This window comes from Pocillopora verrucosa, chromosome 7 (assembly GCF_036669915.1).
Source record: "Pocillopora verrucosa isolate sample1 chromosome 7, ASM3666991v2, whole genome shotgun sequence".
NCBI classification, from domain to species: domain Eukaryota; kingdom Metazoa; phylum Cnidaria; class Anthozoa; order Scleractinia; family Pocilloporidae; genus Pocillopora; species Pocillopora verrucosa.
Genome location: NC_089318.1, coordinates 3,130,579 through 3,272,748, shown reverse-complemented (window position 1 = coordinate 3,272,748; position 142,170 = coordinate 3,130,579). Strand labels below are relative to the sequence as shown.

Genomic DNA, 142,170 nt, shown 5'->3' with positions numbered 1-142,170 from the left:
ATCTTCTGCGAAATTTGGAATTTTCAACCATATCGATAGGTTGATTCCTTAATCTTGAGGTATTTAAGATTGAGAAAATATGTAAGAGTTTTTTTAAGTAGTTGGAGTGAGGAGATGGTGTTTAAGAGCTTCACATTTAAGATGAAAACATATTACTTTGTGGCTTATTTGTCAGCTGAAAATGTTCGGTTGCTAATGTTTTTTCCCGAGGAGAAGCTAAAACACTTGTAAAAATATTTCCCTTTAAGGTATTTATTAACTAACAGGTTGACTAAGACAAAAACTTTTCAAGGTCACCAGCAATAAAGTCGAAATCAACTGGTTATTCAATCAGACTGAATGTAATAAGATACTTTAAAAGCTCTACTCTATTTCCTGTAGGTATTCACATCTTTTGTTTCAAGCAGCCCTTTCAGCTTTAAAGAAAGACATCTTCTATACGATGACAACATCGGATGTCACAAAAAATTGAGACCAAGTGAACCATGAGATCCATTAAGATGCCATGAATTCCTCTGTGGTAACTGTGACGAAATAGATTATGTAAAGTATTCAATCACAAAAATCTTAAAAGCCAAGAAGAACATAACATAGTGAAGAGATCACAACAGCAGTTGAGATAAGGCTGGACAGTTGCACCCCTCTGTGACGATACGGTGAAGATGAACTTTCTTGGTTTCGCTTTCCCCTTGGCATTGCTTGTAGCAGTTCAGCTAACCACTTTAACATGGGCTGTAACGAATGTGACAAAAACCTCAGGAAAAGGTAAAAAAGGTGTTCCCTTTATTTCCAATCCCTTTCCCACACGTAAACTGTATTCGTTGGATTAAGCGTTGCTCCCGAATAAGCCCTCTGGGACTGTAATTCAAACGCTAGCGGGCGCTAGTCTGTCTGAGGCACCCTTGGAACTTATTTTACGCGGAAATATTTTTCTCAGTCTCAAACGCTACAGTTCTTCAGTAGACACACATTAAAGGGCGGTAGTTACTTTTAAATTTTTGCAAACATAGAGCAAGCCTATTCAAGTGGTGGATTCTGTGTGGGTTGTTAATTCGATTCCGATAAAAGAAATAAACGTAAACCTCCACATATTGATGTTTGATCGACAAATTTTGAACTATGTATAGACAAAATTAAACTTTGAGTAACAGTATCTGTTACCTGCTGAAAATAATTTACAGTAGAACAAAAGAACTTATGATGGACTTTAATTTTAATTTGACGGAAGTTTTTTCTTAGAGGATTTTTTAGTAATTACCAGAAAATCGTTGCATCTTTAGGAGAAAAGAAAAACTGAGATATTTGGTGTACGCTTTGGTGGCCGAGCAAAGCGTAATTGAAAACTGAATTTTGTCTCGAGTTTTCATCGTTTGTTATTAATTTTGCGAGGATGGCAGATAACATAGCGAAAGTTAGATAAACGTTGACTAAACTGCAGAAGGTTACGCTAGTCTTCAAAGAAGTAAGTCAGTCCTCCAAAGAACTGAAAGAAAGAGAGAGCCTCCTTCCTCAAACTTTACGGTCACTTTTCAATTTTGGTCTTCATGGCCGATTAAACGTGTTTCAAAGATTTTTCAAATTTCTCCTTACCGGAACAATACATCATTAATTCTGCACTAGGAAGCAACCAACATTTATCGCATGGAGGGAGGGGGGGAGGGAATGAGGGATGGAAGAAGGATTTTGGAGCCAAAGTAATATTTTTTGGGGGAAGGTGGGCTCATATGGTTTTCAGGAGAATGAAAGGGGGATCAGTCGTTACTTACAGAGTACAAAAGGAGAACAATAGGAAATTGACTGTAAATGAGTGGGGATCATTAGAATACTACAACTACCCCCCCCCTCCCCTCCCCCTACCCTCCTTATTGCCAGGCGATAAATGACAGATTACCGGTTCATTGATTCGTATACGAAAACTCAATTGCTGTAGAGCTCATAGAGCTAACATAAAAATTACAAATGATCCTCTACTGCATTTCTTTCAAGAATGTTTCATGGAAAGACAGATATTCTTACTCAAGGTCTAATTTTGTTCAGCAAAACAATTAAAAAAAACTGATTTATCAAATATTTAAATAGTAACTTTAATCATTGCCCTTGAATGAGAATCGAATGGAGGAATAACACACGGACCCCTGAGGAGGTAGTCGTCATCTTCATCTGAATGAAGAAGCTTTATGAAGGATAAGCATATAGCATAATTTTGAGAAACATGTGATAATATGAATAAAAAGACAACGTTTTCTTGTGTCAAAGATTATGTTGAGCAAGGAAAGCACCTGGGTGAACAACCAGTACGTCGCATGGTACCGGAATGCGATCTTAACACATTCTCATTGCGTGGTGGTAAACCGACCTTTCCAGAGCAGCAAGATGTCACCCTTCCCCTCTGCCCAGACAATCAATATGCCATTTTCTATAATAATATTTGGGGAATTGCACGGTACACACTTTACAAGATTGCCGCCGAAGATGCCGAGAAAGCCATGTCAAACCCAGTAGCAAGACCTAAAGGTGACCCATGGAAACAAACTGAAGGTAATTAGTTTTGTTATTATAATTTATTTTTGTGATAAAGTAATTTAGGCATAAAATAAATTCGTTTCTCATTCCACTACTACAACGTCCGTTTGTTCGTGTTGTTTTCGTCTTTCACGCACTCGTTATGCGATCGATAAGATACTGAGATGAGACCGAATGTTTCGTAAACTTATATATATATATATATATATATATATATATATATATATATATAAATGTGGGGGTAGAGTCTACCTTGGCATAAAGTGCTCAATGCTGTGGTAGCAGAGCTGGGTATATATAAGTGAAAGAATTAAAGAGGATTCTTTCACTTATATATATATATATATATATATATATATATATATATATACATATATAAATTGTTACTAGAACTCTCAGGCCAACAAAGGTGCACCGCGCCGCTGACAATCTCGTCCAAATCTCACAGCAAACACGAACGTAGAGAGTTTAAAAAAATGCGAGGATGGACAACTTCTGACGTAAAAAATATATAAAATTGAATAAAAACATTTTGTTCAGAGATCTTAGTAAATAACTGGAGAAGGTCTCTGACCGAAACGTTTTTATTAAATTTTTTACCTTTTTTTACGTCAGAAGTTGTCCATCCTCGCATTTTTTTTTATCTCTCTCTCTTTATATATATATATAGATGGATAGATGGATAGATTGGTGGGTAGATAGATAGCTAGATAGATAGATAGATAGATTTTAAGCAGACATACATTTACATTATGCATCATTATTCTCTCACGCAATTTAAACACACAAGGGCAACGGTAGACGCGAAACATGTGACGATATTACACTGCAGGTACAAAGGAGCAAAAATACAGATGGAAAGAGGAGAAACTTGTGGGAAAAGTCATGTGTGATGATTTAATCATGTTAAGCAAATCATTTCTTTGACTCAACAGAGATCTTTCACTTAAAACATTTCGTAACTGTGATCGGGAGGGTAAGAACTTTATTTACCTAGCGGATAAATCGAGAACAAAACTTCTTGGCTTGTGAGTGACATCAGTGTACTTTACAACTCTCTCATCTTCAGGGACTCTTCATCAAGGAAGTGATGAATTGTATAAGAACCAACCTATCTCGTGTTTATACGACAGAGGCCACCTCGTTCCTGTTAATATCTTACGTTACAGCCTTGAAAGTGCTTATGCCACTTTCACCTACACCAACTGCGTGCCGCAAATTGCAGGTTTCAACAGAGGTCAGTGGAAAAAGTACGAAACGAAAATAGTGCAATATGCTCAGCACTATTGTGCTCCAAGTGGCGGAACTCTTTACCTGATCACTGGTACATCAAAGGTTAAATTTAAGGAGACACTTAGTCCTCTAAACGAAATAACCGGGGTGGATAAGTCGGTGCAACCAATGGAGGCGTTCCATGACGACGTGGATACATACCCTCAACACGGACCAAAAATCTTAATTCCAAACTCGATGTGGACGGTGGGCTGTTGCTTGGGCTTGAATAATAAAGTCGTGGGAGCGTTTGGTGTAATGGGTGGTAATTCTCTTAACCAACAGCTCTTAAATGAATTTATGATGCCCAGACAAACCGTCGCATCTGTTCAAGAAGCCCTTCAATTAGAGGATAACTCAATTACGTTGTTTCCTAACGGCGAGGATTGCTATGATGAAAAAAAAAACATTCAATTGAATAACATACGATTTTTTTATGTTCCTTGAAAGGCGTATGGGTAAAATTTTTGACAGGCGTATCAAGAAAAGCGGATCAGCTGAAAGTTGAGCAGGCTTTGTTTAACGATTAACAATGACCGTATATGGCTACTTTGGAACAATGGCGGAAACAGCTTTAAAATACACGCGGGATTTTTTAAAATTTCCGATTATCATACGAGCGGCAGATTTAAACCATCGGCAAAACTGATGATACGACAAATCCTCCCCGTGGGGGTGATTCTGGTAGATTTTTTTAGGATGCAAATGGTCACGGTGGGGTGGATGGTGGGGCGACTGTAGCTTTCGTATCTGAAGTAAAGAAATTTCACCGTTTTTTCCTTTACATTACATTGTGATCTATGCAAGATGCCCCTTAGATTCCGGGAATCTAAGGGGCATCTTGCATGAAATAACCAGATTCAGATCAATGCACAATTTTATTTTAAAATAAATTCAAAAGCTTTTTTAAATTGAAATCTACCTCCACTATTTGAACCCGGAGATATAATGAACATCTCAATAACTCGTTTTTCTCGGGCTGTACTGCTAGTTACAAACTCGGTTAGAAAGAGGTGTTTAGAGCTTTTATTTCCATCCTTTGTGTTCAAAATACGCATGCTACTTTATCTACTTAACAATGTATATTGTAACGAAGAAGTGGAACCAACGAATCAATAAACTGTGATCTAAGAAATTAAATGAAATTTAAGGTTGTCCCAAACATTTTGTCGAAGATTTGATATAACTGTATATCCTGATCTTTACTTGTTCACTGGATTTTTTTAGAGGCTTCGTTCACATTCGCATGAAAGCAATCCATATAACTTTAATTCATTTCTCCATTCGAGTGAGACATATCCCTAGGATATTTTTACTCGAAAATCATATAATCTAACCCACAGTAATCTTCAAATGAGTGCCTGAGCTTAATTACCGTGATGGATTGCTGTTGCCGCATTGCACTCTGCGATTGGTCTATAAACTCATGCGATCGTAACCTAGAGGCAGGCGAGCTGGCCCCCATTGTTTGCCCTGCAGCACGTGCACCCCTTGCCTTGCTGGTTTTTTCCTTTTTCTCACGATCTCATACTTACTTTGTCGTGGGCAAAGAAACTTCTATGCAGAAGCGCTGCTATTGACGGCATACTCGCAAGCTGTTGCCAATCAATCAACTAATCAGTTTCTAATCGTGGCGTTTACTTTCAGCTCTCGTAAACTTTGCAATTTTTACTTTGTTCTGTTTGGGGAATTACTTAAGTCTTGGTCTTACGTCACTTGATCAAAAACCGTTCAAATATCGATTGTGGGATTCCAATTGCGAATAAAACCTCATAATGAAATACAGTACGAAAACTTAACTAATCACGATTAAAATCAAATCTTAAGTTTGTGAACATCTGGGAATTATTTCGGAGAGTATCCTCACCAAAGGAGAGCTAAGTCCATTGCCAATTGATTTATTTAAAAGTTGAGAAAAAGATCAAACAAGAATGGTGGCGTTGATCAATTGTATGCCTACAGGAATTTGAAATAGGAACGATGACATTAATGATAAAAATATAGATTTAATCTTATTCTTCCAAAGGGACCTAGTCCGCTTGATTGCAAAGCCGTAGCTGCTGAGGAATAAGGAAGGGTCTTTCCGAGTTGGTCGTAACTTCTGATAATAACTCCTTAGTAAAGTTTTCGAGAATGTCCGTCAAAGAGCCTCGACTTTCACATCTTTTTGCTCATAGTTATCCAAATTAAGGAATATTTACAGGCTTTTGATCTTGTTTTCTCCACAAAATTTTCTCAACGAAACTCAAGTCACCACTGACACTGGGGATGAAATATGTGATAACTTTACATTCCAATTTACTCACCACAATAACGATAACAATGGCCGCGGTGCGAAGACAGAGGAAAAACTTTATAATGTAGTTAGACTGGAAGCTTAAGAGAGAATGTCCACTAAGACCGAGCGAAAATGGAAATTCGTGGCACTTCTCATAAAATCAAAATTTTTCATATATTCTCTGAAGATACCCTATAGTGGCTTAAGAAACGTGATAGGATGTTTTTCTAGTAATATCTTGTTAAACTTCCGTAAAATAAAAAAAGCTGTAACGAGCCAAAATGTCCTGAAAGGCATCTGAAAAATACGTGATTGGTACCATCCCATAAAATTCCCCCTTTTGGATTCGCATCATAGAAAGAACCGTTTCGTGCTTTCAACATTGCTATTGAAGTCTTTGCAACTTGACTTAAATCTTACTCCAATGAATAAAATTTAAAGGTAAGCCGATGAAATTAATTACAATTCACTTTCGAATAATTTGTAACTTAGCATGTTTTTTTAAGGGAAATTTTTTGTACCCGATAAAACATCGAATAATTTGAAATTGGTATTCTTATGAGAATAAATGCTGGTCTAAAATGGGGTGGAAAAATTAGTTTCGGGCTTTTTACCAGCGCCGAGTAGGAAGCCTCTTAAAATAGCGGTTATCACAACAAAAGCGTGTCAACCGGAAGTCAACAAATAGCACATTCTCCACACCTGTAAGCAAACGATTATACAATTTTTACATTCTAATTAATGTATGTGGTCGTCAGTAATTTCCGTGAGTATTTTATCGCTAGTAGATTAGCCATCTCGGGTAGACATTTTAAAATTAGTGTCACCCTGAGCCGGATCAACTTACATGAGGTTGTTCAATTTTCCCAGCTTTTTTTTTCTACAACTAACCTATAAGAGCCTTTACAGATCAAAATAATTTGTTTTGCTTCGAGTTTCAAAGCAGTTTCTCCCAAAATGCTCTTTACAGCATTCAAACACCATTTTTCCCGAAATCTCTTATGCAATCGTGATCATATCTGTTAAGTCACGCAATGGTTACGAAGTAGATTTTACCACTGGACGTCATGATCTTTTAGAAGCAAAACAAAATACCAAGAAGCCACACAAATAGACGAAATCTAACGTCCCATTATGTAGATATACTTCCAAATTATCAGTACACGCAATGGGAATGTACAGCAGTCAGCAAGGGAACAGGGAACAGGGAACTTTTTCATGCTTTTGAGAAGCATGGAAATCTGAGACAGCGACACACGTTTTCCCAAATGTGAACATTGCAACCTCTTATACTCGTGTATTTTTCTCTCTTCTTTTTCATGGAAGCGGCGTTTCACAATCGAACTACAAAAGCGTATAGAAAAAAGTGTGATTACGCGATTGTTAGACCCCGAGTTTTTAACTGCATGAGGAACGAGAAGCAGCTAAAAAAGGAAACAGAACATTAAATTACTAATTATGTGTTGTGGGCCATTAGCTGAACTATTTAAGAGGGCTTTCAAGGAAACGAACAAATTGACGACATTTAGGAAAAACGATAGCGACCATTTCATTACATGGACAACCTAGTTCTCAGATTGGGGTGGGAAGAAGAGAAACCCTGGGAACGAGGTTGCGACATCAGTACATAAATGGTTCCAGTATAAGCGAAACGTATCTCACCTTAAAAGGCTTAAGAGACAGCTACTGGAACAAAATCGGAATCGAGTGAGAACAAGAGTAACCTTTTTTTCCATCTCAGAAGCACATTTCATTAACACACTTCATTATAATCAGTCGTCGTCGTTAACAATCCTAGAGGGTATACAGGACGGCGACAAAGATTTTTCCCCCATACTCCCGACGAACTTTACAGCATGACTAAATGAAAGTTCTGTTAGAACAGTTAATTAACATTGGCTTAGCCACTCATCCCTCAACGCTGACATGCGCATTCCTCGCAAAGCGACTGCAGCTTTTCGATGTAGGGCTTGTTGCGCCCAACTGTTACATCTGAAAGGTCAACATCAAAAGAATTCCAAATGTCCTTTAATACAGCAATGGAAAAGTCACTCATCCTCTTCTGGGACGCCAGCTTTCACGAATTGTAGGCATCGTAAACAATTGGGTGTTTAGGTGTTAGCTCACGGACAGCCTCACCGACAATCTCGTCCAAACCGGCCTCAAGTGTAATAACTTCGATATCGCCTCGCTGCTCGTCATCCACAAGGGTTTTCTTCGAGGCAAGACGTGAAAAAAAACCCTACTATTTGGTTAGTGGTCAGGAATTCGTTACTCTCAAACAACACGTTGCCAGTCGAATCCTTGGCACACATCATTGATCGTGCAACCGCTGCTGGATCTGCCTTACTTCTCCTCTCCAATTCTAAACTTTGCAGTCAGATAGGACTTCTGGTTTTGGGTGACTCACCTGACTTAAGTGCTTAGCCCATTACCTGTCTGTTTGTGTCACTTACGGGCGAGCTGACTGCTCCGACAACCGGTACCAGCGTTGGCTGTCCCTCCAGGTGCTCTGCATACTCTAATGCAGCTTTGTCAAAAAGCGTCTCATGCTCTAGCGCACGTTGGTGTTTGCGACAGTCTAAGTGTTACATCATGTAGGAGTGCTTCAGGAATGACTCACTACATCCTTCTTCTGGGCATGTAAACAGTGCCTCGTTTGCTGTTGCAGGCTCTTCGTCGGTTTCCGTCTGGTCTCTGGTGGCATGGGTTTCACTTGGATGTGTTGTGGTAGTCCGCCCTTTCTCGACGGAGGAGAAAGAGCTTGGGTGCGCCAGGAGTATACTTCCATTGACGGCAGAATATCTGGTGGTGGGATCTCAGCCTTTGGAGCAGATATCAGTTTCCCAGGTACCACGCCGTATGCTCTCCATACACGGATTCCCTCTATGGTGAGCTCTATATTTGAGAGTTTACTCACACCATCAATTTTGCAAGTGACCATTGGAGGGTTTGTGATAGACTCGCAGCGGGTGACACTTACGGAAGCCACTCCACCGGAAGAAAGAATAGCCTCAACCATCTGCGCGAGCTTCTCGATATCGATGCCAGAGTGTAAGTGAATGTGCATGTGTGACTTTGTTAAGGCTGCCTTACGATCACTAGCTCCTTTTCCACACTAGGGATCTGAAAAATCCAATCGTTGGTAGACCTGCTATGGTAGCAGCCAGCGTTGTCTTGGCTTTAGATCTGGCATGATGGTCTTGAGTTGTTTGATAACGCCCGCCATGACTGCGAGGACCGCACATTTGTCTTGAGTGCACCTCTGGAAGATGTGAGCGAAGGTTAGCATTTGAAGACGTTCGCTAACCTCTCTGAGGGCTACGCTGATGTGCCAAGTAATACCACGTTTGCAAAACCAACCGGTTTGGCTTTCTCGGCAAATATTTCATAGCCCAGTATAACTAGCACTGATGACTCTTCTAATGACTCGAGGATATCGATCCTTCCAGCATCTTGATTTGAGGAGCGTACTATGTGAGCCTTCCAGGCATAGATGTTTGGTATGCTGAGCTTGAAAGGTAAACTCCTTTGGGTCGCTCAACGCAAACAATCTGCAGTGATCGGCCACAGTAGAACCCTGACACGTGTGAACCTATAATACACACAAAACAAATTACACACGACAGTTGACCAGACCACAATGCAGTGCTCATACGTTTTGACGCGCCTGGGTGCCATGTAATTAATATACACGAAAAAAGTAGTCATTGCGAAACTCTGAAAAGTAATGGAAAGAAAAAGAAACAAATTTTCCAGCAATATTTGCGATCTAAAAGAAAATTACAGGACAACTTTTTATCTGACAAAAAAATTCAGCTAGGCTCAGATTGAAGCCTGCCTCTCTCGTAAAAGGGTATTTTCGTTCACACGGGTGCATGAGCTTATTCGGCAGAGAAGCACCTTCTACAAACGTGTATTCCGCCTTTAGAACTGTTAACGTGTTTGATAACGTTATAGAATGAATATGAAGAACATTTGCCTTGTAATCTCTTTTGAGGTAACGCTTTCCAAGTCGAAGGCGACTCTGTATATCTTTCTTCCAGCCCATCATGCCTTTTCCCGTGTCTCTAAGTCTTTCTACGACGTCCGATAAGTCTTCAAATGCCTGCCATCCTGCAGAACTAACGTAACCTAAGCTTGAAGTGACTTTCAAACAGAGGCGGGACAAACAGCAAGGATACGCAGAAGCGTACTTCGCCTTAAGGGCTTGAAACTCATCCTGTCACAGTCGGCCAAATATTGTTTGACCACTCTTTCAGGAATCATCACGTTTGATATCTTTATAGTTTCTTTGTTGCTAAGCGTTATGGATCTTTCTCCGAATTTTTATCAAGGCCTCACTCGTAAGGACTTTACTGGTCCACCTCTTCCATAATGAGGTAAGGCAATGGCGTTTGGCGTCCGTAAATCGATAGTTGGTCAGACAAGGAATATAACGAAGGAGTTTGGTAAAGCGCACCTTATCTGCCATGATGGAAAGTATTTGGCGATGCTTCTCCCAAGTGTCGGAAGCCTAGTAACATTGGGCAAGTGCCTCCATCAGCGTCACGTCCACCCTGTCTTCATCAGAGTCTTCACCACTGGAGATCTGGCGGCGCACCACATCTGAGGAACAAAGTTGATGGAACGAGGGTTTGCCCCTTGTGGTGTTGTCTAATACAGCAATCACACCTTTTCCAGCTTTCCGTGTGTAATAACGCTTGATTCTATCATATTCTTTTGTTACTCATACCATTTGGTTCAAAGAATGGCTTAACATCAGTTTAAAATGATAGCATTCTCTTTTTTAGCTACATGCATGTGAAGTACATTGCATACACCTTCAAAACAGGGCCATTGAAATTGAAAACTAACGGTTTTATATTCCTCTTTTTAACTCGTGAATTGCGCGCATGCGCAAGAGCGAGTTCTAGATATGATGTGGAGAATGGCACTCGCCCACTCGCTCGATTGGTCGATCCCTGTAAACTTTTTTTCGATTTTAGGCTTTTGAGTGCATTTGATAGTTTTTGGCGAGTAATAAACAAACAAAATGGCAACCTTTGTTGCTACGAATGGTGGTGCGGTGAAAAAGAAGCCAGTGATAATCTTAAAAGAGTTTTTTTTTTTTCGTTTTAGTTTCAACAAGCGGCACCGGCGACTGGCAGGCGTGCGAGGATTCACACTGAATTAAGAGAACAACCTTCGTTTTTCATAAAGTTGCATTCATTAAAAATATCACTTACTCCGAAGCGCTCGGAGTTTATAGGTGTTCAAAGGCTTTTTCTGTTATGGTGTGAGATTGGGGCAAAATCGATCATTACATTTCGTATCGTGTGTTTTTCTGTGTGAAGCAACAAAAGGTGCCGGCGTCTGACGAAATTACAGGTTAACACGAAAGTCAAATAACACATAAACAAATAATTTTGGCTACCGATTTTCAGTGAATTTTTAAAGAACAATTTTCTTTTAAGTTTCAAGACAATTTGAAGATTCAAAATAAATATTACGTACTAAAATGCGAAAATTATACACCACAAAACTGATAAACAGGCCTGAAATGAAATTCTATCTTGTTCTAGATTATGCGTTGCCTAGCACTTGACCAAAATCTACCCAGGCGGAAATCCAAAATGAGGGTGGCAGTCTGTGCTTAGGTATCTCACTCAAAACTCGTTCCCGTTTGTCCCATATAATAAAGAGGGAATTATTAATGTTTTCATTAGGACAATATTGCCTTGATATTCCAACATTTACAATGATAGACAGTAAATTTCACTTTTGACCCACATTTACTTCCAACATTTTCTTTTGAAACAGAAACAAAAATGATGTAAGTTTAAAACACATGACATCATCCACCCTTGTCAAATGTAATAGCATGATCATTTCAGTTGTAATGCCTTCTTATCCCAACGCTACTTTGTTTCTTTGCTACATTAGCGAACACTGAACTACTGCTCGTACTCTAAATATGACAATCAACCACAAAATTCCCTAAACCAGATAACATTAAACATAATCCAAAAAATCATGTAAGTCATCTGTCAATTCACGAGTTTGCTCACAGAGCACTTTGATTTTTATTTCTTGTAATTTTGTAGTTGCACGTAATATACTGTTATTACAGTTGAATTTCAATGTTAAACGTCAATAAATGCCTTCCTATAAAAACACCTGTTAGGCAATAGTTCCACACCCCTCCTTCTCTTATCGTATTATATTTAAAAGACGCCCGGGGCGTTAATTAGGTCGTTTACGCCCCATCTCTCTGACAATCAATATGTTATCTAAGTGCTGTTTAATATCGACCTGTGCAATGGCTTCCTTTTTAAAGGGTTCAGTTTATTACAGTTTTTGAAATTGCGGTCTGAGTAAAATCCCAACATTTCAATTGCTCCTTGACAGTTTTATTGACAAACGCTTTAGAAAATATCTATAAACATCAGTTTAACCGGCGAAGCTAACATGAAAGAGTTGAAAATATATCTTTGTACGAAAACGAACAAATGAATACATAATTAGGCCTCTTGCCTTAAAAGAAAGCGCCATCGATAAAATTTCATGAGATCAAAAACTTTAATTATCTCTTTTATTAGCTAAGAATTGTTTTCTGTTAAACAACGTTTTGAAGGATTTTAAATAGTGGATTTATCTATCTGTGAAGTCGATCTTCACCACAGATGCACGTACTTGCAGGATTTCGAAAAGAACATTTAAGCGCAAACGAACGCTCTAGCAAATGACTGTGAACGGTCACATCAGTTTAGCAAGCGAAGCTAACACCCGAGAGTCCAAAATATATCTTTGTGCGTGTGAAGTGTAAATAGAACTCAGTTTACGAGGAAACGATTGTAACTCAAATATTAAACTGGTTTCTCTCCATTGCCCAGCTTGCAGTACGGGTGGGAAATTCAAGACTAGCTTTTGCCTTTATTTTGAAACCGATAAATAGAAAAACGCTACACTCAAGAAATCAGCAATCATCTTAACCAGAGAGTGCGTTTCATCGTAGCATGTTTCATGTAATACATAAAATCAATTTTAAGGAGTGTTTCCACAGACGTAAATCTATCACGCCTTTTGGATATGTCCTTGATATTCTCACTCAGTGAAACGATGTGGCTTGATGAAAAAAATCACGTTTTGAAATTAAAGAGAGATCTCAAAATCTTTTTTATCGCAGAATTACAGTAAGGGAAACCCTACCCACCATTAATTGTTCAATTTCAGCCGTGTCTCTGATGTGTTTCTATCCTCGACGAAATCTTCTTTAAAACTGATTTGTAATATATTTTCTTAGGCTTTAATATTTAATCTTCATTTGAGGGGGTCGGATTTTTTTGTTTACCATATGAAGGAAATAAAATATTGATGACAGCTATCAAAGTTACTGTCCACGTTTGACTGAAAATGTGTCAAGTTCACATTTAAGCTAGAGAATTTTAGATGTGTCATGACGAAATATGCCTCATCCTCCGTAAGGCTCTATAATACTATTATGACCACCCTTCCCCTCCTCATCGGAGGTTAATTGGCAGTCAACTTACCCCTGGAAAACCGTGTGATCCCCTCAAAAAATTCCCCTCCCTCGGGGGATAATTAAAGGTTCCCTAGTTATTTTTTCCACCCTAAAAGTATTTACATTTGAGATAACTGAGTTACATATCATGTGTTTTTTCGAAAGGGGCAAGGGGATTCCACACGTAGCACCAAGGCAAATGACACAATATTTGTGCTAAAACTTTATTAAAATCACGAACGAAGCGAGGTACTATATTTTTCATGTCTTGCTGCTGTCCTCCTGAGCAAGCATGTCTACAAACTAAAGAATACCCGTTTAATAATGAATTAAACCAAAACTGTATCAGTATCACTGTTATTAGCTTATAGCAATATTTATGAATATTGCCATTTCATGTACTACCTCTGCTAATATGATACTGCTAATAATGATAACGTACGTTTGTTCAAAACCGGTGCAGCCCGTTTTCAAACGGGAATATCGCGTGCATATCTGATTATTCTATAGAGTATGGATTTGTGTAAATCGGAACGATGCCTTCATTAAAGAAACATCTAATGCTATAATTAAAGCGAGTATTATATGTCAATAGGAGCAAATAATACCCCAAAAACGTTAATAGAGTGACTTTTTAAAAACCATGTATCGCCTAAACATATCTGCTCTCGCTATTCTATTAAATATTTTAAAGGAAAGAGGATGCGTTGCCTTGTATGCTAAATGCATTCATATTTCTGGATGTGTTCTTTATTCTCCATTATTCCTGTCTGTCTTTTCTTCTTTTGAAGTTGCTTCCTCTGCTTCAGCAAGCGGTATGTGATGGTCAGAGTGCCGACTCCTGAAAACAGGAGCAATTTTTCAAAGGGTAAATTAGTGTTATCAACTGAGTTGAAAACGTAAATTGGCCACTGTAAAGAGTTTAAAGGCTGGCGTTTCGAGCGTTAGCCATTTGTCAGAGCGATTGGATCCTTGTGTTTTATTTACATAAACATATAAAGTAATTAAAGTGCATTTAGGTTGTAGCATATGTGACAAAAACAACTAAGAAAAATGCGCGGTAACTGGCCAGCGTACGTAGGGGCTCATTCTTAATGCCTCCCAAAAGAAAGACAAGCCTTGAAAAAGTCTAGCAGTAGAATCTATGTCACAAATAAGAGAGTCCATTATACTTTCTCGTATAAATCAAATGAAGGATCACCAACATATCGTATGTCTACGACCAACCAAGAATACAGGTTGGCAGATCCTAGAGATGTACAAGTGTAAAAAAATTTTACTTTTGTACATCTCTTTCACGAACGAAATAAAGAGGTCAGTCGGCCTATAGTCTGTAAGAAGTTGCATACGTTACATATTTACTTCAACCCGTCATTATTATAACATGTAGGTCAATGCTAAGAGTAGGGGAGACGACTTTGCATCACCCATACCAGCTCAGGTAGGATGAACTTTTTTTGTAGAGCCATGTCGCGTGGAATCTTATTCAAATGTCTATCTTTAGCAGGGATGCTTCTCAAGAGATTTACTAGAACAGTTTAGTGGACGTTGTCTCTGGAACAACATCGCCATCACCCAAAACACAAAAAAAACAAACAAACGAAAACAGGAATTATTAGCCATGTACTCACATGGTTATCTGCTGGCGCGCTTTCCATGATACTTGTGCATGTTCAAGGGTAGCGGCAGATGCCAGTGCGATTATTTCTGTTTGAGTCCCACGGTCACATTTAGTGTTGCTGCATCTAGTCACTCTGGATTTTACTGAACTTCTTTCTTGTCTTTCATTGTCTTCATGGCTTGGAGAAAAACTCAGTGCTCCAGTATCTTTTGCACAGGCCGTAATGGAGGGCTTCCCAATGATCCCTGACTGAAGTTGTGTTTTAAGCATGTTTTTGCCGACCATCCCGCGTATCTCGCCTTGTAGGTCATTAAGTGGAAGAAGCAAGGCTAGGCAACAAGAAAAGGACCATTTTGGATTTTTGCGCCACTCCTTGAAGACCTGATGTAAGTATGCCAAGTACTGAACTAGGAAGAAAATGATTGATCAGAGAATTAAACTTTCTCTGTTTAACTGTAAAAATCTCATAAGGTGTGGAATTACAAACCATAGAAGCCTGTAACGTAGTTTCAATTTTTAACCAAATAAATTGAGCTCTATAGAAAGACTAAACTCTTATTGTGCGGTTTATTTCAATGGTTAGTTGCTGTTCAAATAAACTCGAGATACGATAAGGCTACCTTTAATGTGGATGATATGACACTACTGTGGTTAATATTTCGGACAACACAAAGTAACATATAAAACTTGCAGTTGAGTTTCTTTCCATGAAATTGATATTTATCTTACCAACAAGGAGGCAAATCACCAACGTATTCGCCCCAATAATCAGTATTTTCATTGCCAAAGCGTCCTTGTGATGGTCCGCCATGTTTAATATGTTCTCAGTCGGAATTCTGCTCACAGCACCAATACCCAGATTTACAAGTGTAACGGCCAGAGAAGTGGACATCAGTCTGTTCTCAAAAGTGTCTTGCATGGGTTTGATCCAGCAGAAAAGCACTGCATACATACCGGCAACAACCCAGGCCAATCCAATGAAGGATCTGCTTTCTTGACCCACGAGAATGAGGCCGCACGTAAGAATGAATTTGCGGGACATTTCAATCAGTTCCCAGTACCAAGAACAAGGTTTGTAATTTTCGAAGAGAAATCGCAATCCGTCAGCAACTTCTGGATGAGAGCCATTATCACTGTCTTTCTTGGTTATGATTGTTCGCCGATGCCTCCAAAGTGCGACGAGAGAAAGAGCAGGTAAAGCAATGATGTATGCAGCTGAAACATAAGCTACGATCACAAGATGATTGTAATTTGCTCCTTGGCATTTTATGCTGTAATCTACTTTAAGGTACTCGTCACATAAATCTTCTCTTTTATCTTTGCAGAGTTTCTGGCAGGCGAACGGCATAACACTGGCTGTCCTCGAACAGGTGCTTAGGTATGTCACGTACAGGAAGAAAAAAGCGTTTCTGTAAAGAAGAACTTTCCCTTGTGAAATTTTGCTAGCCCTTTCGTCCTCCTCCAGTCCCTGTTTTCTTGAGATCATCATATACCAAAAACCATTGATCACACACGAACCAATAATAACCATGGCATTCATTGACAAGAGCACAAACAAATCTCCAAAGGCATCCACTTGTAATTTGTGATTAAGGCAGTGAACCGGTGCTACCTGAAGCAAATTCATCTGTAAAATTCCTGAATACTTGGACACAACCTGCAATGAATCTGGCCATTCAATGAACGAGAACACATCTAGCAAGCCATGAGTGACTTGATAAAAACCAATCAAGATCTTAAGCTTTGACAACAAATTGTCAAAACAAGAGAGTCCCCGGTCCTTTGAAAGATTATCTTTCTTTCTCCAAACTATAAGGGTAAAAAATATCGCTATAATAGCAGCAATGAGAGAGAGCTGTCCTGCAATCCAAGCCCGTGAAGGACATTTTTCGCAAGAGTGAAATTGCTTGTGGTACCCTGGATTGCATACAGCGCAAAGCGGACCTTGATAGCCTTCTCCGCATGGTGAGTCCAAACCACCTTTGCAAGACTCCTCTACTTGACATCTGTATGGTGTTGGTATTGCATAAGGATACTGCACTGAGAAATCATCCAATGCAGGTAGCTTCCGGGCGAGATTTTTCATGAAATATTCATAGCGATGTTTATAGGACTCGTTCCGCCATTGCCACCAAAAGCCAGGTTTTAGTGAGGCGCACTCATCTTGGCATAGCAGCCCGCTTCGGCCACACGTAAGACACTTGTCGAAGAGATGAGTTCTGTAATGTCCTTCCAAGCAGGGACAAGCACGATGTCCAGCGAAAAAGTCGGTTTCCGTTCCTGTAAAAATCCAAGATTGCATTATTAATCAATCAAATCTTACTCACTCCTACCTTCAGTTAGATGACGCTGGAGCTCTATACACCAGCTAGACTAATGATGTCATATTTAATTATCATTGAAAAAAAAGGTAGGATCAAAGTCTTGAACCTCGTTTTCGTATTATTTATCAGCGCAGGGTGGAAAGGATTCTCTGCTGGACTTTGAGACCCGATGTTCTTGCAAATATTGATTGAGGGGAAGATCAACTGATAGGGTCACCTATAAACCTTGGGGCGTCAAATAGCACCCTTAAGTGAAAAAAAAAGATCTCCAAACCATCCATACACAATGAAGCAAACACAGGGAAGGGTTTCGCGACATTCGATTCTTGCCTACGTGCTGGGCTTGTTTCCAAAGATAAATACGGCTGTTCTAATTCGAATCATTTTTCCTCCTTTTTTTTCAGGCTTCTAGACAGCATTTGATTACTGTGTACACACTGATAGCCTAAAGCCCTTTGGTGACGTCAAAAAGCACATGTTCGGTTATTACCATCAGGGCATGTCTTGCAGTCCAGTACAGATTTTCCAGGTTTTTTGTCATATGCCACGTAAGAACCATTTGGACATTTCTTACAGCCGTCTGCAACATAACCAAGAGTGTCGGAGTAAAAACCACCTGAAAGAGGAACATGTCAAAGTTCCAGTTGAGGTAATGAGTGGTTCCAAGTAAATTTTGATTTTGTGTTAAAATAAAAATATAAACCATCAACGTACCTGTAACTTGGTGGAATAAGAAGTTTCCACCAGCTTCAAGGTTGAGACTTCGAAAACAAATAGTTAACCTTCTAATATAGCTACCCTGCAAAGCTGCCTCTGCGGGAATTTTCTCCCAGCACCAACACATCGTTTACTTTGGTTCGAAGTCAAATTTTTGATCAATTTTAGTTTCACTGATAGAGGAAAAAAAGGTTCCTTTGCATGTCATTTCTCCTAAATTGAAATAGTTGATGCTTTGGACAGAGACTGTTTTTCATTTATATACTGAAACCTGAGATCCTCTCTCGCACCCGCGTCATAAATTGAGACAGCTTTTACTTCCCTACACTTTTGTAGCCCTTAAGGTTTTATTCAAAATATATAGGTGTGGTTACTGACATTTAAGATAAAACGACCACAGCGGACTTTGAGTATTAAAGCTTCCCCCGAAAGACTTCTTTGGCAATATTGTTTATATACAAGCAAGATAACTTTCATAAGATGGTCATTCCTAAACACATGTACCAAGAAATTAATCGCTTTCACCGTTTCTTATTAGGGAGTTTAAGATACGGTCACTACGGACTACGGACTACGGTAATACACGGCGAGGACCTGGTTCGAGATTTACTGCGCATGCTCGATAGCACGTGGGTTTCGCAGTCCGTCGTGTGGTTGCAGGCTACGGGGAGTAGTCGAGGAGATTCGCGTAGTGAGGACTACGTAAGTATTTTTTTGCCGATTTTTGACCAGTTTTGTTTTCTAAACGCTACTTTTATGTTGAACAGTCTTTAGGCAATTAAACTTGAGCGAAAAAGAAGTAAAAATCGCATTTTTTTCTGTTTCTGGTTCTGATTACTGACGCCCTTTGAATTCTGTTGTGTTTACAAGCAGATTAGGATGTCAACAGGAGATGACACCGGACGTCCAAAAGTTGAAATTAAATCGAAATAGCGGCATGGGTATGCTAGTCGTTTTAGCAGTAAACAAAGTCCTTCTAAGCCACTGCAAACTGTTCCCTGTGGGCACTTGAAACTCGCCGGAATCCGCAATGCGTTCAATAACATCGGAATATCATCCTTGGCCACCCTGAAGTGAGCTTCGCACTCGCAAGAGTCGAACACATCCAAACAGAATGGATCAAAATTCCAGTACGGAAATGAAGGATTAACGGGTTGGTAATAATCGTAAAGAACAATAAACTCTTCATCATCCAGAAAACCATCCGCATAAGCGATTAAAAGGGCGTTTCTAGCATCTTCGAAGGACATTTTTTTTCCAAGTGCAGCCGTAGTCCGTAGTCGTTGTCACGATCTTAACGTCAAACAACACTCCAATTTTCGCGCCCTTTAGCGTAGTCGGCCCAGTCCACGCGTGGCTTGGATTCTCACGCCCAGACGTAGTCCGTAGTCCGTAGTGACCGTATCTTAAACTCCCTATTGTGAATTAAGCTACATCGGGTTCTTACAAACGTCCAAACTATAACATACCAGGAGAGCAATTAACGCACTTCCAGCTTCTTGTCCCCAAAGACTTCGAAAATGATCCCAAAGGACATGGGAGAAATACAACGTGTGATTTGTTTTCAGTTTTGGTGAAACCCATACTGAGTAGTGCTGGCTGAAGGGAGTTGTGTTCACTGCTGTAACGTTCAACGACAATAGCTTCATCGTAGGAATAAAGAGAGTTCCTAAGAGTGAAAATGATAACAGAAGAATTTTTGGAAATATTGTAGTATATATACATATAAATATATCATTGCTTAAGCTCGCGTGACTATATCATTCTTGACTTTATCAGACTATACCAGACACTGATGCCGATGATGCTGGTAATTTATTCATATATAATTTCTACTACTTCTAATTTAAACGCTCTGCTTTTTCTCTCAGATCGGTATAGCAAGGGTCTAAAAATCCTACATTTGAATATTAAGTCTTTTTAAATATTCCTACTCTCCCTTGCTCAGCTGCTTGTCCTAAATTAAAGTTACATATAAAAACTACTTTGTATGTGATATGATGTGTTATGCGTGTACGCTATCAAAACATTCATCTTATACTGACAAGTAAATTGTGACCTCCCCTCTTGGAATGGAATAATACATGGTTCTAGCTGTTCTATTCCTTGCAACACTGCAACAGAAATTAAACAATGTCTATCGGCTGAAAATCTAAATTCAACTGAAATAAATCAACATTAGCTATCCTAAGTTCGAAAAGTTACTGGTTTTATGTTGTTTTTTGTTTGATGTGTTTTGTTTTTTCCTGAAAGCATCAACTTATATTGCATAGTGAGAATACTCATGGGCTCGGCATCATATGTCAGGGAGCAGGGGAGAATTAGGGAACGGACTCTTAAACTTTTCAACCCTATCTCGTACTCAATAAATGGAAATCATGTGAGTTTGAAGACAGTATTTATCAGTGCTTAATGTTGCTCCATAAGGTGAGTATTGTTGCAGCCCATAAAATTGTAATTTCAAGTTTGAGAAAATGTAATTATAATTTAAAACTCCTCAACAAAGATTGAACAAATTATCACCGGCCATTATTGCAATGATGTTTGTTGGTTATCGTTTTAACTACTTAGTGCAAATGCTGAACGTTTGATTATGTCGGATACGTCACAGTTTGAAATTCATAGAGTGGAGGCCTGCAAATGAGGCAGATGTTAATGTCTTTAACGTCGTCCGGAGGAGAAAGCTGTAAAGTGGAAGAAGAGTAACAAGAGCTGAGATCATCTTACTACAGATTTGGCACAGGTTCAATGCACTTCAGTCCTTAACTTGGCGATATATGTGATCAGATTTTGTTTTTCTCGTTCTCATCGGTTTTCAGTCCTTCTTCATGATCTGATCAGCAAATATTAAACTTGAAGAAGTCCTTGAATGAGTAACACCTAGATAGAATATCATTCTAAAAAAATTTAAAACCTACAGTGTAAATTTCACGCTGAGGGACTCAAGGCGAAAGGCCTCCCGCTCGATAATCTCAAGAGGATTATCAGATAATGTTCTACAGGAATAAAATGAGGACGATCAATATGTAGCAGTGAAAATCAGAGTGGAATATTTCTGCGAAAAAAAAATTGTAAAGAATCCGATTTTCATCGGACACCCTTTATAAAATGACGGTTGCTAAAGTCTTGATTTTGTCTTGCCATATTTACTATAAAATTAATCGGTATTCTGTGGAGACCAAAATTAGCACTTTTCGACCCAATTTAGGGTATTTTGTAATCTTGTAGAAAAATTTCACAATTACAATCAGTTACTTGGTTCTCTGATGAGGTTTTAAAGAACATTTTACATAAATTAAAAAAAAATCTGCTTGGTTGCCGACCATGCCCGAAAACGAGTTAATGCGGCAAATCAGAACTGTGAGCTAAGCCACCATACGTTGTTCGTAGATTGAATTATGGAATGGATTTTATTGCGCAAAAAAAAATCTAATCCTATGCTGAATCGAACGCACTTTATTTATCTAAAATTTTATTTTATTAAGAAAGTCTTAAACGCACGTTGTTGCGTCAATGAACTGTAAAACGCACCAATACTCTGAAACATGTTAAGCTTACTGGCCACTAAGCTGTACGGTAACAAAAACAGGCATTGAACGAGCTCCTTGATTCCATAAAAGTGAAGACATTGTGAAAGCTTCTTTAAATTTGGGAATGATACTCATCAGTTTTGTGAAAGAAAACTGGGTTTCAGCCGTAAAATTTTATGTGCAATCTTTTTTTAGTTGCTGCCTTTGTGATGGTCTATCTGATTCTACGTGTATCCAAACCCTTCTTTTCTTCAGTAGTTGAGCTTATGGAATGACTGTTAAAAATACTCACAGTAGGTCTAAATGGGTCACATTGTAAAAGGCTCTGTAAGGAATTCTCCTCAAATGGTTCCTGTTGAGAAAGCTAACCGAAACGGCAAGACACTCACTGAAGGAATGAACACTATTTTTGTCAGAGACGAGAAAGTGTCTGATTAAAGATTGTAATAAAAAACGAGGTTGTTTGTTTTTCATTTCATTCATTTTTCAAAGTTTGCATTCCTTTCAAGCGCATTAAAAGGTAGTTAAAACGACCGATAGGAAAATTGACCACCATCAAGGACAACAGTACATAGCTTTATTAAATCTGCGTTTTAAACTGTATTTTCTGAAATACAGTGTATTATTATTTGAGTATTTTTGACGAAGGTAAAGTAAGTATGATTAAACTGATGGCCTGAGCGTTTGTCTTTTAATAATAGGCGTTTATTGTCATTTAAATGTGGATTTTGAAGCCTTCAAAGTGAAACCCTTCAAAGACATGCTCCATCTCAATCTGCAACTTAACTTACTTTGAAGCGGGAGTTTTGTTGATATTAAATCGCACAAACCAATGAAAAGAAGTAAAGAAATTAATCAAGAGAAAAAAATAATAAATTGAGTCACCAACATTTTGTGCAAAGAATTGAAAGGCACACCAAACGCATTGCCGGGGAAGAAGGTAAGTTTATTCCAAGAAAAATCCCTGTAGAAACGAATACATAGGACAATCGAGGTTATTAAAGTCAAAATATATGACCAATATACACACAAAGGCTTACTATGGGATCTCAAGTCGCCGTAACTAAAAAAACAAAAGTTAGAAAATGTTTTTCTTCAAAAATAAGGCGATGCAGGCGACCCAGTGTGACTCAACAAGGAGACTTAATTTACACAAGCAGCGATACAATTTTGCAAATTCACGAGCCACATATGCATGTACCTGAGAGATTTCTAAAACCGTCACACCTTATGACTCGCGTATTTTGAACATAACACAGTGCAGCTGTGATCAAAAATTCGATAAGTTTCCCAACACACGACAAGACTAAGGATCAAGAAAAGATGTGGGTCAAAATTATAGTTTTCACAAATTTCCTGACCAGAGCTGGATCTATTTTTCCTCATACTTTTCTTGAGAAATAGTTTCTTTGACCGAGGTACCGCAAGGTTCAAGTTAGCAAGTGTTCAAGTTATCAGAAGTCGACTGTAGATGTTTAAAAATCATGAACCAATGGGTAGGTTAATAAATAAAATGGTAAATTCGAACAAAGTAAATGAATCCAAGTGAATATTCCACTCGGGACCTGATGGTCGACATCCTACCACGGAAGGAAAATTGCACATGATTGGTATTAGTTACTGTTAGTGCTTACAGGAATTCCAGCTTCCCAGAACTCGGTAAGCCAGGTAGAGAGGTAATAAAGTTGAAAGATAGATCCCTGTTAAAATTTTCAGAATTTAATGCAAATAAAATAACTTATTAACCTTAGGAAAATTTGCACTCTTCAATTGGTTCATGATTAGTTCAAATTCAAGTTTCTTAAAGAAGCCGGCTACAGTATTCATAAGCTTTCACCGGCTACATGTATATTCAAAGCGCTCAAAACCAACTTTCTTCCTTCGCATTCAAACGAATCTCACTCAGGCTTTGATCAAAAGATTGAAATTTAAAATAGTGAGTGTGGCATAACAATCGCTATGAACATTCCAATGAAATTGAGAAAGCCAGTTTGAAATCTTTCGCGGGGGGGAGCGGAATTTCTGAAAATAGCCGGTTAGCGTTTGGGGAAATTATTGCCAGCCACCTTAAGTGTGAACTATTTTCTACAAAAAAACAAACAAAAACTTCATTCACAAAACGAAAAAAAAAGACGAAAAACGGAAGAAAAGAAGAAAGACTCAGAGCTACTGTCATATCATATTTGAATCGCCGTTCCTGTTCTCAACGAAAAAATTAAAGCCTGCCATTCATTACTGAGAAAACCTCCCAAGTTAACTTCCTAAGCTAGATAACCTTTTGACTCACAGGGTTCTCAAGTTGGTCAAGCTGACAAACAGTCCCTCAGCTAGATTTTTTATATGGTTTGATGATAGATATCTGTGCAAAAATCAAAATACAGCAGTATTTTGTGGATACCCTATATACTCTCTTTGATTGCTGTTAGGAAAATGATATTAACGATTTCTTGCTGAATCCATCTAGAGTTTTAGCTGCACCCTGGCTAAATTTCAGCCAAGAGCTGAAGGTTTTCCATACGCGTTCCTTAACCAGCAAATTCCCCTGCACTAAATAAAAAACCGCCAACTTGGTTAAAAACTATTTTCCTACCCTCCTCAAAAAAAAAGACCCACCAGTCAGAACTGAGAAAACCTCCCAAATTAATTAGTTAATTAGATAAGATTGGTAACCATCCTTTTTATTTTTAACGCACAGGGTTTCCAGGTTGGTCAAGTTGGCAAACAATCTCTTAGGTAGATTTGTTATCTGGTTTGACGATAATTTCAGTGGAAACATCAACATATTTATTAGCGTTTTTTGTCACTTGCTTTGAGACATTATTTCCTCTTAGAGGCTACACTGGCTCTTGTATAAATGCTCTTTGTTTGTTTGTTGCTTTTTTAGCTAAATTTCAGCAATGAATTAAAAACCGCCATCTTAGTTAAAAACTATTTTCCTCACCTCCTAAAAAAAAGGCCTACCCGTCATTACTGAGAAAATCTTGCAATTCATTAGTTAATTAGATAAGCGAGATAAACATCTTTTTTTCTACGCACATGGTTCGCAAGTTGGTCGAGCTGGCAAACAATCTCTCAGGTAGATTTGTTATGTGGTTTAAAGACATTCTTCTGTGGAAACATCAACATATCAATTAGCGTTTTTGTTGTTTGCTTTGGTAAATAATCGTATAAGTTATTTTGAAGTAGCACAAAAATTGCACCAGAAAAAAAAACAGATTGTATTGATTATCGTCATAATCAAGTTTGAGGAAAATTGTTTCATTTCAATAAAAAGCAAAACCTGGCGTCAGTTAATGGATTGATTATCTTTAATGTAAAGTTTGAATCCAAATGACTAAAACAAAATGCAAAAAATCAACACGAGAGCAACAGAATATCAATATCCCTTACACAGGAATTGTTAAACTTTCAAATGATTAAAGTTTTAGCGGAAAAAAAAGCTGGCACTGACAAACCAACAGAAATTGAGGGATTCGGCTACTTAAGTTTATCAGAACTCGTCTGCGTCAATTATATCCATCGTTAGGTTGGAATCAAATTAAGCGAGAATTGACTTGAGTAAACTAACTAATCATCACTATAGTTAAGTTTGCGTCCCTGATTTATCACAATGATTCCAGGTTCATTTGCTGGTTCTTAAGGAGAAAGCCTTGAGCTCGTTTTTGAAATAGCACTAACAAACAGAGACAAACTTGTATTAAATCACAGTCATTGCAGGTTGATCAAGTTGTCAAACAGTCCCTCAGGTAGAAAAGCTATGTCATTATTCGGCAGTATCCCGCAAAATTTGACGTCAGTACATGAACTTATTCTCAATATCGTTAAGTTTGAGCCATAGAGTTGTCACAATTATCTCAACTAGGCTGATCTTTGGCTCTTACAGACAAAGCCTCACAATCTATTGGAATAGCTAGACAAACTCGTGTTAACTCACAGCCATTCCAGGTTGATCAAGTTGTCAAAGAATCCCTCAGGTAAAACGGAGACATTATTAGCCTCCAGTTTCCTGTAGAAACATCAAGTAGTTTTATATAACAATTAATCTATTCAAATTTCCTACGGGTTGATTTTTTTAAGGTTGTTTATTCCTTTGAAAAACAAACTGCACTGATCATTTTTTGTTTTTCAAACTCAACCTCAACAAACAGAGACAAACTTGTATTTAATCACAGCCATTACAGGTTGATAAAGTTGTCAAACAGTCCCTCAGGTAGAAAAGCTATGTCATTATTCGGCAGTATCCCGTGAAACCATCGACTTATCAGAATAAACTTTTCTATTAGTTGATTTATTCAATTTTTTCCGGTTGCCGGTTATTCCTCTGAAAAAGTATCTGTCCCGATATTTTTCTTAGACCCTTCCTATTGTTTTTTTCGCTGTTGTTGTTGTAGTTGCTTTTATTTTCTCGTACGACAACGTTAAGTTGCAATGTAATTACACCACAAAAACAATAATAATTCAAATAAAAAGCCACCAAGACGACAGCTGGATGCTATTGATCATCATTATTCTTAGGTTCGATCAAAATGGCTGCTTTAAATAAAACATAGAGCAAAAATTGACGTCAGTACATGAACTTATTCTCAATATCGTTAAGTTTGAGCCATAGAGTTGTCACAATTATCTCAACTAGGTTGATCCTTGGCTTTTACAGACAAAGCCTCACAATTTATTGGAATAGTTAGACAAACTCGTGTTAACTCACAGCCATTCCAGGTTGATCAAGTTGTCAAAGAATCCCTCAGGTAAAACGGAGACATTATTAGCCTCCAGTTCCCTGTAGAAACATCAAGTAGTTTTATATAACAATTAATCTATTCAAATTTCCTACCAGTTGATTTTTTTAATGTTGTTTATTCCTTTGAAAAACAACCTGCACTGATCATTTTTTGGTTTTTCAAACTCAACCTATTGGTTTTTATCACATGACAAGATACAGTTTTAATACATAAAACTGGAGTTTTAGAGCTTCTTAGGGGATAGCCGTCCCGTTTATAGATAATCATATAATCATTATAATCTTCGGATTATAATATTTGGACCACATGCTTAAAACGCTTCTCCGAAATATTGTTCATTTTCCTACATTGAGAATGGATTTCTACTTTTTAGTCGAAAAAGGGATATTTCTTCAATTCCTAGGAAAAAATAAAACATATTCAGTCACCGAGCTTGTTTGCAAGTGAAAAGGACGAGTTTACTTTTCTGGAAAAATCTAACTATACAGGAAAGTCCGAAATTTTGTTAATGTGCAGGCTAGTCGAACAATGAATATGTGCACTGTAAAATTGCGAAATGACCTTATAAGGGCACAAATCACACCACAAAAAGAAAAAGCCACCAAAAAGACGGCCGGATGCGATTGATCATCATTATCCTTGGGTTCGATAAAAAAAAATTAGCGCTTTAAATAAAACAGAAAGCGAAATTTGACGTCAGTATATGAACTAATCCTCACTATTGTTAAGTTTGAGCCCAAGAGTTTTCACTATATTCTCAGCCAGGCTGATCCTTGGTTTTGGAGAAAAGGCCTCTTAATTTTAAGATTAGCCAAACAAACTCGTGTTGACTCACAAGTATTGCAGACTGATGAAGTTGTCAAACAATCGCTCAGGTGAAAATGTTATATTTGTTATATTGCTGAGGTTTTTTTTTGTTTGTTTAAGCTCATGGATGATCATATCTCCTTCTTGAGAAAAGTCCATCGACTTTATGATAAAGGACTGTCGAGTAAGACGTTCTGACCAAAGCTTATTCAAAAATGAGCTTTCGGTCCAATTTAAATAATATTGACTAGGAATCTGAGTAAGCTCATCCAAAATGACTCTACTAGGCATGCAAATGGATACTTCATCGTGTCTGAGAAAACTCAGATCAAAAAAAATATTTCGACATCAAACGATCTTTTTTGTGGACATCTCACCATAAAGCATGACTGCCCTTGTGTGAAAAAAGCTAGCGGACACTCTTCAAATCAAGCAAGAAACAACCGACGGCTAAAGCTGGTCATAGAATTTCATCAATTTATTGGGAACATCTTACTGTGAACAAGACTGTCCTTGTATGCAAAATGTCAGAGGGCGCCCTTCACATAAATCAAACAAACATACGGCGGCTAAATAAGCTAGATAAACTGGAGTTAGCTCACAGGTCATGCAAGTCAATCAAGTTGTCAAACAATCCCTCAGGTAAAAAGGCTACACTATTAGCCTCCAGTCCCCTGTAAAAACATTGACTCTTTAAAGTTATTTTATTTAAACAAACATACAACTCTTTAAAGTTATTTTATTTAAACAAACATACGGCGGCTAAATAAGCTAGATAAACTGGAGTTAGCTCACAGGTCTTGCAGGTTAATCAAGTTGTCAAACAATCCCTCAGGTACAAAGGCTGCACTATTAGCCTCCAGTCCCCTGTAAAAACATCGACTCTTTAAAGTTGTTTTATTTAACAACTATTTTATTTTAATTTCTTATGATTTATTTTTTTTACGGTTGCTTATTGCTCTGAAAAACAACCTGCGCTGATCATTTTTTGTTTTTCAAACTCAACCAATTGGTTTTTTCTATCATATGACAAGAAACAGTTTCGACATACAAAAAGAGAATTTTGTCCAGGAGCAGCAGTTCTTTATAGATAGCCATATAATTCTTATAATTTTAGGATTATAATATTTTGAGTACTTCCTTAAAACGCCTCTTCAAAGTATTGCTAATTTTTCCTACATTGGGAATGGGTTTGTACTTTTTAATCGAAAAAGGGGCTAAGGCTGATCTAAGTTTTTCCCTGAATTTCTTGCAGAACTACTTCAGTCTAATACGCGACATTTTCTTTAACATTCGTGTGGAAATTGCTGATGAGATTGAACTAAACATGCTATATGAACGGTCGCTTCCTTTCACGAGTTGTCTTTTAGATACCTCACCAGAAACGCATAGAGTTTCATCACTTTATTGGAAACATCTTATTGTGAACAAGGCTGTCCTTGTATGCAAAATGTTAGAGGGCGCCCTTCCCATAAATCAAACAAACATACGGCGGCTTAATAAGCTAGATAAACTTGAGTTAGCTCACAGGTATCGCAGGTCCATCAAGGTGTCAAACAATCCCTCAGGTAAAAAGGCTACACTATTAGCCTCCAGTCCCCTGTAAAAACATCGACTCTTTAAAGTTATTTTATTTAACAACTGATTTATTTTAATTTCTTATGATTTATTTTTTTTACGGTTGCTTATTGCTCTGAAAAACAGCCTGCGCTGATCATTTTTTGTTTTTCAAACTCAACCAATTGGTTTTTTCTACCATATGACAAGAAACAGTTTCGACGCATAAAAAGAGAGTTCGTTAATGAGCAGCAGTTCTTTATAGATAGCCATATAATTCTTATAATTTTAGGACTATAATATTTTGAGCACTTCCTTAAAACGCCTCTTCAAAGTATTGCTCATTTTTCCTACATTGGGAATGGGTTTGTAATTTTTAACCGAAAAAGGGGGTAAGGCTGATCAAAGTTTTTCCCTGAAATTCTCGCAGAACCACTTCAATCTAATACGCGACATTTTCTTCAGCATTAGTGTGGAAATTGCCGATGAGAGTGAACTAAATATGCTATATCAACGGTCACTTCCTTTCACGAGGTGTCTTTTAGACACCTCACCAGAAACGCATAGAGTTTCATCACTTTATTGGGAACATCTTATTGTGAACTAGACTGTCCGTGTATAGTCAGGAGGCAGCTCGCCAAAAAACGATTTTCGCTAAACATTTTGAGTAGAAGCAGGCAACATAGCTTAAAGTCTTCGTCTTGCCACCCTGATTAAGAATCGTGCTATTGCCCACTCCAAATGTTATGATATCTGTCATTAAGCGGGTTTTTTGTCTAGGCCCTTGCTCCTGCAGCATGAAAACGAGGCTGAACTGTAACATTTATATAAACCCAATAAAAAGTGCACGATACGATGGGGAAATAGCTGAATCTTTGCTACTTGACATTTAGAGCTCGATAGACAGTAGTGTGGGAGATAAAATGCGTCACGTGACTAGTTATGAAGAGTCACGTGACTTTTCAATTAAATCGGTTTTAAAGCATAAAAGACGCTCTATTCACACCTTCCTTTAATATAGTTTTCAACTTACTGACGTTTCTCACTTCGATTTACACATCCAACAATAAAAACACAAAAATGCAACGGGTGATCAGCTATGATGGGTCACGTGATGTAATGAAATCATTCTATTTTCAGTCATTCTATAGCGTTTCCAACCTATGTAACATTTCCTATGAGTTAGCATTTTTCATGTAAAAAGACTGAACTTTCTTCTACTTGGCCGCACGGTTTAAGCCAGAAATACAAGCTTATAAACCATAAGCAAAGTATCTTATATTACACAAGACCACCATGTGACTTTCACCTTATCAAAGTTATAGGTCATGCTTCATTCGCCTCTCCGGCAGTGTTCCTGTCGTTTCTGCACCTGTCGCCACATTTACATGCCTTGGAACAGCAAAGAGATAGTTGAACGCAAGTGCAGCATCGGTTTACACAGCATCCGCCTTCTCGGGAGCACCCACAGTATGCTAACTGTAAACACGCCGCTGACACTTCTTCTCGCGTCATTAACTTTGGCTTCAGAAGGCCTTCACTGTAGTACCATCCGCTGTCTTCAGGTTTTGGGAGAGAAGGACATGGTTCCAGTGCTTTATTCCATACCATGGTCTGATAGTTTGCCCGCTTTATGTGGAGAATCAGTGCATCTTGAGTCGGAGGTAGGGCGTCAAGATCTTTCTTGGATTTGCGAAACGCTGCTGCTCTTTCTTTATTGATTTCCACCTCTTGTGTTCCCGGATGGTAGAGTTTGCATACAAAGGCTCCAGCTTTGGCAAGAACGTCAGCACTGATTTGGCTTTCTTCTCCAAGGTGTTCCAAGAGATCAGGTGCATCTTCGAAGACTTTCCATGCCGATGCCTTGCCCACACCATAGAACTGGCTTGTCGTATCACAGCCAGTAATTGCATGAAATGCCAGAAGCGACTTCCTCTTCTCCTCGGAGAGCGGGATTCTGTGAACAGGTATGTAACGCCTTTGTCTTGATGTACCCGCAAATATCCATATCTCTTGACAAAGGTGCTCTCGGTGTGCCAAAAGGAGGACAAGAACGTCCGTATCACGACACAAAATGTTGACTTGCTTGTACCCTCTTGCTGCTGCGTCTCGGGCATGCAGTACTATTCTAGTATCTGCCTCCTCATGATCTGATGCGAGCTCTCTTACATCTTGTCGTGATGTGTCAGATGACCACACCTTCAGTGTCTCCTTGAAGCCTCCATTGATCACCAGCTCTCGCCCAGGAGGCGCGCTGTAACTCTCCGAGATTTCAGTAGAGAGGAAATGAGCTAGGCTAGCCTTGTTATCTTCTAGAATGATGAACCTTTCCCAGTTTCCAATTCTCTGATCTCTGTTATCCACATTGCGCCTAGTCCCTCCTCACAGAATGTAAACTTGAAACGCTAAAATGGCTTTCCTTTTCTCTGAATCTTTATTTGCCTTTCAGTAACATACTTTTTCCTTGAAATCTTAGACTGGTCTATCAATTAATACAAAAACTCAGAAGGACAAAATTAAATTCTTCTCTTTTCGAGCTGCAAGTATTTCTAAAACAAAATGGCCGCCAAAATCTGCCTCGATATCGTTCAGCCTCGTTTTTGTGCAAATCTCGTTCCCAGGCACTAGTTATGCATTTGTAGGTAGGATTTTGCCATATTGTAAAATAGAAACTGTAAAAGGCGAATGTATGAATTCAACGTTTTCTAAATCGAGAAAAAATAATTAAAAGAATCTTTTTTATATTAATTTTCAAAATACATTGCTCAAAATAAAACTTTTTGAAGCACATATTTACCACATGAAACATAGTTTTTTTTTATTTCTTAAAGAAAATAATTCCTGAAGAGCTTACTGAAACAATTAATCAATCACGCTATTCACACAGCTAAGGCTAATTCAGTATCTATCCAATGGTTGTTATTTAGTCACGTGACCCATCATATCTGATCACCCGTTGCATTTTTGTGTTTTTATTGTTGGATGTGTAAATCGAAATGAGAAACGTCAGTAAGTTGAAAACTATATTAAAGGAAAGTGTGAATAGAGCGTCTTTTATGCTTTAAAATCGATTTTATTGGTAAGTCACGTGACTCTTCATAACTGATCACGTGACGCATTTTATCACCCACACTACTGTCTATCAAGCTCTAAACGTCAAGTAGCAAAGATTCAGCTATTTCCCCATCCTATTGTGCACTTTTTATTGGGTTTATATGAATGTTATAGTTCAGCCTCGCGAGGACCTAGACAAAAAACCCGCTTAATGACATATCATAACATTTGGAGTGGGCAACAGCACGATTCTTAATCAGGGTGGCAAGACAAAGATTTTAAGCTATGTTGCCTGCTTCTACTCAAAATGTTTAACGAAAATGAAAAATGAGCGCCCTTCGTGACAGTGCTTCCTGACTAGTATGCAAAATATTTGAGGGCGCCCTTCACATAAAGCAAACAAGCAAAAGGCGGCTAAATAAGCTAGATAAATTGGAGTTAGCTCACAGGTCATGCAGGTCAATCAAGTTGTCAAACAATCCCTCAGGTAAAAAGGCTACACTATTAGCCTCCAGTCCCCTGTAAAAACATTGACTCTTTGAAGTTATTTTATTTAAACAAACATACAACTCTTTAAAGTTATTTTATTTAAACAAACATACGGCGGCTAAATAAGCTAGATAAACTGGAGTTAGCTCACAGGTATTGATTTATTTTTTTTACGGTTGCTTATTGCTCTGAAAAACAACCTGTACTGACCATTTTTTGTTTTTCAAACTCAACCTATTGGTTTTTTCTATCAAATGACAAGAAAAATTTCTGACACATAAAAAGGGAGTTTTAGAGCTTTTTAAGGAGCAGAAATTCTATATAGATAGCCATATAATTCATATAATTTTTGGACGATGATATTTTGAGTACTTGCTAAAATCACCTCTCCAAAGTATTGCTCATTTTTCCTACATTGAGAATGGGTTTATACTTTTTAATCTAAAAAGGGGCTAAGGCTGATCAAAGTTTTTCCCTGAAATTCTCGTAGAACTACTTCAATCTAATACGCGACATTTTCTTTAACATTCATGTGGAAATTACTAATGAGATTGGACTAAGTATGTTATTTCAACGGCCGCTTCCTTTCACGAGGTGTCTTTTAGACACCTCACCAGAAACGGATAGAATTTCATCATTTTTTGGGAAACATCTTAGCTTAATCAGCTCACAGGTATTGCAGGTCAATCAAGTTGTCAAAAAATCCCTCAGGTAAAAAGGCTACACTATTAGCCTCCAGTCCCCTGTAAAAACATCGACTCTTTAAAGTTATTTTATTGAACAATTGATCCATTTTAATTTCTTATGAATTGATATTTGTACAATTGCTTATTCCTCTGAAAAACAACCTGCACTTATCATTTTCCGTTTTTCAATCGAAAAAGGGGTATTTCCTTGAATCCAAAAAGAAACACATATTCGGTCACCGCGCCTGTTTGCAAGTAAAAGGGAGGACTTACTTTTCTGAAAAAAGTGACTATACAGGAAAAGCTGCCAATTTTTTTGATGTGCACGCTATTTGCACAGTAAGTATGTGCCATGTAAAATTGCCAAAGGGCACAAATTACACCATGAAAAAAAAAATAACTATTAAAATAAGAAGCCATCAAGATGACGACCGGATGCTATTGCTCGTCATTATTCTTGGGTTCGATTAAAAATGACTGCTTCATTTAAAACATTAAGAAGAATTTGACGGCAGTAAACGAACTTATCCTCGCTATTGTTAATTTTGAGCCATTGTGGTCTCCCACTAACTTCAGGCTGATCTCTTGGTTCCCTCGAAGGAAACCCCTTAAGTTTATTAGATAAGCTTGACAAACTCATGTTTACTTATAGCAAGCTCAGGTTGATCAAGTTGTCAAACAGTCCCTCAGGTAAAAAAGTTATATTATAAGCCTTCAGTCCCCTGTAAAAACATCGACTCGTTAAAGTAAATTTCTTCAACGAGTTTGAGCCCTAGAGTTGTCATTATAATATCAGCTTGGCTGATCCTAGGCTCTTACAGAGAAAGCCTCTTAACTTATTAGAAAACCTAGACAAACTTGTGTTAACTCACAGCCCTTCCAGGTTAGTCAAGTTGTCAAACAATCCCTCAGGTAAAAACGGTAAATTATTAGCCTTCAATCTCCTGTAAAAATATTAACTCGTTAAAGTAATTTTATTCAACAAGTTTGAGCGCCATTGTTGTCACTATAATCTCAACTAGGCTGATCCTTGGCTCTTACAGAGAAAAGCCTCTTAATTTATTTGCAAACCTACACAAACTCCTGTCAACTCACAGCCCTTCCAGGTTAGTCGAGTTGCCAAACAATCCCTCACGTAAAGACGGTAAATTATTAGCCTTCAGTCCCCTGTAAAAACATCGACTCATTAAAATTAATTTTGTTCAACAAATATGAGCCCCAGTGTTGTCACTCAGCTAGAGTTAACCTAGAGACTTAACTTCCCCAAGCAGTGATACAATTTTTGCAAATTCACGAGCCACATGTACCTGATAGATTTTTAAAACTTTAAACTTTATGACTCGCGTATTTTGAACATAACGCAGTGCAGCTGTGATCAAAAATTCGATAAGCTTCCCAAAACACAACAAGACTAAGGTTCAAGAAAAGATGTTGGTCAAAATTACAGTTTTCACAAATCTTCTGATTAGAGCTGGATCTATTGTTTCTCATACTTTTCTTGAGAAATAGTTTCTTTGACCGAGGTACCGCAAGGTTCAAGTTATCAAATGTTCAAGTTATCAGAAGTCGACTGTAGATGTTTAAATATCATGAACCAATGATTCGGTTAATAAATAAAATAGTAAATTCGAACAAATTAAATTAATCCAAGTGAATATTCCACTCGAGACCTGATGGTCGACATTCTACCACGGAAGGAAAATTGTACATGATTGGTATTAGTGCTTACAGGAATTCCAGTTTCCCAGAGCTCGGTAAGCCAGGTAGAGAGGTTATAGAGTTGAAAGATAGATCCCTGTTAAAATTTTAAGAATTTGATGCAAATAAAATAACTTACTAACCTTAGGACAATTTGCACTCTTCGTAGGTTCATGATTAGTTCAAATTCAAGTTTCTTAAAGAAGCTGGCTACAGTATTCTTAGGCTCTCACCGGCTACATGTATATTCAAAGCAAATAAAAAGCCATCAAGATGACAGCCGGACGCTATTACTTATCATTATTCTTGGGTTCGATTAAAAATGATTGCTTTAATTAAAACGTTAAGAAAAATTTGACGGCAATAAACGAACTTATCCTCCCTTTTGTTAATTTTGAGCCATTGCGTTCTCCCACTAACTTCAGGCTGATCTCTTGGCTCCCTCAAAGGAAACCTTATTAGATAAGCTTGACAAACTCATGTTAACTCATAGCAAGCTCAGGTTGATCAAGTTGTCAAACAGGTAAAAAGGTTATATTATTGGCCTTCAGTCCCCTGTAAAAACATCGACTCGTCAAAGTAAATTTCTTCAACGAGTTCGAGCCCTAGAGTTGTCATTATAATAGCAGCTAGGCTATCCTCGGCTCGTACAGAGAAAGCCTCTTAATTTATTAGAAAACCTAGACAAACTTGTGTTAACTCACAGCCCTTCCAGGTTAGTCAAGGGTTATTTTATTGCACAAGTTTGGGTACTAGAGTTGTGACTATAATCTCAGCTAGACTGATCCTTGGTTCTTGTTAACTCACAGCCGTTCCAGGTTGATCAAGTTGTCAAACAATCCCTCAGGTAAAAACGGTAAATTATTAACTTCCAGTCTCCTGTAAAAAAATTGACTCGTTAAATTAATTTTGTTCAATAAGTTTAAGCCCTAGAGTTTTCACTATAATCTCAGCTAGGCTAATCCTTGGCTCTTACAGAGAAAGCCTCTCAATTTATTAGAAAACCTAGACAAACTTGTGTTAACTCACAGCCATTCCAGGTTGATCAAGTTGTCAAACAATCTCTCAGGTAAAAAGGTTAAATTATTAGCCATCAGTACCCTGTAAAAACATCGACTTATTAAATTAATTTTATTTAATTATTGATTTATTCAAATTTCCTATGAGTTAATGTTTTCAAGTTTGGTTATTGCTCTGAAACAAACCGGGGTTTTTCATATCCTATGACAAGATACAGTTTAAAGACATAGAAAGCCAGTTTTAGAGCTTGTTAAGGAGCAGCAGTTCCTTATAGATAGACATATAATTCTTATAATTTTAGAACTATATAATAACCGTTTTCCAAAATATTGTTAAGATGACGGCCGGATACTATTGATCATCATTATTCTTGGGTTCGATTAAAAATGACTGGTTTAATTAAAACAGATAGCAAAATTTGACGTCAGTAAATGAACTGATCTTCACCATTGTTAATAATTAGCTCTTAAAAGTTATTTTATTTAACATTTGGTCAATTTGAGTTTCTATGAGTTGACTTTTTTAAGGTTGTTTATTCCTCCGAAAACGAACCTGCACTGATTTTTTGTTTTTCAAACTTAACCTACTGATTTTTTTCTATCGTATGACAAGAAACAGTTTTGACACATAAAGAAGGAGTTTTAGAGCTTGTTAAGGAGCAGCAACTCTTTAAAGATGGCCATAATTGTTAATTTTTTCCACATTATCGGTAACTTCACCTGTTCGCAAGTAAAAAGGATGATTTACTTTTCTGGAAAAGTCCGACTATGCTGGAAAAGCAGGCATTTTGTTAATTTGCACGCTAGTCGCACAGTAGGTATGTGCAATGTAAAAATGCGAAATGACCTCATAAGGGCACAAATTACACCACAAAAAAAATGACCATTAAAATAAAGAGCCACCAAGATGACGGCCGGATGCTGTTGATCATCATCATTCTTAGGTTCGATAAGAAATGACTGCTTTAAATAAGAAAAAAAGCGAAATCTGACGTCAGTAAGTAGACTTATCCTCACCATTATTACGTTTGAGCCCTATAGTTGTCACTATAATCTGAGCTAGGCTGATCCAGAGAAAGCCTCTCGATTTTTTTGGAGAAGCTAGACAAACTCGTGTTCACTCACAGAAATTTTAGGTTGATCAAGTTGTCAAACAATCCTTCAGGTAAAAGGTTGAAATTATTATCCCACAGTACACAGTAAAAACATTAACAAATTAACATTTTTGATCAACTAATCTATTCAAATTTTCTATGAATTGATTTTGTCACGGTTGGTTATTCCTCTGAAAAAGAATCCATAATGTTTTTTTTTTTTTTTAACTTAACCTATTGTTTTTTTGTTTCCAATTTTCTTAACGTATGAAAAGATACAGTTTTTACATATGAGAAGGGAGTTTTAAAGCTTGTTAAGGAGCAGCAGTTCTTTATAGATAGCCATAAAATTCTTATTTTTTAGGACAGTAATATTTTGAGTACTTGCTAAAATCTTCTTAATTTTTCCCACATTGAAAATGGGTTTGTATTTTTTATCTAAAAAGGGTATTTCCTTAATTCCAAGAAAGAAAAGACATTTTTGTTCACCACACTTGTTTGTTAGTAAAAAGGATGATTTACTTTTCCGGAAAATCCGACCATAGAGAAAAAACCCCCTTTCTTTAATGTGTACGGTAGTTGCACAGTAAGTATGTGCGATGTAAAATTGTGAAATGACCTTATAAATGGCACAAATTAAACCAAGAATTTCCACCACGCTGATCTCTCGGCTTTTCAGAGGTAGCCTCTCAAATTTAGTATATTCACTGAATAATCTCGTGTTGACTCACGGGACATACAGGTTGATCAAGTTGTCAAACAATCCCTCACATAAAAATGTTACATTGTTATACAGCATTCCCCTGTGAAAACACCGACTCATTAAAATAAGCCCCTTTATTAGTTGATATTTTCAAATACCCTCTAAGTTAATTTTATACAGTCATTCCTCTGTGAAATTGCCAGCAGTGATATTTTGTTTCAAACTTTACCTAATGGTTGTTTATCTTGTGACAACTTAAAGTTTTGAAATATAAAAAGCGGCGTCCTCGAGCTCGTCCATGAGTAGCAGTACTTTGTAATACTATTTATAATGAAATTTGGATGTAACGCGCGCTGTCATTGTCAAATTCGTAATAGTTACTAAAATAAACGTGTGGAATTTGCCATTTATATCAACAAAAGACACGGTTGTCGCCAAATTTTTTTTACCCAGCCATCATGCTAGATAAAAAACCTGGATGGAGAAATTAAGCAATTTTTGTAAAATGATAACATAACAATAAACCAAAACAATTATTTCACAAATTAGGTAGTAACCCAATGTTAGCTTGTATTTGCCTTCTCTTTGTTCGCTACTGCTGACGACCCCTCGCTAAACAGAGCAAACCAAGCAAAGCGCTTGTTATCTTTCTACGTGACGTCATACTGGCATTGATGTCTCGATGCCAACTAGGATCAGAAAAAAATGAAGACACCCCTCCCTCCGGGCGCACGCACGCTAGTTAGATGCGAAATTATGGGGAGGTAAGTATGTGCAATGCAAAATTACGGAATGATTTTAGAAATGCCTAAATAAGTATTAATAATGATAAAAGAAAAACCACCGAGACGACAGCCGCATGGTATTGATTATCACTATATTTATTTTTGAGCAAATGCGTATGCTTTAAATAAACTAAAAAGCGAGAATTTACGTCAATAAATGACGTACGTCCTCCCAATAATTTCAGGCTGATCTCTTGGCTCTTACCGAGAACCTCAAGTTCATTAGATCCTAGAACCTAGAACTTAGAAGAACTCGTGTTAACTCACAGGTATTCCAGGCTGACCATGTCGTCAAACAATCCATCGGATAAAAAGTCTATATAACTATAACTCAGAATCCTGTGAAAATTCAACTTCCCCATGAGTTATTTTTTTACGGTTATTCCTCTAAAAAAGAACCCACATAGATAAAAATTTTTCCAAACTTTACCTATCGGTTGTTTATCTTAAGCAACCTAAAGTTTTGAAATGAAAAAGGACGGCTCTCGAGCTCAAGCATGTTATCAATACAAAGCACTGCTAATTATTAGTCTAGTCCACAATGAGTCTAGTTTTAAAACATGCAGTCTACCGTAGGTTTATACGTCAGTAAGCAAGTACCCTGAACATTAGCGCTTTGTCAATCAGAACTCAACCTAGCGCTTAAAAGCTTGTTTGTGCCTTATTTTTACAGTCTCTTACAATTTCTCCGTCAACGGCGAAAGACACATCTTAAGTTGTGTTGCCGTCACCTTCTCGCAGAAGAGAAAATTTCCAAGGCCTTCGAAGAAACCCGGAGAACAGGCATGTCCACAATCTGAAAGATAGGAAAGTAAGGGAAAGGAAAACCTGCAAAACTGATTAAATGAAGTCCCCAGAAAAATAAACACCAGTTAGTAACGCCATTAACATTAAGTTGAGAACAAAGCGTCATGAAGTTGAATCTAAGTGTAGAGGAAAATAAGTAGCAGTAGTAGTAATGGCGGTAGCAATAATAGTTAAGACTGTGAATATATAAAAATCATGTGAACTGCGGATGAAGAAATGAATATGAAAGCGTCATCTTTCTGGCCTTATTTTCACTCAGTTGATGGAGCGCTGCATTGATATCGTAGAGGTCATGGGATCAAACCCCGTACGGGTCTTAATCTTTTTTCAGGCCTTATTTTTACTACTGCTTAAGTAGCCATTCCCCGTGGGTTTAATTGTTTGCGGTTTGATTGTTTGTACAACTTGTGGAAGTATTCACACAAGCATTATGATTAAGGGCGTACTGAGTACGTCCTTATAGCATACGATTAATATGATACAGGACGTACTCAGTGCGTCCTTGTAGCAGTGAAGGGTTAATACAGGTTCGATGTGAGGAGTAGAATTTTCAGAACCTTATTTAACTCAGATGCGTCATATTCTTAGATTTATGAAATTTCCTTACCTTTAAAAATCACAGAGAACTCTCTTACATCATATCCATACTTGTTAAAGGCAACAGAGGTGCAATTTGACTCATTATAGAACTGAAAGGCTGCAGTATAGGTTGTGTTTACCAACATAGTAGAGTTTCTTATTATTGCTGTGTATATCGGCAGAGTTCCAGTCACTGGAATCGACACTCTGTAACTTGGGAGAGCTTCTACAACGGCAGGCAAGGTTATTTTGGGCGGTTCTAAAGAAAAGTTACATAAAACAATGAAATGCAAAATAGTTAGTGGTCAGACTAAGTTGGTAGTACAAGACATTTCTCCGGATTCGTTTTATAATAACATATATGAAAAAAAAAATCAGTTTGCTTATTGGTTAAAGACACGTCAATTTATCCCATAAAGTGTAGAAAGTTGAAATAAAATTGATTGGTAGGAAAGTTGCAAAAGCACATAAAAACAAAATGGCGTGCAGGTTACGGGGGAAGTCTTTATTAAAATCAAAAACTTCCAGCGAAGTGCAAACAACTGGCTAAATGTCGGCAAGTCTTCGGCTCCCAAAAAAAAGGCAAAAATTTTTAAAAGGTAAGAACTGGAGGCCATGAACAAAGTTATATCGGAGTTTACGCTACAGTTAGTACGAAAGACAGGGATTAAAATACGAGTGATAGCCTTCTTGTAAAGCGAATTCTAACTGAGAAAGATCACAAATACTCAATTATTCCTAACAGAAAGTTTAAAAGCTTGAAGCTGACTCTTGCGGGAGGACCCCCACGACTCTGGAAACAGTACAAAGGTAAATGGCCGCACCAATGAAAACTGAGTCAAATTTTTGCATATATATTTTTATTAACAAGTAATCACACGACTTTATCCCGTGCAAATTAGGATAAATCAGCACTCGTAAAGTTTTCATAGACCACCAACTGAACTCCCCCCAAGGGCTCGTACAATTTGGTTGGCTTTTAAAAAAAACTTACTCGTGCTGATTTTTCTCTAAATTACTCTCGAAATCATGTGATTACCCATAGAATATAGTTGCCATCATCCATGATAGGTTCATTAATGCCGCTGACAAAAAAACCATTTTAGTTGCATAGTTATTTTGTTTCTCTCTCTTTAGATTACATCACACTGTCACCACTTCATTAAACATTTTGAGAGATTTCCATCCTAATAACTATACAAACCAGCGGAAACCGTTTTGAAGTGGAAGAAGAATCCTCTTTTTTCGACATAGGGGTTTGAATGGAATGTTATCAAGGCGAATTTTCCATAAACTGCAACTGTCTGCCCAGTCCTCCGACCACAATATTCACCAAAGGTATGGTTCTGATCATTAACAATCTTCACAAAGTCATAACTACAATAAAGAAAATATTAATCGAAGATTTTCTTCACAGAAACACATATTATCCTTGATTGAGTTTACTCGACTATAATTACTCTTCAACAAAAATAGACTGAAAGAATAAAGTGCAATTTTAAAGATTCACTGATAGCTGAAACGACGTTAAAAGTCCTTAAGCTAATTTGAAACCACGAGGCACAGCTAAGGATGAAGCTTCTTGTTTCTTATATAGAGAAAAGCAACAGGGACTACGGACGATTTTCTCGTCTAATGATACGAAGGTTTGAAGTAAGTTTTCCTTGTATTTTTTGGACGAGTGCTGTAAAGTTTGCTTCAGCTACATCATTTGCCTTTGTTTGAATTTTTTATAAAGCTCATGCAAAACATAATAGTAGACACAGAACTCTTGGACCGGCTGCCTACAATGAAAAAAGTTTAATTCGTGGCAGAGAGGACTGTCTTGCCTGCATGATGAGTGAAACTGCACATCAAAGTCAACGAAATATATCCCCATTGGCCCTCCGGGTGGAATAGGAACAGAGTATTCACAATCCATATCAGCTGGATAGCTAAATGGATATCTCGGACTTTTCAAAGTGCTGTTTACCAAAACGCCACATTCTGAAGAAATAATAGTATCAGTACATCATTAGAATTGTCTGTATTTTTTTTTTAATAATGCAAAGAAATATTCTTATTTCAAGTGCTAAAATCTATTTACAATGGAATCTATAATTCTATATTTTTTACATGTGTCCATAACAATAAAATTTTAAATATAAATACTTTACTAATATGTTTGCTTAGGAAAAAAAAAAAAGTAAAATACATTTAAAAGTCTGTGGACTTTGATTGAAATAGGTAAGATTTATCTAGGCTAAATATAGCTATAAAGAATTAAAGGCTAATATTTAGAAATGTAAAAATTGTAATAATACTACCATTATTAGTAGTAGTATTATAATTGTTTTTATTATTTGATGTGAAGGTTTGTCACCCTAATGCCGACTGGTACCGGAAAATGGAACCCCAACTGGTCTATCGGATACATGAGAACGAGAAAAAGCGCCAGTATTCTAGAAGAATAATTGATGTGGAACGGGGAACATTCACCCCACTGGTTTTTACGACAACGGGTGGGGTGGGGAAATATTGCCTTAGGTTTCATTGTAAATTGGCAGAGCTCATTGCCTCAAAGAGACAAGAGCAATATTCCACAGCCATCTCCTTGATAAGAGCTCAAGTTTCTTTTGCGCTTTTGCGATCTGCTCTTGTCTGTTGAAGAGGCTCCAGGAACATCAAAGTTCAGCGTGACACGAAAAACAATTTCATTGGTATTGACGTTGTTGAAGGAGCCATCTCTTAGGTCTTTTTGTCGCCAATTTTTACGTTTCTCAATATCTGACGTCTTGATTAAAATCGAAAACTTCCAGGAAAGTGCAAACAACTGGCTAAATGTTGGCAAGTCTTCGGCTCCCAAAAAAGGCAAAAATTTTTAAAAGGTAAGAACTGGAGGCCATGAACAAAGTTATATTGGAATTTACGTTACAGTTAGTACGAAAGCCAGAGGGATTAAAATTACGAGAGTGATAGCCTTCTTGTAAAGCGAATTCTAACCGTGAAAGAACGCAAATACTCAATTATTCCTGACAGAAAGTTTAAAAGCTTGAAGCTGACTCTTGCGGAAGGACCCCCACGACTCTGGAAACAGTACAAAGGTAAATGACCGCACCAATGAAAACTAAGTCAACTTTTTGCTTATATATTATTATGAACAAGTAATCACACGATTTTATCTCGTGCAAATTGGGATAGATCAGCACTCGTAAAGTTTTCATAGACCACGAATTGAACTCTCCCCAAGGGCTTGTGCAATTTGGTTAGCTTTTAAAAAACTTATTCATGCTCATGCTCATGCTTTCTAAATTGCTCTCGAAATCATGTGAATACCCATAGGATATAGTTGCCATCATCCGTGAGAGGTTCATTAATGCCCCTGACAAAAATCCATGTCAGTTACATTGTTTCTCTCTTTTCAGATAACATCACACTGTCGCCACTTCATTAAACATGTTGAGAGATTTCCATCCTAATAACTATACAAACCAGGGGAAACCGTTTTGAAGTGGAGGAAGAATCCTCTTTTTTCGACAGAGGGGTCTGAATGGAATGTTATAAAGGCGAAGTTTCCATAAACTGCAAGTCTCTGTCCAGTCCACCGACCACAATATTCACCAAAGGTATTGTTCTGATCATTAGCAATCTTCACAAAGTCATAACTACAATGAAGAAAATTTTAATCGAAGATTTTCTTCACAGAAACACATATTATCCTTGATTGAGTTTATTTGACTATAATTACTATTCAACAAAGATGGACTGAAAGAATAAAGAACAATTTTAAAGATCCACTGATAGCTGAAACGACGTTAAAAGTCCTTAACCTAATTTGAAACCACGAGGCACAGCTAAGCATGAAGCTTCTTGTTTCTTATATAGAGAAAAGCAACAGGGACAAGTTTTCCTTGCATTTTTTGGACGAGTGCTGTAAAGTTTGCTTCAGCTACATCATCTGCCTTTGCTTGAATTTTTTATTAAGCTCATTTTGCAAGACTAGCATGCAAAACATAATAGCAGACAGAGAACTCTTGGACCGGCTGCCTACAATGAAAAATGTTTAATTCGTGGCAGAGAGGACTTCCTTGCCTGCATGATGAGTGATACTCCACATCAAAGTCAACAAAATGTATTCTCATCGGCCCTCCGGGTGGAATAGGAACAGAGTATTCACAATCCATATCTGGTGGATAGCTAAATGGATATCCCGGACTTTTCAATGTGCTGTTTACCAAAACGCCACATTCTGAAGGAATAATAGTAATATATAGATTAATCCAAGCCAAAAAGCTCGCATTTTTTTCCCGCACGTCTTAAGGGTACAACGCCTTGCCCTGGCCAGGACTAGTGCCCTGACCAGTGCACTGACCACTGGACTACTGAACAAAGCTGTGGCGTTGGCGTTCCCGCGGTACAGTTGACCACCCATGTTAAAAGTAGCACCTGGTACGGTCGTGCGATCGTACATCTAAATTTTTTCGGTTTGATGGGTTACTACTATTTTGTATAATTATGGGGCTACGCTCTGCGAGCTTTGCTATCAGTACATCATTATGATTGTCTTTTTTTTTTAATAATACAAAGAAATATTTTTATTTCAAGTGCTAAAATCTATTTACAGTGGAATCTATAATTCTATGTTTTTTACATGTGTCGATAACAAGAAAATTTTAAATATAAATACGTTACTAATATTTTTGCTTAGGAAAAAAACGTTAAATGTATTTGAAAGTCAGTTGAATTTGATTGAAAAAGGTAAGATTTATCTAGTTTAAAATATAGCAATAAAGAATTAAAGGCTGATATTGAGAAATGTAAAAATTGTAATAATACTATTATTATTAGTAGTAGTATTATAATTGTTATTATTATTTGAGGGTTTGTCACCCCTAATGCCGACTCGTACCGGAACATGGAACCCCAAATGGTCTATCGGATACATGAGAACGAAAAAAGCGTCAGTATTCTAGAAGAATACTTGATGTGGAACGGGGAACATTCACCCCACTGGTTTTTACGACAACGGGTGGGATGGGGAAATAATGCCTTAGGTTCATTGTCGATTGGCAGAGCGCATTGCCTCAAAGAACGAAGAGCAATATTCCTCAGCCACCTCCTGGGTAAGAGTCCAAGTTTCGTTTGCGCTTTTTGCGATCTGCTCTTGTCTGTTGAAGAGGCTCCAGGAACATTATCAAAGTTCAGCGTGACACGAAGAACAATCACTTTGGTATTGACGTTATTGAAGGAGCCATCTCTTAGCTCTTTTTATCGCCAATTTTTACATTTCTCAATATCTGCCTGTTATTCGTTATTGATATCAAAGTCAACAGCTTTTTTATCAAATCTTATGTTTTTTTCCTCAGCAAATATATTAGCAATGTATTTATATATTAAAATTTTATTGTTATCGACATATATAAAAAATATAGAATTATAGATTCCATTATAAATAGATTTTAGCCCTTGAAATAAAGATTTTTCTTTCCGTTATAATTATTGTTATTATTATTATTTATTATTATTATTATTTATCATTGTTGCCATTAATATTATAATCATTATTACAGCATGTACTTTTTTGGTAAAAATGATAAAAGGAAAATGATAATGATCATGATCATGATGGTAATGATGAAGACGATGGTAAAATCATATCGTGCTAGTTACATAAACAATATTGAAATGTTCATGAAAAATCACATTGAATAAAAAGCTATGATAGATTTGATCGATTACTATGTTAATTAATACTTTTTATATACCAGTTTGGTGTTACGAGTTGCAAAGCAACATGTTACATCAAGGAAAATTTAAGTTAGTTTTCCGTTCCCCACAAATGAAATAACTGATCACATTAAAGCAATGAACCCGTCTGATTTGGCCCAAAGAAACCCTTCGTTAAAGTAGCAACAACAAAGTCATTTCCCACCTTGTGTAGCTAAGGCACCGGAATTTCCATTCAATGCTTTTAAATAAATTGCCAAAAACAGTGCCATGAGGAGCGCAGGTTCCGCCGCAACCATAGTTTCTGAGAACGGATAAAACAAAGTAAAAGAGAAATTCATTTAAAGATAAATCGATTTTATCACCTATCGTATAGAATATCAATATTTATATTAATTTTAAAATAATCATCTTTAACTCGTGCGCCGATTTTTTACCTCTATTGTTTGTATGGTTTTTTCTAATACGAGTGTGAGCTCTCAAACCATAATATGATAAAAACCTTTCCAATGTTTCAAAAGTTGACTAAAGCACTCCAACGCTATTTAGAAGGGCGTCATATTGCTCTCTAATTAATAACTCGTGAAGGCCAGTTTTAATTTAGCAACGAAAAATGATAATTTACATCCAATTATTACCTAGCTACCTAACTATTCATCTTTTTTTTCTTAGCGAAAGAAAAAAAAAGCACGGGACTCCAGAGTTTTAGATCCACTATGGTGTCCGAATATTCCTCGGTTTACAAGCATAGCTGGTGTGTTTCCATAGAGCTGCACACTAACGCAGCCCAGCTAAAAATTTGGAGATAAGAAATATAATTCCATTTGTAATTTCTTTCTTTGCTCTGTATTACATCTGTCTTATCAAAAAGTCATATTTCCTAAATGCATTTGATTTGCGACTTCACGACGTTTTATTTTGCGATCATTCAGATCGTGAAAATGTATTGAAGTGAATTTTTTATTTTTCTCAATTTGGATGGAGTTCCTTTCCGCCACATTTTAAGGCAAAATACGTCACACCCTGTTTAAAAGGATTCTGTTCGTCACAAGTCTTCCGCTAGCGTGTTTGGCGATTCGTCCAAATTCAGCACACGATGCACGTTCAGGCAAGGGCCGTGAGTATTACAACTGGCTGCCCCTCTTGTTCTCCCCTTATACCATGCTGTAATACTGGTATTACGTTGTTACCAACATGGTTATCACTTCTCAGGTGCGGAATTCCTCTTACCAAAGCACACGTGACCCTTTGCGAGGGCAGGTTTAATTGTGGACCGTCCAAGCCTCTCCAACGGATGTCTGAGTTGACGAATGATTGCAATGTCATATAAAGCCGTTGCGCAGACGCCACATGGTAAATAATGTACACTCCAAGGTAGATTCCTGTCGAAAACGCTGCTTCCTCCAAGAATTCGTACCTATCTGAGGATATGTTCCACTTCAAAAATGATTCCCTTTCGAAAAATCTAATCCTCTCGTCGAGTATTTCTAGCAACTTTCGATCAATTATTAATGGTGCATGGAGAAACTCGAGGTGTTTTACAGCAAGTTTTACAATGCGAATACATTTTACCGTTTGGGCCGACTGTGTTAGAGAAAGCGAAATCGCAGGTTTCACTATTTTGATTACGCTTATATCATTATTTGTTTCGTTGGATCAACGAAACCAATCTTCGTCTCGAACTATTTTATGAACAGAAAGTTTTATAACTGCCATTTTTTGGTTGTTAAATATCTATCTGACAGGAAGGACACAAGGAAAACATATTCTTACCTATAGAATGACGTCTTGTACCAATTTACTGTTACTCTCTGTCCTTTTACGCCCAAACCACCTGTTTGGAAAATAGGGACCGAAAAAAATGTTTAGGCCAAATTTTCTGAAACGAAAAAAAGGGAGCTTATGAGAAGTATCCATATCCGATTAGAAAGAGAAAAATTCTGGGAGGAATGCTTTCGACGAGCGCGCAAAACTAAATCTATTTCACGCCTCCACTTCTGAAAACTTTTAGGAAAGTCTTATATCTTCGTGATTTGTTTCGTTTAGTTTATTTGTCAGTAAACTGACAGTTGTTCCTTTGTTACTAAATAAGAATGATATTCGAGTTTTACAAGAGCTTTAACGATTGAGTTCTTTTAGATTTTCTTACCTCCGTTGCCTGTTGGGCGCCTCTTCGCTCTGCAGTTTAAATTAACTTGCCAAGACTTTCAATCACTCTTCTTAATGGAAAAACTAATTAGATTTTTCCAGAGTTGTTCTCTTACTGCATAGAGAGCCCCCAACCGTGCGTAAAAATTGATGTATTATCTGGGAGTAATGATTCCAAATGCTCGACCTTTTTTGAAATGACCCAAAAAAAAATCCTAAATATGACACTTCGTTAACTTATTGCGAAAATGAATTATGGAAGGATCTCAACAAACTCAACGGCCGAGAAAAGTAAATTTTTGATATTGAGGTTAAAATGAAGAAAATTATCAAACAGCTGAGTAAACCTTTTTCTATTATCTAAACTTTAAGGTGACAGTTTCAAATTTTATTTGTTTTGTTTGTTGAAAATTATCTTGAAACACTAAGACCTTGGCCTTTGTATCAACGCCTTCAAGTTACCCAAGATTGGGGTTTTTTTTTTTGTTTTTTTTTTCCATAATTTACGCAGATGTAAATGACAGTATAGAGCAGTATACCACGAAAGGGGTAGGGGGCGTCAACTAACTCTTGCAAAGGAAAAGTCGCTGGATTTATTTGCGGATGCTTGGGTAAATATTTCTGGAAGCAATCAATCCGGGTTAAAAATAACCTTTTCAGCGGAATTTGAAGTTTTTAATGGCTTTAATAATCTGGAGCAAAACAGGTGTCTCACAATAAGTTCCTGTATGGAGGACGGGTTTAATCTACGATGAAAATTAAAGTTTAGGATTCAAGCGAAATTGTTTGATGAGAAAGTCACCGGTTTTATTTAGAAATTCCTGAAGAAATATGTCATTTGAAGAGCTCCGTCACTGAGATATAAAAGTTCTAGAAGACGTAAATGATACCGACCATAATTATGTTCCCAATTGACAGAACATTTTCGGCTTAAGATGAGGCTTTTAATAGCTATTATTATACTTTAGACTTATAATGAAAAATAGATTGGTCGTGGGCATTCGTTCAACTATTTACAATAGCGCGTGAAGTTAACATGATAACCCATACTGCATTAATCATGTTCGATCGAGTTCTCGAATATTTGCGAACTCAAACAGAAGTGTCTTCTTTTTCAGATTGTTTCAAAAGTTTATAATAAAACAATTGGTGAATTCGGTTTTCGCATTTTGTTATGAATTATCAAACCTCATGCCTGTGTTATTTGCCTCAGCCTTCTGCTTCGGTTTAGATAATTCATGTTCAAACTCATCCAATATATTCATGTTCAAACTCATCCAATATTAATAGTGGTCGAAGTAAAAAGAATCTGGGGAGATAATGAAAGATCCCAAAATGAAAGGAGACTGTTTGTGGCCGCCTAGTAATCTTGAGGTTGGAGTTTCGCTTCTCGAATCGGGCGTTCGGTAATGGAGTGTGCAGCCTTGTGCTTCTTTTATGAGTAAACCTAGATAATAAATAACTCGCTAAAATGGGTTCTTTTCAACATAGTAAGCGGTCAGATAGCAAGCAATGCACTTTGGAAGTAAGGTGAGGTATTTGTATTGAGAATTTGACTCAATTTTTTTATTCCTAAGAGCGGCCGTAAGTATTCCCATACAAACTCTTATAATTTCGCTATGACTCTTATTTCGCAAGATGATCATCTCACAGCTGGAGCTTGGGCCGCCTGTGACGTAACCTAAGAGAAGAATGTTCGACGAAAGGTCTTTCATGAGTCCTTTAGAAGGACTACGATTTTTTTTTATGTTTCCGCGCACTTCACTAAAAAGTAGAGACTAAAATCTTATCTGCACTGGTTACCACTTCTCGCAAATAGTAGGGACTGTAACTCCCGGGTCTGGCCTTGTTTCCAAAATTTCTAAAAATTGTGGGCTCTTGCAATTTCCCCTAAAGATTGTATACTGCTCAGTGACAGTGACATAACCATGACAGTGACAGCAGTAAGAACATGGAGAAAAAAAATAAGTATCAACGAGCGTTTTAACAGCGCTAACTCACTGAGGGCGCTATTCGTGACTTCGCGACGAAAAAAAAATGGTTTTTTTTATTGCCCATGAAAAGATTTATGGACTGGTGTTTCAAAGTCATGAAATTGCATGTTGTCCTGTTTTCTCTTTCCTTTTCGTGAGTTTTATTTCTTTTTTGACTCGTCACAAGCCAAAGATAATTTTAGTCAAATCACCTGCAGCAAACTGACAGCGATTCTAAGTAAACATTGATAGATTTAGTGGAAGCCGCTGCGACTGAAATACAGTTCAAGCATCCAATAGCGCAAACGAAATTGGAAAGTTTCCTTCCTTAATCGTGATTTTATCAATACCGTGGATGTTTCATGATCTGACAAAATTTACTACATAGACGCCTTTTAATGACGTTTAGATTGTAGATGGAGATCTTCCTCGGCGATCACGATCACGATTATTTATGCGACGTTTCAAGTCACAATATAGGTTATAGTTATTGAAGGAAGTTAACAACCTTTAAGTTTGTTGTCTGAACCGTTCGAAATATATTTTCCCTAGTTTTAGAAAGAGTCATATGAGTTTAACTCGAGCTGTTCAGTTGCATTCACAAATTGTATACGTTCATTTTCAACTGTAGGTGAGAAGAAGGTATAACTGTGGGTTCGAATTTATTTCAGTACAAGCTTTCTTCTGATATTCGTCCTCACCCTGGCCTTAATCTGACTTTGAGATTGAATTCCTGTAGCCCGGTCAATTTTCAATGAGCAAATCCAGGCTGATCGAGCCGAGGGATGCTGGTGTGCATAGAATTTCACTTAAATTGTCTATATTTTTACCGTTAACTTTATAATAAATGAACCTCGTTACTTTAAAAGAAGTAGAATTCGATTGGCTCAGGTATCTCAGTCGCAAGGCACTTGACAAAATCTGTAAGATTTTCATTTTGGATCGCTCTCCGTTTAAATAGAGAGAGAGAGAGAGAGATAGAGATAGATTGATAGATATTAGGTAGATATATATTTAAATTATGCATCATTATTCTATCAGGCCATTTTACTACATTAGGGCAACGGTAAACGTAAAACATGCGACGGTATTACACTGCAGGTAAATGGAGCAAAATTACGGATGGAAAGAGGAGAAACTTGTGGGAAAATTCACGCATGAGCGATGGTTTAATCATGTTGAGCAAATCTTTTCTTTGACTTAACTGAGATCTTTCACCTCCTCCTCAGTGATCCACCAAGAAAAACCGAACTTCCCAGAATCACTCGCGATGAGAGTCCCCCAGAGGTGAATCGCGTTTTTATAGCATCAATTGAACCAAATGTAACTGCAGGGGGTGGGAGTTAGAAAATTAAAATTCCACACATCCATAGAGTTTTACACACATGAAATTTCTCTGTTTAAAGACAGCTTTCGAAATGACTATTTGTATTTCTCATGACTGCATTATGTCTGTTTCTTGTCTAAAAATGTGAACCTTTGTGAGTATTCAACTGATGTGCAGACCAAGTGAAACAAATTAAAAGCTAGAAATTGACAAAACGAATCTTATGCTTCTCAAAGGCTAACATTTTAGGGGCAATTTATGTGGTGTTGGGTGTTGAAAAATCACCTTTCTTTACTTCCTAATTATCTTAAATGTAACTTCGATTTAAAAATTATTTAGTAGATCGATTTATTTTAAAAAATTTTAATTGAAATATATAATTGTATATGTCCGTGTGTTTAGATAGGAAAGTTTATTTTTTGGAAGAGCTCGTTGCATCGCATATCATAATTAGGGTTTTTTATCATTATCATTAGAGAAATTTTCATTTGAGAGTAGAAAGTATTCGGGGATTGCATTGGCTTAACTCTACTTCGTTCTGTGATTGGTTCAAAAAGCTCGAGTCACTTTCTCAACCAATCAGATGCAAAACTGAAACCATTTACGACTTAGTGGCCCGCGTTTTCCCGTGTTTTAGTCAGTTTGGTTGTTTTTATCTCGAGTTCGCATCGGCTCTTAAAGATCTTTCTTAAAGATATTTCCACAATATTCCTTGACTTTAAACATTACAAACCGAAAAAGGATATTGTGAGCACAAGGTGCTTTGCTTTCACGGAACAGGACGAGTTTAAACCTGGTCCTGCCTGTATCGAACTGTAAGTAAATACGACTATTTTGTTAACTGCATAAGAGACTCTTTCATGATATAGGCAATCTAAGCAATCAAAACTGATTAAAGTGTTTGTACAGATGTAGGCGGTGGCCTCGAGGTCGTTTTAAAAGGGTCTGGGTCAGAGCGTTATTCCGGAATACTGTCTTGTGTTCTTAGGCTGGACACTCACATGGGTTTCAATAACCTTTGCCATAAGCGGCTGCCGACGGTGCCTGAATAGGCGGCTGAGCCCGGAAAAGGGGGCGTAGAGCGAAACTCAAACACAAGAGCGGTGAGAGGTCTGAATAAGGGGGCGGTAGGCCGAGGACAACCGGCTTTCATCGAAAACCCTGTGTTTACCTTTTATTTACTGTGTAACTGTTTCTCTGTCTGCCTTAACGGCAGACTGCTTAGCTCTCTATCTGACCGACTTTCTGACCACCTGACAGTCATTTATTTTCTCTTTATCTGAATGTCTATCTTTCTGACCAACTGATTTTCTCCATGTTTATTTGACTGACTATCTGAATGTCTGTCTATCTGTCTGAATGTTTGTGTGCCCGTCTGCTGTTATTGTTATGCTGATACTGCTTTCTCAAGGTCTTAGACTACAAGGTTTTTTTTCAGCTATCAGAAACAAACGGATTTTAATCGCAAGAAGTTAAATCTATATACCGAAAAACCGTTATATCTTCACCTAACACTCAATGTCCTTGATGACTGATATCAGACAAAAGATAGCATGCGAGTAAGCCTTAATTATTATCCAACAGCACAAAGTAGAGTACAAATAACGCGCGAATAGAGTACAGATATCCTGCGACATAGTATGGTTATTTGGACAGTTGGTTGTTGTGTACTGTGTAAAAACCTATTTAGCGGGTTGGCTGCGCGCGTAACACTTCTCTATCCGCTTTGGTTCCCCCCCCCCCCCCCCCTTAGGAGAAATGAGCAGAAAGGATTTGGAAGAAAAAAAGCAGTTAGATGATAAATAACTTATTAGGCGTTTTGGTGTGTAGTATCACTGAGTATTGTTACCCATTGTTTGTGATTTGACTCGCCCTACGGGCTTATCAAAAATACTCAGCAATACTACGCGCAAAATTACTCTGTGATAATACACACCAAAACGTCTGTGAAATATATTTATTAGCGCTTAAGTACAAGCGTTTCTTTGCTTGCGTGAAGAATTGAAGCGTTGAGAAAAGCGAGCCAGGGAGGGATCTGCAAGGGGTCTGGCACTCATAATACCTAGTACCAGACCTCTCGCCGACTTCTCGCCAATGACGACCTGCTCGTGGGCCACACAAAGATGATTTATTTCATTGCTAAAACACGAGCAAGGAGTCAAAGGATTCAATACCTTTCTAATGAATCATACACATATACTATTGATATTTTTAAGCGCAATCTGATGCTAACCAAAACTATCCAAGATTTTTTACAAGGGGAAGGAATCGAGCTATTTCTTATTACAAAGTGTGAGTGGGGTTTGTTTTTTCTTTCATTGATAACGCATTTTCACAGAGATTTATATTCAAAGTCGCTGTGAGCTACTGAAGCAAAAAGTGAATATTTGTTTTAAGTATCTATCGATGTGAGATTTAAAATACTCCTTGTATTGGAAATTGCTTACCATTTATATTACGGTGTATCAATATTATAATTACTTACAACACTAAAATATAACTAGTTACCACGATACAAAAACTCATTACTTGGCCAGCGCTGTTTAAAGAAATATGTTTTACAGTGTTCGCCAGAAGAATTAAATTTGCCCTTTTATCAAACTCTTTGCGAGATAAAAGGCAAACTTAGTTTGAAAACAGCGAATTCCACAGGGATTATGAATTAGTAGAGAACAGGGTTAAATACTCATTTCTCCATGGACCTAGAATGTCAAAATTATTATAATAAGTTTCATAAGAGACTGATGTGCAGAGTAAGTGGAACATATTATAAGCTAGAAATTGACAAAACGAATCCTATGCTTCTCACAGGCTGGTACTTCGACGTGAACTAGTCATCTGAAAAAAACACCAAAGTGCAAGCTCTTCATTTAACCGTAACTAGTATCTAATAACATTCAAAAGTCGAAAGAACATTTTGTTTAATTTTAAGACCATAAGTCTATAGCGCTGCTCTGTCTTTTAACGAGAGAAGAATTTTTGTCCACTTTCCAAATCACTGGAAAAAAATTAAACAGGCAATATACGCCTCTCTAGTTTAGAAAGAAACGACTAAAGGAAAAGAAAACGTTTTCATGTAGTTCTTCTCCATTTTAGGGGTAATTTATTTGGTAGTGAATGTCAAGGATAAAAAATTTTCCTTATTATCTTAAATGTAACTAAGATTTAGAAACTATTAATTAGATCAATAGTGATTTGGTAAAACTTTTTACAGTAGAAATCAACAGTAAAACAGAACGTTTCGACCAAACTTCGGTCATTTTCAAGCGAATGGTAAGAATGTAACGATGAATATATATATGCGTATAAGAAATGTAAAATTTTTGGATGTGCAAACGGACAATAAGAACCCCACAAAAAGAAGAAATAATTAGAAGCTAATTAAAAACAAATAAAAGTTAAAAGCATAATTAAAAAACCTAATTAAAAATCTAATTAAAACTAGAATCTAATTAAAAACTTAATTAGGTCTTTTTAATTAGGGTGTAAAAATTTCCACGAAAGATATTTATCAACCTACAGGTTAACAAAGGCAAAAAATTGCAAAGGTCACTAGCATCAGAATCGAAGTCAATTGGTTATTCCATTAGACTGGGTGTTATGGGATGCCTTACAATCTCTTCCCTGTTACCTGTAGGCATATCTTTTGTTTCAAGCAGTCCATTTTCGCCTTACCATGACAGCATGGGATATCAAGAAAAAATTGAGAGAAAGTGAATCATGAGATCCATTAAGATGCCATAAATTCCTAAGTGGTTTTTGTGAGGATGGCAGCTGACTTAGTCAAGATTAGGACGAAAAGATTTTGGGGTCAAAGGATTCTGGGGTCAGAGGATTTTGGGGGATCATCTGATTTTCAGGTGGAACGGAAAGGGGGGTCAGTCATTGCCAACAGAGTGTTGGACTGTTTAGGTTAACTAGCTTCAGCAACTCGCGTAAAGGGAGGCACCAGAAGTCTGTTCAGGAGCTTCATTTATCTCTCTGAGACTTAAATACCCTATCGGTTGGCATCTTATGGGACAGATAACCATGGCAGAGTAAACATATTTTTAGAACGCTCACGAAAACAATCTCACAAGACATTCGAAATAAACAACAAAGTACCTAAAAACAAACTCCTTGATTTGGATACGTTGATTCCTTAATCTTGAGGTATTTAAGATTCAGAAAATATGTAAGACATGGTTTGATGCTACTCTGGTTTGCAGATTTAATGAATGTAACCGAAGAAGTTTCAATTCATAGACCCAACCTTTCGACACTCCTGTCTAGTGCCTTCATCAGGGGTGATCTAAACGCTGCAACAAGAGGTCCTTTTATATGATCACTTATAAGCGGTCTTTTTTTCTGACGAGGTGTTAATAGGCGTCAGGAAGCAAACCACCATCGTCACGATTTAAAGGAGCGTGGGCGGAGTTAATATGCCAAGCCTCCAAACAAAGGCGCTTGTGGTAACACCGGTTAGTGGTGATAATTTTCGAATTATCCCACCCACTAAAGGCAAATGGCTATACAAAAACCTTTTTCCGTGACTGCCAAAAACCAGTTACAACTAGTAACGCTCTAACATACAATTGGGTGGGATAATTCTAAAATTATCACCACTAACCGGTGTTACCACCGGCGCCTTTGTTTGGAGGCTTGGCATTAACTCCGCCCACGCTCCTTTAAATCGTGACGATGGTGGTTTGCTTCCTGACGCCTATTTACACCTCGTCAGAAAAAAGACCGCTTATTAGTGATCATATAAAAGGACCTCTTGTTGCAGCGTTTAGATCACCCCTGATGAAAGCACTAGACAGGAGTGTCGAAACGTTGGGTCTATGAATTGAAACTTCTTCGGTTACATTCATTAAATCTGCAAACCAGAGTAGCATCAAACCATGTCTAATTGTCCACCTGGTTGCCGTGTGAACTTTAATATATTTCATTTGCGATAAAAGTACGGTCAAACTGTTGTTACAAAGGTCAACCGGCTCGCGAACATCAGAGTTCGCATTACTAAGTATCGCTGTCATTTGTATTTCAAGCACCGTTGTAAAGAAAACTATGTGCTTCCATCGAGTTTGAGATTTCGGCCTCCTTTACGGAGTGCCAGAGGATACAAGCTCATGGTCCGTGCTGGTTTTTCTTTTCTTAAGCTATGAATAGATGAATGTCAAAGTTTCACACTGCGTTTGCGTGCGTTATTCTCTCGTTCACTCAGTGAACTCTCTGCTTTGATTGACAACTCCGAAACTTCTTAGGTCGAGGAGTTCTGCAGTTCGAAAGAACTACAGACGTTTACCAAACAGAGAGAGAATCACGACAGAAAATTCCATCATTTGCTCAGTAAGAGGTCTCCTGTTAATTCAGGCTCATCTCTGAAAGATAAATGGGTCATGAACCATTCCTCCAAGGAGTTATCCGCGCTGGAACGGAGTGGTTTAGAGAAGGGTCTGAAGTTTGCTATTGCTCCTCGCAAAATACCGACTGCCGAAATTGTCGCCGCTGTTGAGGAGAGTATCTCTCAACTCAACGACGACCATAGGCATTTGCTAAGAGCAGAAGTAAGCAGCATACTCAGGCGAGCCAAACCTCCTCCCAAAAAACATACAAAAGGATGTTTTCAATGCGCTTATAGCTCTTAAAAAAGGATCCGGACAGGCTCGTATTATCTGCTGACAAGGGTAATTGTGTTGTGGTTGTGGACAAACAGCAATATCACGACAAAGCTTTGTCTCTGCTTAATGACAAGAGTACGTATGCTGTCTTAACCTCTGATCCTACCAGTAAAACTCAAAGAAAGTTAAACAAAATGTTGCTTGATTTGAAAAAAGCTGGTAAAATTAGTGACTCTACGTACAAAATGTTATACAGTAGTGACGGCTTATGTCCACGTTTTTATGGCTTACCTAAAATTCATAAACCGGGAATTCCTTTGAGACCCATTGTCTCTTTTGTGGTTATCTTGCGAGAATTTTGTCGCCTGTTCTTGGGAATACTGATTACACTGTCAAAAATTCCTGCGAATTTGCGGATTTTATAAGAGATAAAACTCTTAACGCTTGTGAAGAACTAGTATCTTTCGACGTTGTTTCGCTCTTCACTAAGATCCCAGTTGAACCTGCCGTTAAGGTTGCGGAGGAGAGACTCAGAGAAGATGCCTACCTAGGACTAAGAACTTCTTTGCTTGTGGAGGATATTATTCCTCTGCTGACTTTTTGCCTCAAAACCACGCAATTTACATATAACGGCACCTACTATCAACAAGTTTTTGGTACAGCAATGGGTTCGCCTGTCTCTACTGTCATTGCTAACATGGTAATGGAAGACGTGGAACAAAGGGCCTAAGCCACTTCACCGGTTAAACCCTTTTTCTGGAAACGATATGTCGATGATGTTATATCTGCGGTATCCGGAAATGAAGCGGAGTACCTCCTGTCGCATTTGATTCAGTAGAGCCTTCGATCCAATTCACCCTTGAGAGTGAAAAGGATAGACATTTGCCTTTTCTTGATTTAAATGTGTCCAGAGGGGTTCAGGGTAATTTAGAGACAAGGGTCTACCGTAAACCTACTCACACCGACAAATACCTCGCTTTCGATTCACCTAAGGATCCTGTCACGAAAGAACAACGAACCGACGCCATTTATTCTATTCCATGCAATGACTGTGACCACGAATACATCGGACAGACCAAACGTCAGTTTGGTACACGTTAAAAAGAGCATCAAAAAGCGGTTTTCTTTTGCAAAATGGAAAATTCTGCTTTATCATAGTACACATGTCTAACCAACCATACAATTGGGTGGGATAATTCTAAAATTATCACCACTAACCGGTGTTACCACTAACCGGTGTTACCACCAGCGCCTTTGTTTGGAGGCTTGGCATTAACTCCGCCCACGCTCCTTTAAATCGTGAAGATGGCGGTTTGTTTCTTGGCGCCTATTTACACCTCGTCAGAAAAAAGACCGCTTATTAGTGATCTTATGAAAGGACCTCCTGTTGCAGCGTTTAGATCACCCCTGATGAAGGCACTAGACAGGAGTGTCGAAACGTTGGGTCTATGAATTGAAACTTCTTCGGTTACATTCATTAAATCTGCAAACCAGAGTAGCATCAAACCATGTCTGATTGTCCACCTGGTTGCCGTGTGAACTTTGATATATTTTAAATATGTAAGAGTTTTTGTAAGCAGTTGGAGTGAGGATATGGGGTCCAAGAGCTTCATATTTCGGATAAAGACATATTAATTAGTGGCCTATTTGTCAGCTGAAAATGTTCGGTTGCTAATTTTTTTCCGAGAAGAAGCTAAAACATTTGTAAAAATATTTCTCTTAAAGGTATTTATTGACTTACAGGTTGACTTGGGCAAAACATTTCTAAGGTCACCAGCAGTAGATTCGAAATCAACTGCTTATTCAATCAGACTGGGTGTCATAAGATACTTTAAAAGTTCTTCTCTATTTCCTGTAGGTATTCACATCTTTTGTTTCAAGCAGCCCTTTTAGCTTTGAAGAAAGGTTTTTTCTACACGATGACAACATTGGATGTCAAAAAAAAAAATTGAAACAAAGTGAACCATGAGATCCATTAAGATGCCATGAATTCTTATGTGGTAATTGTGACGAGATAAATTATGTAATGTATTCTGTCACAAAAATCTTAAAGCTTATAAGAACATAACATAGTGAAGAGATCACACAGCTAAGCAGTCAAGATAACCCTGGACAGTTGTACCCTTTTGTGACGATACGGTGAAGATGAACTTTCTTCGTTTCGCTTTCCCCTTGGCGTTGCTTGTAGCAGTTCAGCTAACCACTTTAACATGGGCTGCGACGAATGTGACAAAAACCTCAGGAAAAGGTAAAAAAGTGTTTCCTTCATGTCGTATCTCTTTAGCACACGCATACTGTATTCATTGGATTAAGCGTTGCTCCTGCATAAGCCATCTGAAACTGTAACTCAAACGCGAGCGGGCGTGCAAAGTTTGTCTAAGGCACCCTTGAAACTTATTTTACGGCGGAAATTTTTTTCTCAGTCTCAAACGCTACAGTTCTTCAGTAGACACACCTTTAAGAGCGGTAGTTACTTTTACATTTTTGCAAACATAGAGCAAGCATGTTCAAGCCTGTTCAACCCTGTGTGGGTTGTTAATTCGATTCCGATAGTAGATCTAAACGTAAACCTTCACATATGGATGTTTGATCGACAAATTTTGAACTATGTACTTCTAGAAAAAATTTAAACTTTGAGATACACTATCTGTTACCTGCTGAAAACAATTTACAGTAGAACAAAAGAAATTGTGATGGACTTTAATTTTTATCTCACGGAAGTTTTTTCCAAGAGAAGTTATGCCAGCAAATCGTTGCATCTTTAGTACAAGAAGAAAACTAAGATATTTGGCGTACGCTCGATGGGCCGATCAAGCGACTAATTGAAAATTGACTTTTGTTTCCAGTTTTCGTCTCTTTTCTTTTTTTAACTTTGTGAGGATGGCAGATGACCCAACGAAAGTTAGATAAACGTTGGCTAAACTGTGGTAGGTTACGCTAGTCTTCAAAGAAGTTCACACGGCAAGCCAGTCCTCCAAAATTCAAAGAAAAAGAGAGCCTCCTTCCTCAAACTCTACGGTCAGTTTTCGATTTTGGTCATCATGGCTGATGAAATGTGTTTCAAAGATTTTTTTCAAATTTCTCCTAACCGGAACAATACACCATTAATTCTGCATTAGGGAGCAACCGACATTTATCACATGGGGGGAGAGGGGGGAATGGAAGGAGGATTTTAGGGGGCCAAAGTATTTTTTAGGGGGGTTCATATGGTTTTCAAGAGAACGAAATGGGGATCGGTCGTTGTTTTACAGAGTATAAAAGGAAAACTATAGGAAATTGATTGTACATGAGTGGGAATCATTAGAATACAACAACAACCCCACTCCCATCCCCTCACCCCCCCCCCCTTTTTTTTCCCAGGCGATAAAAGACAAATGACCGGTTCATTGATTTGTATACGAAAATTTAATTGTTGTAGAGCTCATAGAGCTAACATGAAAATTACAAATAATCCTAAACTGCATTTCTTTGAAGAATGTTTTACGGAAAGACAGACATTCCTACTTGAGGTCTAATTTTGTTCAGCAAAACAATTTTAAAAAACTTTTTTTCGGAAAAATTTAAAATGAAAATTACATATGGTCCTAAACTGCATTTCTTTAAAGAACGTTTTACAGAAAGACAGATATTCTCACTCGAGCTCTAATTTTGTTCAGCAAAACAATTAAAAAAAGCTGATTTATCAAAGATTGAAATATTAACTTTTATCATTACCCTAGAGTGAGACTCGAATGGAAGAATAACACACGGACCCCTGTGGAGGTAGTCGTCATCTTCTTTCGAATGAATAATCTCTATAAAGGATAAGATTTATAAAATATAGCATAATTTTGAGGAACATTTGATAATATGAATAAAAAGGCAACTTTTTCTTGCGTCAAAGATTACGATGAGCAAGGAGAACACCTGGGTGAACAACCAGTACGTCGCGTAGTACCAGCGTGCGATCTTGACTCCTTCTCATTGGGTGATAAAAAACCAACCTTTCCAGAGCAGCCAGGTGTCACCCTTCCCCTCTGCCCAGACAATCAATATGCCATTTTCTATAATAATAATTGGGGAATTGCACGGTACACACTCTACAAGATTACCGCCGCACAAGCCTTGAAAGCCAAGACAAACCCAGTACCAAGACCTAATGACCCATGGCAACTGGATAAGACGCCAGGTAAGTTAATCACTGTTACTGTTTAAATTTACTTTTTTAGTGAAGAAATTCAGGAAAAAAATGAATTCGTTTGTCATTCCACTACTACAACGTCTGTTCGTCGTGTTGTTTTGGTCTTTCACGCACTCCTAATGCGATCGATAAGATGCTGAGATGAGGTTATGCGAGTATTTCGTGAACTTAAAGTTAAAACACTCGAAAACGGGTGTATATACATATGTATACGTGTACGTGTCCTTATATATAGATGGATGGATAGATATTAGGTAGATATGATATACATTTACATTATGCATCATAACGCCATTTTACCACATTAAGGCAACGCGTACGGTGCACGCAAAACATGCGACGGTATTACACTGCAGGTACAATGGAGCAAAAATACGAATGGAAAGAGAAGAGACTTGTGAGAAGAGTCGTAAATGATGGGTAAATCATTTTAAGCAAAAAATTTCCTTGGCTTTAACATTTTGCAACCGTGATTGGGAGGGTGAAAACTTTATTTACCTAGTGGATCGATAGAGAACAAAATTTCTTGGCTTGTGACTGACATCAGCGTACTTTAAAACTCTCTCATGATCAGGGATTCGTCAAGGAAGCAGTGCATTGTATCAAAACCAACCTTTTCCGGGTAGATACCACAAAGGTCACCTCGTTCCTGTTAACATCTTACGTTACAGCGATGAAAGTGTTCGTGCCACTTTCACCTACACCAACTGCGTGCCGCAAATTGGGAATTTCAACACAGGTCAGTGGAAAAAGTACGAACTAAAAATAGGGAAATATGCTCAGGACTATTGTGCTCCAATAGGCGGAACTCTTTACCTGATCACTGGAACATCACAAGTTAAATTTGATGAGAAACTTAATCTTCAAGGCGAAATAACCGGGGTGGATAAGTCGGTGGATAAAATGGAGTTGTTCCATGGCAACGTGGATGCACACCAAAAGATCGAAATTCCAAACTCAATGTGGACGGTGGGCTGTTGCTTGAACTTGAATACCAATCAAGTCGTGGGAGCGTTTGGCGTAATGGGTGATAATTCTTTAAACAAAAAGCCCTTAAATAAATTTATGATGTCCCAACAAAACGTTGCATATGTTGAAAGCGCCCTTAAATCAGAGAATCCAACAGTTAAGTTGTTTCCTTACGGCGAGGGTTGTTATAAGTTAGAAAATAACGTTGAATTGAATAAGATATAATTTTATTATGTTCCTTAAAAGGAGTCTGAGGGGCACCTTGGGTAAAATAACCAGATTCTGATCAATGCACAGTTTTAACATATCTCAGCTGAATTTTATTGTACGCCTCGCTAAATTCAAAAGGTTTGTTTAAATTGAAATCTCCCTCCTCTGTTTGAACCCGGAAAAATAATAAATATCTTAGTTACTTGTTTTTCTCAGGCTGTACAGTTAGTTACGAACTCGGTTAGAAAGAGGTGTTTAGAGCTTGTATTTTCATCCTTTATGTTCAAAATATGCGTGCTACTTTATGTGCTAAGCAATATAAATTGTAACGAATAAGTGGAATCAACGAATCAATAAACTGTGATCTAAGAAATTAAACGAAATTTAAGGTTGTTAATATAAACATTTTGTCGAAGATATGATATGTAACGGTATATCCTGGTCTTTACTTCTCAACTGGATTTTTTTTAAGTAATTTCCCACCCCAGTTAATAGGCTTCGTTGAAATTCGCAGGGAACCAATCCATATAACTTTCTAGATTAGTCCTGTGAGTCATTTCTCCATTCGAATGAGACAAATCCCTCACATCATTTTGCTCGAGAGTGTGGGCCGTGACAAATTCACATGATCTAACTCACAGAAATCTTCAAATGAGTGCCTGAGCTTAATCACCCATGATGCATTTCTTTTGCCTAATTACACCCCGCGATTGGTTTATAAACTTGTGCGATCGTATCCTACGAGCAGGCGAGCAGGCCCTCGATCATTTATGGCCCTGCGGCAAGTGCGTTTCTCTGCTCACAAGAAAATTTGTCACGAGCCTGGGGAAGTGTTTGTTGTTTGAAGTGGGAGGGTGCGGCACTAAAAATGAGCCTAGATCCCTTGCCTCGCCCGTTTCTTTCTTTTTTTTTTTTTTTTTTTTTTCTCACGGTCTAAAACTTACTTTGTCGCGGGTAAAGAAACGCCCGCGCAGAAGTGCTGATATTGACGGCCCACTCTCAAGCTTTTGGCAATCAATCAACCAATCAGAAGAAGGACTAAACTCAAATCTCGACTTCATTATTCGTGTTTTCAAGTCTCTAATCGTGGCGTTTACTTTCAGCTCTCATAAGCCTTGTTATGTTTACATCCTGTAATGTTTACTTTGTTCCGTTTAGGGAATTACTTTAGTCCTGGTCTTACGTCACTTGATCAAAAAACGCTCAAATTCGATTGTGTGATTCCAATTGCGAATTCAACATCGTAAAGAAATAGAGTACGAAAACTTAACGAATCACGGTAAAAATTGAATCTTAAGTAGGTGGATATATGAGAATCATTTCGCATGGTATCCACGCTGAAGGAGAGCTAAGTCCATTGCAAGTTGATTTATTTAAGGGTTGAGAAAAAGATCAAACAAGGATGGTGGCATGGAGTGTTAGTTTACAGGAACTTGGAATGCTAATAATAACAATAATGATTATAATATAGATTTAATCCTATTATTCCATAGGGACCTAGTCCGCTTGATTGCAAGGCTGTAGCTCCTGAAGAATATGGGAGAGTCCTTCCGAGTTACTCGTAACCTCTGGTTATAACTCTTTAGTAAAGTTTTCGAGAATGTCTGTCAAAGAGCTTCGACTTTCACATATTTCTGCCACCACTGACACTTGGGATGAAATGTGTAAAAACTTTACATTTCAATGTACTCAGCACAGTAACGGTAGCGATGGCCGCGGTGTGCAGACAGAAGAAAAACGTCATAATGTAGATGGACTGTGAGCTTAACAAAATGAGGATTCACTGAAAGTCTTCCCTTCCCCCTTCTACCTTTTTATTTTTCCTTCATTTTTCCCTCTCCTCATCCTTGCTTTATTCTTTTTTTTGATGCTTTCGATGACATGTTAGCTTTCGCCTTGTATAAGAGGTTCTTATTCAAATTGGCGTCAACGTGAACGGAATTTCCCCAGTGATCCCACCGAGAAAAACCCAAATCCTCACGATCACTCGCGATGACATTCGCCCAGAGGCGAGCAGCGTTTCTATGGCATCAAGTGAAGCAAATGAAACTGCAGGGTGTGGGTGTGAGGAAATCTAAATTTTATACATCCATAGAGTTTTAGATATATCATATTTCTCTGTCCAAAGACATCTTTCAAAATGACTATTCGTATTTCTTATGACTGCATTATGTCTGTTTCTTGTCTAAACAATGTAAACCTTTGTGAGTATTCAATTGATGTGCAGAGCAAGTGGAACATAATGTTTATTTTAAGCTAGAAATTGACAAAACGAATCTTATGCTTCTCACAGGCTGGTACCTCAATGTGAATTAGTCATAAGAAATTAAAAAGAAAAAATAAAGCGCAAGCTCTTCATTTGACTGTAACTAGTAACCAATAATATTTAAAAGTCGAGAGAACAATTTGTTTAATTTTTAGACCAGCCTATGGCGCTAGCCTGTCTTTAAGAAGCATTTTTTTTTCCACTTTTCACATCATTGGAAAAAAATAAAACAGGTAATATACGCCTATTTAGTTTCAGGAAGAAACGACTTGTCCGATTCAGGGAAATGAAAATGTAGTTCCTCCTTATCTCTTTAACATTTAATAAGGGGAAGTTTATTTGGTAGTGAATGTTTGAGAAAAACGGAAAAAAATCACCTTTCTTTATTTCCTAATTGTCTTAAATATAACTTAGATTTAGAAACTATTTAGAGGATCGATTTATTTTGAAAATTGTAGTTGAAATTTATAATTGTAAATGTCTATGTAGTTAGTTAGGAAAGTTTATTTGTATGAAGAGTTCGTTTCATCTTAGATCATAATTAGGCTTTTTATCATTATCATTAATCATTTTTTAAGCATTCATTATTATCATTAGAGAAATTTTCAATTGAGAGTCGAAAGTAATCCAAGATTGCATTGATTTAACTTTACTTCGTTCTGTGATTGGTTCTGAAAGCTCGAGTCACTCTCTCAACCAATCAGATGCAAAATTGAAACCAATCACAACTTAGTGACCCACGTTTAGGCAGTTTGGTTGTTTTTACCTTGAGAATCACTCCTAGACTGGCCATTCTCTTCGTCAAACTTTTCATTTAGCTTACGCCTGCAACTAATTCAGTTTTCGTCCTTTGATAACATTGTATGCTTCTCAATCACTGGAGGACAAGACCAAAATGACAGAGTCTGAGTTCTTGGGGTGTTAGTCAGGACCGGACTTAAGGCAAAAATCGTTTTTCATCCAAGAGTCTTATCGATTGGCTTCTATCTGAAAGAGATTTCATCATGAAAACTTTCTTCAATCGTTTAAAATTGATCAGAAAGGTCTTCCGAGGAACATTCCAATTTCCCTTTTCAACCATTAAGAACCAAAAAACCTCCAAATGAGGCTTTAAAATTTTATAACCACCGTTAACAGAATCTTGTTATCCCTAGATTTCCATCATGACAAAATCGAGTAGCGTTTTTTCGTCAGTTGTTAATAAATTAAATATCTCAGTGACACGTTTAAAGGAATTACTTTTTGAGGGTTTGAGGAGTTAAGTAGATTGCTGTTTCAATTTAAGATAGAAGAAAATGAGGCATCTTTGTATAAAACTTTTCACAAAAGATTGGTTTTCTGGTGAAACGGAAGGGGGTTAAGTCATTGCTAACAGAGTGTTGGACTGTTTAGGTTAACTAGCTTCAACAACTCGCGTAAACGGAGGCACCAGAAGTCTGTTCAGGAGCTTCACTTCACTCTCTGAGACTCTGTCCATAAGCCCAAACATGTCGGTTGACATGTTTGGGCTTATGGGACAGCTAACCGTTGCAGAGTAAACATATTTTTAGAACGCTCACCATAACAATCTCACAAGGCATTCGAAATGAACAACAAAGTACCTAACAACAAACTCCTTGATTCGGATGCGTTGATTCCTTAATCTTGAGGTATTTAAGATTCAGAATATATGCAAGAGTTTTTATAAGTAGTTGGAGTGAGGAGATGGTGTTCAAGAGCTTCATATTTCGGATGAAAACATATTACTTACTGGCTTATTTGTCAGCTGAAAATGTTCTGTTGCTAGTGTTTTCCTGAGGAGAAGCTTAAACAGTTGTAAAAAACTTTCCCTTAGGTATTTATTAACTAACAGGTTGACTGAGGCAAAACATTGCTAAGGTCACCAGCATTAGAGTAGAGAGCATTAGTCTTGAGTCAAGAGTTTGGTTATTCAGTCAGACTGAGTGTCATAAGATACTTTAAAAGCTTTTCTCTATTACCTGTTTTCACATCTTTTGTTTCAAGCAGTCCTTTAAGCTTTGAATAAAGCCTTTTTCTACACGATGACAACATTGGATGTCAAAAAAAAATTGAGACAAAGTCAACCATGAGATCCATTAAGATGTCATGAATTCCTCTGTGGTAACTGTGACGACATAGATTATGTACTGTCTTCTATCACAAAATCTTAAAAGCCGAGAAGAACATAACATAGTGAAGAGATCACAACAGCTAAGCAGTCGAGATAAGCCTGGACAGTTGTACGCCTTTGTGACAATACGGTGAAGATGAACTTTCCTTGTTTCGCTTTCCCCCTGGCGTTGCTTGTAGCAGTTCAGCTCAACACTTTTACATGGGCTGCAATGAATGTGACAAAAACCTCAGGTAAGGTAAAAAGGGTTCCCTTTATGTCGAATCTCTTTAGCACACGCATACTGTATTCATTAGATTAAGCGTTGCTCCCGAATAAGCCATATGAGACTGTAACTCAAACGCGAGCGTGCGTGCAAAGTTTGTCTGAGGCACCCTAAAAACTTATTTTACGGCGAAGATTTTTTTCTCAGTTTCAAACGCTACAGTTCTTCAGTAGACACAACTTTAAGGGCGGTAGTTACTTTGAAATTTTTGCAAACATAGAGCAAGCCTGTTCAAGCGGTGGATTCTGTGTGGGTTGTTAATTGGATTCCGATAATAGATCTAAAGGTAAACCTCCACATATTGATGTTTGATCGACAAATTTTGAACCATTTACTTCTAGACAAAATTAAACTTTGAGTAACACTATCTGTTACCTGCTGAAAACAATTTACAGTGGAATAAAGAACATATGATTTACTTTAATTTTAATTTGACGGAAGTTTTTTCTCAGAGAATTCTAGTAATTACAAGCAAATCATTGCATCTTTAGGATAAGAAGAAAACTTAGATATTTGGTGTATGCTCGATGGCCGAGCAAAGCGTAATTGAAAATTGACTTTTATTTCGAGTTTTCGTCCTTTTTTTTAATTTTGTGAGGATGGTAGATAACTCAGCGAAAGTTAGATAAACGTTGACTAAACTTTAGAAGGTTACGCTAGTCTTCAAAGAAGTTTACACGGTAAGCCAGTCCTCCAAAGAATTGAAAGAAAAAGAGAGCCTCCTTCCTCAGACTTTAAGGTCAGCTTTCAATTTTGGTCTTCATGGCCGATTAAACGTGTCTCAAAGATGTTTTCAAATTTTTCCTAACCGTAACAATACATCATTAAATTCTGCATTAGGGAGCAACCAACATTTATCACATGGGGGAGGGGGCAATGAAGGGTGAAAGAAGGATTTTTGGGGGCCAAAAGCTTCACATTTCAGATGGAAACATAGTACTTAGTGGCCTATTTGTCAGCTGAAAATGTTCGGTTGCTATGTTTTCCCGGGAAGAAGCTAAAAACATTTGTAAAAATATTTCCCTTAAAGGCATTTATTAACTAACAGGTTGACTCGGGAAAAAATTTCCAAAGGTCATCAGCAATAGAGTCGAAATCAACCGGTTATTCAAGCAGACTGAGTGTAATAAGATACTTTAAAAGTTCTTCTCTATTTCCTGTAGGTATTCACATCTTTTGTTTCAAGCAGCCCTTTTAGCTTTGAAAAGAGATTTTTGCTGGTCATTAGATGTCAAAAAAAATTGAGACAAAGTGAACCATGAGATCCATTAAGATGACATGAATTCCTCTGTGGTAATTGTGACGAGATAAATTATGTAATGTATTCTGTCACAGAAATCTTAAAAGCTTATAAGAACACAACATAGTGAAGAGATCACACAGCTCAGCAGTCAAGATAACCCTGGACAGTTGTACCCCTTTGTGACGATACGGTGAAGATGAACTTTCTTGGTTTCGCTTTCCCCTTGGCGTTGATTGAAGCAGTTCAGCTTATCACTTTTACATGGGCTGCAACGAATGTGACAAAAACCTCAGGAAAAGGTAAAAAGGTGTTCCCTATATGTCGAATCCCTTTCTCACACGCAAATTGTATTCATTGGATTAAGCGTTGCTCCCGAATAAGCGCTCTGGGACTGTAACTCAAACGCGAGCGGGCGTGCAAAGTTTGTCTGAGGCACCCTTGGAACTTATTTTTACGCGGATATTTTTTTCTTAGTTTCAAACGCTACAGTTCTTCAGTAGACACACATTAAAGGGCGGTAGTTACTTTTACATTTTTTCAAGCATAGAGCAAGCCTGTTCAAGCGTCGGATTCTGTGTGGGTTGTTAATTCGATTCCGATAATAGATCTAAACGTAAACCTTCACATATTGATGTTTGATCGACAAATTTTGAACTATGTATAGACAAAATTAAACTTTGAGTAACTATCTGTTACTTGCTGAAAACAATTTACAGTAAAACAAAAGAACTTATGATGGACTTAAATTTTAATTTGACGGAAGTGAATTTTAGTAATTACAAGCAAATCGTTGCATCTTTAGGGAAAGAGAAAAGCTGAGTTATTTGGTGTACGCTCGATGGGAAGAGCAAACGGTCAATTGAAAATTGTCTTTTGTCCCGAGTTTTCTTCTTTTTTTATTTATTTTGTAAGGATGGTAGATAACTTAGTGAAAGTTAGATAAACGTTGACTAAACTGCGGAAGGTTACGCTAGTCTTCAAAGAAGTTTACACGGTGAGTCAGTCCTCCAAAGAATTGAAAGAAAAAGAAAGCCTCCTTCCTCAAACTCTACGGTCAGCTTTCAATTTTGGTCTTCATGGCCGATTAAACGTGTTTCAAAGATGTTTTCAAATTTCTCCTGACCGGAACAATGCATCATTAACCCTGCATTAGGGAGCAATCAACATTTATCGCATGGGGGAAGGGGAGGAGGGAATGAGGGATGGAGGAAGGATTTCTGAGAGCCAAGATATTATTTTTTGGGGGAGAGGGGTCATATGATTTTCAGGAGAATGAAAGGGGGATCAGTCGTTGCTTTCAGAGTATACAAGGAGAACAATAGGAAATTGACTGTAAATGAGTGGGGATTATTAGAATACTACACCCCCTTCTCCCCCCTCCCTTTCCCTGGCCCTCCTTTCTTCCCAGTCGTCATCTTCTTTCAAATGAAGATGCTCTATTAAGGATAAGCATATAGCATAATTTTGAGAAAAGTGTGATAATATGAATAAAAAGACAACGTTTTCTTGTGTCAAAGATTATGATGAGCAAGGAAAACACCTGGGTGAACAACCAGTACGTCGCATGTTACCAGCATGCAATCTTAACACATTCTCATTGCGTGGTGGTAAACCAACCTTTCCAGAGCAGCTAGGTGTCACCCGTCCCCTCTGCCAAGACAAATATTACGCCACTCTCCACGATAATAATTTGGGAATTGCACGTTACGCACTCTACAAGATTACCGCCGAAGACGCCATGAAACCAAAAGTACCAAGACCTCTAAATGATCCATGGGAACTGAATCAGACGCCAGGTAAGGTAACTAGTGTTACTATTATAATTTACTTTTATGACAGAGAAATTTAGGGAAAAATAAAGACATTTCTTATTCCAGTGCCACAATGTTTTGCCATTTTAGGGCAAAAGAACGCGCTGGATACGCCACGGTATTACACTGTAGAACTAAGCAAAAATACGGACAGCAGGCGAACGAAGTGGCTGCGCTAACGAACCAAACTTTTTTTCGCCTTTTAGGACTAACTTTTCAAGAAACAAGCTCCTAAGTGTACCAGGTTTTGCTTCGATCACGAAGTCTACTTTAATTGTTTCGTTCGTGCTGTTTTCGCCTTTCACACACTCCTTAAGCGATCGATAAGTTGTTGAGATGAGGCCGAGTGTTTCGTAAACTTAAATTTGAAACGCTAGAAAATATATGTAGATATGTTGCGATAGGGGGGGGGGGGGAAACAGAGAGACCATACTTTCATCCCTGCAAGCCTGCTTCGTGATTGATGACTGAGCAATCACGAAATAGGCTTGTAGGGATGAAATTGTAGTCTCTCTGTTTTTCCCCCTATCGCAACATACATCTACTCCTATGTATCGAGCACTGTAAAACGGATAAATCAATACACAGACTTCCTTTATATTTATATATAGATAGATAGATAGATAGATAGATAGGTACATACATACATACATACATACATACATAGAAAGAAAGATACTAGGTAGATATAGATTTACATAATGCGTCATTACACTATCACTCATTTTACCACATTAGGACAACGGTACACGCAAAAAATGCGACGGTGTTGCACTGCAGATACAATGAGGCAAAAATACGAATGGAAAGAGCAGAAACTTGTGGGAAAAGTCATGCATGATCGATGTTTTAATCATGTTGAGCAAATCATTTCTTTCACTTATCTGAGATCTTTCACTTTAACATCTCGTGACTGTGATCGGAAGGGTAAGAACTTTATTTACCTAGCGGATCAATCGGGAACAAAATTTCTTGACTAGTGAGTGACATCAGTGTACTTTAAACCTGTCTCATGTTCAGGGATTCATCAAGGAAGTAAAGCATTGTATCAGAACCACCCTGGTTCTGGTCTTTGGGTCTTTCACGCATTCCCTATGCGATCGATAAGATGCTGAGATGAGGTTATGCCAGTATTTCGTTTTCTCATCAAAAGGAGACATTATTTGATGAGAGAATTAAACAAAAGATTTATTGCATTTAATTTTTTTTCAAATTGCAACGTTTTTGAATACGGGTGTATATACATATATATACATGAATGTGTTTTTATATATAGATAGATAGATGAATAGATGGGTGAGTAGTTAGATAGATAAATATTAGGTACATATGAGATACATTTACATTATGCGTCATTATTCTGTCGTTCCATTTTACCACGTACATTAGGGCAACGGTAAACGCAAAACATACGACGGTATTACACTGCAGGTACAATGGGGCAAAAATAAGGATGGAAAGAGGAGAAACTTGTGGGAAAAGTCATGCATGATGGTTAAATAATTTTAAGCAAATGATTTCCTTGACTAATCTGAGATAATTCTCTTTAACATTTCGCAACCGTGATTGGGAGGGTGACAACTTTACTTGCCTAGCGGATCAATCGAGAACAAAATTTCTTGGCTTGTGAGTGACATCACTGTACTTTAAAACTCTCTCATGATCAGGGATTCTTCAAGGAAGCAAAAAATTGTTTGAGAACCAACCTTTCCAGGGTAGATACCAGAAAGGCCACCTAGTTCCTGTTAAAATCTCGCGTTACAGCCTTGAAAGTGTCCTTGCCACATTCACCTTCACCAACTGCGTGCCGCAAATTGCAAATTTCAACGGAGGTCAGTGGAAAAGGTACGAACTGAGAATAGAGAAATACGCCCGGAAAAATTGTTCTCAGGAAGGCGGAACCCTTTTCCTAATCACTGGCACATCGAAGGTTAAGTTTCTCCAGAAACATGATCGTCATGGTAAAATAATAGCAGCCAAAGGGATGGAACATCTGCAGTGGTTCCATAACAACGTGGATGTAAACAAGAATCTCGGACCAAAGATCGCAATTCCAAACTCAATGTGGACGGTGGGCTGTTGCTTGAACTTGAATACCAATCAAGTCGTGGGAGCGTTTGGTGTAATGGGTGATAATTCTTTAGACAAAATGCCCTTAAATGAATTTATGATGTCCCAACAAAACGTCGCATATGTTGAAAGCGCCCTTAAGTTAGAGGATCCAAATATTAAGTTGTTTCCTAACGGCAACGATTGCTATGAGCCAGAAAAAAACGTTCGATTGATTAAGGTATGATTTTATTATGTCCTAGTAACTATCCTAGTTACTTGTTTTTTTCGGGCTGTACTGTTAGTTGCGAACTCGGTTAGAAAGAGGTGTTTAGAGCTTGTATTTTCATCCTTTATGTTCAAAATATGCATGCTACTTTATCTGCTAAACAATGTATACTGTAACGAATAAGTGGAATCAACGAATCAATAAACTGTGATCTAAGAAATTAAACCAAATTTAAGGTTGTTAATATAAACATTTTGTCGAAGATTTGATATGTAACGGTATATCCTGGTCTTTACTTCTCAGCTGGATTTTTTTAAAGTAATTTCCCACCCCAGTTAAGAGGCTTCGTTGAAATTCGCAGGGAACTAATCCATCTAACTTTCTAGATTAGTCCTGTGAGTCATTTCTCCATTCGAATGAGACAAATCCCTCACATCCTTTTACTCGAGAGTGTGGGCCGTGACAAATTCACATGATCTAACTCACAGCAATCTTCAAATGAGTGCCTGAGCTTAATCACCCATGATGCATTTCTTTTTCCTAATTACACCCCGCGATTGGTTTATAAACTTGTGCGATCGTATCCTACGAGCAGGCGAGCAGGCCCTCGATCATTAATGGCCCTGCGGCATGTGCGTTTCTCTGCTCACAAGAAAATTTGTGACGAGCCTGGGGAAGTGTTTGTTGTTTGAAGTGGGAGGGTGCGGCACTAAAAATGAGCCTAGATCCCTTGCCTCGCCCGTTTCTTTTTTTTTTTATTTTTTTTTTTTCTCACGGTCTAAAACTTACTTTGTCGCGGGTAAAGAAACGCCCGCGCAGAAGTGCTGATATTGACGGCCCACTCGCAAGCTTTTGCCAATCAATCAACCAATCAGAAGAAGGACTAAACTCAAATCTCGACTTCATTATTCGTGTTTTCAAGTCTCTAATCGTGGCGTTTACTTTCAGCTCTCATAAACCTTGTAATGTTTACATCCTGTAATGTTTACTTTGTTCCGTTTGGGGAATTACATTAGTCTTAGTCTTACGTCACTTGATCAAAAAACGCTCAAATTCGATTGTGTGATTCCAATTGCGAATTCAACATCGTAAAGAAATAGAGTACGAAAACTTAACGAATCACGGTAAAAATTGAATCTTTAGTAGGTGGATATATGAGAATCATTTCGCAGGGTATCCACGCTGAAGGAGAGCTAAGTCCATTGCAAGTTGATTTATTTAAGGGTTGAGAAAAAGATCAAACAAGGATGGTGGCATGGAGTGTTAGTTTACAGGAACTTGGAATGCTAATAATAACAACAATAATGATTATAATATAGATTTAATCCTATTATTCCACAGGGACCTAGTCCGCTTGATTGCAAGGCTGTAGCTCCTGAAGAATATGGGAGAGTCCTTCCGAGTTACTCGTAACCTCTGGTTATAACTCTTTAGTAAAGTTTTCGAGAATGTCTGTCAAAGAGATTCGACTTTCACATATTTCTACCACCACTGACACTTGGGGTGAAATGTGTAAAAACTTTACATTTCAATTTACTCAGCACAGTAACGGTAGCGATGGCCGCGGTGCGCAGACAGAAGAAAAACGTCATAATGTAGATGGACTGTGAGCTTAACAAAATGGGGATTCACTGAAAGTCTTCCCTTCCCCCTTCTACCTTTTTATTTTTCCTTCATTTTTCCCTCTCCTCATCCTTGCTTTATTCTATTTTTTGATGCTTTCGATGACATTTTAGCTTTCGCCTTGTATAAGTGGTTCTTGTTCAAATTGGCGTCAACGTGAACGGAATTTCCCCAGTGATCCCACCGAGAAAAACCCAAATCCTCACGATCACTCGCGATGACATTCGCCCGGAGGCGAGCAGCGTTTCTATGGCATCAAGTGAAGCAAATGAAACTGCAGGGTGTGGGTGTGAGGAAATCTAAATTTTATACATCCATAGAGTTTTAGATATATCATATTTCTCTGTCCAAAGACATCTTTCAAAATGACTATTCGTATTTCTTATGACTGCATTATGTCTGTTTCTTGTCTAAACAATGTAAACCTTTGTGAGTATTCAATTGATGTGCAGAGCAAGTGGAACATAATGTTTATTTTAAGCTAGAAATTGACAAAACGAATCTTATGCTTCTCACAGGCTGGTACCTCAATGTGAATTAGTCATAAGAAATTAAAAAGAAAAAATAAAGCGCAAGCTCTTCATTTGACTGTAACTAGTAACCAATAATATTTAAAAGTCGAGAGAACAATTTGTTTAATTTTTAGACCAGCCTATGGCGCTAGCCTGTCTTTAAGAAGCATTTTTTTTTCCACTTTTCACATCATTGGAAAAAAATAAAACAGGTAATATACGCCTATTTAGTTTCAGGAAGAAACGACTTGTCCGATTCAGGGAAATGAAAATGTAGTTCCTCCTTATCTCTTTAACATTTAATAAGGGGAAGTTTATTTGGTAGTGAATGTTAGAGAAAAACGGAAAAAAATCACCTTTCTTTATTTCCTAATTGTCTTAAATATAACTTAGATTTAGAAACTATTTAGAGGATCGATTTATTTTGAAAATTGTAGTTGAAATTTATAATTGTAAATGTCTATGTAGTTAGTTAGGAAAGTTTATTTGTATGAAGAGTTCGTTTCATCTTAGATCATAATTAGGCTTTTTATCATTATCATTAATCATTTTTTAAGCATTCATTATTATCATTAGAGAAATTTTCAATTGAGAGTCGAAAGTAATCCAAGATTGCATTGATTTAACTTTACTTCGTTCTGTGATTGGTTCTGAAAGCTCGAGTCACTCTCTCAACCAATCAGATGCAAAATTGAAACCAATCACAACTTAGTGACCCACGTTTAGGCAGTTTGGTTGTTTTTACCTTGAGAATCACTCCTAGACTGGCCATTCTGTTCGTCAAACTTTTCATTTAGCTTACGCCTGCAACTAATTCAGTTTTCGTCCTTTGATAACATTGTATGCTTCTCAATCACTGGAGGACAAGACCAAAATGACAGAGTCTGAGTTCTTGGGGTGTTAGTCAGGACCGGACTTAAGGCAAAAATCGTTTTTCATCCAAGAGTCTTATCGATTGGCTTCTATCTGAAAGAGATTTCATCATGAAAACTTTCTTCAATCGTTTAAAATTGATCAGAAAGGTCTTCCGAGGAACATTCCAATTTCCCTTTTCAACCATTAAGAACCAAAAAACCTCCAAATGAGGCTTTAAAATTTTATAACCACCGTTAACAGAATCTTGATATCCCTAGATTTCCATCATGACAAAATCGAGTAGCGTTTTTTCGTCAGTTGTTAATAAATTAAATATCTCAGTGACACGTTTAAAGGAATTACTTTTTGAGGGTTTGAGGAGTTAAGTAGATTGCTGTTTCAATTTAAGATAGAAGAAAATGAGGCATCTTTGTATAAAACTTTTCACAAAAGATTGGTTTTCTGGTGAAACGGAAGGGGGTTAAGTCATTGCTAACAGAGTGTTGGACTGTTTAGGTTAACTAGCTTCAACAACTCGCGTAAACGGAGGCACCAGAAGTCTGTTCAGGAGCTTCACTTCACTCTCTGAGACTCTGTCCATAAGCCCAAACATGTCGGTTGACATGTTTGGGCTTATGAGACAGCTAACCGTTGCAGAGTAAACATATTTTTAGAACGCTCACCATAACAATCTCACAAGGCATTCGAAATGAACAACAAAGTACCTAACAACAAACTCCTTGATTCGGATGCGTTGATTCCTTAATCTTGAGGTATTTAAGATTCAGAATATATGCAAGAGTTTTTATAAGTAGTTGGAGTGAGGAGATGGTGTTCAAGAGCTTCATATTTCGGATGAAAACATATTACTTACTGGCTTATTTGTCAGCTGAAAATGTTCTGTTGCTAGTGTTTTCCTGAGGAGAAGCTTAAACAGTTGTAAAAAACTTTCCCTTAGGTATTTATTAACTAACAGGTTGACTGAGGCAAAACATTGCTAAGGTCACCAGCATTAGAGTAGAGAGCATTAGTCTTGAGTCAAGAGTTTGGTTATTCAATTAGACTGAGTGTCATAAGATACTTTAAAAGCTTTTCTCTATTACCTGCTTTCACATCTTTTGTTTCAAGCAGTCCTTTAAGCTTTGAATAAAGCCTTTTTCTACACGATGACAACATTGGATGTCAAAAAAAAATTGAGACAAAGTCAACCATGAGATCCATTAAGATGTCGTGAATTCCTCTGTGGTAACTGTGACGACATAGATTATGTACTGTCTTCTATCACAAAATCTTAAAAGCCGAGAAGAACATAACATAGTGAAGAGATCACAACAGCTAAGCAGTCGAGATAAGCCTGGACAGTTGTACCCCTTTGTGACAATACGGTGAAGATGAACTTTCCTTGTTTCGCTTTCCCCCTGGCGTTGCTTGTAGCAGTTCAGCTCAACACTTTTACATGGGCTGCAATGAATGTGACAAAAACCTCAGGTAAGGTAAAAAGGGTTCCCTTTATGTCGAATCTCTTTAGCACACGCATACTGTATTCATTAGATTAAGCGTTGCTCCCGAATAAGCCATATGAGACTGTAACTCAAACGCGAGCGGGCGTGCAAAGTTTGTCTGAGGCACCCTAAAAACTTATTTTACGGCGAAGATTTTTTTCTCAGTTTCAAACGCTACAGTTCTTCAGTAGACACAACTTTAAGGGCGGTAGTTACTTTGAAATTTTTGCAAACATAGAGCAAGCCTGTTCAAGCGGTGGATTCTGTGTGGGTTGTTAATTCGATTCCGATAATAGATCTAAAGGTAAACCTCCACATATTGATGTTTGATCGACAAATTTTGAACCATTTACTTCTAGACAAAATTAAACTTTGAGTAACAGTATCTGTTACCTGCTGAAAACAATTTACAGTGGAATAAAGAACTTACGATTTACTTTAATTTTAATTTGACGGAAGTTTTTCTCAGAGAATTCTAGTAATTACAAGCAAATCATTGCATCTTTAGGATAAGAAGAAAACTTAGATATTTGGTGTACGCTCGATGGCCGAGCAAAGCGTAATTGAAAATTGACTTTTATTTCGAGTTTTCGTCCTTTTTTTTAATTTTGTGAGGATGGTAGATAACTCAGCGAAAGTTAGATAAACGTTGACTAAACTTTAGAAGGTTACGCTAGTCTTCAAAGAAGTTTACACGGTAAGCCAGTCCTCCAAAGAATTGAAAGAAAAAGAGAGCCTCCTTCCTCAGACTTTAAGGTCAGCTTTCAATTTTGGTCTTCATGGCCGATTAAACGTGTCTCAAAGATGTTTTCAAATTTTTCCTAACCGTAACAATACATCATTAAATTCTGCATTAGGGAGCAACCAACATTTATCACATGGGGGAGGGGGCAATGAAGGGTGAAAGAAGGATTTTTGGGGGCCAAAAGCTTCACATTTCAGATGGAAACATAGTACTTAGTGGCCTATTTGTCAGCTGAAAATGTTCGGTTGCTATGTTTTCCCGGGAAGAAGCTAAAAACATTTGTAAAAATATTTCCCTTAAAGGCATTTATTAACTAACAGGTTGACTCGGGAAAAAAATTTCCAAAGGTCATCAGCAATAGAGTCGAAATCAACCGGTTATTCAAGCAGACTGAGTGTAATAAGATACTTTAAAAGTTCTTCTCTATTTCCTGTAGGTATTCACATCTTTTGTTTCAAGCAGCCCTTTTAGCTTTGAAAAGAGATTTTTGCTGGTCATTAGATGTCAAAAAAAATTGAGACAAAGTGAACCATGAGATCCATTAAGATGACATGAATTCCTCTGTGGTAATTGTGACGAGATAAATTATGTAATGTATTCTGTCACAAAAATCTTAAAAGCTTATAAGAACACAACATAGTGAAGAGATCACACAGCTCAGCAGTCAAGATAACCCTGGACAGTTGTACCCCTTTGTGACGATACGGTGAAGATGAACTTTCTTGGTTTCGCTTTCCCCTTGGCGTTGATTGAAGCAGTTCAGCTTATCACTTTTACATGGGCTGCAACGAATGTGACAAAAACCTCAGGAAAAGGTAAAAAGGTGTTCCCTATATGTCGAATCCCTTTCTCACACGCAAATTGTATTCATTGGATTAAGCGTTGCTCCCGAATAAGCGCTCTGGGACTGTAACTCAAACGCGAGCGGGCGTGCAAAGTTTGTCTGAGGCACCCTTGGAACTTATTTTTACGCGGATATTTTTTTCTTAGTTTCAAACGCTACAGTTCTTCAGTAGACACACATTAAAGGGCGGTAGTTACTTTTACATTTTTTCAAGCATAGAGCAAGCCTGTTCAAGCGTCGGATTCTGTGTGGGTTGTTAATTCGATTCCGATAATAGATCTAAACGTAAACCTTCACATATTGATGTTTGATCGACAAATTTTGAACTATGTATAGACAAAATTAAACTTTGAGTAACTATCTGTTACTTGCTGAAAACAATTTACAGTAAAACAAAAGAACTTATGATGGACTTAAATTTTAATTTGACGGAAGTGAATTTTAGTAATTACAAGCAAATCGTTGCATCTTTAGGGAAAGAGAAAAGCTGAGTTATTTGGTGTACGCTCGATGGGAAGAGCAAACGGTCAATTGAAAATTGTCTTTTGTCCCGAGTTTTCTTCTTTTTTTATTTTATTTTGTAAGGATGGTAGATAACTTAGTGAAAGTTAGATAAACGTTGACTAAACTGCGGAAGGTTACGCTAGTCTTCAAAGAAGTTTACACGGTGAGTCAGTCCTCCAAAGAATTGAAAGAAAAAGAAAGCCTCCTTCCTCAAACTCTACGGTCAGCTTTCAATTTTGGTCTTCATGGCCGATTAAACGTGTTTCAAAGATGTTTTCAAATTTCTCCTGACCGGAACAATGCATCATTAACCCTGCATTAGGGAGCAATCAACATTTATCGCATGGGGGAAGGGGAGGAGGGAATGAGGGATGGAGGAAGGATTTCTGAGAGCCAAGATATTATTTTTTGGGGGAGAGGGGTCATATGATTTTCAGGAGAATGAAAGGGGGATCAGTCGTTGCTTTCAGAGTATACAAGGAGAACAATAGGAAATTGACTGTAAATGAGTGGGGATTATTAGAATACTACACCCCCTTCTCCCCCCTCCCTTTCCCTGGCCCTCCTTTCTTCCCAGTCGTCATCTTCTTTCAAATGAAGATGCTCTATTAAGGATAAGCATATAGCATAATTTTGAGAAAAGTGTGATAATATGAATAAAAAGACAACGTTTTCTTGTGTCAAAGATTATGATGAGCAAGGAAAACACCTGGGTGAACAACCAGTACGTCGCATGTTACCAGCATGCAATCTTAACACATTCTCATTGCGTGGTGGTAAACCAACCTTTCCAGAGAAGCTAGGTGTCACCCGTCCCCTCTGCCAAGACAAATATTACGCCACTCTCCACGATAATAATTTGGGAATTGCACGTTACGCACTCTACAAGATTACCGCCGAAGACGCCATGAAACCAAAAGTACCAAGACCTCTAAATGAACCATGGGAACCGAATCAGACGCCAGGTAAGGTAACTAGTGTTACTATTATAATTTACTTTTGTGACAGAGAAATTTAGGGAAAAATAAAGACATTTCTTATTCCAGTGCCACAATGTTTTGCCATTTTAGGGCAAAAGAACGCGCTGGATACGCCACGGTATTACACTGTAGAACTAAGCAAAAATACGGACAGCAGGCGAACGAAGTGGCTGCGCTAACGAACCAAACTTTTTTTCGCCTTTTAGGACTAACTTTTCAAGAAACAAGCTCCTAAGTGTACCAGGTTTTGCTTCGATCACGAAGTCTACTTTAATTGTTTCGTTCGTGCTGTTTTCGCCTTTCACACACTCCTTAAGCGATCGATAAGTTGTTGAGATGAGGCCGAGTGTTTCGTAAACTTAAATTTGAAACGCTAGAAAATATATGTAGATATGTTGCGATAGGGGGGGGGGGGGGAAACAGAGAGACCATACTTTCATCCCTGCAAGCCTGCTTCGTGATTGATGACTGAGCAATCACGAAATAGGCTTGTAGGGATGAAATTGTAGTCTCTCTGTTTTTCCCCCTATCGCAACATACATCTACTCCTATGTATCGAGCACTGTAAAACGGATAAATCAATACACAGACTTCCTTTATATTTATATATAGATAGATAGATAGATAGATAGATAGGTACATACATACATACATACATACATACATAGAAAGAAAGATACTAGGTAGATATAGATTTACATAATGCGTCATTACACTATCACTCATTTTACCACATTAGGACAACGGTACACGCAAAAAATGCGACGGTGTTGCACTGCAGATACAATGAGGCAAAAATACGAATGGAAAGAGCAGAAACTTGTGGGAAAAGTCATGCATGATCGATGTTTTAATCATGTTGAGCAAATCATTTCTTTCACTTATCTGAGATCTTTCACTTTAACATCTCGTGACTGTGATCGGAAGGGTAAGAACTTTATTTACCTAGCGGATCAATCGGGAACAAAATTTCTTGACTAGTGAGTGACATCAGTGTACTTTAAACCTGTCTCATGTTCAGGGATTCATCAAGGAAGTAAAGCATAGTATCAGAACCACCCTGGTTCTGGTCTTTGGGTCTTTCACGCATTCCCTATGCGATCGATAAGATGCTGAGATGAGGTTATGCCAGTATTTCGTTTTCTCATCAAAAGGAGACATTATTTGATGAGAGAATTAAACAAAAGATTTATTGCATTTAATTTTTTTTTCAAATTGCAACGTTTTTTAATACGGGTGTATATACATATATATACATGAATGTGTTTTTATATATAGATAGATAGATGAATAGATGGGTGAGTAGTTAGATAGATAAATATTAGGTACATATGAGATACATTTACATTATGCGTCATTATTCTGTCGTTCCATTTTACCACGTACATTAGGGCAACGGTAAACGCAAAACATACGACGGTATTACACTGCAGGTACAATGGGGCAAAAATAAGGATGGAAAGAGGAGAAACTTGTGGGAAAAGTCATGCATGATGGTTAAATAATTTTAAGCAAATGATTTCCTTGACTAATCTGAGATAATTCTCTTTAACATTTCGCAACCGTGATTGGGAGGGTGACAACTTTACTTGCCTAGCGGATCAATCGAGAACAAAATTTCTTGGCTTGTGAGTGACATCACTGTACTTTAAAACTCTCTCATGATCAGGGATTCTTCAAGGAAGCAAAAAATTGTTCGAGAACCAACCTTTCCAGGGTAGATACCAGAAAGGCCACCTAGTTCCTGTTAAAATCTCGCGTTACAGCCTTGAAAGTGTCCTTGCCACATTCACCTACACCAACTGCGTGCCGCAAATTGCAGATTTCAACGGAGGTCAGTGGAAAAGGTACGAACTGAGAATAGAGAAATACGCCCGGAAAAATTGTTCTCAGGAAGGCGGAACCCTTTTCCTAATCACTGGCACATCGAAGGTTAAGTTTCTCCAGAAACATGATCGTCATGGTAAAATAATAGCAGCCAAAGGGATGGAAGATCTGCAGTGGTTCCATAACAACGTGGATGTAAACAAGAATCTCGGACCAAAGATCGCAATTCCAAACTCAATGTGGACGGTGGGCTGTTGCTTGAACTTGAATACCAATCAAGTCGTGGGAGCGTTTGGTGTAATGGGTGATAATTCTTTAGACAAAAAGCCCTTAAATGAATTTATGATGTCCCAACAAAACGTCGCATATGTTGAAAGCGCCCTTAAGTTAGAGGATCCAAATATTAAGTTGTTTCCTAACGGCAACGATTGCTATGAGCCAGAAAAAAACGTTCGATTGATTAAGGTATGATTTTATTATGTCCTAGTAACTATCCTAGTTACTTGTTTTTTTCGGGCTGTACTGTTAGTTGCGAACTCGGTTAGAAAGAGGTGTTTAGAGCTTGTATTTTCATCCTTTATGTTCAAAATATGCATGCTACTTTATCTGCAAAACAATGTATACTGTAACGAATAAGTGGAATCAACGAATCAATAAACTGTGATCTAAGAAATTAAACCAAATTTAAGGTTGTTAATATAAACATTTTGTCGAAGATTTGATATGTAACGGTATATCCTGGTCTTTACTTCTCAACTGGATTTTTTTAAAGTAATTTCCCACCCCAGTTAAGAGGCTTCGTTGAAATTCGCAGGGAACTAATCCATCTAACTTTCTAGATTAGTCCTGTGAGTCATTTCTCCATTCGAATGAGACAAATCCCTCACATCCTTTTACTCGAGAGTGTGGGCCGTGACAAATTCACATGATCTAACTCACAGCAATCTTCAAATGAGTGCCTGAGCTTAATCACCCATGATGCATTTCTTTTTCCTAATTACACCCCACGATTGGTTTATAAACTTGTGCGATCGTATCCTACGAGCAGGCGAGCAGCCCCTCGATCATTAATGGCCCTGCGGCAAGTGCGTTTCTCTGCTCACAAGAAGATTTATGACGAGCCTGGTGAAGTGTTTGTTGTTTGAAGTGGGAGGGTGCGGCACTAAAATTGAGCCTAGATCCCTTGCCTCACCCGTTTCTTTTTTTTTTCTTTTTCTCACGGTCTAAAACTTACTTTGTCGCGGGTAAAGAAACGCCTGCGCAGAAGTGCTGATATTGACGGCCCACTCGCAAGCTTTTGGCAATCAATCAACCAATCAGAAGAAGGACTAAACTCAAATCTCGACTTAATTATTCGTGTTTTCAAGTCTCTAATCGTGGCGTTTACTTTCAGCTCTCATAAACCTTGTAATGTTTACATCCTGTAATGTTTACTTTTTTCCGTTTAGGGAATTACATTAGTCTTAGTCTTACGTCACTTGATCAAAAAACGCTCAAATTCGATTGTGTGATTCCAATTGCGAATTCAACATCGTAAAGAAATAGAGTACGAAAACTTAACGAATCACGGTAAAAATTGAATCTTTAGTAGGTGGATATATGAGAATCATTTCGCAGGGTATCCACGCTGAAGGAGAAGTCCATTGCAAGTTGATTTATTTAAGGGTTGAGAAAAAGATCAAACAAGGATGGTGGCATGGAGTGTTAGTTTACAGGAACTTGGAATGCTAATAATAACAACAATAATGATTATAATATAGATTTAATCCTATTATTCCACAGGGACCTAGTCCGCTTGATTGCAAGGCTGTAGCTCCTGAAGAATATGGGAGAGTCCTTCCGAGTTACTCGTAACCTCTGGTTATAACTCTTTAGTAAAGTTTTCGAGAATTTCTGTCAAAGAGATTCGACTTTCACATATTTCTACCACCACTGACACTTGGGGTGAAATGTGTAAAAACTTTACATTTCAATTTACTCAGCACAGTAACGGTAGCGATGGCCGCGGTGCGCAGACAGAAGAAAAACGTCATAATGTAGATGGACTGTGAGCTTAACAAAATGGGGATTCACTGAAAGTCTTCCCTTCCCCCTTCTACCTTTTTATTTTTCCTTCATTTTTCCCTCTCCTCATCCTTGCTTTATTCTATTTTTTGATGCTTTCGATGACATTTTAGCTTTCGCCTTGTATAAGTGGTTCTTGTTCAAATTGGCGTCAACGTGAACGGAATTTCCCCAGTGATCCCACCGAGAAAAACCCAAATCCTCACGATAACTCGCGATGAAATTCGCCCAGAGGCGAGCAGCGTTTCTATGGCATCAAGTGAAGCAAATGAAACTGCAGGGTGTGGGTGTGAGGAAATCTAAATTTTATACATCCATAGAGTTTTAGATATATCATATTTCTCTGTCCAAAGACATCTTTCAAAATGACTATTCGTATTTCTTATGACTGCATTATGTCTGTTTCTTGTCTAAACAATGTAAACCTTTGTGAGTATTCAATTGATGTGCAGAGCAAGTGGAACATAATGTTTATTTTAAGCTAGAAATTGACAAAACGAATCTTATGCTTCTCACAGGCTGGTACCTCAATGTGAATTAGTCATAAGAAATTAAAAAGAAAAAATAAAGCGCAAGCTCTTCATTTGACTGTAACTAGTAACCAATAATATTTAAAAGTCGAGAGAACAATTTGTTTAATTTTTAGACCAGCCTATGGCGCTAGCCTGTCTTTAAGAAGCATTTTTTTTTCCACTTTTCACATCATTGGAAAAAAATAAAACAGGTAATATACGCCTATTTAGTTTCAGGAAGAAACGACTTGTCCGATTCAGGGAAATGAAAATGTAGTTCCTCCTTATCTCTTTAACATTTAATAAGGGGAAGTTTATTTGGTAGTGAATGTTAGAGAAAAACGGAAAAAAATCACCTTTCTTTATTTCCTAATTGTCTTAAATATAACTTAGATTTAGAAACTATTTAGAGGATCGATTTATTTTGAAAATTGTAGTTGAAATTTATAATTGTAAATGTCTATGTAGTTAGTTAGGAAAGTTTATTTGTATGAAGAGTTCGTTTCATCTTAGATCATAATTAGGCTTTTTATCATTATCATTAATCATTTTTTAAGCATTCATTATTATCATTAGAGAAATTTTCAATTGAGAGTCGAAAGTAATCCAAGATTGCATTGATTTAACTTTACTTCGTTCTGTGATTGGTTATGAAAGTTCGAGTCACTCTCTCAACCAATCAGATGCAAAATTGAAACCAATCACAACTTAGTGACCCACGTTTAGGCAGTTTGGTTGTTTTTACCTTGAGAATCACTCCTAGACTGGCCATTCTGTTCGTCAAACTTTTCATTTAGCTTACGCCTGCAACTAATTCAGTTTTCGTCCTTTGATAACATTGTATGCTTCTCAATCACTGGAGGACAAGACCAAAATGACAGAGTCTGAGTTCTTGGGGTGTTAGTCAGGACCGGACTTAAGGCAAAAATCGTTTTTCATCCAAGAGTCTTATCGATTGGCTTCTATCTGAAAGAGATTTCATCATGAAAACTTTCTTCAATCGTTTAAAATTGATCAGAAAGGTCTTCCGAGGAACATTCCAATTTCCCTTTTCAACCATTAAGAACCAAAAAACCTCCAAATGAGGCTTTAAAATTTTATAACCACCGTTAACAGAATCTTGTTATCCCTAGATTTCCATCATGACAAAATCGAGTAGCGTTTTTTCGTCAGTTGTTAATAAATTAAATATCTCAGTGACACGTTTAAAGGAATTACTTTTTGAGGGTTTGAGGAGTTAAGTAGATTGCTGTTTCAATTTAAGATAGAAGAAAATGAGGCATCTTTGTATAAAACTTTTCACAAAAGATTGGTTTTCTGGTGAAACGGAAGGGGGTTAAGTCATTGCTAACAGAGTGTTGGACTGTTTAGGTTAACTAGCTTCAACAACTCGCGTAAACGGAGGCACCAGAAGTCTGTTCAGGAGCTTCACTTCACTCTCTGAGACTCTGTCCATAAGCCCAAACATGTCGGTTGACATGTTTGGGCTTATGGGACAGCTAACCGTTGCAGAGTAAACATATTTTTAGAACGCTCACCATAACAATCTCACAAGGCATTCGAAATGAACAACAAAGTACCTAACAACAAACTCCTTGATTCGGATGCGTTGATTCCTTAATCTTGAGGTATTTAAGATTCAGAATATATGCAAGAGTTTTTATAAGTAGTTGGAGTGAGGAGATGGTGTTCAAGAGCTTCATATTTCGGATGAAAACATATTACTTACTGGCTTATTTGTCAGCTGAAAATGTTCTGTTGCTAGTGTTTTCCTGAGGAGAAGCTTAAACAGTTGTAAAAAACTTTCCCTTAGGTATTTATTAACTAACAGGTTGACTGAGGCAAAACATTGCTAAGGTCACCAGCATTAGAGTAGAGAGCATTAGTCTTGAGTCAAGAGTTTGGTTATTCAATTAGACTGAGTGTCATAAGATACTTTAAAAGCTTTTCTCTATTACCTGTTTTCACATCTTTTGTTTCAAGCAGTCCTTTAAGCTTTGAATAAAGCCTTTTTCTACACGATGACAACATTGGATGTCAAAAAAAAATTGAGACAAAGTCGACCATGAGATCCATTAAGATGTCGTGAATTCCTCTGTGGTAACTGTGACGACATAGATTATGTACTGTCTTCTATCACAAAATCTTAAAAGCCGAGAAGAACATAACATAGTGAAGAGATCACAACAGCTAAGCAGTCGAGATAAGCCTGGACAGTTGTACGCCTTTGTGACAATACGGTGAAGATGAACTTTCCTTGTTTCGCTTTCCCCCTGGCGTTGCTTGTAGCAGTTCAGCTCAACACTTTTACATGGGCTGCAATGAATGTGACAAAAACCTCAGGTAAGGTAAAAAGGGTTCCCTTTATGTCGAATCTCTTTAGCACACGCATACTGTATTCATTACATTAAGCGTTGCTCCCGAATAAGCCATATGAGACTGTAACTCAAACGCGAGCGGGCGTGCAAAGTTTGTCTGAGGCACCCTAAAAACTTATTTTACGGCGAAGATTTTTTTTCTCAGTTTCAAACGCTACAGTTCTTCAGTAGACACAACTTTAAGGGCGGTAGTTACTTTGAAATTTTTGCAAACATAGAGCAAGCCTGTTCAAGCGGTGGATTCTGTGTGGGTTATTAATTCGATTCCGATAATAGATCTAAAGGTAAACCTCCACATATTGATGTTTGATCGACAAATTTTGAACCATTTACTTCAACACAAAATTAAACTTTGAGTAACAGTATCTGTTACCTGCTGAAAACAATTTACAGTGGAATAAAGAACTTACGATTTACTTTAATTTTAATTTGACGGAAGTTTTTCTCAGAGAATTCTAGTAATTACAAGCAAATCATTGCATCTTTAGGATAAGAAGAAAACTTAGATATTTGGTGTACGCTCGATGGCCGAGCAAAGCGTAATTGAAAATTGACTTTTATTTCGAGTTTTCGTCCTTTTTTTTAATTTTGTGAGGATGGTAGATAACTCAGCGAAAGTTAGATAAACGTTGACTAAACTTTAGAAGGTTACGCTAGTCTTCAAAGAAGTTTACACGGTAAGCCAGTCCTCCAAAGAATTGAAAGAAAAAGAGAGCCTCCTTCCTCAGACTTTAAGGTCAGCTTTCAATTTTGGTCTTCATGGCCGATTAAACGTGTCTCAAAGATGTTTTCAAATTTTTCCTAACCGTAACAATACATCATTAAATTCTGCATTAGGGAGCAACCAACATTTATCACATGGGGGAGGGGGCAATGAAGGGTGAAAGAAGGATTTTTGGGGGCCAAAAGCTTCACATTTCAGATGGAAACATAGTACTTAGTGGCCTATTTGTCAGCTGAAAATGTTCGGTTGCTATGTTTTCCCGGGAAGAAGCTAAAAACATTTGTAAAAATATTTCCCTTAAAGGCATTTATTAACTAACAGGTTGACTCGGGAAAAAAATTTCCAAAGGTCATCAGCAATAGAGTCGAAATCAACCGGTTATTCAAGCAGACTGAGTGTAATAAGATACTTTAAAAGTTCTTCTCTATTTCCTGTAGGTATTCACATCTTTTGTTTCAAGCAGCCCTTTTAGCTTTGAAAAGAGATTTTTGCTGGTCATTAGATGTCAAAAAAAATTGAGACAAAGTGAACCATGAGATCCATTAAGATGACATGAATTCCTCTGTGGTAATTGTGACGAGATAAATTATGTAATGTATTCTGTCACAAAAATCTTAAAAGCTTATAAGAACACAACATAGTGAAGAGATCACACAGCTCAGCAGTCAAGATAACCCTGGACAGTTGTACCCCTTTGTGACGATACGGTGAAGATGAACTTTCTTGGTTTCGCTTTCCCCTTGGCGTTGCTTGTAGCAGTTCAGCTTATCACTTTTACATGGGCTGCAACGAATGTGACAAAAACCTCAGGAAAAGGTAAAAAGGTGTTCCCTATATGTCGAATCCCTTTCTCACACGCAAATTGTATTCATTGGATTAAGCGTTGCTCCCGAATAAGCGCTCTGGGACTGTAACTCAAACGCGAGCGGGCGTGCAAAGTTTGTCTGAGGCACCCTTGGAACTTATTTTTACGCGGATATTTTTTTCTCAGTTTCAAACGCTACAGTTCTTCAGTAGACACACATTAAAGGGCGGTAGTTACTTTTACATTTTTTCAAACATAGAGCAAGCCTGTTCAAGCGTCGGATTCTGTGTGGGTTGTTAATTCGATTCCGATAATAGATCTAAACGTAAACCTTCACATATTGATGTTTGATCGACAAATTTTGAACTATGTATAGACAAAATTAAACTTTGAGTAACTATCTGTTACTTGCTGAAAACAATTTACAGTAAAACAAAAGAACTTATGATGGACTTAAATTTTAATTTGACGGAAGTGAATTTTAGTAATTACAAGTAAATCGTTGCATCTTTAGGGAAAGAGAAAAACTGAGTTATTTGGTGTACGCTCGATGGGAAGAGCAAACGGTCAATTGAAAATTGTCTTTTGTATCGAGTTTTCTTCTTTTTTTAATTTTGTAAAGATGGTAGACGACTTAGCGAAAGTTAGATAAACGTTGACTAAACTGAGCAAAGGTTACGCTAGTCTTCAAAGAAGTTTACACAGTAAGTCAGTCCTCCAAAGAATTGAAAGAAAAAGAGAGCCTCCTTCCTCAAACTCTTAGTTCAGCTTTCAATTTTGGTCTTCATGGCCAATTAAACATGTTACAAAGATGTTTTCAAATTTTTCCTAACCGTAACAATACATCATTAATTCTGCATTAGGGAGCAACCAACAACATTTATCGCATGGGGGGAGGGGAGGGGGAATGAGGGATGGAGGAAGGATATTTGGAGCCGAAGTATTATTTTTTGGGGGGAGGAGGGCTCACATGGTTTTCAGGAGAATGAAAAGGGGGATTAGTCGTTGATTACAGAGTAGATAAGCAGAACAATAGGAAATTGACTGTAAATGAGTGGGGATCATTAGAATACTACACCCCCTCCCCCCCTCTCTCCCCTCCCCTCCCCCTACCCTCCTTTTTTCCCAGGCGATAAATGACAAATGACTGGTTCCTTGCATGCATTCGTCTACGAAAACTCAATTCTTGTAGAGCTCATAGAGCTTACGTGAAAATTGCAAATAATCCTAAACTGCATTTCTTTGAAGAATTTTTTACGGAACGACAGATATTCTTACTCGAGGTTTAAGAAGAAAAATTTAAAAAAACTGTTTCTCCAAAAAGATTTAACATGAAAATTACAAATGATCCTAAACTGCATTTCTCTGAAGAACGTTTTATAGAAAGACAGATATTCTTAATCGAGGTCTAATTTTGTTCAGCAAAATGATTAAAAAAAACCTGATTTATCAAAGATTGAGACTTTTATCATTGCCCTTGAGTGAGAATCGAATGGAAGAATAACACACGGACCCCTAAGGAGGTAGTCGTCATCTTCATCCGAACGAAGATGTTCTATGAAGGATAAGCATATAGCATAATTTTGAGAAACGTGTGGTAATATGAATAAAAAGACAACCTTTTCTTTTGTCAAAGACTACAATGAGCAAGGAAAACACCTGAGTGAACAACCAGTACGTCGCATGTTACAAGCATGCAATCTTAACACATTCTCATTGGGTAATAGTAAACCAACCTTTCCAGAGCAGCCAGGTGTCACCATTCCCCTCTGCCAAGGCGAGTATTACGCCACTCTCTACAATAACACTTTGGGAATTGCACGTTACTCACTCTACAAGATTACCTCCGAACAAGCCACGGCAGCCAAAGTAGGGAGACCTAGAGGTGACCCATGGAAATCGAATCAGACGCCAGGTAAGTTAATTAGTGTTACTGTTAAAATTTAATTTTGTAGGAAAAAAATAAATTCGTTCCCATTCCACTACTACAACGTCCGTTCGTTCGTGTTGTTTTGGTCTTTCACGCACTCCTAATGCGATCGATAAGATGCTGATATGAGGTTATGCGAGTATTTCGTAAACTTAAAGTTAAAACACTAGGAAATATATACATGTATATATATAGGAAGCCTGTGTTTTGATTTTTCCGTTGTACAGTGCTCGAAACGCGGAAGTAGAGCGCGATACATGTTGTATAAATCCCCTAATGCGTGAGCAATCACGAAATAGGCTTGTAGGGATGAAAATATAGTCTCTTTGTTTCTTCCTATCTCCACATAAATATATATACAGACATACATTAAAAAGAGACACTTTTTGATGAGAAAAAAAAAGTTTTATATATTTAATAATTTTTTTTTTCAAATTGAAACGTTTTTGAAAACGGGTGTATACGCATATATATATATATATATAGGAATGTGTTTTTATATATAGATAGATAGATAGACATAGGTAGATAGATGGATATATAGGTGGGTAGATATATAGATAGATACTAGGTAGACATACATTTATATTATGCATCATCATTCTATCACGCTATTTACCACATTAGGGCAACGGTACATACAAAACATGCGAAGGTTTTACACTGCTGATAAGAGGAGCAAAATTACGAAAGGAAAGAAGAGAAACTTGTGATAAAAGTCATGCATGATCGATGGTTTAATCATGTTGAGCAAATCATTTCTTTGACCTAAATGAGCTCTTTCACTTAAACATTTCGTAACTGTGATCGGGAGGGTAAGAACTTTATTTACATGTCGGATCAATCGACGACAAAATTTCTTGGCTTGTGGGTGACATCAGTGTACTTTAAAATTCTCTCCTGTTCAGGGATTCGTCAAGGAAGCAAAGCGTTGTATCAGAACCAACCTATCCAGGGTAGATACGATAGAGGCCATCTGGTTCCTGTTAACATCTTAAGTTACAGCCATAAAAGTGCTCGTGATACTTTCATCTACACCAACTGCGTGCCACAAATTGCAGGTTTCAACAGAGGTCAGTGGAACAAGTACGAATGGAAAATAAAGATATACGCCCGGAAAACTTGTTCTCAGAACGGCGGAACTCTTTACCTAATCACTGGCACATCGAAGGTTAAGTTTGTTTGGACACTAGATGGTCAAGATAAAATAACAAGGTCGAAGGAACCTCTGCAATGGCTCCATAACAACGCGGATGTAAACGGCAGGATCGCAATTCCGAACTCGATGTGGACGGTGGGCTGTTGTTTGAACTTTAACAATGAAGTCGTGGGAGCGTTTGGTGTAATGGGTGATAATTCTATTAACAAAAAGGACTTAAATAAATTTATGATGTCTAGACAAACCGTCGCAGATGTTGAAAGCGCCCTTAAATCAGAGGATCCAACAATTAAGTTGTTTCCTAAAGGCAAAGATTGCTATTTGCCACAAAAAAACGTTAAATTGAATGAAACACATAGATGATTTTATCGTGTTTCTTGGAAGGAGTCTGAGGGGCACCTTGGGTGAGATAAGCAGATTCTGATCAATGCACAGTTTTAACATATCGTAGCCGAATTTTACTTGCTAAATTCAAAAGGTTTGTTTAAACTGAAATCTCCCTCCTCTGTTTGAACCTGAAAAATAATAAATATCCTAGTTACTTGTTTTTCTCAGGCTGTACAGTTAGTTACGAACTCGGTTAGAAAGAGGTGTTTAGAGCTTGTATTTTCATCCTTTATGTTCAAAATATGCATGCTACTTTATCTGCTAAACAATACATATTGTAACGAATAAGTAGAATCAAAGAATCAATTAAGTGTGATATAAGAAATTAAACGAAATTTAAGGTTGTCTCAAACATTTTGTCGAAGATCTGATATCTAACGGTATATCCTGGTCTTTACTTGTTAACTCTATTTGAGTAATTTCCCACCCCAGTTAAGAGGCTTCGTTCACATTCGCAGGGAACCAATCCATATAACTTTCTAGATTAGACCTCTCAATCATTTCTCCATTCGAGTAAGACAAATCCCTAAGATTATTTTACTCGAGAGAGTGGGCCGTGACAAAATCACATGATCTAACTCACAGCAATTTTCAAATGAGTATCTAAGCTTAATTACCCGTGATGGATTTCTTTTGCCTCATTGCACTCCGCGATTGGTTTGTAAACTTGAACGATCGTATTTTACGAGAAGCCGCTGGCGAGCAGGCCATCGATCATTATTGGCCCTGCAATACGCGCGTTTCTCCGGCCACAAGAAGATTTGTGACGAGCCTGGGGAAATGTTTGCAGGGAGAGTGTGGCACTTATAATGAGCCTAGACCCCTTGCCTCGCTGGTTTTTTTTTTTCTCCCCACGGCCGCATACTTACTTTGTCGTGAGCGAAGAAACGCCTGTGCAGAAGCGCTGATATTGACGGCATACTCGCAAGTGTTGCCAATCAATCAACTAGTCAAAAGAACTGAGGACTAAACTCAAAATGCGACTTGATCATTCGTGTTTTCAAGTTGTAATGTTTACACCCTATAATGTTGACTTCGTTCCGTTTGGGGAATTACATTCAAAGAGCCTTGACTTTCACATCTTTGTGCTCATAGGTATCCAAATCAAGGAATATCTTCAGAATTTTGATCTTCTTTTCTCTACAAAAGTTTTTCAAAAAGACTCGAGTCACCAACGACGCTGGAATGAAATATGTGATAACTTTACATTCTAAGTTACCCAGCACAGTGACGGTAGCAATGGCCACGGTACGCAGACAGAATAAAAACAGTTTCGCTTTCCCCTTCGCGTTGCTTATAGCAGTTCAGCTAACCACTTTTACATGGGCCGCAACAAATCTGGAAAAAACCTCACGAAAAGGTAAAAACGTGTTCCCTTTATGTCGAATCCCTTTCGCACACGCATACTGCATTCATTGAATTAACTGACTCCCGAATAAGCGATCTGAAACTGTAACTCAAACGCGAGCGGGCGTGCAAAGTTCGTCAAAGGCACCCTTGGAACTAATTTTACGGCGAAGATTTTTTTTCTCAGTTTCAAACGCTACAGTTCTTCAGTAGACACAACTTTAAGGGCGGTAGTTACTTTTACATTTTTGCAAACATAGAGCAAGCCTGTTCAAGCGGTGGATTCTGTGTGGGTTGTTAATTCGATTCCGATAATAGATCTAAACATAAACCTTCGCATATTGATGTTTGATCGACAAATTTTGAACCATTTACTTTTAGTAAAAATCAAACTTTGAGTAACACTATCTGTTACCTGCTGAAAACAATTTACAGTAGAATAAATGAACATGATTCATTGTAATTTTTATCTCACGGAAGTTTTTTCTTTGATAATTTTAGTAATTACAAGCAAATCGTTGCATCATATGTTAAGGATAAGAAGAAAACTGAGATTTTGGTGTACGCTCGACGGGGCGAGCAAACGGCTTATTGAAAATTGTTCCGAGTTTTCGTCTTTTTTCATTTTTTAAACTTTGTGAGGATGGTAGATGACTTGCGAAAGTTAGATAAACGTTGACTAAACTGCGGAAGGTAAGGTTAGTCTTCAAAGAGGTTTACACGGCAAGTCAGTCCTCTTAAGAATTGAAACAAAACGGAGAGCCTACAGTTAGTTTTCAATTTTGGTCTTCATGGCCAATGAAACGTGTTTCAAAGATTTTTTCAAATTATCCCTAACCGGAACAATACATCATTAATTCTTCATTAGGGAGCAACTAACATTTATGGCATGGGGGGAGGGGGGAATGAGGGTGGAAAAAGGATTTTTGGGAGCCAAAGTATTTTTTTCGGGGAGGGGGGTCATATGGTTTTCAGGAAAATGAAAGGGGGACGGGCTCGGACGGGCTCTTGAAGGGGGATCAGTCGTTGCTTATGGAGTATAAAAGAAGAACTATACGAAATTGATTAACTATACGAAATTGATTGTAAACGAGTGGGGATCATTAGAATACTACAAGCCCCCCTCTCCTTACTGCCCTCCTTTCTCCCAAGCGATAAATAACAAATGACCGGTTTCGTGTAGGCATTCGTAAACAAAAACTCAATTCTTGTAGAGCTCGTAGAGCTAACGTGAAAATTACAAATGATCCTAAACAGCATTTCTTTGAAGAATGTTTTACCGAAAGATAAATATTCTTACTTGAGGTCTGATTTTGTTCTGCAAAACAATTCACAAAAACTGATTTATTAAAGATTGAAATATTGACTTTTATCATTGCCCTCGAGTGAGAATCGAATGGAAGAATAACACACGGACCCCTGAGGAGGTAGTCATCATCTTCTTCCGAATGAAGAAGCTCTATAAAGGATAAGATTAATAAAATATAGCATAATTTTGAGAAACATGTGATAATATGAATAAAAAGACAACTTTCTCTTGCGTCAAAGATTATGATGAGCAACGAAAACACCTGGGCGAACAACAAGCACGTCGCATGGTAACAGAGTGCAATATTGACTCGTTCTCACTGGGTGATGAAAAACCAATCTTTCCAGAGCAGCCAGGTGTCATCCTTCCCCTCTGCAAAGGCGAGTATTACGCCACTCTCTACGATAATGATTTGGGAATTGCACGTTACTCACTCTAAAAGATTACCGCCAAACAAGCCATTGATGTCAAGGCAGGCCTAGTAAAAAGATCTAGAGGTGACCCATGGCATCTGAATCAGACATCAGGTAAGGTAATTGGTATTACTGTTATAATTTACGTTTGTGGTGAAGAAATTTAGGAAAAAAATTTTTATTCCACTACTACAACGTTCGTCCGTGTTGTTTTGCTCTTTCACGCACTCCTTATGCGATCGATAAGATGCTGAGATGAGGTCATGCGAATATTTCGTAAACTTAAAGTTAAAACATTAGGAAATATATACATATATGTATACATATGTTGTGATAGGGGTAAAAGAGACTATACTTTCATCCCTACAAGCCTGTTTCGTGATCGCTCACTCATCAGGGGATTTTATTGTTAAGAATATTTGTACCATCATTACAAAATTTCTTGGCTTGTAAGTGACATCAGTGTACTTTAAATCTCTCTCATGATCAGGGATTCGTCAAGGAAGTGAACAATTGTATGAAAACCAACCTTTCCAAGGTAACTTAAAATACGAGAAAGGCCACGTCGTTCCTGTTAATATCTTAAGTTACAGCGATGAAAGTGTTTATGCCACTTTCACCTACACCAACCGCGTACCGCAAAATGGAAATTTCAAGAAAGGTCAGTGGAAAAAGTACGAAGGGAAAATAGTAAAATATGCTCATTACTATATATTGTGCTCCAAACGGCGGAACTCTTTACCTAATCACTGGTACATCACAGTTTAAATTTGATGAGATACTTAATCTTCAAGACAAAATGACCGGGGTGGATAAGTCGGTGCAACCAATGGAGTGGGTCCATGACAACGTAGATATATGCCCTGCACTCGGACCAGAGATTGCAATTCCAAACTCAATGTGGACAGTGGGCTGTTGTTGGAAGGATAATTATGGAGTCGTGGGAGCGTTTGGTGTGATGGGTGATAATTCTTTCAAACCATTTCTGAATGAGTTCATGATGCCCACACAAACCGTCGCGTATGTTCGAGAGGTCCTTCGCTTGGAGCATCCAAAACTTAAGTTGGAATTGTTTCCGGGGGTAGAGGGCAAGGATTACTAGGCTAGGCTAGCAAGGAAAAAACGTTCGGTTGGCAGACTTGAAATTGTAGTGGCAAGAATCTTTGGGGAACCATGCATGAACCAGATTCATATGAAATCAAAATTTCCAGAACTTGTATTCTCATCCGTTAGGTTGATAAATTTGCAGGCTAATTTATCTACTCAAAAATAGATATTGTTATGAATAAGGAGAATCAATGGAAGTGTTCTAAGCAATTAAAGAAATCTGAGGTTTTCCCAAACATTTTCTCCAATATTTGGTATCTACCTTTCCTGTTTTGTTTTTTTTTTTCTAACTGGATTCTTTTTGTAATTTCCCACCCCAGTTAGCTTGTGCAAACATCTAAATGTATCACTTTCGACCTTAATTTAATAATGACAATTTTTGAGGTAACAGCAAAGCCAACAGGATTGTGTTCCCCCCGGACTTAAACAAAGCCACCTTCAGGTGACCAATTTTTTCGAAAAACACAACTCCTTCTTCCTGGTCACGGCATTTCCAAGGAGTTTGGAGATAAAAAGGGGACCAAAGAAACTTGCACACTTGCCAAATACAGGGAAATTGGAAAGCTCTCTCGTTCTTAAACCACCCTTTAATGCCACTCATCTTCGGATCAGTGAGGTTCATTTGTGATGGAACATCGTTGAAGTTTGCAGCTGAAAAGAGACAAAACCATCCATTAAATCGATCAGAAAAAAACAATTACGTTAACTGTGTAGACCTCTTATCGTTACAGTTGACGCTGGAGTTGGGCATGCTTTGCACCTTAGATACGCCTTGTAGTACTGGGCGTCTGAATTTACATCACTTTTTCCACCACCAGTTGACCAAATCTTTACGGGTTTATTTCGTTTACATGGAGCGTTCATTTTTGCCAATACCGAAACGAAAAAATTGTTCCGGGTTTAAATGTTCGAGGTTTAAGAAATAACCTAATACGGCGGTGTTTCTTCAATAGATCCATATGCCCGTAAATGCCTTTTGTCTGCTAAATGTTTCGTTCTCCGTTGGTGTGAAGTCTTACAATTCGTGTTGTGCTTTTTATTGCTTGCTTGTTTTCGAACTTTTGTCTTTATTTTTGAATATCTGCATTGCTGTGTAACCCATCTCTCCGGCAGAACGGTCTTCGACTGACAATTGGGAAATATTTCCATCATTCTCGGTGCTGAGAAATATTCGAGGATAGATGGATAAGAGCAGCTCAGTTCCTTATTACGCGGATAAGGGATTAAATTTAAGTTTCCTTGTGAGATTACCCTCGTTACAGGTGATGTGCAAAATATTGAAGACTTCCACTACCGTTGAAGAATTTGTTTACCCCGGCTATACATATGCAAAAAGTACAATCGAATGCTTTACGTAACTTAGCGACAAATCTTTACGGTCCGAAGGGAAACATCTATGTATCTTTCCAACGGAATAGGGAAAAGAAAGACAAACACGGATGGCATCTTTACCTGTCTGATAAAGCTCCCGCTTCAAATCCAAAGACTCGACACTTGAATTGGTGCCTTCGAGAAGGTTGACATCGACATGAATCTTATGCTTGATACCATCTTTTGTTATGAGAAGTTCTAAAGAGGGGGAGTCAGACGCTGTCAAAGCGATGGCACTAATTTGTTCTTCCGCAAATCCAACAGCGCGGAATGCGTCTTTAGCTAGCTTTGCGTAGTGCTCAAATGCTCTGGCAGAGTGGCCTAACCAAAATCTTAGCAGCGGTTCTTTTCCATCTTCTGGTTGAAATGAAACGCTGGACTTCAAGTCGTCACCTTGGGCTTCATGACTATCTATGTTCTTTTTAGTTTCGATGATCTCGCCACAGGCGCCTTTGAAAAACAAACAATGAGTTAAAAAAAACAAAGTATACCGTAAAATAAATAATTAAACTTATTTTGTCGAATTGAGCTAATTACTATAGCAGGAGTCGTAATTCTACGAAATTAATGGCAAAAAAATTAGAACAAAGCAAACACAATTACATGTAAAATGTGAGTTCCAAGTTGAATAAACTGAAAAAACCAATTATTGAAAATAAACATCTTGACTGGGTTTGGAATTAGAGCCAGTAAAAAATGATACAGCTCATGTTGTGCCAGCATGTAGACAAATTGAGGTTTTGGTTTTTTGTTTCTGTAGTAGCACGAGTCAGTTTTATCATAGTTCGACGTCTTTCTGGAATACCATCCTAGAAAGGTTGGACCCATGGTACATTTTGGGAACGACTTGAAAGAAGGGTTTAGCTTTTGTTACAAATGTTAATTTTTGTCACGCACTGGAAAAACACATCTATTTAGAGTCAAAGGACATTTTGCGAATCATCTTTATTTTTGGTACGAGTTTCCTCCAATTTAAATAGTGAGCACATCAGTTATCGAGGTGCGCTTGACTCTAGAAATTACTTTTTCATCCGACGTTCTTCCCCTTAAGAATCGTTTTCTAGACAATTCCGGACAAAAAGGGCCGAATAACTTGAATTTTGGCAAAAGTGCACGGTCCCCTTGCACCCCACCATTTCACTTGCTTGTAGTTGAGGAATGCTTTTGTGCGTCATCATTTCTGTGGAAAACCACGTGCCACAATTGGCGTTCAGAACGGATTTCAGGTATTCTTTAAAGATAGCGGTGAGCCTTTTGTTGCAAATTTTCATATCTATTGCTACATACTTATTTCCATTTAATGTAAAGATATTAACTTACTCGGATTTTCTTGTGTTGCCTCAATGGCTGTAACGATTTCTTGCCAATTGATGGTGTTGAACTTCTTTTCATCTACTCTCTCACTTTCAGAGTATCTGCCATTTGACAATTAAAACACCGTGATTTTTAAGAATTTAGTTGCTACATGAGCTCTTGGCACTGAAGCATAACAATATCCTTAGTGGAAAATGCATGATAATATGCATGAAAAAATTTTCAGTTCGGACTTTGTGGTAAAAAGTCCTTGCAGTTCTCAACAAATTTATAACACGAGTGCAAATTACAAATGGTGCATGCCCAAAGCGAATGTGGGTTAGCACCAGCCCAATTTGAGGAAGAGGGTGATTTAGCAAGAGGACGGGAACGTCAGTTGACAACGACGCGCGCAGCAAAAAAAAAATTGGAAACTAGGTCGGGAACGTCCCCCCGTTGTGTTTCATACGTGAAGTAACAGTCGTTGTAACGAGACGTTTTATTTGTCATAGCTTTATGACAACAAGCGAGAACAGAGGATAATTATAGATACGGTAAGCGAGATGTTAACATGAATCCTTTTACGCGATTAACTTTTTAAAATGTATTCCATTCCAGTTAAGTCTCGTTTCTGTTGATTCATCTGTCAGATTTTAGAGCCCATTGGATAATTTTTTCTGCGATTTGTGTCGCTGTTAGTTCATTTCGAGCCACTAGATTTCAGTACTACTCGTTTTTCTTCATAATTTTACATAGTATAATTTGGAAATCGTTGTCGTTTTTTCCCTTGTTGGCCGAAAATTTCTTATCATTCATGACAGTACACACCTTTTGAGCACCACCTTCTTAATTAAAGCTGCAAAGCATTTTGAACGGATTTTGGCGAAATCATGATGAAACTAAGAAGTCGAAATAGAGTCGTGTTCAGACTATCCGCGCGCTCTCCCGTTCTGAAGTGACGTTCCCGTCCTCTTGCTACATCACTCTGGTATTAGGACAAAGTACGCGTCATGCGTGTGTAATCGAATAGTACCCGTTATGTGCGCGCACTGCTGCCTCGCTATTCGCCGAGTTAAGTGTCGTTTTTCATGAAAAGGTATAATCGATGGCTAGTTCATTTCCAAATTCTGTCATAGCTTTGCTTAATTGGTAACAGAACTTTATGCCGTCCATTCTGTCTGCAATCATACTCGTAATAAGTACTGAAATCGGACTCCCGCATCGCGGTCGCCTGATTTTGTTAATTACTTGTATAATTACAGACCGAATTGGACTCCACTCAGTCCTATTACATTATTAATAGCGAAGCACTTTTTCTGAGTCAGAATATACAAACTAAATTCTGTTCAGTTGATGGCTTGAATCTACATGGGCAAACACTTTTAACTTGTCTTACCTTTTGGTCACATCTTTCAAGTATTCGGCGATTTGATTGTGGCCACGTGCTCTCGCGACATATTCTGGTAAAAGCGGTCTTCCTTTGTACGAATCAAATGCTATTCGTCCGGCGGGTAGGTCAAAGATAAGTCGAATAAACCAAACAGCGTTTACTTTGGCTGCTGCATAGATGAACCTTTGTAGGAGTTGAACTGACAATGAAGATTTTTCCCAACCAGAAGGACCTACAATTGTTATGAAAATAAAAAAAAATTAAAAAAATTATGGGAGAGATCTTATTGTGTCCGTGTTTAGGTATTTTTTTTGTTGCATTATTCTGGCTCTATTATCATCAATCACTCCTTTTTTCCTCTAGATTAAAATAGAGATAAAAAATGTCCCCAAAATACTGTTCAACCACAATCCTTTTAACTCAAATAAGGTTTGAAATCTGTTTTTCAAGCTTTCAATCTTTTGGATTGAGGACATTAGAGTTAAGGGAATTAAGAGGAAATAATAAAGAAAGAAACAATTAAATACAAACTGAAAAGGTAAGATAAATACCTACCTCCATTCGTAGGATTTTCAGCAGCGCAAGTACCTCCTTCAGAATTTACATTCAGGCATGGAATGGCAACCTGAATGAATTTCACCATCGTTTTTGGGCAACCGATTGCTAGTTTCAACGCCTCGTCTATCAAATCTATGTACGTAACTTTTGTCTTCCCCAAACACTTTCCTCGATTTTGTGAGAAGACTGTTACTTTAAAAGCACCTTCTCTTGATGAGTCTGCAATGTTTATGGATTAAAATGCTCAAATCTTAGCTATCTATCCCAATAACATACGAGGTGAGTAATCTATGAGATAAATGTGGAAAACTTATCTCACCCTCTAGGCCACAAATTTATAGTTTAGGGGGTATAATGATTGGAGGTGAGCTACCCATTTATTTGTTTTAGAAGGAAGATTTAAACCGGTTAAAAATATGTGAATTTACCAGCATGCAGTGGTAAGAGCAATTTCCCAGTAACAATTTTGGTAGGAGGCTCTAATTATCAAAGAAAAGCATATTTTCGATCACTTCACGACTTAAAAGTATACCGCTTTATAAAAAGGAACAACTCTTGCGTTTCCCATGTAAGGTAAAGGAATGTACATAGTGTCCCTGAGCGAGGTATTTTAATTTTTGACCTATCTACCTTCCTTACTGCATCAAACTACAAATTAAATATCATGATAAAGAAGATATACTTACATGGAAGAGCTTCTCCTAACAAAGTCTTGTCACCCATCTTCACTAATCTTACTCCCTTTCCTAAATTTTCAAAATCCGCAACTCCGGATTCCAACCCTTCAGGAAGCTTTCCCGTAAATTCGATTTTAAATGGCGCACCGTTCTGACGCTAATAAAAAAAAAATGCCGGTGAACCCTTTTGAAGGCAAAAAATAAGTCGTAATCATGCAATTGAAAAGTGGCATCGTTCTACACAAAATATGTAGTAATTCACTAATTTATTCATCGGTTCTCGCAAGACGGTACACAAGATGAACAGTATCAGCAATCTGTTTCCTCCTTCCTCTCCTCTCTCCTCTTCACTTTAACTTAACTGCTTCTCAGTTGGTCCAATACCTTAGCTAAAACTTGGGTTTGAATTGTAAGTACAACGGTTTAAAAAGCCATCTCTTATGGCTCGCATTCGATCTGCTAGATGACAACAGGAAACTTAATATAATACCTTCAAAAGAACGATGTCTGGATTGATGCATTCCAAATGGAGTTGGTTTTCAGGCAAATCCTCTGTTAATTGTGATATCCACAAGAAGAAAGGATAGCAAGTCAACAGACAAGTAAATTGATCAAATGAAGGTAAGTCAATCAAAAAGACTAATTAAGTCTTCCAAAAATAAATTCTTCCGTCGAGAAACATGAAAACCATAAAATCCTGCTCTTTTTCGGATAATGTTGTGACCAAATACTTTGGAGATCCATAAACTAATGGAACTTAGCATTATAAAAGCAACAGAACCACAATTAAACAATTTCCGTTGCCGCTCACTCATTCAGCTTTTCTCACTGTCCCCTTCAATCCTGAAATATGCCTGATTTTTACGGCCACATTAGGTTCACTGTCACCAAATTAAGGCAGACTCGGTGGGATTCAATGGCATTTGGTTCAATTCTAGGACATTTTAACGAAGCCGTTCACCCAATACTAATTATTTCAAGCTACTAAATTAGTAAGGTTAGTTGGTTTTGACTTCAGACTATAAAAACCTGGAAGCACATTCAATTCCTCCTCGCTTGACCCCAAGCTTTAGTAAGTTTTCTTATTCGTTTTTGACGTTATTTTCTTTCCTTTTTCAATTTTTTAAACTTAAATCTACCAAAACATACGTTTCTCTCGTTTCACCCGAAACGTCGCCATTTTTTGTATAGTAATGAGGATTTTTGAGGATATTTATCAGAGTGCCCCGTATGCACAATATGTGTGTAAACCTTATGCCCGCAGTCTTAATTTCGGCCCACTTTTTTTATCCATCAGGAAAATCTTCTTATCCCAGATCTCAGCTGCAGACTGTAAAAATTTTCACTAATTCTCAGCTATCAGTTGAGCTGCACACAGGAACTTAACATGCGAAAAGCCGTATAGCGGACTTACCAAAAAGTTAACAGGAGTGGTTGGAAGGAGTGATTTTTGGCCACAACAACAACTCGGAAATGCTCTCCGCCATTTTCCGAGTTGTAAACGATGTGTAATATTCTGATTTCTTAGATTCGGAAATTTTATCCTAACGCAGACCTTTCAAATATGCAAAACACTTCCGTTTACCTGCGTTTTTATGGACCTTGATTCGTTCTCAATTTGCCCATTTTTGTGAATACATAAATCAAAACTTCGCAGTTCGTCAACCGGAAAAAGTTTGTCCATCTACCAGATCTTGGACGTTAATGATTGAGAGCATGCAGATATAAAACAATCACATCATCTTTAGAACTCACCTCCTAAAGAGTCGATGGAGTTTTCTGATACTCCACTAGAGGTGGAGCCTTCACATGTCTCATCACCACTTTCCTAAATCAAACATAGGTAGTGGTTAACCTCCCTAGTCTTTGGTTTCGTTGCTAAGTCCAATACAACGGATAAATATAATAAAACAAAACAAACCAGCAAGTAGTCATGGAAAAGACTGAGGAGCTTGGCCAGTAAATAACGAGTTTTACATTTTTAAACAAATAAAAACGATGGTCTATACAGGGGTGAATTTGCAGTCACTTTCAGGCTCTTTCTATTCTTTCTGTAAGCCATTTGTAGGAGGTAATAATATTAACCTCCTAAATTTCTGACCAATTGTATCCGCTCGCAAACATCACTGGTATTTAAAATAAAGTAAGTTGAAACTTCTTGACTGACACAAATCAATAAGCTGCTATACATTAAAGAAATCACTACCTCATTCATTCGGGATGCTTCTTCAGAGAGGTCATCTGGTGACTCAACACTGGTCCTCGAGAAAGGACTCGAGGTTCTGACCGCTGGAACTCCGCGTTGATTGTGTGCACCACTGATCGGGTTAACTAATAAAAAAGGGACACGTAATTAATGAATCTACATTTCCTCTCTGCATCCTATCCTAAAAGATTTCTCCCCAATTACCTGATAAAGCAGTCAGAAACACCAAAAACAGTCATATGTACATACTGAAGGTTCTCCATCGGAACGGATTTTTAAATGGTGTGACAAATCTTTCCTGGCGTATGATTTACTCAAATTTCTTCCATCCCTGGTTTCTTTTTCCAAGGAAAAAGGTCAAAGAACAGCGTTCTGCGTCCACTAAGGAAAAATGAACTTAACGGAGAGTGGTTCTGGCCACGTTGACAATTACAAACTCACTTTCCTTCTAGAATTTTGCTTCACTAGTGGTTTCCGTTCCTTCCTAAATGTTTACGTCGGTCCATTTTCTAGGTACTTTAATGTACAGCAAAGATTGTCTTTTATTATTTACTAGACTTACCTTGATTTTTCTTCAAATTTTCAACAACTACTTCAACAAGTCTTTGCAGCTCATCATGTCGTTCCACCAATGACTCCAAACGCTCATCCGTCGAATTAACCCGCTCCTCGATAGAATCATATCGATTCAAAAGGCTCTCAACGATGGATAAAAGCGAGTCTAAATTTGTGTCTTGATTTTGCCAGAAGGTGTTCACGAGGTCAGTCAAATCGTCAGCAATGATCAGCTTCCAGCCTTAAATCGACAGAATTAAAATGTTAGACAAAATAACATGAGGTAAAAATGTTTATGAAAAGTATGCATGGAAGGTTAACAAGTTTAGTCTGAGGCTGGAAGGGGCTTGTCTTACTCATCCTGGTGTCACCATTTTTTGCAGGATTGGTAGTCGGGCTTGTGCCCCGTCTTCCCCAGCCATTGAGCAAAGTTTTCATAGCTGGAATGTGGTTGAGTGATAAAAGCATTGGTTTACGGAGGGGGCTCAATTTACGTTGCAAACACCGGCTAGGTTTTTCGCTGGCTAATGAAATGCAGGGGTTTAACATCGAGGTTACCACCTCGCCGCTTGAAGGAGGGGTTGTAAATGGCTCGGTGGCTTAAGATCGAGGATGAAGAGGGTATATTTTTTAACCCTTCGGTGAACCGAAGTATTCTGAGGCAGGTTCGTGCTCGACCACTGCCCAGCTGATGGGTGAACACCTTGTGGTAATTGAGAGGGGGGGGGAATGAGAGTCCAAAGCAGCGAGATTTCGAGGGGTTGCAAACGTCTGCCTGTTAGGTTATCACTCGAAGGCGGGTATCGCCCCCCTTTAGGCCAGCCTAGCCGCATAAAATCCGACAACTCGTTCACTGAAATCGGATCAGACTGAGGTACTAGAAGCTCTTGTCGCCGGAAAAGACGTTCTCGCAATTTTGCCAACCGGCTTTAGAAAGAGCTTTATCAAACAGGTGTTTTGTGTCGCAAATATTTCTAAAGCGTGTGCCGTTGTAATTTCACCGCTTAACAGCATCGTGGTGGAACGAGTCAGTGATCTCAACGAACTTGGCCTTCAGGTCGTTCAGTTATCAGAAAGGACGAAGACTCCATGAATGTTATTCCTCCTCTCGTTTCCCTCCCAAATCACACAAACTCCTCAAGATTTCAAAGAGAATGACCTCGTAGTGAGCCACAGCTGCACTACGAGCATGGCCAACATTATCAATGAGAACAAAAGCGTAAATGAATGCAATTGCAAATATCACCACGAAAACAAATTTTTAGCGACTAGAAAGCGCAATCCCAGCTATTACTGGAATTTGACACTTTAACGTTAAATTCTGTTCGCGCAGAAAAAACTACACTCTGACGATTGCTTATATCCATCATCTCACAAGTTGAGACCTTTTCTTCTGGCCGCTGAGGATTTCTTTTGATATTAAAGTAATCTTAACTGAATTAAAACAGATAAAACTGTACCTTTTGTTTTCCATTGGTGAAGTTGATCCAAAGCATCCTTCTTTTGGTCAGCAGGTAATACGAGGGCCTTGACCAAAGCCTCGAGCTTTTCAAAGCACTGGTTCTTGAAATGTTCCGTCCAGATATTCTCATTGTAATGAGCTCCAGGATTTCTCACCGCATTTCTGACGTCATCGGCTAGTGACTTAATATCTAGGAAAGGATTTGAAGGGACGAATATTTGGGTAGGGTAATTTTTTTGTCCCAAAAGGCGCAAGATAGCGCTCATATCCATGGAATTGTCAAATGCCGCAAAATTTGTAAGGTGACCAGGAAGATATAACTTGGCAAGATCCACCAAGCTATTGACTGAGTAGTTGTAGTCCCGTCTGCTTAGTCCCACATTGCTGTTTATGTTTTGAAATTTCAGTTGTCCAAGGTGAGGATCTGGCCTTGCAGGGGCAGATGGGTGACATATTGAATATGTCAATGTCTGTAGACTGCATGGTGTTGAAATATTTTGTAAATGATCATTTAAAAAACCATTCAGTTTGCCAATCCCTTTGGCCACGAGATCCCTCAACACTGGAGCTACAATCTTGTCGGTGGCTACCAGAACCACGAGCCATCTCTTATCATTTTCAGATACGCTCATCTTTAAAGAAAATCACCGCTGATGTAATAAATACCCCATTAGATCTGAAACAAGAGCAAAGGCATACATAGTCAGTGAATAAATCAGTGGGAAAACGTAAGATATCTCCTGTCTTTGATTAACGTTTAGAGAAAATAGTGTGACAGAGAAGAAGAGTCCCTTTATTTCCTATTATTGGGGTAGATTAACTTTCTCGTTATTACCATAATCTACAACTCTTCTTGATTTTGTATCTTGATTAAAAGCGGTATTATCATTATCATTGTCTATCATTGTGATTAGCTGTATTATGCATGTGTTTTGGTTGGTTCTTCTTTAAAGAACACTTGTGACACACTCACACCACCTTGTGTGCCACTTTTTTGTTATTACCATTGTGACATCTGTGATCCATTGCTGATTAGTCATACATCAACATAGAATCTATTTGTTAAGTGACTGACAGTCAAACAGCTACCTCTCCTGTCTCCAACAAGTCCCCTCTACCCCAAGGTAGTCATAGTGGAGATGGTTCAAAAGGGGTATGGAGAGAATTTGGAAGGGGGGAGAGCGACTAGCAAAATAAATGTTGACCTTGCTATCACGATGAAACGTTAAATTGCAGCAGCTATTACGTTTCATTGTTTTCCCGGCTGTTTTCCTTTAGTTTTTTTTAAAATCGGTCTGGGTTTACGCTCAAATGAGGTCGAAAACGATTGGTAACATCATGCTAAGAACTAGATTAGCAAGCAAAATAGACTTCGCAAGTTACTATGACCTCGTAAAGGTAAGTGATTGTTTGTCTAATCTATGACTTAACAGCAACATTTGAATGCTATGTGACAAGATTTAGCATTTTCCTTGCACCAATGCACCGTCTTTCCTTGTGATAACGTAACATAATTAATTTCGCCTCAGTAGCGCGTTTAGGTTTCATATGGCTAACCCACTTATCCCTACCTTGTTGGCCAAATATCAACCCGATTGGATCACGTGATTTTTTTTGCGCTATGAAGATCGACAGGTTGATGACTTTGACTCGGTTTGTGTGAAAAAAAAACATTCTGCTTTCTTCCTTTAACCCGTCGAAATTTTCCTCAAAATGTTTTTTATTTCATGGTTTGTTGTCGCGTGTCGATCTAGGGCGTGCTTGGGGCTTCTGAACAGAGTACGAAAGAATGTGAATAAATCAAAAGTGGTTAACACTGCAATATCAAAATGATCTCCACACTAAATTTGAAACGTTATCTCTTTATTTGTCTAGATGATTTGAATGTCATATTTTTAACCTGTGTAATCTTTTCTTTACGGAAGCCGAAAAGGGACAATCCAAAATATTTTGAAAATCCGAAAAAATATTCAAAATCGATAATTTTGAGACCAATCGCTTTTGAAAAGTTTGTCAAATCGAGAAAACAATTTCAAATCCTGGTTTAGTACATAGATCCACAAATAACTTTCACGAAAATCGAAAATACTTTGCAATCCAAGAATCCTCTCTAAATCCAGAAAATTTTCGCAAATCGAGAAAAAATAGTTTGTCACGTGACACTTGCGCCAAGCCGCGGAAGGCTTCGGCCAGGAAAAGTTGCCGCCAATTTACTCTCACCCCAACATGGAACAGCAATACTGTAGCTTGTTCTTAACTTGTTCCACATTGCATAATATCCAAGAGGTGATGAAGGGCCTTCGTTTTCACGTTTAATTATCTCCCGAACTTCGTGCTCTGAATGGACTTCATTTCTCCTTCTCAACCCATACTCACGCGACCTTCTCATTAGAGCCCTAAAGTTCATAGAAACCATGATGGTATTTTTCTAAAAGCTGAACGATAGCATCATAACGAAATCCTCGTTCGAAGTAATGTTCGATAGCAGATCTCTCATCTGACCAGCCATGCAACACATTTTTATGTTCGGTTCTCTTTGATGTTCCACATCGACGGCAGAATAGCTCTTAGCTCACCAATTCATTTTTGTAGCAGAACATCGCAATACACTTGGCACAGTTTAGTCCGTTCGTGTGGTGACTCCAAGTCGACTTAGCGCAACCCAGTGCAATACGATGTGCTGTACCGTGACAAAGTGCTGACTACTGTTGGGAACTGTACGATACGTTAATTATTCTTAATTTGATTGACACTTATAAGTGATTTCGTTTATCTGTAAATAACCAAACCTGTATGCGGCACGTGTTTTTATCGCCCCGTATATAGCACTGTTCCACGTGCTTAGAACGGTTGGTTAGTGTGCTTTCTTTCGAATAAGCAGAGAGCTGTTGGTGGGAGTTAACCAATGCGTTGTAGTAAAATCGTTAAATCAAGTGAATAAATCGTGACTTAAGGTTACTTCCCACCTTCAGAGACCGAAAAAATTCAATTTTTCTTTTATTTGACCAAACTGAATTCAAACATTCAACCTAATGTTTCTATAAAAAATAAAATAATAGCAAGTAATTTAGTGTTAACAACTGAGTTGAAAACGTAAATTAGCCACCATGAAGGGTAAAAAAGCTGACGTTTTGAGCGTTAGCCCTTCGTCAATCGCTTTGAAGAAGGGCTAACGCTCGAAATGTCAGCTTTTCTACCCTTTACGGTGGCTAATTTACGTTTTAAACTCAGTTGTTAACACAAAATTACCTGCTATACTATCCCACCGACGCAGCATCTCAGTTTCTTTAGAAACTTACCCTTTTTTTCAAATAATAGTTTAATCATGAAATCAGAAAGGTGTCATAATCGCGGACCTGAGCGAATCCCCTGGGGGAATTTTCGCGGCAAGCGCTCATGTTGGGGCTCGTCAGTTCGTGTTCTTTCCATTTTTTGTTTGCCGAGTACTTTACAAAATTCACAAGCTCTTTGTTTGTGGAAAAATTAAAAGCGGATGAAAGTCCTTAGTAAAAAAAAAAAAAAGAACAAAAGAAAAAAAAAACAGGCCCAGGGAAGAAAGAAAGGGTACCATTCTTTCAAGAAAATAAATAAATTTCTTTGTGAAAGCGACTGGTACTGGCGGAAAGAAATCGCCGTCAAACTAAAATTGCCATACAAAATGTTAAAAACGAGGTTTCCTTTTCTTTATGCATGTACCAGCCTTGATACAAAAACATGAACAATCGCCTCGAATCGGGTTTTTGCTTAGCCTTTGGCAACTTTGCTCATTATTTTGTCGTCTCCTCGACGCTCCACTGAGCGATCGAGATAAAAAAAAAATAAAAAACTTGTCTGCTATGGGTTACTTTTCCCTGGAAATCTTGATCTATCGTCACTGACGTCAGGAGGTCCCGTTGTCCTATTGTTTTGAGGTTTCAGGAGGCGAGATAATCTCCTCGCGTGAGTTGTTTGCAAATCTTTATGAGCTAAAATCTCGCATACGATTTTAGGAGGAATACAGCCACTTTGAGCGAATTTATAAGGTATGTAGATTGGACCGATCTTCGTCAAATTTTGCCAAAACATTCTAGGAGGTGGGTGGAAATTTTGATATTTGAAATATTTGTCCCGTGGCGTCTATTTACGCAACACGCCTCCCATCCTCCCATATTTCTAGCTACTCCGACTTTAGATGCCAATATCTAGACAACTATTCAGAATATCGATATGCCCGATACAGTTATGTTGACACTCCGATTGCGTTGCATTGTGGTAATTTCATTTTCAATATGGCGGTGAAAGCGACCGAATTCGGCACATTTTGACTGAAGATTCCGTAAAAGTTAGGCTGTTCCTTTTCCCTTTCACCATAGGTACACGAAATTTGATTTATTCTGAATATGTAAAAGTATTTTTTGTACGTATTTGTCACGTATTCTATGGTTCTCAAGGACAAACGCTATCACTGTTTTTTTTAGTATGTAATTTGAGACCGGATTTCGAGAAGGTCAAATTTGATGTACATCGCAGTTTGGAGCCCTTCAAAGATTTGGATGGCCACTTTGATCCTTCTTTAACAGCGCTGACCAAACGCTCTCAAATACTCTCCAACGGTGCATGTTTTTCTCGCATTTTAAGTGCTGGTGTTTGAGACCGATTATGGCCAAGAAAAGGCCTATTGTTACGTTACACAGCGTTACTATTGTATACTCAATTGTGTTGTAAATATACTTTCATAAGTAAAAGTAAATTAACTCATCGCGAGTGTTGTATGGTAAATCTGCTATCTTGGTCAGCGAATCTTGTATTTACGCCTTTACATGTACGACATGAAAAATAGTTCGTGTATTAGAAGGTTGCTGTCTCTTTGTAATGCGTTTGCATGTCAAGGGTCGAATCCTGCTAAATAACTCGCGAATTTAATATTATTCACATAGCCATCGGCTGTGATTGTAAATGCTGCCAAATGAACAGATTCTAGAACATGGCTGCAGTTTCGATTCTTTCTGAATCTCTTCAGTCGCCTCGTAGCAACGAATTTGTCACGGAGGAATAACAAGAGTCGCATAGGCCCGCAAACACTTTTAAGCTTCCGAAAGAACGGCAAAAGACAGTGAATCCCCATTACATTTCACGTTTATTCACGCTATCTTGCTGCCACCAGAGATGTTCACTCGACCAGAAATGTTAACTCGACCGCGACAGGATGCAAATGACTCACTTTTCGTTTTACGACCATGATGCAACGCAATCAGAGTGCGCACACCGCCTGCCTTGTGTAAAGACTATGAAGCCCTTTTGCTCGTGCTGCGGCATCCGATACCCGATAAATTCAATAGAAGAACCTTCGGTCTTTTCACGCCTTACCGGCTCCTGACAGTTCCTTAAAAGAAAAGTCGCTTAAATTATATTTTTTTCGTAAACTGCAATTGTTAAGCTTTCTTCTGATATTTAGTTTGCTGAGATTTTAGTGAAACTAGCCCGCGTGCGAATTTTTTCCCGTAGGACACCCGGCCCATTGTATCGTCCAAAAATCCTTACATCCTTACATGTTCTAAAATCCTCAAATTTTCTAAAAACCCCGTTTGACACTAAAAATCCTGAAAAAAAAATCCCGGATGTTTGTATCTAGCCGTAAGTGGTTCCGACATGCCTGGACTCAGACGAATTTATCACACAGGAACTTTCGAAATTTCCGTGAAAGGAAGGAAATTGTTAAAGTTGAATTCAATTTTATCAGCGAAAAATACGATAACGTTTTGCTTGAATCGAAACGACTACAGAAATCTACAAATCTTTTCAAACCACAATAGGATCGATACTGAAACCCAAACTCCTCGAACCTTTACACCCTCTTAAATCCTCCCTCAATGCAATTTACATAAAATTAAGTAGGAATATTTATCCCGGCTATTTTATGTAAAAAATCTACAGCTTCTGAGTGCATTACTCAAACAACAAGCCCTCAAATTGGATCACTTATTTGTTTTTTGTTTTCCTTTTTTCGATAAAACAGGCGCCAGAACGTGACCTATAGGGCAAGGGAAATTTCCCCTCCCTACCATTATTTATACAGAGACGTAGGAGTGAAATTTCCTTAATTGAGTTCATTTTACCTTGTGAAAAGAAAGACAAAAAACATACCACTTTGCTCCGATGTAGTTGTTCAGTTGAGAGTAGATGTTTCAACGTAACTGTTGTTTTGGCTTGACCAGCTTGGTATTCTTAGAACGCTTAGGGTCAGGGAAGCTCTGGAGCGACCAGAATGGATATAAACCAACCTTGATGCGAAAATTTAAACAAAGAAAGCAGTTTTTTCATGTGTCTGCTATATCTCCTCATCATTCTTCTCTCTATAATGTTGTATAAAGTTGTTCTTGTTACTAGCATAATGTGCAGTCACTCGAGCAGATTGCTACAAACTACTCAATCCATGTAATTTCTATATAATGCGTTGGAAAGCTGCTCCTTTTGCTTCCAAAAAATTTCCTCTACACAGATTCAAGTCAAAACTTCGCTAGATTTTTAAGATATCTCCTTTTTCGAGTGTGAAGAATGACTGGAAGTAGAGAGATCGAGGAACGTTGACCTATTTACATCCAAAGTCATCATTAATTAAACTTGAATTTCATGACCTTCTATCGGTTGAATGAAACGTTTATTCATTTATGTAATTAGCCGGGTAATTTCGTTTGCACCTAGGTTTATAGTGGTTTTAAATTGAAATAACAACAGACGAACACTATGCGCGTACGGCATCGAGCGAAAAAGTTTCTTAATCTGTATCTACAAAGAAATTCAACATCAGATACGATCGCAAGTCGTCCTTTTGATTTGAGGATAATATGGGTCCAATTCGACACGATTTATCGCTATACAGTAAGTGCAAATAGTCGACACAACGGCCAGAACGAAACCGTAAACGAGAAACAGAAACAGATCACTTCAATTTAAAGACCAGCTTTGCATTCTTTACAAGAACAATTCGCTGCAAACTGTGTACAGAACTACTTCTGAGCTTTTCCATCTCCCAGTTTATACTGATGTTTTTCCCTTTCGAAAACATGAGCAGAATTACCTCGAATTCATAAATTAAACCAACGACTCAGCTCTTTCACTTTCCGAAATGTTCTTAAACTTACCACATAATTAATGATCATATTATCCCTTACAAGATGAAACATTTGGCTTCATGAAAGTACATAAAAGAAGCATAAAATGGAACGAGCGAAGTGCGGGGTGATTATATGTCGTAGGCAGACGTTGTATTGAAACCTACCTTGAAAATCTAGCCAAACTGCGGGTGTAATCTTCTAGGTAAACGCTTAATTGAAGCAAACAAAAGAATCAGCGATCAGTTAGTGAATAAAGATGGTTCCAATTTGATACATGTTGATTTCGACGGCCAACATTCCAGACCAAGTGCTTACCGAAGCTCTAGCCACTGTCGTGGACTTCCTGATATTATCGACCAGTTGCTTCTGATTCAAATAGTTTCTTTTTCTTCTAATACCAAATATGGCGATGTATTTGTCGTTGTTACGGTATAATCTAACCGGCAGAAAAACACTAATTTCTCACAAACTAAACTACTTTATTAAACAGCGAGTAATGTTCTAAACAAAGAGCGACTTCTAAAAGCAGCACAACACGTAACGTCAATAAACTTAATTATAAGCACGCCACAGTCTATATCTTAGCTCACCACTGACACAATCTCACTGCTGTCTCCAAAGTTCCCTGAGATGAGCAATCTTCCACAGTAACTCTCTCGCGGAATAACTTTCAAAACTTTCAACAACAACTACTCCTACTACTACGTAAGTGAGTATTTAGATTTATATGCTCACAGAGTGTTCCGGAACATTCCAGAAGCTTACATAAGAACTATTTTACATAATTATCGCGTGACTTGATGAAATGTTCTGGAAAGTTCTGTGATATGCGAGCCAGCATGACACAGCAGTCTGGAGATCTCTAAAAGCAACAAAAATTACCCATGTGAATAAGTTATGTTCTGACCACGTGCTCTGTGAAGAAATTTCCTAGTCATTTGTTGAATTCATTATTTTTTATTTCTGTTGTAAAGGAAGCGCCTTTAAATCCTATTGCCCCATCGTCGAAGCCTATCTGAATTGCAGAAATAAAATAACCGTACAATCTTAGTCTAAGAGCACTCAGCCTCTTATTTTCAGCGCTGCAGGACGAGCCTTTTTCCACCCGCGGGAACATTTGAGACGAGTGAATCGAGAAGAGGTTTGCCGGGAACTTGGCACTAATAATGAGGCAGTGCCATACCATAGACCCAGTTTTGTCTCGCTGGCTCGTTTTGCTCAAGGTACCGTTGTACTTATGTCCCCTTACTGAAGATATGTCCTCTGACGTTATGTGATACAGTGTTCAATCATATCTTGTGATCTATCGAGCAACACGCGGCTTGGGACTAGTTAAGAGACTCCGTTGTAGTTCTGTCTTCAAGCAAAAGTTTTCATTCAAGGGGGTCGGCATTAGTGGAAAATTTGACCAGTATTTTCCGGTAACAACGGATGAAAAATCTCCTGCTGATTTCACGGAGGAAAACTTGCTATTCACTTTGTCATTGCAAACCAGATCATCGGCCTCTCTCATAAATATTGCTTACCTTAGTTGAAATTCTATCGTTTCTTCGTTAACGCCGTGTGATCACATCGTTTTTATAACCTAAACGTGGAAGAACAACTTGCCGCGTAAATGAAGAAGCGATTTTCGACTAGGGTGCGTTATTTTTCACGCTTTATTTGCAGTCTTGTTTAATTTACAGTCCTCATTGCTCGACTTGCGACTCCAATGACAACATTTTATCCACAAGCTAAGACAAAAGCACAATGTGGCGTCATATCACAATTGTTTTATTTTCATTTTATTTTTATTAGTTTGTGGTTGCCATCAATGTGCTTGTTGGACACCATGGAGACATTTGTTCCACTACACTATCACATATAAGTTAGGTTAAAATAAGGTATGTAAAAAAAGTTAAATCTGCCTATCTGAGTGATAGTGGAAATAATAATAATAATAATAATGACAACAACAACAATAGTAATCATAACAACAACAAGAGGCATTTGTTGACCACTCATGAGTAACAGACGCGATAGTCAGGAATTTTGAGCATAATATCAGGGAAGGTGGGGGCTGGGAAACTGGGTTTTGGTGATTAGTGAGGGGGCTAAATAGAATTGGGGGAGGTGTCTCAAATCATGAATTGAATTGGCATTAATGCTCATGCATCAAAATTACAGCCTGACCTCCCTTGTATCACAGATTTAAAACCAGTGTTGCCCCTGTGTGGGGGGAACTCCCATATAAAAAGGATAGGAGTGCTCGTCGGAAATTTTGAAAAGAACCCTTGAAAGGTACCAAGATCCTGTTTTATGGGCATAGCTTGAAATGTTTTTCACCCCTAAGAAGAAACAATTCCGAAACAACTCAGTTAACCATGGCTGTCTTTTTTTTCCGCTCAAGACCCTACCGAAGAGGTAACGCAAAAGTTCCTCCTGTACCAAACCTACATTTTTAAACCCTAAAAAGTATGACAAGCATCCCTGTCCTTTTTATACAAGAGTCCCCCCAGGGGGGGTGTTGCCCTTAGAGAAATAACAAACTGCCTGACTATTTTGGTGGGGTCTAATGGTGTAGGGGGGGGCCTGTTAAAAAAGGTGACCCGTTTAAACAGAGACTCGTTAGAAAGAAGGTAGTGTTAACTAAATAGCGCTTAAACGAATTCTTTCACTTTACCATAACGCATAGGGGCATGGCACACTGCGAAGAACCGGATCCACTCTTCGAATAGATTCCTGAATACGATGGCGCTGGATTCGTAAGCCCCTTTGCCTCAAGCCCCCTTCAACCAGGCGTTGACCAGCGCTTGGTGTCACTTCAAGAATTTCCCTCACATATTCATCAAGGTCATCGTTGGATCGAGATATCACTGAAATTCTCTCCCACACCAACTGGCAACCCAAATTCATGTCTTCGACGGCGCAAAGTTCTTTCGGAGATTCCAAGAATTCTTCCGATATCAGCCCAACGAAAACCGGCGTCTGTGTGCCAACCAAACCATTCCTAGCCACAGTTGAAAGACGATCGTTTAGGGACGATGGTGCAGTAAACGTAGAACGTTCCGAGTCCTCGACAATTCTCTCAAAGTCCCTTTAAAGTTGGTTCATAAGAAAAACAAGTTCGTTTAGATCAGAGATCACCTCAAGTTCATTTGAGAAGACTTCTTCTATTCTTAGAGTCAAAGTGACAAGAGTTCTTTCGTTTTCTCGTAAACGGCGACTAAAAAATTCAGCCGAGTCGTAGGACGCAGTGTTTCTTTGCCCTTCTGCACTTTCCAGTAGCTTACCCAAAGATGTAAAAAATCCTTCGATGTTGGGCAGCCAAATCCGTGCACCTTGCATAGTGCTTCTCGAACTTCATTGATCATTTGCCTCTATTTCCGCCAATTTGAAAGTGTTAGTTCCTGGGGCCTCTTGTTTTATCTGAATTCCGGTCACTTCTATTTTCGCTTCCTCATCTTTTCGTTTTATTGAACATCTTTTAGTTACAGAAGGTCACTCGTGAATGAGTCAGGAAAGCGATGTATGCTGCGCAACATCGATGTATGACATCCAAAATCGATGTATCCCGGACGAAATTGATTTATTTTATTTTAAGACTTGTGTTATAACGCATATTATTGTTTTTTTAGAGGGCACGGTAACGAATCTTGCAATCTGATTGGTTCTTTACCCGGTCAGTATTTTCCTATCTCTGCCCACGGGCCACGGCAACGCTTTCGTGAGTCGCCGAGTACATCCCAACTTTCGTTGTCATTTTTCATAAATATACCTCGTTTTCCGGCTGGGCAGTATTTTTAGGCAAACACGTCGGTCACTACCTCAAGCCAAAAAATAACTTATGAATCCTCTCTTTTCTCTCTATCAAATCACTTTGGTTGACAGAAAAATATTGGTTTCAGAATGAATTTGTATAAACAATAGTGTCATTACGTTGGTTGACAAGCGGCCTAAAAACCTTCTGCAATTAATTTTAATCGTTCACAAAAAGTACCCAGAAAGTTGGAACGTGAGGTATTTGGTTACAGTTAAACTGAACGATGGAACTTTCATTCATTTAATATCTGAATTTTCTCGAGCAATTTGTTCATAGTGAAAGAGCGAGCGAAGTTTTAATTTAAGTTCTACAACAAATATACGCTCCTGGTGAGTCTTTCCAATTCCGTTCAATTTGAACATTTGTACCTTAAATTGCACAACAGAAATTGAAGGAATTTTTTGAGAAAAGGCCGCATTACATTCCCTTGTGTCTCGTTGGAGGGTGCCGTTCGAATTTAGTTTTTGTGAAGGAAAGATCAGAATTAAACACGCCATTACAGAAAACAAACGAGCAAACTCTCACAACTTCAAAATAAAAAAATTAAATTTACTCACAATTACTTTCCTCGCCGTTTACTTAATGAACAGAGGTAAATCTTCGTACATGAATGAATGGTCGATGAGAGTGAATAATACTTTCCGTTAGATCATTAACTGATTTTGAAGAAAACATTGTCGTGACAGTCCTTGCCAAACTAGTTCTGTTGGTTTTCAAATGTTCCTTCGCTTTTTTTTTCTTGCGCGCTCTCTAATTGACAGGTGTCAGATTGTGACAGATACTTGTAAAAATAATGTTTCAAAGTTTGTTTGGAAGCCTTTTAAATCACCTTTATCGTTACGGAAATGAAAATGTTTCGATGAGGCATCTCTCTTAAATTTGCATCACCTCTATTTTAACTACCATTTACCCACTCCAAAATTGTTCAGTTTATGGAAGATCTTGCCGTATTTACGTCCATAAATCATTCGGGTTCTTTCGGAAAGAATTTCGTCAAGTTTAAAAACAATAAATATGTTATTTACCGGCTAAGGGTCGGTCCGTATGGTGAAAAACTGTGACCTCGGTCTTGAAAATGCTGCCCTCGGCCTACGGCCTCGGACCACAGACCAAGACCTCGGTCACAGTTTTTCACCATACGGACCTCCCAGCCGGCAAATAACATATATACAATAACGTAATTGAACAAAACATAAATGTATCCACATTCGTTATTTTGTCCGTAAAAGAACCTCATAGGCAAGTCAGTGGGATATAATCCACTTAGAGGATGAATATCACAGAATTTACTCCGTGTTTCTAGAATTCATTCTAGAAAATCGGGGTAAAGATGGTTACGGCAAGTCAGTATGATGTATTCCACAGAAAGGATGAATTTTACAGAATTTACCTCTTTTCAAATTCTCAAACTTCAAGTGAGAAAATCTTTACGATCTCCTTACACTTTTGCATTTCTTCTCTCCCCTAATTGGGAAGTGACACGCAAAAGACACGATCAGAACGAATTTTGATTGGAAGAAATAAAACTGCATTCTAATCGTTATTATGTGCGAAGACACGACTACAACGCTACATGCCATACCATAAATTCAGTTGTGTCTCGCTGGCTCGTCAGTTGTTCAAGGCCTCTCATTTTCTCGCGTGCGAAGAGACCTGGGGCCTACTCGTAGACTGCGCAATCCTGATAACCCATGACCTGATTTTTTTTTCAACGGCTCTCTGCAAAAATTCTGTGCTGTCAGCGGCTTAATATGCGGGGCTCTCGCATCTTTCCTTTTTTCGTAAAAAAAGTGAAGGAGAAACGAGTAAAGATGGTATTTACTAAATCTAAGTGTCTACATATATATATATAAACATTATGAGAGGAAAAAAACGACGCAACTACATATCCCGACAAGCCTGTTTCGTGAATCGCTTCACTCTTCAGGGGTTTAATGAAAGAATATTCATGTGACTATAAAATTTACATAATACGCGGTAAACTTAAAAACTTTAAAGTTCAGCTGTTGCGTAGCAACGCTTTGTTTCTGTGTCGGCATGAAGATACGAGTTCGTTACGCTTATTTAGTGATGAGAGGTCGGGTCGGTAAATTATCAGGAATTTCTCTTTTAGGCATAGGTTGCATCTTTTACTGGAGCTGCTGTAAGGAGAGTTAGATGATAAGACGCGCCATGAAATAGAGTAGTCAATGTTGTCGTTCTTGAGTGTCCAGATGTGTTTGCTAAGTTCGGTAGAGTTTTTGTGCTTGGCGTGGCGGAATGATGCGGTGTGATTTCTGTGTCTTGTTTTGAAGTCGGTTTCTGTGAGTCCAATGTATGTTTCAGAGGTGTTGTTGTCGTTCCGTGTGACGGTGGCTTGATAAACGACTGAGGATTGAAGGCAGTTACCATTGAGCGGGCAATTGTTCTTTTGTCGGCAGTTGCATGTTTTGTTGGTTCCCGTACCGTCTTTGTTGTCTTTTGTGTAAGGTGAGGAAAACGCATCTTACACTCGTCCCACTCTTCAGTAGTATAACTTCTTCTAGTATATAAACGATAGTCACATGAATATTCTTTCATTAAACCCCTGAAGAGTGAAGCGATTCACGAAACAGGCTTGTCGGGATATGTAGTTGCGTCGTTTTTCCTCTCATAATATATATATATATATATATATATAATATATATATATATATATATATAAAATATATATATGTATGTATGTATTCTAAATAGAAACTAATAAAAGAAAACAAGCCTACTAGTAGAAATATTTAAGTTTCCTTCTTATCACACCATTAAACGGTACACTACACTGCCTCTCTTTCAAGAAAACTGCAGACCACAGAAAGCGAAAAACGCAAGTTTATTTCTTATCGACCGCAGAGCCTTGCTTTTGTAACAGCATCAGCGAACCGTAAAAACCTTAAGAGTTTAGGCCTTAAAAAGAGGTGTTACACTCAGTCAGGAGCCCGTTACTGAGTGGGCTCCTGACCCAGTAAACTTTAACACCGAAAGTTGAATAGTCATTGACATCCGTGTTAGTAAGATAAAAATAATTTCACATTCCAACTTGCTTACCACAGTAACAGGAGAAATAGCCGTGGTGCATAGATGAAAGGAAAACTTCATAATAATGTAGGCAGACTGTGATCTTAAGAAATAAGAAATAATTGGAATTCTTCCCTTCCCTTTCTCATCCTTTCATTTTTTCTCTCGTCACGCTTTCCTTCCTTTCGTCCTTATTTTATTTTCATTTTTTGAGGTTATTTCCTCTTTCGCCACGAAAAAGTGATTCTTGATCAAACTGTAGCTGCGGGCAAAGGAAATTTCCTCAACGAGCTTAGCGGAAATAAAATCCTTAGAATCACTCGCGATGACATTCTCCCAGAAGCGAACCGCGTTTCTATGGCATCAAGTTGAAGCAAATGAAACTGCAGGGGGTGGGTGTAAGGAAATCTTAATTCTACACATCTATAAGGTTTTTACATATATCATATTTCTCTGTCCAAAGACAGCTCTCAAAATGACTATTCGTATTTCTCATAACTGCATTATGTTTGTTTCTTGTCTGAAAATGTGAGCCTTTGTGCGTATTCACCAACAAAGATATCTTCCCCCTCCCCTGTCAAATTTACTGCAAAGCGACACGTCAGCTACGTAACAATAGCGAGCAGGCGCAGTTCGGTGGAGATGCTTCTTCAAAGATGGCGGAAAAGTTGGTAGCGCTAACTTTTTTACTACTTTTTGTGAGTTTTCAACCGGTGATTTCCGAAGAAGCTGTAGATCAAGGAGGTAAGTACTGAGGAGACTTTTTAATTAGCAAAAATCTTATAAAAATATTTTTGCCCCGGAGAAAACTTACTTTTACGAGATCAGACACGCGCACGGAAAAAGACACGAGCACCAGCGAGCAAACCGCAAAAGATTGAAATGAAAACTAAAATGCCTAGTGTTGAGTATTTCAGGAATTGTTTTGTATTCTGGTGTGCGCGATCAGAGTTCTGTTTGGGAAAATTGATAATCGCGCGGAAACACTTGGGTTTTGGTTTGAATTGATACATTCCCGGGAAATTTCCGGAAAAATGATCGAGTGTTCGCTGGCGTGGAGGTATTTTCGTTATTATTTATACCTTTCCATTGAAAATTAATTACAGATTTTACTGCGCTTGGAAATGTCATCAGTTTGCACACATGGGAAATATTCGCAAACATTTCTTAGTGTTTAAATTAATTTTTTTCAGCGAAACTCGAGTGCTACCCACCTAAAGTGAAGTATTGAATGAAACTCTTTATTTGCAACTTGTTGATTTTTCAGCGATGCTCCTTCGTCGCCAGGCTCATCTGATTAAAACTTTTCCCAAGTTAAAGTCCACCTACCTACCATAGACAGAACTGTGGCCAATGTAGAGAGATGGATTTTAGCGTGGGGAAAAATTTTTGTTTCAGAAGAGCATTACAATGAAGAAGCATTACTGTGCTAGTTTAAATGGAAAATTTCTTTTTCTGGACTCATACCCACAGTTTATGCACATAGCAAGATAAGACTGGTTTAATTTTGGGCAGAGTAATTTTTTGAATTGTCATCATTATGCTGTGTTCTTATCTTGTTTTTTATTGTTGTTGTTGTGTAGTAATTAAAACAGAAGACGATCAAAATTTCAACGATTTGAGTCCGGCCTTTGAGCCGGGCTCCTACGTGGAGAATATTGTAGAGAACTCTCTTTCCACAAGAGGTAAGGCCCTAGAGCTGTGAATTTTTTTTTATTTAATAGTGGCTGTTTGCATGGAGATATATGGAGGCAATCACTGACAAAGAAGCTGTTCCACCTCCTACCATATGAGTGAATTTTTGTTCAGCTGTGCACCATAAAAAGTTGATTTTTTTCTTTCAGGTCTCACAGAGAAAAGTATCCGTGCGGCTCAATACCATAAGCACACAGAAGAACCAGTAGCTTATGAAGAGAGCAGAGATATTCCTGATGAGCAGGTGTGTGTTATTCCTTTCATCCAGCTTAACCTTTTTACTCCTAAGAGTGATCAAAGAAAAATTTCTCCTGACAGTATCAATACATTTTCAAGCAAAGGAGTTATAAGAAGGGAACAAATATCAATTAAGGGATATTGTTCGATTTAGCACCAAATTCTCAACCAAAACTTATAAGAAATCTACAACAGACAGTGCAGAGATTTTATATTTTGATATTGAGAGCAAAGGATCAACTTTGTTTTAGTGATTGATATCTCAGGACTGTGTTCTAGCTACACCTGGTGGCCCCTGGAACTTTTTTCTGCTCTTGGACAACTAGGGAATCATAGTTTTTTTCATTAAGAGCATGTACTGGGCATGTTGGATTTCACAATTTCAGAGTAATGGGCTCCCTTTTTTTTTTCTTTGAGCACAGCCTTGTATATGTGTAAGAAAAATAGGGCCTTATCTAAAACCCAGTAATTCAGAGCTTGTCTAGGTCACTGTAGCATCAAGCATTAATTAGTAATTTTACTCACCCCATGATGCTAGCCTTTAGCAGGTTAACCCACCCTCCCCCCCCCCCTTCCCACCATTTCATATGGTTTCTTATTTATAATACTGGTAAGAGTGATGCACTGTAAGAGTAAATTGTCTTTCTCTTGGAAAAAAAAGCACAATGACTTGGCCTGTCATGAACTCCAGCCTCTTAAATCAGTGTCTCTCCATTAGTCCAATGTCTCTCCTGCAATCTGTTTGCTGGTAGCATCACATTGTGAGAAGAAGGTTTATCAATTCTGGGAATTATTAGGTCATAGGGTAAGGAAAGGATGGACAGAGGTTATGGATGCTGGTTAGAACACAGACTGATAAGCCAAAGATAGAAGATAAGAAGTACATATATAAAAAAGCCAAACGGCAAGCTTCTGTTTTTTACCACAGGCCCCAACTGAAGCTCCTGAGGAGAGCAAGGGTAGCCCAGGATTTTTTTCACAAATTTATTCAGAACTGACTCATTTTTACAATGACGATGACCATGATGATGGTGATTCTGAGACTCCATCTGATGAAGAGGAGGCCGAGGAGGGCGAATTAGAAGATGGTGAACAAGAAGAAGAAAATGAGAAAACAATCACTAATGGTGATGATGAAACAACATCAGGAGAGAATTCCCAAAATGGTGAATCAGTAGACAATAAAGAAGAACAGAAAGAGGAGGAGCAAATTGATATTGCTAATGATGAAACACCATACGGAGAAGAGGAAGCCATAAATGGCAAATCAGCAGACAGTGGAAAAGAGCAGGAAGGGGAAGAAAAAATAGATAATGCTGATATCGAAGCACCATCAAAGGAAGAGGAGGCCTTAGATGGTGAACCAGGAAAAAATATAAATGAATCGAAAAATGAAGAAAAAGCATGTAATGCTAATGGCGAAACACTATCTAGGGAGGAGGCCCTAGGTAGTGAATCAGAAAAAAATATAAAAGAAGTAAAAAATGAACAAAAAAATGAGACTGCTGTTGGTGAGGCAGTTGATGAGGAGAATGTTATGAGTGAGTCTGAATTTAGATCGGAGTCAGACAACTCTGAAGATACCATGGAAAAAACTGTAGAGAAGGAGACTGATTTCAAAGAGAGCAAAGAGGAGATTAAGTCTGAGTCTGAACTGGAGATTGGCCATACTGAGAATGTCGTCTCTAAACCTTCAAGTGGGGAGGCCATGGAAGAGGATATTGATAGCAAGAAGGAGAATCAACAGGATTTATTGAACAAACAGTTTGTGTTTGATGAAGATCTATCTTTGGAATCAGCTGATGTAACGTCTGAAAGTGCAAAACCTGAAATTCCTGTGGAAACAAAAGGACTGGAAACTGATAACACTGAGGAAAGTGGAAAGGAACAAGAACATACACAGCAAGAGCCAGAGGATGGAGGCCCTGCATTTGAGAAGAATGACGAGAAGAGTGAAGGAATGGAAATAAAAAATGGGTGGTTCAAACTTTCCGATGAGGAGTTGGAGCACTTGCGAGTTAAGAGAAAGGAAGTTAATGAAGAAGACAATACTGACTCTAGGAAGGCAGAGGAACTCATTGAAGAGCAGAAGAGAGAGTCATTGTTGGAAAAGGAAAGGAGAATTGCTGAAGAGCAAGAAAAGAGGAAGGAGGATGAGGAAAAGATCATTAAATCTGAGTCACTAAAAGAATCAGCTGATTCTCCAAAAGAAGAGGAAGATCAAATACAAGAGGAGTTTGCCAGGAAGATAAGACTTGAGTCTTTGAAAGAGCAATTCAAGCAGGTAGAAGCAAATGAGAAGAAGGAAGATGAGAGGCAAACAAAAAAGAAAGTTAAAGAATCAGCAGATTCTCCAAAGGAAGAGAAAGATCAAAAACAAGAGGAGTTTGCCAGGAAGATAAGACATGCTTCTTTAAAAGAGCAACACAAGCAGGTGGAAACCAACGAGAAGAAGGATGACAAGAGGAAAATGAAGGAGAAAGCTGAAGAATCAGCAGATTCTCCAAAGGAAGAGAAAGATGAAAAACAAGAGGAGTTTGCCAGGAAGATAAGACATGCTTCTTTAAAAGAGCAACACAAGCAGGAGGAAGCCAATGAGAAGAAGGACGACAAGAGGCAAATGAAGAAGAAATTTGAAAAGGAAAGACAAAACTCTATAAAGAGAGAAAATGGAATCAAAGTAAAAGATAACGGTAAAGCAAAGAAGGAGGTTCCTCACTATGAAAGGGTTCAAAGAAAGCAAAAACCACGGAAAGATGAGGCTGAACCTTCTCAGGAAAATGGAAACCAAAGGAAAAAGCACGATGAGGATGAAGAGCATAGAAAACGAAAGGGTGCATTTGACAAAAATGTAGCTGAAGAAGCTGCTCTGAAGAAAAAACTGGAACAATTAAGTGAGGAAAGGAAAAAGTATGAGAAACTGGCAGCAGAGTATTCTCGTAGCAAACAGCAAAGAGAAGCCCAACAACCACGGGGAAAACCTTTGGCTAGTCAAGCCCCAAAACCTAAGTCCAGAACATCTGCAACTGTATCAAGTGGTCAAGGTTGGTGTAAATATTTACAATGTTTGTAGATATCCATTTTAGTAAACATGACTGCAGCAAAATTTTATCCCTAGGACCCTAAGAGTAATTAGTATTTAATTTCTCCTCGCAGTATCTCACCCAAATCACACACCAAGGTCATGAGAATAAAGGAAATGATCATCAACTTAAAAAAAAACTCTTAAACAAATTTTCCTCGTCAGTGCCATTGGAAATGCAAAGAGAGTAGCATGGGGAAGATGCAAATTGATCTTAGAGTTTAGAGGGTTACATGATATTTACCCCTTTCCTGATTTTTAATACTCAAGAGGGGGGATGGTTGGGCTGGGGAGGGGTAATGTAATGATGTAATGAAATCCAAGGAATCGTGGGCTTCTACTTCTCACAAAAGTTTTGTCCTACAAAATAACTCTGATTTTTTTCCTGCAGAAAAATCAGGAGTGAATACACAGGATAGAAGACCTCAGAGCACTCAGCAAAATCCAAAAATTCAAAGAACTCAGTTACCCCCTACAAGAGCTACAATCAGAGATGGGGAAATTGGGGCTTCACTGTCCACTGATGCAGCCTATGTTACCACTAAAAGTGTGACTGCCAGCACTATGGGTGTGTCTGGTACAGAAACAGGTACCACAGGTCGTGGGAAGGATACAGTTGCACCAGGAACATCCACTAGTGCTAATTCTTCCTTGCTTCCTACTGCCTCCACTAGGGAGGCAGTAGAAACCAAGGAAGAATCTACTCCAGTTGAGCCTGTCCAGAGATCAGTGACAGATGATGGAGTGCCTGGTCACACTGATACCAAAGTGGAGTCTCATCCCACTGTGGAGACAAAAGGAACAACTTCCAAAGCAACAAACCATGAGAGTGAGCATTCAAGCTCTGTGCATCTGGTTCAACTTGAAGAACAAATCCCTAAAAAGGATGTCCATTGTGCTGATGGTGAGAACATTAAGTTATTATTTCTTGTATTTCACAGCCTGGGTTTAATTAGGGGAAAATATTCACTTAATAAAAAATTCCCTTTTGATCAAACATGTTTGCTTAAATTAATATCACAGTGAATGATTTTGTTTTTAGGCTTTTGTCGTGCAAAACCTGAGGTAATTTCACTGGCCTCTCGTTTCCAACAAGTGGAAAAGAAATCAACTGTTGGTTTGGTGGAACCTCCATTGAAAGACAATGCTTCTCAAGCTAAAGATGCACCCAGTGGATTTGCCAACTTTATGAAAGGTTTCCGCAATTTTCATGAGGTGTCATTGCAGTTCATCCTCCAGTATTGGCCCTCTGTGAAAAATGCAACCAAAAACTTGCTGTCACGAGTGGGCTTAGACCAGGTGAGCACTCAATCAAACACTAAGGTTAGGAGAATAAAGGAAGTGATCACCATCAAAAGAAGATGTTGATTGTTAAACAAGTTCTCTTTGGCAGCACCTTGGGAAATGTATGAAGAACAGTATAGAGAATATGCATACTGATGTTAGGATGTAATAGGTTAAATTCCCTGATTGTGACCTTTTGGAATTTCCAGGCATTTGAGCAGCTTTGTAAGGATCTCGCAGATGTTCACCCTGCTGTCCTGTTGTCAACAGTTGTGTTTGGTACATTGGGTATCTTGTACTTTTTCTGGTCTATCACTGTAAGTACTCTGGCTATGTACATTAATCCTTACTCTGACTGCATGAAAGCCACTACGAAATTCAAGGTTTTTTGCATACGTTATTTCTCGAAAACGAAGCGCAAACCAGCGAAAAAAACAACAAAACAGTGTATATCGAGTAAAACTAAGTCCACATGCCAAAATTCAACTACTTCCGAACACTTTCAAAAATGGCCGAAAAATAAAGGGATCGTTCTTGCTCTGAGCCTTTCAGTTGTTATTCTCCTAAGATTGTGCTCTCGCAGCAGAAGAAATCTCTTCAACTACAATCAACCCTTTACCCCTAAGAGTAACTGGTATCAGGCCTCTCCTTACAATAGCACTCATGAATCATACATTCACCCTTTAACTCCCATGAGTGACCAAGACAGAATTCCTACTTACAATATCAATACAACATCGTCCAGATAAGCAATGAGAATAAAGAAAAATATCAATTTGGGGATAATTAGTTGATCCAATACTAAATTCTCTGGACTAACATTGTAAGAATGGTATGGTTGAAAGAAAGGAGAATTAAAAATTTGATCTGGGAGTTAAAGGGTTAAGGTGACAAGAATTAAGAAAATGATCAGAAGTGCAAGAAGTTTTTGTTTGCCAAACAACTTTTCCTTCTCCCTTGCACATAAGGAAATACATGTATATAGAGAATGGTATGGAAATTATATGCGTATTGATGTTAGCAAGCAAAAGGGTAAAAAAATCACATGTGTATTCCAGTTTACCTTCTGGCATTGAAAGAATACTTCTTGTGGTGGTTGACACATCCATGATTTCCTGTAAATTAACTGAGGTAATATATTTTTCTTTATTTCCACTGGCAGTTTGGAAGGATGCGAAATGGCGCCCATGGACCTAATCCTCGTGGTAAGTGATTGAAAACTAACTTCTTATAACAATACCACAATATCTATTCAAGGTATCTGTAATGAGAATTCATGGCAAAGTGAGATGTTGAATTAAAATTATTGATGTGGAAGAGAAATCTTGCAGGAAGAGATCATTTTGACCAACAATCCTCATTTCAAAGGATTTATTTTTATCTGAATTTTGGATTTTCCCCTGGTGCTGGTTGGTTACATTGACTTGTTATTTCTTGAAACACTCACAGACTCAGTGCAAAGTATTGTAATGAAAATATGTGGGAGGTGTTTCTGCTTAAGAAAATTATTGGTAGTAACAATCCTGATAACTTTTTGGAATGATTTCACTAATTGAATTTCTTTAGATGTGCTGAAAAGTCATGAAGCGAGAGTACGCTTCTTGGAAGAGGAGGTTGAGTCATTGAAGGCAGAAAGACTTAAGATGGAAATGGACCGAAATAATTACCATAAAGAGGTACTATAATATACAAATAAAATCTTTAAGGGGGCTGCCATTTTATGTGATGTGGATTCGTACAACTCCAAGCTGCAACTGCTTTCATTTGGTTACCATGATGAGAAGAATTAAAATGTCACAAGATGATTCCAAAACAAGATGGTCGATGCTAATTTTTTTTTTTTTTTTTATGTTTATTAATGCCTTGTCTCTTTTTAGAAACTCATTGCAGAGGAAGAATCGCGCAACTTGCGTGCAAATACAGAAATCCTTACAAGAGCAGTGGAGAAACTGCAGGTTAGTTATCAGAAAAGAAGTTTTGGACTTGATCTTATTTCCTCTTTAGTCCTTGACAAAGTAGATTGATTGGAGCTTGGTGCACTGGACTGGAAATGTAATCATGGGATAGACTGACTTCCTGTCAAGGGGGGAGCACTGCTAGTCGGCTCAGGCAAACAGGACAGGAATAAGTTCAATTTCAATGGGCCTTAGTGTTCATAAGCTTAACTAATCTTGCACCACTCTCTTTATCATAGAAATGAAGCTGTTTATTTTTTGCTGAGAGATATGAACTGACAAATTTTTGCGATGATGTAATGTTTATAAGTTTCTTTTTCATGCTGTTTGTTTGTTTATTGTATGTGTTGATTATTGCAGAAAGAAAGGCAGGAGATGCATTTGCAAATCAAAAGCACGCAGGAAAATTTGAAAGGACTTGAAATTGTTCTCAAGGAGAAAGATCATGAAATTGCCAGCCATGAAAATGCGGTGAGAGCTCAGCTCTGTACAAGTATTTAACCCTTCAGCTCTCAAGATCTGACTGCTGATTCTCCCCTCTAGCTGCGATATATTTCCTGAAAAATTATTTACAAGAATTTGGTGTTTGATCAAGATAACTTCTAGTTGATAAGTTTGCGCTTAGCCAATGAAAAGTAAGGAAAAATTATATCACATGATAGGAAATAATATTAAATATACTACTGGGATACCTCTTTTACATTATTTAGTTTTTTGTTCAGTTATACAATCAATTAGAATGTTGACATATTATTATTTTTATTTTTACAGATTGCAAACTTGAATTTTAAGATTGGAACACTGGATGATGAAATTGTCAAGGTGATAGATTCAGTGTAAAAGTTCATGGAGAGGCCCTCTTTTAAATGTCATACTGTATTTAACAGTCATCAAGTATTGTAAGGAGTTATGTAAAATGTATTTGTTTGTTTGTTTGTTTTTAGTTAAATGATCATTGCGATAGAATGCAGATGGAGAAGGAGGCACACAAAGAACATATTGGAAAACTGAATGAGAAGATCGAACATGCTAACATTGAGCATCAGAAGGTGTGTGGTGGTGATCGTCTTGGTTTATGATCAAATTTCGCTGTTTGTTTTTTTTTTTCTCTTTTTTGTTTTGGTTTTTTTTTTTTGCAACTCTGAAATTATTAGTCATAAAGGGCTAGGAAATTCTTATGTGTTTTTCTGACTATTTCTTTCATCTTATAAAACAGCTCCAAACTATTCTGGCAGAGATGGAGGAAAAGTAAGTTATAGCGGATTGTGTTTGTTATATTCTTTTGATTACCTTCCTCTGCGTGCAAAAGTTTTTTGTGTGATTCAATTGATATGAAAATGATGTTATTGCAGGAAGCAAGTGCTTCAAACAGGGTGTGATGATCAGTCGCTGCGTCTGTCTGACCTCCAACAGCAATACGAATTTAAATGCAATGAGATTGAGGTGTGTACAGTACCTGTCTTGTATCTGATGATTTGATCATTTGGTTTGATCACTTGAGATGTAAACAATGTAAACTAAATGGTCTGCTGGAACTTTTTCTTGGCAGGTGTTGAAGGATTGCTTCAAGCAAATCAAATTACAGGATGGTGAGGAAGAACCAGGTAAGTTTTACCTAAATATGTTGTCATCAAAATGTAATTGAAATTTGGAAATTTTTTTTGATGTTGCATAATAATAATTTAATATGGATTCACTTTTGTGTTTTGGTCGATAATGTTATGTGGGAAGTTGTACTTTTAGTTGTTAAATAAATCATATATGTCTTTATTTTTTTTCTTATAACAGATGAAGAGGAAATGACTGAAAGGCTACAAAACCTATTGAAAGTTCATGAGGTAAGAAACAGTTGCATTTTCCTTTATTTAACTTATCAGTGCACTACAATACTTGTGATGAAACCAGATGAGTGAACCATAAAACCCAGTAGGAAGAAGTGATAGATTGTCACCTGTTTCAGGAATATCTGAAGACAAACAAACTAAGATTTTATAAATATATGCCATGAGGTTCTTAACCCTTCAAACCCCTGAGAGTGACTAGCATCTAATTTCTCCATTCAATATCACCCCTGAGTCACACATTAAGGTCAGGAGAATATAAGAAATGATCATCATCTTAAGAAGCTCTTGATTGTCAAACAAATTGTCCTTGTCAGCATCTTAGGAATGAATGGAAATCAGTATAGAGAATATGCATACTGATGTCAGGGTGTGTAGGGTTAAAGGCTCATTCAAACAGAGGGAGAGCTTAGGAAAGGCTAAACCTGGAAGTGATTCGGATTTGTTTCGAGCTGAATTTGAAACTTTGGATCTGGGCTATTGCAACCCATTCTTGTTTTCTCTGATTTGCAGGTGACGGAAAAGAATGACAAATTGCAAGAGAAAGTCGAGGAACTGGAGGCAGAAGCTGAAAAGCTAAGAAGGACGAACAAGATGTTTGAAGGTAGGGAATTCAGGATCGTAGCATATTTTTGAGACAGTGTTTGATGATAACATATCTAATGGTTGCCCGTGGTCCACCTCACTCCAAACAAGTCATGTTAACATTTCAAAACTATTCGTAACGAACATCTTAACGTGTGAACCAGAGCCTGTTGTATGATCATAACCTCACCTTTCTCAAGATTCCACGCTGCCGACTTTAGCACCATACACTACCCGAGGTGTGAAAGAAATTTTAGGTTCGATCTAAACCAATCATTTCTTTTCTTGCAGAGGACAATGTTGAGAAGACAGAACGAGCTGAGCTGGCCGAGAGTAAAGCTACCCAGGCCTTGCTAATACAGCGAGAAAAGGAAATTGAACTGGAGGCACTGCAGAAGTATTTCAAATCAAGTGAAGTGGAATTGCATCGGTAAGAGATTGTGCCTCACGGCCGTGGATCTTGCTACCAACTTTAAGACTTCAGAATAATACGAGGTGTAGTCATCGAAGCTACGTAGGATTTTCGAAGGTTTTGTTGCATTTGGGTGGTGCGAAAAGTTAACATTTTAATGTCGGACTGTTTCCTTTGTAGAAAAATTACAGCTGAGGAATCAACCCGAATTTCTATCGAGAATCAGCTGCATTCAGAACAGGCCAAGGCTTCCTCTGCTGTGGTAGATGCGGATAAGTACAGGTAAAGTATTAAGTCTGTTTCATGCCTGAATTATTGTCGAGGAACTAAGCTTAATCAGCTCTTTCTATTACACGTGTGTGGATTTAAGTGCGTGAAGTTCTGAATTTAGATTAGTGACTTTTGTTCGCGTATCCTTTGCGGTAAGCATCAGTCTCAAATGTACTTTTTATATCCGCTCTTAGGCAGCTTTATCTAGACATCAAAAAACAGATTGAAGAGATCGACGAGAGCAAGAAAGAGCAGGTTGGTCTATTAAATACTGAAGACAAATTTGCAGCCATGTTTTGTCTCGTCACGAAAGACAATGTACCTCGAGATGGGGGGGGGGTGGGTTGGGAGAAAGGAGGGAGGGGTGGGAGAACTGGAGAAGGGTAAAGGCAGGGTATGTTACTTGACGATACCAGGCAATGGCTGCAAAGGACTACAAGAGATTCGTCTGAAACATTCGAATTCTGCCATTCTGATTAAGAAGCTTTTTATTCTTTTAACTCTGTTGTGTATTCATTCTATTCGTAGTTGTCAAACATTGAGAAGAAAGCTCATCAAAACTGGGTAAGTTTTTGATGATATCATTATTTATTCCCTTTCAGAATTGTAGGCTTGGTTTTTAGGAAGACAACCCCGAAGTTGGAATCGGAGCTTATTTGGAAATGGGTGTCTTTTAATTTCTCCATTACTTTCTATATTCCAGCTTGATTACAGAGCTGCTGTACGAGAAGTCGACGGACTCAAAGACGAGAATGAAATCCTCAGAAGGAAGTAAGCTGATAAAGTTTTTGTTAGTTAAATAACATGCCATCGCATCAACCTATTTTTTGTGGAGTAAAGTTATTAGGTAATCGCCTTTTAGGTAGAGTTGGTTCAGTTATATTTTTCACCATCCCCTCGCTTTGGTCAGATCCGCTATTTTCTGTTACAAGAGTCCATGCTTAAATTGAGCCAGTTTTCTTCAGTTTGAATATGAATAATTTATTGTTGTTTTTACTTTTCATAAGGAAGCCTTGTAAATTAAATGTTTTATTTGACTTCTAGACTATATGACTTAGAGGTCAGAGGAAGCCGTCCAAGTTCTTCTGCGAGCAAAGGTAGGTTAGGAAGCTGTCAAGGATATCGCTATTCTCCTCCTCCCTTCACCCCCCTCCCCCCCCCCCCCACTCGCACTCACTGGAATACCAGTCCATCGCACGGCTACCCCCTCCCCCCTGGTCAGTAGCCAGGTATGCCTGACAGTTGCTGGTAGCCATGACGACTCTGAGCGGTGAGAGGTTTCGTGGAAGTAGAAGTACAACACAGTTGAAACTCGAACCCAGACCACCAATCCACAGCGTCTCCCCTCAGCTTGAATTCAGCATGATTAACTGTGAGAAAATAGTGTTTTTATCAAGTGTCGAAGTAATCCAGGATCGCTTTGCATTACTTTGCGGTATTATTGGTCCAGAAAACTCGCGCCACTTTGTCAACCAATCAAATTCACAACTGAAATCAATTACGATTTGTCACTCGCGTTTTCCTGCGCTTCAAGCAGTTTGTGTTTTTACTTAGCGTTTTCTTTGGTCCCTTGGGATATTTTCCTTTCCCCTGATTGGCTGCTGTGATCACTTTGACGTTGGTTTGACGTCACTTAATCGAAATGCACTCTAATCTTCCGAAAGAAGTCGACTTAATTGTGAAATACTCAGTGTTGACATTAAGAGGGCGATAGTCATCAAGTTGTTTTATATTCACGTATGGGACTCTCATCTTAAAATTGGAAGTTGAAAATATAATCGTGTAAGATTGATTCTCATGGTGAAACATATTTTTTTGTTATTTTTCAGTTGATGGTCGAGATTCTCCTGCAACAATGAGGTGAATCCATGTTTTCCTTCTTCTAGTTAATTTGCATTTGTACCTAAAGTAGCAACAAATATTTGATAAGTTCATATTTACATTAGAACGCTAAAACTATTGTTTCATTTTATTAAACTTCCCACTTTCATTGGTCGTAGCACGATTCCTTGCTAACATAAGATATATATCTTTTCAATCCACAGTCCCATGCCTGGGGTTCCTAGTCATGGTAGCCCAGTTCCATTTGGTGCACCTCCAATGATGGGTAAGTTGGCTTTCTTCGTAACCCACCTTCCCTCCCTTAGAGGAACCATTCACTTATAAATTCTCCCCCGTGCCTTATCGGTAGTTTCCAAACCCTGGTAAGTGAGTTATAAGGAATCATTAAAAATAGTAATCACAGAAAAATAAGCCCTCACTCCTCGCATTTCTTGTCCTCACCCTACTATCAAATAAAATCTCTGCACTCACTAACCCAGTTCCTTGACCATCTCTCTTCTTCACTGCCCAAAATTCTTAAAGAGATTTGCGTTCCCATGCATCCAACTGATCCTTACTATTCCTGTGTTTTTTAGGACCTCTCCCGCCTCCTTCATCCATGTTTCCGGGCCAACGAAGACCGCATCCCGCAGATTTCCTTGGGATGACACCTCCTCGACAACCCTTCCCCCCTCCAGGCCCTGCAACCAAAGGCCATGCCACGCCTCCTCCCACAACAGTTGCTTCCTCTGCTCAGGTATGATATATGTGGCTGGTTGGTTCTTATACCTTATTCATTAACTTGTTATTCAGTTTCAAATCGAGTACACAACTCTGATAAGAATCCGTCGCAACGCTGGGAATATAAAAACTTCTAGATCAGAGTGAATTAGCTGACGAAAGTCTTGGTTTCATAAAAGATCGAATGGACGGTTCCTCTGATTGGCATAGTTGCTAGAAGATGAGTTACTGATCTGGAATACGTATCCCTCAATCGTCGCGTGCTATTATGACAAGAGCTAATACAACGCGGTTGAATGACGCTGCAGTCTCAAGAAAAGTGTGAATTCGTCGAAGAAACCTTCATTAGTCCAATCTCAAAATTGAGCTAGAAATCTTTTCCCTCTTATTTAGCTCAAGAAATATTTTTTGGTTATGTTTGCAGTCCTCTCAAAAACCTATCGATAGCGTAGATTCCTTTGGCCATGACAACACGGATGGATCATCTCACCCTCCTCTTCCCCTTGGCCCCATGGCTGGGTTTGGCCCTCCTCCTTCAATCCCTCCGATGATGCGAATGCCAAGATTTCCACCTCCTCCCATGATGCATCCTTCGCCAAATGGACCTCGTAAGTACTTTAAATACAACTTCAACTTTTAGTGATGATGATCCAATGTAAATGTAAATGTAATATTCCTTACTAGAGCAGGCTCCTTTTGAAAGAAATTCCTAGATAGGTCATCAAAGTCTTGCCATGATCTTGTCAGCGGTCTTGCAAGATGACAGTGTCTTTATTTTGTTGTGAATTCCTTTCGTCATGCGCAAGTCTTTGACTGACAAAACTTTTTTGAATGCAATTGTTTCTTATCCTCTGACCTCAAACGGCGGCTTGCTAGGGAATATGGCAGATTCTAGCCTATCGTCATTCAGCTCTATTTTTTTTTTAATTCTGGACAAGGATTGGAGGCCATTACTCCTGATAAAGATCCTTTCCGTGTCTTTTATTGACTGTTTAGTATTCGCGCGCAATCTACGATAAGCAACGTCATTAATTCCCAGTCTTTGAGGTCAAGTGAGTTCTGTTTATCATAGTTCAATTAACTACAGTCGTTGAGATACCTTTTACACCTCACCAATGTTACGGTGTGTTTTTCTCTCCCCAGTGCCTCCTCCAATGTTCTTGCCTCGACCTGGTGGACCTATGCCTCCTCCTCCACAAGGCACCAGGCCTCAAGCAAGCTCTACTCCTAACCGTTCATGATTTCTGACTACCAAAAATTACTCTTTGAATCAAAATTTTTTCTTTTTTACATTAAGTGTTCACATCTGGGAAACTAATATTTCAATGAGCACTATAACCAGTCAACTTCTCTGACAGAATGAAAATTGAAAATTGGCTTCAAGAAAATTTCAAAGAGTATGACAGATTATTTATAAAGTAAATTTTAATGTTTTCCAGAGATGTCGGATTCTGAACCCGAAATAAAGTACTCTATCGTTTGAATTGTGCTTTTTTTCCTGTGATTCTCTGGGAGTTTTATTTGGGCTGTAGCGTTTTAGTGTTGAACGAACAAAGGAGTGCAGTCTGGCCCTTTGACCTGCTTAGAGTGACCAGCGTCCAACTTCTCCAAACAATATCACCCTTGAATCAACATTGAGGTCACGAGATAAAAGGAAATGATCACCAACGAAAGAAGCTCTTGATTGGTAAACAAATTCTCCTTATCAGCGCCTTAGGAATGTAACAAGAACAGTGTTGAGAATATGCCAACTGATGTTAGGGTGTAAAGGATGAAATGGATAAGCAGAAGTAACTTGAACATGCCACGCCTTGAAGTTTTAAGACCAAACTTTAATATGAATGAGGAGTGTGAACGTCTCGTACGCAAACAAAGTCGAGTAACAATAACCAACGACCAGTCTCTCATTATTTGGGCTTTGGCATCCAAAATCGGACCCATAAAGTGTCCAAAAATCCACACTAGTGTCTAAATTCCAAAATTGGACACCACTGTCCAAATTCCAAAATTGGACACTAATGTCTAAATTCCAAAATTAAACACTGTTGTCCAAAATCCAAAGTCAGACGTTAATCGTGTCGTGTACAAATATATTTTTTCTCATTGCAGAGTCTCAGTTATTCAGTTTCATATTTTAACACTAATAACAACGTGTTTGACATCATAAAAACATCGTCTCTGCCCTTTGCAGTGTCTGGCGAATTAAGAATTTCAATATTTCATTGAATTGTTTCGTTGCAAGTTTCGTCCTTTTTTGGAGAAGGATTAAAAAGTTACAAATGTTATAAAAGCATTCTTAAAAATACTTCATTGTGAGTCACTTGCTTCGAAAATTAAGGTCATCCTTACACTGAGCACCATCTCAATGAATTCCCATCTTTTTCCTCGAAGAACTGATGTATTTAATTTTCAACGCTCGGCTTTCAAAAACCCTCGACAAACGCAATTCACACTTTCGAGCCCAGACGCGCAAATACGGATTTTCCTGCATCTTCATCAGAAGTGAGACCCGTGGATCTTTTAACCGGTTTAACAGGTTTAACTGGCTTGGCTGGAACACCTTTGCGTTTGACCGGTTTCAACACACTGTGACTCGTGTAGTCTATATCTTCTGGGTAATCGTCGCTGGAAGGGGGACGAATTCTAGGATTTACTGCTTGAACCGTTGCTGTCGCTGTGGCTGGGGGTGAGGCCAGGCCACCGAGACGACTGAAAACAGACCCCTGAGGTTTTTCCTGAATTAGAGAAAAGATAAAAAGTATTTAATATGCAATGGTTCGAACCAGAGCAACAGTTGACCAAGTAGACTTATCGTCCAAGTGGAATTCATCCTGAAAAAGGCTGCTGTCTGTAGGAGTGACTGACGTTTCCACAACCTTGGCAGAAGTCATTATCAGCGTCAAATGAGGCTTTTTTTTTCTTTGTGAGAATAATATTGAAGTATTGATCTTGAAAAATGATTGGTCAGTTCTACATTGTTATTAGGAATAAGAAATTTAAGCATGGAAAGAATTGAACACGAAACAGTCAAGCCCGAGAGAAGTGAACGCCATTTCGTAATCTTTTCACGCAGCGTTACTTCAAATGACAAAGAATCAAATTGCCTGTAAAATAATTCTCTGTACAGAAGGGAGAAGGAGTACTCGAGTCTTGTCCTCAAATTTTGGTTTTCAAACTATCAGGTAGTACAATATCTTTGTTCCGCGAGGTCTCTGCTCAAGTTAGCGATCAATCGATGAATAAAATTTGATACAATAATCCGAAGCGAGAGAGCCGGTTTGTTGGTAAAAAAGCAAAGTAGCTGTGATACCTTTAACTGAACTGTGATGCTTGTTTTCAGGGGTTTCAGGGCTTTAACCTCAGTCTTCTGCTCCGGTTCCTTGACGGCCACCTCTAAAGGAGGACTTTCTTTACCCAAGCGATCAAATACAGACTGCCTCTTGATCACCTTGGCTTTATTAACTGCAATGGAACGATCGAGGAATTAAATTACATGCTACTGTTGTTCAAAATGCTGCTCACAGCTTGCAAACAGGCTCTTATAATTAGTGCTGCAGAACGCGCGTTTCCTTTCCCGCGGGAAGAGGTAAGACATTTCGGAAAGGTCTACCGGAGGTCTGGCAGTGCTAAATTCCTCGCATACCTCTCTCCAGCTCGCGTTCATTGGTAGGAACGCGTCTCCAGAAAGACGTCTATGATGTTCTTTGGCCATTCCCCTACCCCCCCCCCTGCCGATAGTATTAATTGCCAATGTTCTTACGCCATCTTTCAGACTACCATTGCGAGGGACAAGGGGGGGGGGGGGGGGGGAAGGGGGGGGTGTCAGCAGGTGTCCCAACAAATGTGTCCGAGAGTGTAGTGCGTTAGTTATCCGATGTGTGCACGAGCTGTTTGTAGCTCAATTGGTAATACATTCCGTGGGGTAATCCGGCGGAATAAGTTGGAGTGCGAATTGTACCGGAGACATGTGATATGTTTTCCTGCTTGCACGCTCGTTCAATATCTTTTTTAGGATTAAAATCATTTAAGTTTACCTGCGGCCGAAGCTGCAGCTTGTTTCTGCTTCGAAATAAGCTTCTTACTCCGCTCAGTGGATCCTTGAGGCAGCTTAACCTTTAATGTGTGTTCATCTTCAACTTTGGGTGGATTTACTGCCGCTGTTTTAGGTTTACTTGTGACATGGACTTTGACTCCGCGACCACCGAACCTGGGCCAACAAAACGAGGTCTAAAATCAGCTTTATTTTAAACCAATTACTTGACTTGAACACCACAAGACATCAAATTTGAAATGAAGCGGTTGTTCCACTTGTGACGTTATCACTTGTCAACAAACATTTGCCTCCGCCAAGCTCTCAGTGAATGGAGACGAGTGAAAGAACGGGCAGGCGGCAAAAAGCGGTAGAGGATGTCGTTGTAAGGGCGGTAAGATTTTTCAATTAGATTTTATTAGTTTGCCCACCCTCCGTTTCCTCTCGCTTTCATTCAGAGCTTGGTATAGGCTAGTGAAGAATGGGATCTTCTCCAAAAACTTGAAATCCTTTGAGCTCGGAAAACTTAAATTTCAAATTTAAATTTGGAGGAAAAATCCTCACATTCATATCTTGCTACTCATTGTTAAGAATTTTCAATGACAACTATTCCAGGTTTTTTAGATACTTATGCACTACATGCAGGAAAACAAAACTTTGACAGCAAAAAGTTAAGGTCTGAGGAAAAAGTGAACAAACAAAGTACGATATAACTAACTTTTTACCAACATCACGGTTCTGCGCCATTAAGTCGGCAATACAAGTATATCAGTTCAAAGTGTTTTTAAACTGTAGTGAGACACAGCATTATGATTGCCCTGAGTTTTTGTTGGTTTTCGGAAATCATGGAAAATATGATGCATACCTTTCTGATAAAGTTTTCTGGCCACCAGTTGGCTGAGGTTTCTCCTGTGAAACGGCTGCTTCAATTTTGAGATTTTTCTTTGGTGGTGCTGGTGATTGAGACGGTGATGGTTGTGGATCACGTACAGGACTACTGGTGCCACTTTGTGCCTTCTGATTGTTTATCCAATGATCTACCATTCGACTTGCAGCTACATGTACACAACAACAACAAAATGTGCTGTGGTTCAGTTTTATCTTTAGCTCAAAGTTTAACCTCTTTTGTCTCAAATGTTACCTTGTCAAAAACAAGATAACAATTTTATGCAAGGATAAAATCAAAGGAAGAGATTTCCTAGACTTAAAATGCATATGAATCATCCCTCTAAGCCCTCAGAGTGACCAGCATCAACATGCAATTTCTCCCCACAATATTACTACTGAATCATATGTTAAGGTAATAAGAATAAAGAAATTGATCACCGAGTAAAGAAGCTTATCTGTCCATAAGTTCTCCTTGTCAGTACCAAAGGAAATGTAAAGAAAACAGTAAGGAGAATATGCATACCAATATTGAGATGCAAAGGGCTAACCCTTCTTTACCAATAACTGATCATTTAATACATTCTCCCTACAATTTCAAAACACTGTCAAGCAGACAGGCAGTGAGATATACGAGATTGTTAACATGATTGGGATATTTCATGATACAACTTCAAATTCTCATGACCAGGCAAAAAGGAAAGGTAAGGTAACTAGATGGAAGAATTAGAATTCTGATCCAGGGAGTGAAAGTTATAATTGTTCCATTATGGAAAATTTAGCTTAAAATTTTAGGTTTGTTGTTTCCAGTGGTTTAATTGTCTTAATCCAAGAATGCACTGATTGCTTTAATTTTCTCCTTTCCATTTTAATGTTTTCCTATCTCACCAAAAGCAGTTTTTGCTGCTTCTTTTGGGCTAAAAGCAGGCTATTCAAATGTCAAAAGTTAGCATCCACTACACTTCATTTATATGCTGTTCCTAGCTGTGCTGTACCTGTTGACTTGCGTTTTACACCAATGGTAGTTTGATTTCCAGGAGAAGAAGACTCAGATGAGTCTATGACAGCCAAATCTTTAGCTGACTTCTCTCGCTCAGTCTGCAAATAAACAAATGACTCAGTGCACTTCTTTAATTACATTTGTTTAGAGGCTGAGTGGGGATCAAAAAGAAGGACAGCAAAATACTTTAAATTCATAATTCTGTAAAATTTTGGGTGGTAGTTAATGATGAAAACTGTTTATGAAACCAATACAAACAAAAACAGCCACAAAGAAAGCCAAGGAAATAAATAAAAGGGCAGTTCCCATTACTGTAAAACCCAAACAGATACGAAAAATAAATTTAGAATGAATAGGGGACTGAATGGACACTTTATCCATTCAAGCAAACCATTAAAACTTTACTATAACCTTTAACTCTCAAGATCAGATTGTTAATTCTCCCCTCTAGTTGATACACATTTCCATGTATGTTAGTTACAAGAATTTGGTATTAGATCAAGATGACAACTCCTACCTGATAGGTTTGAGTATTCTCATTACCTATTTGCTGGATAATGTATGGATATTAGAAGGGGAGGTTGCATGTTAATCACCTCTCACTGAGAGTAAAAAGAGTTAAACCATTAAAAATAAAAATTCATACCTGAGCATGAACTTCTTTACCATGTCTCAGAATAGCAATGATATCACCCATCACTGTGATTCCCATGTCTCTTAAAATCTCCTGGAAAACCAAGAAATTATGTGACTGAGTAATGATAACATATTAAAGTATTTGCTGTGCAGGGTAATCCTACATGTATATTTAAACAGTAATGACCAAGAGATAAAATTGACTAAAGAAAACTTGGTTATGTTGATTTTAAAACCGTGGGCAATGTTTTTTTTTTAATATTAAACCAACATATTCTAACCTTTGTCAAATCTGACAGCATATCCTCTTGTATTCTGTGATCATAAAATATCACAGCATAACTATGGAAAAGAATTGTGAAACAGAAAATATCAGCAGAGGTCTATTAACAGATATCACAAGTGTACTGGGATAAAATAGTAATTTTGTTTGCCTTCAGCTTTGGCTGGACTGAGTTTACCAATCATAAGACCCAGTCAAGTCATTAACCCTTCCACTCCCAAGATCGTATTAGTAATTCTCATTACTGTCTGTCATACAAATCTTGTAATGTTAGTTTGGAAGATTTGGTATCAGATCAACTAATAATCCCCTAATTGATATTTTCTTTATTCTTGTCACTTGTCTGCTTGAAATTGTTTTGATATTGTATTGATATTGTACGGAGAAATTCTGTCCTAATCACACATTGGATAGTAGAGTGAGAAAGTGAGGAAAAAGATGCTCACATTTGCTCTCAAAAAAAATCCCTTACAAATAAGATACACAAAAATATTTTTGAGTTGTAAAATAATTCATAAAATGTAAAAATTTGCCATGGCATATTTTTGAAAGACATAGGAAATGTCAGTTTGTATTTTGCATTGAATTCAATGACAAAATGATTTGTATTCCGCTTTGGGACAATTTATCACAAAAAATTGTGCATAACCTTGAGATAAAGTAAGGGAAATTCAAAACTAGCTTAGAATCATTTGATTTGAGAGTAATTACAGTTTGAAGTTAACATTTGATTGACAGGCCAGTATGAGTGTTTACTTTATAGATACCATTTTGAGGTTCATTTTCGTTCACACAACCAAAAGAGAGGGCTGACGGCCCTCTGCTTATTTACAAATGTTTTCAACGCAAATTTAACAGTGAACTTTGCCAATGGTTTACAGCTCAACAATATTGTTTACACATCGAGATCGAGACAATAGAAAGCTTATAACATGTCTACCTGACTCACAACTTGATTACAACCGGATTTCAGTCGAGGAGAATAACTACGACGTAATCAAAAGTCACACCAGGAACTGGTCATTTACAAAGAGAGGTTTCAAAAAAATAATCTCCTCATTTCCTGTCCAACAAAACTGCTGGGAAGTACACTTACTTTTGTGCTGGTCCGCTTGGTATGCCGGCATTCGCAAAAAACTTCGTCCATTTTGAGACTACAATGATGATTAAAATACACGTGATGAGCTTAGAACTAGAATTGGTTATAAAAAACTACTCTATCTGTTTCTTTGCTAGTCGCAGCGTACCTTGAATACTCATTTCTCGCAGTCGTTTAAAGCGATTGAAGATTCCAAGACTTTGTAGAGAATAAACTATTTTCTGGAAGCTAACTGGGAAATCGCCAGGAATGATGGGAAATAAGTACTCACTATAACGTCATGTACGCTTCATTAAAGTGACTTGGGAAACCACCGCTATCCACACTTATCTCAGTGAACGAAAATTTGTCATGGAAACCTCACATTGCTAATATCGCTAGCAAAGTTTCAAAATCCATATGATCTAAAGCTAGACTCTGCCTGCCTACTTCAACTTTATGTACCGTGCACTACAGACTTGTTCATCGCATTACTGATATCGATATCGATATCGGTTCCACTTATCCATCCACATAGATCTATGTAGATGGATAAGTGGAACCCTATACGATAACGCGATAAACAAGTCTGTAGTATAGAAACGTATTGTCCTAAAATAGATGGTACGAATTATATCAAGAGGTAATTTTAACGCTTAAGCTGAACCTGTACTTAAGCAATTGAAAATTCTTAATCTATCCAATATATATTGATTTCAAATAGGGAAGATTATATTTTTGTCCGAGATAGGCTGTCTTCTTGATTGAGAGATTATTTGCGTTTTCGAGAAGCATTCATGGCTATTACACCAGACAACTCAACTCCTTTTACATACCCTCTTGTAGAACGAAATATAGAAATCCAAAATGTTGGTACACTTTTCCTATGTAAGTGTAAATTGCGAACACTATTCTCAAGATCACTTCCTTTTTGTTTTGTTTTTCCTTATTTTTCTTAAGCTGCTTAAGTAAATGTTTGTTTTGGTGGCTACTACTGTTATTGTTGTTTTAGTTGTGTATGTTCTTTCCTTTTTAACTCAAGATATTTTGTACCTAAAGCGTTTTTTGTGTGTGTGTGCGTGTGTATGTGTGTGTGTACCGCTCCTTCACTTAAACCACACACGCCGTCATTTCCATGTAAGCAAAGTGCATTAAATTCCGCACGCAGGGGCCGTGACTTCATCACGCAATGGGGACGAGTGAGGGAGTGCGGTGCGTGACGAGATTAAACAACGGCTGCGAAGGAGACCACGGTAAGCGTGGTACAAATGCAGTTTATTTCTGCCTAAAACTGTGCAAACAATGACAATAGACCACAAAATACCTGTGTCTGAGCATATTTATACAAATTGCAAGGGTCTTTTTTACTGTCTACCAAACAAATTTTTGTTGGAAACTTTGAAAATTCAACGCTCTTTTTCTTTTACAAAATTGAAAAAAATCAGACACTCAAAGTATCCCATTTCAATCCATC

General features: G+C 38.1%; 9 protein-coding genes and 2 pseudogenes across 14 annotated transcripts; 7 read left to right on the top strand and 4 right to left on the bottom strand.

The window, feature by feature from the left end:
• The first annotated feature begins 449 nt into the window (after window positions 1-449).
• LOC131796626 (uncharacterized) lies at window positions 450-4,940 on the top strand. Its single transcript, XM_066170433.1, has 3 exons — window positions 450-765; window positions 2,257-2,538; window positions 3,593-4,940. Exons 1-3 carry the CDS (start codon window positions 663-665, stop codon window positions 4,240-4,242), a joined length of 1,035 nt encoding a protein of 344 aa, XP_066026530.1. The 5' UTR covers window positions 450-662; the 3' UTR covers window positions 4,243-4,940.
• A 9,387-nt stretch (window positions 4,941-14,327) lies between these two features.
• On the bottom strand, window positions 14,328-20,961 carry LOC136282227 (uncharacterized). Its single transcript, XM_066169556.1, has 7 exons — window positions 20,849-20,961; window positions 20,285-20,353; window positions 19,709-19,908; window positions 18,013-18,138; window positions 15,928-17,478; window positions 15,209-15,605; window positions 14,328-14,418 (listed from the first exon to the last, which is right to left on the bottom strand). Exons 1-7 carry the CDS (start codon window positions 20,959-20,961, stop codon window positions 14,328-14,330), a joined length of 2,547 nt encoding a protein of 848 aa, XP_066025653.1.
• Window positions 20,962-58,526: 37,565 nt separating this feature from the next.
• LOC131796639 (uncharacterized) lies at window positions 58,527-62,264 on the top strand. The gene is made up of 3 exons (XM_059114231.2): window positions 58,527-58,791; window positions 60,427-60,711; window positions 61,298-62,264. The coding sequence occupies exons 1-3, from the start codon at window positions 58,689-58,691 to the stop codon at window positions 61,915-61,917; spliced, it is 1,008 nt and encodes a 335-aa protein (XP_058970214.2). The 5' UTR covers window positions 58,527-58,688; the 3' UTR covers window positions 61,918-62,264.
• Window positions 62,265-66,205: 3,941 nt separating this feature from the next.
• Window positions 66,206-72,116, top strand: LOC131796640 (uncharacterized). Of its 3 annotated transcripts, none has more exons than XM_066170439.1 (4): window positions 66,210-66,532; window positions 67,900-68,106; window positions 69,325-69,603; window positions 71,286-72,116. In XM_066170439.1, exons 2-4 carry the CDS (start codon window positions 68,004-68,006, stop codon window positions 71,912-71,914), a joined length of 1,011 nt encoding a protein of 336 aa, XP_066026536.1. In that variant the 5' UTR covers window positions 66,210-66,532; window positions 67,900-68,003; the 3' UTR covers window positions 71,915-72,116. The 3 variants fall into 3 exon arrangements, with proteins under 3 accessions (XP_058970216.2, XP_066026536.1, XP_066026537.1); XM_066170440.1 differs by having other exon boundaries at window positions 66,453-66,532; window positions 67,912-68,106; XM_059114233.2 differs by lacking the exon at window positions 67,900-68,106 and having other exon boundaries at window positions 66,206-66,532.
• Window positions 72,117-76,048: 3,932 nt separating this feature from the next.
• Window positions 76,049-81,965, top strand: LOC131796652 (uncharacterized). Of its 2 annotated transcripts, XM_066170382.1 has the most exons (4): window positions 76,050-76,374; window positions 77,754-77,948; window positions 79,168-79,446; window positions 81,131-81,965. In XM_066170382.1, the coding sequence occupies exons 2-4, from the start codon at window positions 77,846-77,848 to the stop codon at window positions 81,757-81,759; spliced, it is 1,011 nt and encodes a 336-aa protein (XP_066026479.1). In that variant the 5' UTR covers window positions 76,050-76,374; window positions 77,754-77,845; the 3' UTR covers window positions 81,760-81,965. The 2 variants fall into 2 exon arrangements, with proteins under 2 accessions (XP_066026480.1, XP_066026479.1); XM_066170383.1 differs by lacking the exon at window positions 77,754-77,948 and having other exon boundaries at window positions 76,049-76,374.
• Window positions 81,966-85,912: 3,947 nt separating this feature from the next.
• Window positions 85,913-91,599, top strand: LOC131784596 (uncharacterized). Of its 2 annotated transcripts, XM_066169857.1 has the most exons (4): window positions 86,157-86,207; window positions 87,588-87,782; window positions 89,408-89,686; window positions 90,610-91,599. In XM_066169857.1, the coding sequence occupies exons 2-4, from the start codon at window positions 87,680-87,682 to the stop codon at window positions 91,221-91,223; spliced, it is 996 nt and encodes a 331-aa protein (XP_066025954.1). In that variant the 5' UTR covers window positions 86,157-86,207; window positions 87,588-87,679; the 3' UTR covers window positions 91,224-91,599. The 2 variants fall into 2 exon arrangements, with proteins under 2 accessions (XP_066025955.1, XP_066025954.1); XM_066169858.1 differs by lacking the exon at window positions 87,588-87,782 and having other exon boundaries at window positions 85,913-86,207.
• Window positions 91,600-94,108: 2,509 nt separating this feature from the next.
• On the top strand, window positions 94,109-95,432 carry LOC131784529 (uncharacterized; annotated as a pseudogene).
• Window positions 95,433-95,509: 77 nt separating this feature from the next.
• LOC131784563 (uncharacterized) lies at window positions 95,510-112,767 on the bottom strand. Of its 2 annotated transcripts, none has more exons than XM_059101386.2 (14): window positions 112,620-112,767; window positions 112,194-112,238; window positions 111,059-111,195; window positions 104,934-105,611; window positions 103,481-103,714; window positions 102,919-103,043; window positions 102,468-102,540; window positions 101,203-101,264; window positions 100,722-100,869; window positions 100,033-100,254; window positions 99,484-99,709; window positions 98,115-98,209; window positions 96,876-97,244; window positions 95,510-96,074 (listed from the first exon to the last, which is right to left on the bottom strand). In XM_059101386.2, the coding sequence occupies exons 4-14, from the start codon at window positions 105,565-105,567 to the stop codon at window positions 95,782-95,784; spliced, it is 2,481 nt and encodes an 826-aa protein (XP_058957369.2). In that variant the 5' UTR covers window positions 105,568-105,611; window positions 111,059-111,195; window positions 112,194-112,238; window positions 112,620-112,767; the 3' UTR covers window positions 95,510-95,781. The 2 variants fall into 2 exon arrangements, with proteins under 2 accessions (XP_058957369.2, XP_066025953.1); XM_066169856.1 differs by lacking the exon at window positions 112,620-112,767 and adding an exon at window positions 112,345-112,524.
• A 1,920-nt stretch (window positions 112,768-114,687) lies between these two features.
• LOC131784565 (uncharacterized) lies at window positions 114,688-115,356 on the bottom strand (annotated as a pseudogene).
• A 4,142-nt stretch (window positions 115,357-119,498) lies between these two features.
• LOC131784539 (trichohyalin) lies at window positions 119,499-134,268 on the top strand. The gene is made up of 29 exons (XM_059101354.2): window positions 119,499-119,605; window positions 120,445-120,546; window positions 120,706-120,800; window positions 121,722-123,837; window positions 124,267-124,779; window positions 124,918-125,174; window positions 125,369-125,476; window positions 126,322-126,364; window positions 126,726-126,835; window positions 127,037-127,114; window positions 127,475-127,585; window positions 127,886-127,936; window positions 128,059-128,163; window positions 128,331-128,362; window positions 128,467-128,557; window positions 128,664-128,718; window positions 128,903-128,952; window positions 129,469-129,559; window positions 129,832-129,970; window positions 130,133-130,234; window positions 130,417-130,477; window positions 130,751-130,786; window positions 130,926-130,993; window positions 131,267-131,319; window positions 132,052-132,082; window positions 132,268-132,329; window positions 132,640-132,800; window positions 133,209-133,392; window positions 133,928-134,268. The coding sequence occupies exons 1-29, from the start codon at window positions 119,518-119,520 to the stop codon at window positions 134,023-134,025; spliced, it is 5,091 nt and encodes a 1,696-aa protein (XP_058957337.2). The 5' UTR covers window positions 119,499-119,517; the 3' UTR covers window positions 134,026-134,268.
• Window positions 134,269-134,595: 327 nt separating this feature from the next.
• On the bottom strand, window positions 134,596-140,951 carry LOC131784544 (uncharacterized protein C19orf47). Its single transcript, XM_059101366.2, has 9 exons — window positions 140,866-140,951; window positions 140,715-140,772; window positions 139,617-139,677; window positions 139,346-139,426; window positions 138,695-138,797; window positions 137,680-137,869; window positions 136,819-136,991; window positions 136,095-136,246; window positions 134,596-135,519 (listed from the first exon to the last, which is right to left on the bottom strand). Exons 1-9 carry the CDS (start codon window positions 140,876-140,878, stop codon window positions 135,232-135,234), a joined length of 1,119 nt encoding a protein of 372 aa, XP_058957349.2. The 5' UTR covers window positions 140,879-140,951; the 3' UTR covers window positions 134,596-135,231.
• Window positions 140,952-142,170: the final 1,219 nt, after the last annotated feature.

What these genes read in the sequence shown, in the direction of transcription:
- LOC131784544 (XM_059101366.2), bottom strand. An exon ending in TGCTGTCAGATTTGACAAAG is followed by an intron (nt 139,427 to 139,616) that starts GTTAGAATATGT and finishes TTGGTTTTCCAG; the next exon opens with GAGATTTTAAGAGACATGGG. An exon ending in TGTAAAACGCAAGTCAACAG is followed by an intron (nt 137,870 to 138,694) that starts GTACAGCACAGC and finishes GTGTACATGTAG; the next exon opens with CTGCAAGTCGAATGGTAGAT.
- LOC131796640 (XM_066170439.1), top strand. Translation starts at nt 68,004, where the DNA reads ATGAACTTTCTTGGTTTCGCTTTCCCCTTGGCGTTGATTGAAGCAGTT. An exon ending in GACAAAAACCTCAGGAAAAG is followed by an intron (nt 68,107 to 69,324) that starts GTAAAAAGGTGT and finishes CTTGTGTCAAAG; the next exon opens with ATTATGATGAGCAAGGAAAA. An exon ending in GGAACTGAATCAGACGCCAG is followed by an intron (nt 69,604 to 71,285) that starts GTAAGGTAACTA and finishes TCTCATGATCAG; the next exon opens with GGATTCTTCAAGGAAGCAAA.
- LOC131784539 (XM_059101354.2), top strand. Translation starts at nt 119,518, where the DNA reads ATGGCGGAAAAGTTGGTAGCGCTAACTTTTTTACTACTTTTTGTGAGT. An exon ending in TGGATGATGAAATTGTCAAG is followed by an intron (nt 127,937 to 128,058) that starts GTGATAGATTCA and finishes GTTTGTTTTTAG; the next exon opens with TTAAATGATCATTGCGATAG. An exon ending in CTGGCAGAGATGGAGGAAAA is followed by an intron (nt 128,363 to 128,466) that starts GTAAGTTATAGC and finishes ATGTTATTGCAG; the next exon opens with GAAGCAAGTGCTTCAAACAG.
- LOC131784563 (XM_059101386.2), bottom strand. Translation starts at nt 105,567, where the DNA reads ATGAGCGTATCTGAAAATGATAAGAGATGGCTCGTGGTTCTGGTAGCC. An exon ending in TTGAAAGATGTGACCAAAAG is followed by an intron (nt 98,210 to 99,483) that starts GTAAGACAAGTT and finishes GTCAAATGGCAG; the next exon opens with ATACTCTGAAAGTGAGAGAG. An exon ending in GGCAACACAAGAAAATCCGA is followed by an intron (nt 97,245 to 98,114) that starts GTAAGTTAATAT and finishes TGTTTTTCAAAG; the next exon opens with GCGCCTGTGGCGAGATCATC.
- LOC131796652 (XM_066170382.1), top strand. Translation starts at nt 77,846, where the DNA reads ATGAACTTTCTTGGTTTCGCTTTCCCCTTGGCGTTGATTGAAGCAGTT. An exon ending in GACAAAAACCTCAGGAAAAG is followed by an intron (nt 77,949 to 79,167) that starts GTAAAAAGGTGT and finishes CTTGTGTCAAAG; the next exon opens with ATTATGATGAGCAAGGAAAA. An exon ending in GGAACCGAATCAGACGCCAG is followed by an intron (nt 79,447 to 81,130) that starts GTAAGGTAACTA and finishes TCTCATGATCAG; the next exon opens with GGATTCTTCAAGGAAGCAAA.
- LOC131796626 (XM_066170433.1), top strand. Translation starts at nt 663, where the DNA reads ATGAACTTTCTTGGTTTCGCTTTCCCCTTGGCATTGCTTGTAGCAGTT. An exon ending in GACAAAAACCTCAGGAAAAG is followed by an intron (nt 766 to 2,256) that starts GTAAAAAAGGTG and finishes CTTGTGTCAAAG; the next exon opens with ATTATGTTGAGCAAGGAAAG. An exon ending in CCCATGGAAACAAACTGAAG is followed by an intron (nt 2,539 to 3,592) that starts GTAATTAGTTTT and finishes TCTCATCTTCAG; the next exon opens with GGACTCTTCATCAAGGAAGT.
- LOC131784596 (XM_066169857.1), top strand. Translation starts at nt 87,680, where the DNA reads ATGAACTTTCTTGGTTTCGCTTTCCCCTTGGCGTTGCTTGTAGCAGTT. An exon ending in GACAAAAACCTCAGGAAAAG is followed by an intron (nt 87,783 to 89,407) that starts GTAAAAAGGTGT and finishes CTTTTGTCAAAG; the next exon opens with ACTACAATGAGCAAGGAAAA. An exon ending in GAAATCGAATCAGACGCCAG is followed by an intron (nt 89,687 to 90,609) that starts GTAAGTTAATTA and finishes TCTCCTGTTCAG; the next exon opens with GGATTCGTCAAGGAAGCAAA.
- LOC136282227 (XM_066169556.1), bottom strand. Translation starts at nt 20,961, where the DNA reads ATGATCTCAGCTCTTGTTACTCTTCTTCCACTTTACAGCTTTCTCCTC. An exon ending in CTGCAAGACATGCCCTGATG is followed by an intron (nt 17,479 to 18,012) that starts GTAATAACCGAA and finishes GGATTTTTACAG; the next exon opens with GAACGGAAACCGACTTTTTC. An exon ending in GGTGATTTGCCTCCTTGTTG is followed by an intron (nt 15,606 to 15,927) that starts GTAAGATAAATA and finishes TTTTCTTCCTAG; the next exon opens with TTCAGTACTTGGCATACTTA.
- LOC131796639 (XM_059114231.2), top strand. Translation starts at nt 58,689, where the DNA reads ATGAACTTTCTTCGTTTCGCTTTCCCCTTGGCGTTGCTTGTAGCAGTT. An exon ending in GACAAAAACCTCAGGAAAAG is followed by an intron (nt 58,792 to 60,426) that starts GTAAAAAAGTGT and finishes CTTGCGTCAAAG; the next exon opens with ATTACGATGAGCAAGGAGAA. An exon ending in GCAACTGGATAAGACGCCAG is followed by an intron (nt 60,712 to 61,297) that starts GTAAGTTAATCA and finishes TCTCATGATCAG; the next exon opens with GGATTCGTCAAGGAAGCAGT.